The 143,851-nt window shown below is 47.0% G+C and overlaps 2 protein-coding genes and 2 pseudogenes across 5 annotated transcripts; 3 read left to right on the top strand and 1 right to left on the bottom strand.

Moving 5' to 3' along the window:
* The first annotated feature begins 71,460 nt into the window (after window positions 1–71,460).
* Window positions 71,461–71,983, top strand: LOC112316493 (ferritin light chain pseudogene; annotated as a pseudogene).
* A 2,910-nt stretch (window positions 71,984–74,893) lies between these two features.
* Window positions 74,894–92,739, bottom strand: C9H17orf67 (chromosome 9 C17orf67 homolog). Its single transcript, XM_024572917.3, has 4 exons — window positions 91,207–92,739; window positions 90,274–90,374; window positions 76,366–76,501; window positions 74,894–75,271 (listed from the first exon to the last, which is right to left on the bottom strand). The coding sequence occupies exons 1-3, from the start codon at window positions 91,259–91,261 to the stop codon at window positions 76,385–76,387; spliced, it is 273 nt and encodes a 90-aa protein (XP_024428685.2). The 5' UTR covers window positions 91,262–92,739; the 3' UTR covers window positions 74,894–75,271; window positions 76,366–76,384.
* A 10,542-nt stretch (window positions 92,740–103,281) lies between these two features.
* On the top strand, window positions 103,282–130,555 carry DGKE (diacylglycerol kinase epsilon). 4 transcript variants are annotated; one of them, XM_024573030.4, is made up of 12 exons: window positions 103,282–103,382; window positions 103,953–104,428; window positions 112,176–112,335; window positions 114,063–114,182; window positions 116,771–116,914; window positions 117,213–117,370; window positions 117,746–117,797; window positions 120,079–120,192; window positions 121,239–121,310; window positions 122,444–122,571; window positions 122,790–122,901; window positions 123,493–130,555. In XM_024573030.4, exons 2-12 carry the CDS (start codon window positions 103,974–103,976, stop codon window positions 123,670–123,672), a joined length of 1,695 nt encoding a protein of 564 aa, XP_024428798.1. In that variant the 5' UTR covers window positions 103,282–103,382; window positions 103,953–103,973; the 3' UTR covers window positions 123,673–130,555. The 4 variants fall into 4 exon arrangements, with proteins under 4 accessions (XP_024428798.1, XP_053786688.1, XP_053786689.1 ...); XM_053930713.2 differs by lacking the exon at window positions 103,282–103,382 and adding an exon at window positions 103,557–103,685; XM_053930714.2 differs by lacking the exon at window positions 103,282–103,382 and having other exon boundaries at window positions 103,811–104,428; window positions 123,493–123,716; window positions 124,335–130,555.
* On the top strand, window positions 117,839–120,067 carry LOC112316449 (RNA transcription, translation and transport factor protein pseudogene; annotated as a pseudogene).
* Window positions 130,556–143,851: the final 13,296 nt, after the last annotated feature.

Raw genomic sequence — 143,851 nt, 5'->3', positions numbered from 1 at the left:
GCAGGCTCTGGAGATACATCCCAAACATGCGGAACCCATTGCTCGAGCAGGGCACCGGGCTCCAGAGACATGCTGAGCGGAAGATGGGGTGGGGTGGTGGAGCTTTGTTTTATTTTTGGATTTTGCCAAATCAAAAGAATTGGGGAAATTATAAGAACTGTTGTGCTGAAACGCAGCCTCTGCCAGGTTGGCGCAGGCCTGTTTATAAGTAATTCAATCTGAGGCAGGGAGGAGCTGCAAGTGTGCACGCACGCATGCACTCACACACTCACACACAGACACACGCACCGCCTTCCCGGACCAGTGATGGGAGGAGGCCTGATCTTTCCATGTTGGTTCTTGAGAGAATGAGAGCCCACGTCACGTGGGCTCTTGGCCGGTATTCATTCATCCATTCACTGCAGTGTTCACTGAGCGCCCACAATGCATCAGGCATGTGATAAGCTCTGGGGATAATGAGGGAGCACAGCAGAGGTCGTCCCTCCCTTCATAGTACTTACATCCCAGTAGGCTACATGGCTGATAGGCATGCAAGCCCTGCACCCTCTATTCCTGAGCCTAAGTAAATAGAGAAGAGTGGAAAACGAGTTGAGGAAGAGATTGTTATAGAAGGAGCATAAGGGGAAAGGAGATATGTGGCAGATACTAGCAGCTGCCTACCCATCCACCATCCATGCTTTCCAGCTTTGTTGTTATTCAGGAAGTGGCCAGGGATCCCTTGATTTGAGGAGGGGAAACACCTTCACCAGTGCCAAGGCATACATTACTGCAGGTCTAAACCAGTCATGATCATCTCATTGCCCTTGGCCAGTAATTGACCTAAGCATATGGACCTGTCACCCAATTCTGGCTCAATAGCTGCAAGAACTTTGCCCAATAAAAAGACAAAGCCTTTCTGCCATCCCCCCTTCTTATTACTGGAACATGGACAAAGTGCCTAGAGGTGCAGACACACATTTAAAACCATGAGGCAGCATGTCAACAAGTTAAGATCACAGGACTAAAAGAACTTGAGTAGTCATTGGCACTGCTGAGCCGCCACTGGGCACCAGAGCTGGACCGCCTTCCTCTAGGCACTCATCAGGTGAGAACAAAAAGATGCCCAATTTGTTGAAGCTGTTTTTAATTGGGCTTTCTGTTACTGGCAGCTGAGGACATTCCAAAGGGTCTAAGAGGATGGTTATTAGTGTTGAGCCATGTTGTGGGGAATGAATGGATCCCAGACCCAGAAAAGACCACTGGAAAGAGCCAGGAAATGAGGAATTCAACTAAACTTTTTTGAATAAAGTGGTCTCTGGGCAGCCTGTACTCTACTGGGTGGTGAGAGTATATATGGTGGGGGACCATCTCATCCCCTGGATGGATTTTAGCCCAAAAATCCTTTCTAAAGAGGACTTACCAGATCATTGAAACCCCAATTTCTTACTCTTCAATGTAAGTTGGTATCACAATTACACTTGGAGGAACCAGCAAGATAGGACTTTAAGTTGTGTGTGTGTGCGCGTGTGTGTGTGTGAGAGAGACAGAGAGAGAGAGAGAGATCCTATTTTCAAGTTGCTATTGCTTCATGTCTAATAAGAAGGGCATTCAATTGCCCGAGCTACAATCTAGCTACTTCCTAACCATGTGACTTGAAGTTACATAGCCTACATGTGCCTCACTTTTCTCATCGTGAAGTGGAGTTTGGAGGTTATAATGGACTCTACTTCACAGAGCTGTTCTGAGGAATAAATTAATTAAATTGTTTAAAACAAATGCCCAACACATGGTAAATATTTTTAAAATATTAGCTAATATTGTTAATAATTTCATTGATTCTGAGCTGCCCGTAATTTCAAACTTTTAACACCTCTGACATCACGGTGTGCCTTTCAGAGGATGGCACATCATAGGTAAGTGGGAGGGTTTTTTTCTTTCTTGATGATGCATTAGCCAAGGATTATTTTTTACCATCTGTAGCATCTTAGATTCTGTGAGGTTATTGTTGTTGCTAGAGCAGATCTCCTTGTTGTGAACTGGATCACTTGAGTATTAAAAGGCATCATGACACAGAAAGCAAGCAGGCACCTCATTGTCACGGGGAAAGCAGGGATTTTGGAGGCTTGTCAAAGGCCACACTGCCTAATGCTCCTTGTTTATGGAACTCAAAGGCTTCTGGTGAAGGGATGGGCAAACTTGCATAGGTGTCCAGCAGATCCAGATGAAGAGTAATGTTTTTTTCTTTTCTTTTTTGATTCAAGGTTATTCAAACATCTGAAGAATTGAGATTGTGCGGTGAGGTCATCTGAACAGAAAGGACATGAAGGGCCTCCCAAGAAGAAGCTCTCCAATGGGAGCAAGGAGGGGGGCTGTTACCCCAACCCAGAGCTGAGACTGTCATAAGAGGGCAAGTTGCCCCAGCACCTCATGTGAAAGAGGGGAGCTGAGAGCTGCCAGGATGCCACCAGCCTCCAGGTGACACATCTGCATCTAATAGAATCCCCAGTGGGGCTGGGTCTCCTACAAAGAAGCATTTGGGGACTTTCAGCTTATTGTGGGAGGGTAGACAGGGCCTACAGCCAGTTCCAGTTGTAATAACAAGAGAAGCACGGCCTCGTTTTTAGCTCAAGCAGGTAAAGAGAGTCATATGAGCAAAATTATTAATTAATTAATAATAATAATTTTGCTCATATGACTTATATGAGTCATATTAATTAATTTGACTCATTGATGTTGATAAATTAATATTAATTGATTATTAAAATTAGTATTGATTAATAATGAATTTTTATAATATGGCATTATTACTAGCAGCAGCCAACATGTTACGATGCCTACTGTATGCAGAGCACTAGGCAATGCGCCATGTATACATTACCCTGTACAGCTGAGAAGAGGAAGCAGGGATTCATTTGACAAGGAAGGAAATGAGACCAGAGATATCAATGAACTTTTCTATTGTCACACAGCCAGCATTCAGCAAAGCTCAGGTTCAAATTCAGCTTGCCTGACTCCAGGGCCTGGGTTAACCACTGTTCATGGTAGAAAGCAGAGCTGCTTTTTTTTAATGGCAGTGTTTCAGTTGACACCTGATTGCAAAGTCAGTTGGGTGAATGTATCTTCCTGAAGAAAGCCCATCACTCCTCTTTAGTTCAATAAACTCGATCAAGGGCTTGCTGTGGACCCCATTCTCTGCCTCAGATGCTTCTTCTTCAGCAAAGTCTCAGTCAGCTCAAGCCACCATAGCAAAACCACTATGCTGCTTAAACAACAGGGATTCATTTTCTCACAGTTCCAGAGGCTGGAAAGTTCAAAACCAAGGTTTTGGTTTCTGGTGAGAGCTCTCTTCCTGGCTTGCAGATGGCCACCTTCTTGTGTCCTCACAGGAAAGGGAAGGGTGGGGAAGAGAGAGTAAGAAGAAAAAGAATAAGGATGAGGAGGGGGAGAAGGAGAGGAGGAGAAGAAGAGGAAAAAGAAGAGGAGGAAGAAAAAAGGAAAAGGAAAAAAAGAAAAGAGGAAAAGGAGGAAGAGAGAGAGGGATTTCTCTCCACCTCTTATAAGGCCACAGTTCTATCAGATTAGGGCCCCACCCTTATGACCTTATTTAACCTTAATTACTTTCTACAGGCCTTATCTCCAGAATCTCCAGATACAGTCACATTGGGGGTTAGGGCTTTAACATAGGAATTGGTTGGTGCTGGGGGCACAATTTAGTCCCTAGCAAATAGTTACATTATTCTTCTATTCTTTCAAGAATGAAATTTTCCACGAACATCAACTCCCAGGAATTTTCAAGACCCCAGAATTTTAGATCTGAGAATTCCAGAGGAAATCAAGCCAAACTCCCCATTTTACAAGTGAGCACATGTGACTCAAAGATGTTAGGGGACTTGCCTGAAGCCGAACAGCTAGTTTGGGGCAGAGAGCTGAGATTAGAACTCAGTCTTCCAATTCCAAGAGTGTAGTGGCCTTGGTTGCTAGGTCTTGAAGGAATGGTGATGATGGTGACAATGATTCGAGTCACTACTGTGTGGCAGGCATTGTAAGACTCACTTTCTCCACACCATCTTATTAATCTTCACCATAGACCAGGATAGCGGATATGACTCTTCCCTAATACGGATGAGGAAACTGAGGCTCAGAGATGAGGTACCTTCCTCAAGCTAGTTGCTGGGTGGTGCCAGAGTTTAAACCCAAGGCTGGATCCCAAATCCCTGCTCCTCTGGTTTCATTATGCTCTATTTCCACTGAGCAGGTAGGCACCCTGGTGGCCCAGGGAGACAACTCAATGGCTATGGGCCAAGGTTTGGAGCCAAGGCAAGGTCATGGACACTCAGGATCAGCCCTGAGGACCAAGAGGCTGCCAGGAGTGACAAAATGAAGGAAAGATAGGAGGAAGAGAAACAGGAGACAAACCTTGGTGGCATCCCAATAGAGCCATTGTCCCACACTGTGAGCTCCCATCCATCTACTTAACCTGTGGAGCCAGGACTCTATCTTTCCCTTTACCTTCAAGCTCTACATCCCTTTATTGGTAACCTTGCAGACAAGTATGTGCCAGCCTCCCCTCCCCTCAGACTGCAGAGGAAATGAAGTTGGCATGTTATAGCCCTCACCTGGCATGAATCATGTCACAGCCCCGAGGGACTGGGCCACGGCTGGGTGTCAGGCTGAAGGGCTATTGTCTGGAGCCTTGAAAGAGGGGAAAAGGAAGCCAGTTTGCAGGAGAAAGGTGAACAGGCTGGCCCTGGCCCAAGAATGACAGAGGCCCCTTGCTCCTGCTGCCCCATCTCCGTTTCCCTGGCAGGGGAACAATACGGAGGCGCTGTCAGGAAGTGACACTGAACCGCCATCCCCCTTACATCTCCTCAGCCTCTGGCAAAAGGAGGTTCCCGGAGGGAATATTTTTAGTTTGACAAATGAAAGCCTGGGACCGAGGACAGGAGGGATTAAGGGAGCTCTTCTCTGACACTCCTGGAGACGGGGAGATGATGAGTCAGATACAGAGGGCTTAGGCACGACTTCTCAAGACATTCCTCAAGCATGAGCACAAGCCAGCCGCTCGAATTCCTCCTGCCCAGCCGCCAGCCACACTGGGAGGAGGGGCTGCAGGGGAGCAGCGCCTCTCCTCGTCTTCCCTTCCCCTTGGCACATTGTTGGGCAGCAGCTTGGGGAGATCAAAGTGGCCGCCTGCGCTGCTTTCCGGAAAGGGAGTCAGAAGTCCTGGGTTCAAATCCAGGCTTCCCCATTAGCTGGCTGTGACGTTAGGTGTCCTCAATTCTCCCTCTGTGCCTCAGTTTCCTCATCTGTAATGGAGAGTGTTATAACACTCAGAACGATTATTATGAGGCTGCACGTTCTAGCATTATCGAGAGTGCACAGTGCTATAGAGACACGGTTTTTTGGATTATTCTAGCACCCCACAGGCGGATGTACTCAAAATCTCACATTTCAATAACAGTAAAACCTGCATTAACCCTCTCCACACTTCTATGAGGGATATCTCGTCACCCTCATTTTACAGACAAGGAAACTGAGGCTAAGAAAGGGGTCATGGGTGGGCTAAGGTCACAGAGCTAAACAAATGGCAAGTTAGCACTAGAACTGGACTCCCCCTGATGCTGAAGCTCATGTCCTGAGTCTGGGTGCTGGTGATGCCCCAGCTGGGCCTGTATCAGGCGGGAGCTTGTCTCTTATCAGAAGCCACAAGTGACGGTAAGATCAAGGTACTGCTGGGGGCCAGGTGCCAGTCAGCTAGCCAGAAGGGGAGGAACGGGCTGCCAGCTGGAGGCAAAGGGCCAGGGCAGACACAGGGAGCGGAGCCCAGAGCCAAGGCTCAGACACTCAGTGCAGGCTGGAGGAGCAGGGGAAGCCCCCCGGGCTGGAGCCGGGACCCTGGGCAGCAGTCCACAGTTGGCTCCAACACGCTCACAGTGATGCAGTGGGCACCGGGACAATGGGTGCACTTAAAAGTCGGTATCTGCTCATTTGGCTGAAGAGAGAATGAGGCCACCAACTGTCTGCAAATACGGTTACTCCTCACTTTCCAAACAGCTGGGCTGGGTGGGCGCTCCCGGGGACTCAGCACCAAGTCACTCAGTGAATTCTACCCAAAATATGTAAGGCCGCGATGAGCAACCCACCCTTAGGCCCACAGGGCCCACTGATTTGAATTTCATTGGCTTGAAATTGAATGTCGGGATGAATGGTGAAAGGCTAGCATTGGTGAGTGCTGCTTCTCACAAAAGCTGGCGGTGATCATTTCAGTGTTAAAATAAGTGGGCTCTTTTCCCTCGTTTTCCTCTTAAGTAGGAGATCTACGTCCCAAGAATAAGTCACCTTTTATCCCCTCAAGGAACTTGATAAAGCGATTTTGTGTTACACAGAAAACAATAGGTGGCCCATACTTTTGGTTATTTTCTTCTTTAATTTGCCCTCAGGAAGAAATGAGGGAAGGAGGAGGCCAGAATTCACACCACAGTCTCCTCTCTCTGTGTATCCACAGGAAGAGCGCCCATGACCACAACTGCCACGCTAATGTCCAAGAGACTTCCAGTAGCACCTTGCCTGGAGCCCAGGGTGACGTGAGCATGTCTTCATTTTTGCCTTAGCCACAAACAATGCTCAGAGCTAATTTTGCATCTTTCCTTCAGGCCATGGAACCTTGGGCAAGCCACTTAAAGTCCTTGAGCCTCAATTTCCTCATCTGTAAAATGGGTAATAGCCACATTACCTCTTGGGGAGTCGTGGAAATAAAATGAGAATGTATAAAATTATATATAAGGTATTGAGCGTAGATATGATTTATTGAGCACCTGTTATGTGTCAGGCACATGCCATATACGTGAGAGTTTTGTTTTTGTTTTGTGGAAGGGAGTTGTAATCCACCTCCCTGTTGTAGAGCAGAGCAGGTTCAAAACAAACAAACAAGCCTAACAGTAAAGCGAGGACTCCAGGAGTCTGTTCTGCCCAGGCTCCGCAGCGAGGCCGACCTGTGCTTTAGTCAAGCTTCTTCGACTGTAGGATCAGAAAAATCTCTCCAATATTAGAAAAGCTGGACCTCATCAAAATAAAAAGCTTGTGCATGGCTAAAGAAAACAGCACTAAAATACAAAGAGAACCAACAGTATGGGAAAACATATTTGCCAATGATACCTCAGACAAGGGCCTGATCTCCAAAATATATAAAGAACTCACACGACTCTACTCCAACAAGACAAACAACCCAATTTAAAAATGGGCAAAGGACTTGAACAGACCCTTCTCCCAGGAAGACATACAGAGGGCCCAAGACATATGAAAAGATGCTCAACATCACTAGCCATCAGAGAGATGCAAATTAAAACCACAATGAGGTACCATCTCACACCGGTCAGAGTGGCCAACATAAACAAATCCACAAACAAATGTTGGAGAGGATGCGGACAAAAGGGAACCCTAGTGCACTGTTGGTGGGAATGCAGACTGGTGAGGCCACTGTGGAAAACAGTATGGAATTTCCTCAGAAAACTAAAAATGGAACTGCCCTTTGACCCAGCAATTCCGCTGCTGGGATTATACCCTAAGAACCCTGAAACATCAATCAAAAAGAACCTGTGCACCCCAACGTTCATAGCAGCACAATTTACAATAGCCAAGTACTGGAAGCAACCTAAGTGCCCATCAGCAAACGAGTGGATCCAAAAACTATGGTATATTTACACAATGGAATTCTAGGCAGCAGAGAGAAAGAAGGAGCTTATACCCTTTGCAATGGCATGGATGGAACTGGAGAGCATTATGCTAAGTGAAATAAGCCAGACGGTGAGGGACAAATACCATATGATCTCACCTTTAACTGGAACATAATAAATAGAAGAAAAAAGGAAACAAAATATAACCAGAGACATTGAAGTTAAGAACAATCTAACAATGGTCAGGGGGGAGTGGGGAGGGGACAGTGAGGAGAGGGGATTACAGGAACTACTATAAAGGACACATGGACAAAATCAGGGGGGGGATGGAGGGGGGGAGGGAGGGGGGTTCAGCTGGGGTGAGTGGAGAGATGGGGAGAAAAGGCACACAACTGTAATTGAATAACAATAAAAAATTAAAATTAAAAAAATAATAATAAATAAAAGAAAAGAAAAGCAAGGGATGGGAGCAGGGTAGTGGGTGCTATAAAGACACCAGTGGGGTAGGAGAGATCTTATTTGGGATGTAAGAATCAGGCCTGTCAGAACCAGAAGTGGGCACTTGTGGGAACGGAGGCCTTGTGTCCCTTTGAACAGTCACTGGTCATTTCTCTCCCCCAAGCATGGGGTTGCCCAGGGTCCCAGCTTTTCCTGCATGTGCTCCCAGCTGACCAACACTCTCGCTCGGTTCCATGCACCTCTTCTCCAGAGGGTAGCTTCGGCTTCTAGAGGGCCCAGTGAGCTTCTCCACCTTCTCCGTACATCACAAACTTTCAGTTTCAGCTTCCTCTGTCAGCTGCCTCATTTGCTCATGATTTCCAAGGTCAAATCCCCTAAGGAGGAAGTCTGATGAAACCAATTCATCCTCGAAGCCACCTCCTATCAGGTTTTCTATATTGGGTGCCATTGAGTCCCACCCTCGGGTCTGATCCCGTGGGGTTGAAGTGATTTGATGGGGGGCAGGATACAGAATACATCAGCCACCTGTTTACCTGCCCCTTGAGCAGGGGCTGAGAGATACCGCTTTTCCTAAAAGGCAGGCCCCATTGTTGGCATGTAGGGACACTCTGACACTTTCCAATTAGTGTCTTCCTGTGGTCTCAGAGGGTAATTATTCTTCACCCAGAGGCTCTGGAGTTAGAAAGACTGGGACGTGAATCGCAGTCCTACCCCTGACTGGCTGCTCTATTTTGAGCAAGGAGCCTCTTGGTCCTTTGGCTTCCTTTTCTATACATCATGAGCCCGCTAGTACCAGCTTCATTAGGTTGTAATGCAGAGTAAATAAGTAATTAGGACAGAGCCTGAAACAGAGTAAATGCTCAGCACCCACAGCTACTGCTGCTATTACTGTTAAGAGTTGGGTAGAACTGGCTCATATCCCATTTCTTTCACTTGAGAAAGCTTCTTAACTCTCCGAGCCTTAATATCCCCATCTATACCAAGAGATTTGTAACACTTTCCTCAGGGGGGCGGTGCTTGAAGTCAATGGGCCAAGTATGCAGAGATTTCAGCAGTACTTGGTATACACTAGATATCTACAAATGTTTGTTCCCCTTCTCGCCCTCATTCTTTATAGGTGTTTCCTGAGTGTTTTCCTAAGAAGGCAGTTTCCGGCCTACACCAACCCTCTAGAAGCATCCTATAAAGGGCTCAGCCCTTAGGGACCAAATCTAATCATGTGCTAAAAACTCATCCTCAAGAAGCCGCAAGATGGTGGAACAAAACAGAATCTTGGAGACCAGGTGACCTCATAGTTTACAGATGGGGAAAACAGAGGCCCAAAGACAAGAAATGATAGACCCAAGTGAAAGAGTGACTAACCCCCAGAAAAAGACTTCTCCTTTCCCGATTTCCAGTCCTGTGCTTATGCCGCATGCAACCTGCCCTCAGTAGATTCCAACCCTTTGCCTGGCCACCAAGCACATACACACACACACACACACCCCTGTACTCCCAGAACTATCCCTGTGAAGATTTAAAGGAAGGACCTGAAGACAATACACCCAGAGAGGGTGGGAGAGCAGCGACAAGCAGACCCATGGCGTAGCCACCTGGAAAAGCCCAGTCCTGGCTTAGCCATAACAAGAGTCATTAGGGAAGGGCGCCTCCAGCCATGACATCATGTGAATGGCGGGTGTCTGTGCGCCTTGAAAGTGAAAGGGGATTAGGCCAGTGTTCTGGGGCTAGGCCATCCGGCAGGGGGGCCCAGAAGCAGACCCCCTGGCCTGCCGGAGAAATGTTTTCCAAAGCACCAACATGAGAAATAAATTTTAAAACTTGACATTATTAAAAACAATCAGCTCTGATTTCAAAGGCTAGCAAGCCCACCCCTGAGCCGGCACCCACCCAGCCCCAGCCCGCCCCACCAGGACCACTAACCCAGGACATCAGAGCCTGCCCCAGGGAGAGAGTCTGGTGAATTAGCACTATCTGCCGAGGAGGAGGATGGAGTTACAAGCTCGCCACTTGGTGAGAATACGGGAATCCTTCCTGGCTTAGCTCATGTTCCCCGTTGCTTGTCAAAAATGCACATGCCCACAACTGCTGGGTCTTGACAGAAGACCTCTTGTCGTCTGCATGAGACTGGGATCCCGAGCCCCAGAGACAATGCCATGGCTCTCAAGGGAAAGGCCGGTGGCTTCCCCATCACCACCACCACCTCCCATATCTTTGTCTCTGTCTCGCACCACGCTGCTATTCTGGCTCAGGTCGTGGCAGCTCTGAATTGTACTAACACATTGTATTAAGACATAGCAGCTCTCCCTCAGATGCAGGGATCCCCCATCTTGGGTTGAAAAACTGGATCTTGCTCAGGTCCCATCCCATCACGTTGACTTGGTCAGGAACAGAACCTTGACATTGGTATTTTTTAAAGCAGCCCAGGACACAAATGAGCAGCCAGGGTGGAGAGCCCCGGCCACAGTCCATCCTTCACAGTGCAGCCCAGCTGCCCTCTCCTAAACCAGACCTACTGCCATCTCCCAGAAGAGGGGTCCCGCCCCATCCCCTTTCCTCGGCCCATCAGCTCCTGCATCGCCTGACCCGCCCTCCTCATCTTGCCCCATCTTTTTTCACTCTCCCTTACACGCCAGTCATTGGCTCACATCTTCATGTTCTCAACAAGCCACCTCTTCAACTTTCAGGCTCAGACTCTTCCCTGTGCCTGGAGTGGCTACTCCCTCCTGGGGTGCCTCCCGCTCATACCTGGAAACTTCCTTTTTAACCTTCAACGCCCATCATCAATGTTACCTCTCCTCAGAAGACTTCCCTCAGGCCCCAACGACACAGTATTCACTGCCTCCTGCTGAGAGCTAAAGCCAGCACTTCAGTCGTACCAACCATGGGATGGGCACTACCTGTTACTGTGGTTTTACATATCCTAATGCATTCCATCCATGCCCTAACCTTCGAGGGAGGCATTGTTAACATCCACATTTTTCACATGGGAAAACACAGGCAGGTAGAAGTAACTTGCACAAAATCACACGGCCGCTAAGTGAAAGAAGGCATTGAACTCAGGCAGAGCGACTCCAGAACCCACTGTGCCAGAGACTGCCACTTGGTGCTTTCTTCTGTTTCTCTGTGTACAGGCCCAGCTTACCCTCTTAATGCTGAGCTGCTCGAGTGCAGGTCTTATTTTTACAAGTATTGTATTATTGTTGTTGCTATTATTACTGTTGTTGTTATTACTAGTATACTACCATATTAATAGAAATAATAACAACTCTGATACATGACATACTCTCTCTATGGCCTGAGCTTCCCATACATTCTCTTCTCTATAACTCAACAGCTTCATTTGAGAGCTAAATCATCTGGTTTATCCATGAGACCTTGTAAAGTCCAAGGTTACCCCCGCCTCTACCCTTGATCTCCCCTCCACCAGCACATAGGCAAGGCACAAAGTCAAGACTCCGTCATCCGTTGCATTAAATTGTCTGTCTCATTCGTAGGCCCCACCTTTGATGAAGATTACAAATTGCTACTAATGATCAGCAGCTATCACAGCCCTATGATGTGCCAGGAAAGGTGCCCGGGTTCCACAGGCTCTAGTTCATTTATGCCCAAACCCCACAAGGCAAGTCCCACTGCTGGCCCTGTTTTTTAGATGTCTCACAGGAGACTCAGAGAGGTTGTGTGACGTGCCCAAGGTCACAGAGCTGGTTAGGAGGGTCACAGGGTCAGTGAGGCGCTGCAGCTGGCTCACAGGACCGTGTGCCCAGGCCTGTAGGGCTGCGTCTCGGGAACAGAAGTCCCTGAGGCAGAGGAGTGGGCGTGCTGGCAGTGAGGAGGAAGGGGCTGGGAGGTACATTCCAACAGAGGCACTTCTCCCAGACGCTTCAGCCAGAGTCCTAAGTCCCTGTAGGACCATGCTGTCCCTGGGGCAAATGATGAAATGGACCATCCATTTGCTCAAAGTGACATCTTGCTTCTGCTCCCTCAGGGCCCCTGCACAGGCCCTGTGCATTCCTGGTGACGTCACCCAGCTGTGCTCCTTCATCTCCCAGAGGAAGCTCTGTCACAGTCGGAAAGGGGGGGGGGGGGCGACGAGCAGGGGTGCCTAGGGATGACATGGAGACAGGCCGCCTCTCGCCTCGCCTCTCGGCGCCTGCAGGAATGTGTTCCCTGCATGGCCCCACAGCCTACTTTGGGGAGGGTCCCCGAGCAGGGTCAATTCCTGATGACCGGAAGGTGGATGCCGAGGCCTGAAATGCCCAGGCTAGGGATGAAAAATAATCCAACTGAATAAATAAATCACCAAAGAGAGCAGCAACCACCGTCTGCCAAGAAATTTAATCCCAAATGTGGAAAGAGTTGGTGGGGGAGGGGGCAGTCAGAGAGGACTGAGGTTCTGAAATGATTTTATTGGTGATAGGGCCCTAAGAATATGTAAATATTCTCTTGGTTTCTGTCCTAAAAGGAGAAACAGATGCCAAGGCTGAGTTTTCATATGAAAATCACTAAGACCCTGAGAATGCCATTTAAAATGTATGTAATTTGATTGTTATCTCCTATAAGGGAGGGCCCCTCCTGGAGGTTTCCTTTTACATCAGCCACCCCCCCTTGTAAGACCCACTTCTGTACCCCTCCTTCCCCCTTCTCCTCTTCCAAAGCCCTATGGTGAGACCAACACAAGATGGATGAGAAAAATGCCGGGAGCTCAGTGCAGGGGTCTACTCTCTTAGGGCCCGGAAGGCCTGTGGCTAAAGCTTTAACTCAGAGATTATGTAAATAAGGTTAACAATTTCCAAGTCCCGCTCCTGCTAGGAAGCTTCCAGTGACAAGGATCACTTCCCTGTTTCTCCTCAGGCAGCTGATACCACTAGTCTGGAGATACTGATTCTTAGAATGTCCCCCACAGGTTGAATTGAATTTTGTCTCTGTAAAACTTTGTCTCTGTGAAACTTCTCTTCTGCTCCTGGGCACGACGCAGAAGGCATTGGATCATTCCTCCCTCCAGCCAGCCCTTCTAGAAGCCCTCTGGGGTCACAAACACTTTGTACCCTTCCAAATAAAAGAGGAGCTGGACCGTGTACATCTAATGAAAGGAGTTGGGGGGTGAGGAGAAGTCAGGACATTGGTATTACAGGCCCAGTTTTCATCCATGGTTTTCAGGGCCTCAGTTTCCTCATCTTTAAATGGGAAGATTGATGGCTGCCCTTTACCAGTGGGGTGAGGAGAAAATAAGAAAAAAGGATAAAATATTTTGAGGATCAAACAATCCTATAAAAGTGATTTATAATTAAAAGCACCCAATGAAGCCACAGAAGGAAAGGGGTTGGATGCTCTTCCTTCTCTGCTAGTGGAGAGGGTTGAATCTGTGATCTCCAGAGTCCCTCCCAGGTGAGTTCGATGGGCAAGGAGTCTCGCGCGAATGGGAGCAGAACAGAATGGGTTTTCTAGACCTGTGCAAATCAACAAGCATTAGCTCATTTGTCTCCGGCCCAGGTGGCTCCAGTGAGCATATCTAGTTCCAGGGGAGCAGAAAAGGAGGGGTGAGGTGGCAGGAAGAAATGAGGAAGGAGACTCGTTCCATTCATTTAACCATTTGGCAAACATATCGGGCTTCCAGTGCTTGCAGCGTGTTGTACAAAGCCTGTTCGGGAGCTTTGCTAACGGTGGCAAGTTCCCCAATAGCCCACACAAGATGATTCTACAAGGTGTGGTAGGCCGAACGATGTTCCCCAGTCCCCAAAGAGGTCCACGCCCTAACCCCAGGACCTGGGACTATGTTACCTTACATGGCAAAAGGGACGTTGTAGGTGTGATTAAAGTTCATAAGCAGTTGTCCTGAATTATCCTGGTGGACCCAACATGATCACAAGGGTCCTCCTCACAAGAGGGAGGAGGGTCAGAGGGAGAGAAGGAGTTGTGAGGAAGGAAGCAGAGGCTGGAGTGACCTGGGGCCAGGAGGCAAGGGATGCAGGTGCCGCTAGAAGCTGGAAAAAGCAAGGAAATGGCTTCTCCCTCGAGCCTCCAGAAGAAGCACAGCCCTGCCAACCCATTTTGGACCTCTGACCTCCAGAACTGTAAGAGAATAAATCTGTGTTGTTTTAACCTACTAAGTTTGTGATGATTTGTTGCAGAAGCAACAGGAAACCAATACACACAGTTCACAGGAGAAATTTTCTATGTAGACTCTTACACAGTTAGTTTCATCTGCACTGGTGTGCATGGACCAGGAAAACACACACACACACACAGTACAAGCACATCTATCCCAAACTCAACCCTGCCTTGAAGTCTCCACACTTGCTGTTCCCTCTGCCAAGAAGGCTCTCCCCCTAAATCTTCGCATAGCTCTCTCCTTCTCAGCTCTCCTAGCTCAGGCTTCCCTTCCCCAGGCTCTCCTTCTCCGGCCGCCCTTTCTAAAACAGTGCCCTGTGCCCCACCACCAGTCCCCCGCTGTTCCAGAGTTTCTCAGACTGCGCACTGCAGTCCATTAATAGATCAAAGGATCAGTCTTCAGTGGTTCCTAATCAGCATTTTTAAAACCAAAAGAGAAAATAGGCCACATCACATGTAGTAAAGCTAGGTACTGTTTCTCAACATATTTCTCAAAACATTTTCTGTTTTGTGTGCATTTATACATATAGAGGGTTGCAATGTAGAATCACTTCCATACCGCGGATCAAAATTATTTATCTAAGACATCGCCCTGCCAAAATTTCTCCAGAGTCATCGTTATCTGAAATTTTCTTATATGTGTACATACCATCAGCACTTCATATACAAGGGTCCCTCATCCGCGGATTCCACCAACCACAGATCAAAAACACTCGGGAAAAAAAGTTTCATTATTGCTGACGTGTACTATGTAGTTATGCCTACCATGGCTGCATCTGCACTAAACATGTACAGATGTTTTTCTTGTCATTCTTCGCTAAACAACATTTTATGACAACTATTCACACAACAACAGTGTATGAGGTGTGATGGGTAATCTTGAGATGATTTGAAGTCTATGGGATGATGTGTGTAGGTTATACGCAAATACTATGTAGTTTACCTCAGGAACTTGAGCATCCACAGATTTTGGTGACCGCGGGGGTCCTAGGGCAAATCCCCTGCAGATATCGAGGGACAACCGTATTTATTTTCCATCTTCTCTAGAAGAATGTCACATTCATAAGGTAGCGATTTTCCCTGGTTTTTCTTTGCTGTGTCCCTAACACCCACACAAGCCTGCTACCCCACAGGCATTCGGTCAAGATGTGTTAAGGAAGGGACGGATTAGCCAAGTCCATGATTTCAAGAATGTTATTGTTCGGGACAGGAGTCACATTATTCAAAAGTAAGTTCATTTAAAGGGTCATATTATATAAATAGGAATGTAAAGGGTACCCAGTGAGGCAAAAATTAGAAAGAGGCTACTGAGGACATAAAATAATAGATGTATTCCCTGCTTTGGTGGGGAATTCTAAGCTAGCTGGGGAGACAAGCTGTAGAAGAGCTAAGGAACAGATGAATTCTGTCCGAGGATGCCAGCGGTCACGTCCACCTCCTCCGTTTCACCCACCAGAAGGCCACAACCCAGCGCCACAGAGCGGCTGGCAGCAGAAGCAACAGGAGAGCCCCATGTCAGCCTCCCCAGCCACGGTCTTCTTCCCTTTCAGCATGAATGAAGGCTTTGGGCATGCTGACCTCCCAGTTGGTTTCCTTTCAATCCAACCACACTTGGGCCGTGGAATCTGAAAATCCAGGATGAGAAGCTTCATCCCCACTCTAGCCCCACCCTCCCTACTACCTACTGTGTTTTGTTTTGTTTTGTTTCTTCTGCAACATACTGTCCAGGAACTTGAAGGCAGCACTATGCTGTGGAAAGATACCCAGCTTGGGAATCAGACAGAACTGGCTTCCGATAGCCCTGTGTTTACTTCTTATTAACCAGGAAACTTGGACATGTTTCCTAACCTCTCTAAGCCTCACTTTCCTCATCTGTAACACGTAGAGATTAAAGACGTGTCCAGAAGACATTAAAAGTCCCTGTTGTAAATGAAATGACTTTGTGAAGTGCCCAGAGGAAAGCAGATTCTCAGGAAATGTTGGGTCCCTTTTCTTCTCTCCCAGGGGATTTTTACGCCTTATTCTTATGGTTTAATCTTTAACAAATGCCCACAAATGGTGGGCACTGTTCAGATGCCATCAGTGACAAGCTTCCAGGGGATCCCATTCTAAAGCGTCAGCTCCAAGTGATCCAGAACAGGTGTCCTTGCAAGGGGACTTTGTCCTCCGAAGGACACTCACTCCAGGGTGATGAAACACTAAGGCAAGGGTCAGAGCATGAATGAAGGTGCTGGGGATGGCGACAGCCCCCTCTCAGTGCTCTGGTCTCCTCCCTCACCTGCCCCATGATGTCGTGGTCTAGCCAGGGCCGTGGGACGACTTTCACAGGCTACAGGCACTTGTACTTTCACGACCCTCTCCCTTTATCAAGCAAATATTCAAAGCCACGTTTGTTACCGCATGATTTCACTTATATGTGGAATCTAAAGAACAAAATAAACAAACAAACAAACAAAATAGAAACAGACTCAGAGATACAGAGAACAGATTGACAGTTGCGGGACAGGGGGCGGGAATGGGCGAAAGAGGTGGAGGGATTACGAAGTACAAACTGGTAGGTATGGAATAGTCATGGGGACGTAAAGTACAACATGGGGAACGTGGTCAATAATATTGTAATGACTATGTATGGTGCCTGGACATATCAGGAGGAACACTTCAGAAAGTATATGCTTGTCTAACCACTATGCCGTACACCTGGAACTAATACAGAACACTACTGAAGGTTAACTGTAATTGAAAAATAAAGAAGTCATATTTGTCCACTGCATGGGTATAGAGACAAATCTATGATTATTATATAATAAAACTCTGTATTCAACCTAAAAGTTATCTTTTTTTCTGATTTTAAAAGAAATTAAAATATGTTCACGGGCCACTGAAAATAGTATATGCCCTGTGCCCACCCACCACACCAAAGGCGAAGTCAACCCTGAGTCCAGCCTCTCATCGCTCACCTCCAGCCATGGGAAAGGAACATGCTGCTTCCACATGGGACACGGGCCACCTCGGTTAATTCTGACGTACTTGAGAGTTCTCGTTTATATCGACTAAACACGTGCCTCCTTTAATCTTTTGCTCTCGTTGGCCTTGACCTTAGCTATCAGAGCTCCAGAGAACAGAGGAAGCATGAAGGGTGAAAAGCAGGCAGTCGATGTCCCAGATCCCAAAGTCATCCTCAAGGCTAATCTACGCCAGGCTCACCCACTGCACCTGGCCTCCCCTTCCAAGTATCCAGCTGGCTCCCATGGGGCCCAGGCTGGTGGCTGCAGGAACAGGAGGTGGAGTGAGGCACCTGAAAGTACTCGGATGTGTCAGGCTGACCTGGCCCTATAGGTCAGTAGAAGAGGTCAGTTTAAATCTAGGTCCTCAGCTTCAACAGCCCACACTCTGAACCATGAAGCTGTGTGTTCCCTCCTCAACTGTCACATAAAGATAATAATGCCTTCTTCACAGGCTATTTTGAGGATTAGAAATGATGACCTCACCGTCCCTAGGCCACCCAAGACCATTCACAAAAGTGTGCATCATGGCCAGTGTGGCTGATCCCAGGCCAGAGTCTCATCAGTCTCGCAAGACATCGAAGGCTGAGCAATCATTTTGTTAATGAGGCATTCATATTCTTATTCTGATAAACAGCATATGCATCTACCATATCTCCCCTTGTCTACGCAGCTCCGTCACTTATTGAATTTATCTCTATGCAATTACAACTGTCACACAGAGCAATGTGTATCTCTGTGAAAAAGGAGGAGACTAAAGGACAGCTGACTTGGAAGTTCAGGAACAAGAGGATGTAAATGGTATTTTGCAGAAGGTCACATGAATTAGCCCATAAACTCTAAGGTGAACTTGCTGTTCCCACCCAGAGAACTCCAAGATGGGGGCATGGCCATAAATATCATCTTTTCTGATGAAAAGAAATGGCGCAATGACCTACGGTGGTAAAAAGATACCTGATTCCCACCCCCCACCGGAACCTTTGGTGGGCCCTGGTTCTTTAAAAGTCAGGCCCTCAGGGCCTGACATTGCACAGGCAATTCCCAGACAGTCCATCTCCAGCTGAGCGAGGTAAGACAGAGGTTGGACAGTGGCTGTGTGACTCGCAGGTCAGGACATGATTCCTTTGTACTACAAGAATCTGAATACTTGGAATCAAACAGACCTGGTTTCAAATCCAGGGTCTTCAATGTGTAACTCCAGGAACTTGTTGCCAATTGCTCAAATCCTCCAAAGCTCCAATGAATGGGATGACAACTTCCTTAGGCAGTTTTGGGGGCTCAACTGAGGTGACTCATGGAAACATAGTTTAGACACATGGCAGAACTAAAGGAGTGGTGGCACTTAGAATATTCTAACAGTGTAGGCTTTTTCCTTGAGAACTTCAGCACTCCTCAAAAGCCCAATACTATAAGAGTATATGTTGGGCCATCAGCACCACCTGGCGGTCAGCTATAAGATTTAGCAAACCTCCCCTCTGTCTTCGGGCTTCTTTCGGGTGGTCCTAAGGAGGCTGGCATGACAAAAAAAAAAAGAAAAGAAGAAGAATAAGACTGCTTTCAAAAAGGGATTTGGTTGAAAGAGGCCTGGCAATCAGGAGGAAGAGAATATAACCTGATTTACTTATAAGTCTTCCCTAACGGAAGAAAAATGGCTTCCATCCCCATTATAAGACAAGACGAGACGAGACAGGTAAGACGTTTCACTTCTCTGAGCCTCCGCATCTTCTTATGTACGAAAACAAGGATACCTATTTGTAGGTACCAAAAATGAAATAAATATAGGTCCAGTTACATCTAATAGATACTCAAAGCAATTTTTGATATTCAGGCAGCACCTGCACGTGTCTGATCCTTTGAAGCTGTACCTGGTCTTCAGACATCAGCTGGGATATGTGCCCAGAGTATTCCAAGAGGAAACGGCCAACAGGGAGCTGTGCTGGGCCAGCTGCTTTCCACTTGCTTTTTACCTCCCCGCTTCTAGGGGCCACTGCCTCAAAGTCAGACCTGCTTGGGAAGGGCCCATGAGAAGCTGGGTTTCTTGGAGACTGGAGAAGGAAGATCATTTGTTCATTCATGTCTGTATTCATTCGTTTAACAAAAGTGTTGAACATCAGAGATACAAAAATGGTCTTTACATGGCTCCTGGCTTTCGAGGAGCCCGCATTCTAACTGCAGAGCCAGTAAAATAAAGAAATAGTTATGTGCAATGGGCCAGGTACTGTGCCACTGAGGAAGGTAAGATGAAGGATAAAGTAGCCAACTCAACCTGGAAGAGTGGAATGGATTCAACAGTTACCTACTAAGCACCAAATACAATGTGAGAACCTGGAGATACAGGAGGAATAAATCCCAACCCCTGCCCCCAAAGAGGCTGTGGTTGCCTGGGGTAAGGGAAGGATGCAGAGGACATGACATGTGGTTTTGGGACTGCAGAGGGTGTGGATTTGGGGAAATTGAAACAAAGGGAACAGCCTGAGCAAAGAAAGGCCTAAAGGTGGGACACAGCAGGACCAGCCGGTGGCTTCTCCACATCCACCCAAAGCAACTCCTGAGCAACTTTGAGCTGCTTTCCCCGCTTCGGGATTCAAAAAATGCAAATATTTTTTCATTCATTGCCATTTTTAAAACCTGCTTATCCTCCACTATGGTTCATTCTCCAAGGGTCCCAGACCCTTGTACATCCCAGTCTGGATATGTCCCAGAAAGGCAAGTACTGCACTACATCCACAGAGCATGCCCCAACAAGCCCCCACCCCTGCTCCTTCTGTATTAGCATCCTCCTCTCCAAGGCAACCTCCTCAACAACAACACTGTCCATCTTCTTCCCTGGTGTCTAGAAGCCCTGAGCCTCTCCCAACCCCCAACCTGCCTGAGGCTCCAACATACTTTGATCTACCAAATGGAGGAGGCTGGGTGGGAGGTACAACACAGGTGCCATGGGGGGTGGGGAACCACAGGTCCCAAGTTCCCCTCATCTTCAGTCCAAGAGAAGTAAGTAGAAACTACCCCCCCATGCAGCTCCATGTTACAAGTGCCTACTGTGTTCATTCATTCTTCAGTGGTAGCAAAGCAAAGCAATGAAGACCTTAGGGCCTGGAGCTCACATCCCAGCTATGCTAATTCCTAGCTGGGTGGTTTTGGACAAATTACTTAAATTCTCTGTGCCTCCATTTCTTAATCAATAAAGTGGTAAATACAACCCACTTTATAGGGCTATGGTGAGGATTAAATAAAATAATACAGCAAAATACTTAGAAGACTGCCAGACAGAGGGGAAAAGCTTGTTAACTATTAGCTGTTAACACTAACAGCTAATTCAACCATAACTACTGGTGTTAGCTATTCAACCATAACTACTGGTATTTATTGAGTTTCTACTGTGTGCCATGATTGGAGCTGCAGCCATGAACCAAAGAGACCTGGGCCTTGACTCAGAGTTTACAGTCTGCTGGGGAGCAAAAAGCTAGTGCTAAGTACAGATAAAAATAATCATACAATCACCGACTGTGATGAATGTTATGAAGAAAATGGACAGTGTGAATGGAGAGAGTAAAAGAACTAAGATGAGGCATTGGAATTAAATTGGAGTAGTGACATTTAAGCTGAGACAGAAAGGATGTGCAGACATGAGGTGATGAGCTGAGAATAGCATGCCAAGGCCAGGAACACTGTGCCATCAGGAAGTGGAAGAAGAGGGCTGGTGTGGCGGCATGAGAGAAAGGGCCCTGAGCTAACGTCGGAACAGCAGACAGAGCCCAGCTCTAAGTCAGTGGGAAGCCACTGAACTGTTTTGGGAGCCAGTATATTGTTGAGATGTCATTTAATTTACATTTTCAAAAGATCACTCTGCTAGAAGCGGTCATAAATAAAGAGGTGGCTGGCTGGTATGGAGACACTGGAAATACACTGGCAAATATCATCAACAGGACTTGGGGATGGAATGGATGTGAGAGGTGAGGGAGAAATAGGATGAAGATAGCATTTAAATGAGATGGAGAAAGACTAACGGAGGGGTAGATGTCAAGCAAAGAGTCCTCTTTTGAGAAGTCAGACAGCAGTTTCCTGTGGAAATCTGGAATTCCAAAGAAATAGAATTTAGGAGTAAATAGAATTGGGAATAAGGACATGGAGATGTCATATCAAGTCATGGGAAAGAGTCATGTCACTTAGGGAGAGATTGTAGACAGAGAAGAGAAGAGGGCTCAGGGCCAGAGTCCCCAACATTTAGAAGGCAAGTAAAGAAACAAGAGCTGGCAAAAGAGGTTGACAAGGAAGAGTGCAAGGTGGGAGAAAAATCAGGAGACGCTAATGTTTTTAAAAGGAAGGAGTGATCCACAGGGTCTATAGCTACTTTAGGGTTAAGTAAGATGTAGACAGAGACGGAGCCATTGTGGATGACATCATGATGGTCATTGGTGACCTGGGCAAGAGCAGCCTCATGGAGCAGTGGGGTGGATCCCACATTGGATTGAGTGTGTGCACAGGCAGCAGGTGAGGGCAGTTATTTTTAGCAGCATAAACCTGGGGTGAGTGGGGAATTATGCACAGTAGAGTAGCTGGAGCAGGATTAGGGGGAGGGGGTCAAGGGATGTTTTTCCTTCCCTTAAAATGTTGAAAAAATTAAGTGCTGATTGGAATAATCCAGGAGGGTGGGGAAAAGGACACTACAGTCTTAAGAAAGGAAATAAAGACAGAGAGAGGGCTCTAGATAGTCCTGGGGACTGGGGGGCCAGAGCGCCTATGGAGGAGTGAGACTTGAAGGAGAAGACAGGGTCAGAGGGAGAAGGGTCTGTCCATTAGCTGTAGGGAAGTGAGGACCCAGCAAGGCCCTTCTATATGTAATTCTTAACACAGACCCTGGGACATTGGTTTTATTCCCCCCACTTCAGGAATGAGGAGGATTTGGCCCAGCAAAGTTAAATCCCTTGGCCCATCTCATCCATCCTATTCTTGAGTGGCCACAGCAGAATTCAAACTCTGGTTTGTCCAAACTAAAGACTGTTCTCCGTGGCCCATCACCCTGAAAAGCTCATAAAACAGTTCCCATTAGAGAGGAGGTGCTCAGTAAGTGTTAGTTGAATGAAGTGTTGCTCGTAAGCATGAGATGACTCCCAACCCAACTTAGATATTGATTTGAATCTCCAAACAGCCACAGAGCATGGGGCTCAGGGGAGCAGGAGGGGTGGATAATGAGGTGGGTCACTTAGAAAGGAGGAGGTAGGCTAAGATAAAATTGGGGTGAAAGGGCAGGTGAAAGAGGAAAAGGAGGAACAGTAAGATCAGCATAAGTCCACTGGGAGACAGATCTCCACATAAGGCTCCTGGAAGTTCTCTGGTCCCTGAGCTCACCTGTTTCATCCCTACTTCATCGATAAGTGTGCCTAAATGTCTTTGGTCCAGACACCACACCCTGGAATATGGATGGGCTGGGTTTCTCTTGGACTCTTGGCTTGCCAGATGTCATGGTTTGGAGATCCCCGATGAAGCAGTTGGATTCTGGATCCAAACCAGCTCCATCACTAACTAGCTGTGCAGTTGTCAACAAGTCACTCTCCTCTAAGATTGCGAAATATTTATTGATGTGTTTTCCTCTGGCAGTTCCTGTTTCTAGGTCCCTTAGCCCATTAAAATGGGATTTTGCAGCATCCATTTCTTTAGGGGAGAAAAGCTACAGCAGAAGCAAAGAAAAAGCTTTTGGGTTTCAAAAATAGATACAGCTATTTCATCATGAGTCAGAATTGGGTTTCTTGATTCAAGATTCACTGAAGGACCCCCTCCCCCATATAAAGAAGTAATGATGTGGCAGAGACATAGATGTTTGCCAAGGCCACTCCCCCTTGGTCCTGGACACACAGGTAGACTCCATTTGCCAGACTCCTCAGCAGGTAAGCACAGCCATGCAGCTGAGCTCCAGCAAACAGAATGTGATCAACAATGACTCCTGCCACTCCCAGACCTGGCCCAGGAACACCTTCCAAGCTTGATGCTCTTATGCTCTTGTTTTGTCCCCTGACCCGATACCAACATACCCAGTAACTTTGGCAGCCATTTGTTGAGGATGAGGGAGCTACAGATGGTAGGTGCCTGAAGAGCCATCTACCAATAAGGAATACCCATTTTGGATTTCACGTGACTGAGAAATAAATTTCTATAGCATTTGAACTATCATACATTTTGAGGATTAGCCTCTAATGTTGCCTTCACTAATACAATTGGAGAAGAAACTAATGATGAATCAACACTTGGTTGTGGTGGGGGTGGGATGCAAAAATAACAGGCTCTTTCTCTTTAGATTTGTAGGATCTGAGAATAGAGGAGACTTGTGTCCTATTTCCTCCAAGGAGCCCTGGAGGAGGTGGTGGCAAACCCACAGTTGAGTAGCTGTGTGGCATGTTCAGTAAAGGACCAAAACAGCCACATTGAGTTCAGAATCGCCAGAATGGCAAGGGAGCAAATGCCTGTTCCCTGTGTGGCTGACAAAGGCCCAGAAGTTAGCCTGGCCTCTTACAATGGAGAACAAGGAATGGCAGACACAATGGTGACTGCATTGGCCAAGGGCCAGAGAGTAAAAGGGACATCTCAGTGGAGACCTGCGAAGACCCATCTGCCCCTTGGAACTTAGACAAAACTGGAGAGAAACTCTGCGCGGCAGTGCGGAGGTTCACAAGGAAATGGAATTGACCAAGAGTTAGATCGTATTCCCCCCAACACGATGGGAGCGTGAAGTGGAAATTTAAGCAGAGTATTCGCACACCTGAGCTTGTGGACTGAGATGTTTGCTTGCTGCCTCGGCAATCGTGGGGCTGCAGATCCTGCCCTGCTTTCCTCACAGAGCTGGAAGAACCAAAACCAAATAATGCACTTCACAGGAAACCACATGGCTCTGAAATGCGGCTGATCATTGTCGTCATCTTCGCTGTCATCATCAGCTTTGGGCCAGGCTAAAGGAGAAGGAGCCTCCAGCCTCCAGCTCAGGGAGTTTTTATAGGATGAAGGCCATGCCTTTCTCCCACCAGGGAGAAAAAGAAGAGTGTCCACTCCATGACCCTGCGGGCCTGAGTCCATAGACCCTCATCTGGAAGACATGGCTCCTTCTCCATCCCTTGGCCCTCATCCCCTCCTTTAAGCAAAAAGAGCCCTGTTTCCTAGAGATCCATCAGGGCCACTGAGCTCACCCTGCAGCAGGAGACAAGGGAGAAGTGGGGCCATGGATGGAGACTAGAATTTGAGGAAGTGAGGGGTGTCATCCTTTCACCCAGGTGAAGGAGCTGAGCCCATGCCCAGCCCTCAGCCCCATGCAGGGTCAAGATAACCCTCCCCTCAGAGAAGGCTCTCAGCAAACAGGCCCGACATCACCCCACGGCCGCTCACATCCTTCACTGTGCTGTCCCTAATGGAGTCGTTGCTTTATGGAAGCCAACAAGCATAATTCCACATTCAGAATAACAGCTACTAACGATTAGTATATTTATCGAGACTTCACCAGATGGCAGGCACTGTGCTAAAAATATTCATACCATGCTCCATGTCCCTCCCACAAAAAATATTATCCTCGTTTCGAAGGTGAAGCACCTGAGGCTCAGAGAGGCTAAAGACCTTGTCCTAGGTCACAAAGCTTAAATGTGGCAAAGTCAGAATTTAAAACTAAGACTACTGGCCTTCAGAGGCCAAGGTCGTCCTCGTTCCGTTCTACAACATCCTATTTTCTGTTTCTGTCATCACAGGCATCTGGTGTTCTGTACAGGTAGGGGCTCTGGCGCTTTTGAAAAGGGAAATGTATTGTTATATGTTATTACAGGCCATCCTCACTTTGCATGGTCCTGTGTTAGCTGAAACTTGTAGGCATCAGAACCAGGTCCTCGCTTGCAAATCCCAGTCACCTTGGAACTGTGAAGTGAGGACTGCCCGTATTATCCTCATTGCCATTATCAGTGTATCCGACAATGCTGCCTTATAAGCCTCCCCAGAACTCGGTGACCTCCAACAAGCATTTATTTGTGTCACTCACAGGCCTGCATGCTGGCTGAAGCTGCAGGTCAGCTGTGCTTGACTCCAGGCTTGGGGCTGCATCTGATCTGTGTGTCCACACTTTCTTCTTGGGCCAGCAGCTCCTGAGGCCTGTTCTTCTCAAGGCAAAAGATGATGAATTGCACAAGCACATCTAAGGCCTCTGAATACCTTTTTAGCATTTCCTGACTTTAGCAAGTCAGATGGTCAAGTGAACAGCAATGGGGTGAGGAAGTGACCCCCACCCACAGTGGGAGGACAGTGTAAAGTCACATGATGAAGAGTAGGGAAGTACAATCCTTTTCGAGGGGGTGAAAAATTAAGACCCAGAGCCAGTCAGCCACAGTCAGCACCTTCATCATTACCAGCAGGCTTGGTAACAAGGGCAGGTCAGCAGAGTACAGTCCTGAGACCCTCCAGAGCCCTGTGGGGGCACATCTGCCCAGCAGATGGCTGCCAGTCTCCCCTTCCCTCTCTCCCTTCCGGCCTCCCAAGGACATCGGGGCTTCTCCCAGTGCCTCTCAACTATTGCAAAGACGGTCAGGTGCTCATCAAAATCCAGTTGCACCAAGATAGGGCTAAAGCGAAAATCAGAATCAAATTCACTATAGTAAATAAAATTCCTCAACTTTGCAACCATTTCCTGCCTTGAACTTCACAACTCTCTGAGGTTCACAGGGCTGGGAATGTTATCCGGGTTCCCACTGTACAGATGGGGAAATTGAGGCTCATAGAAGTGATGTGATTTGCTAAAAGTCTCATCATAGTCTCACCGTGGTGCCCAAGCCTGAACTTGAATACAGGTCTGCTCTCTCCAGGCCCCAGTAACGGGAGGGAGGGAAAGTCTCCAAACCAAGATCCCAAAAACAGCCGGGGTTTGGAACAGTCAGACTCAGTGTGGAAAATGTCTGGGGGAAGGTGTGTCCTGCACAGATTCCCTGCGCACACTTCCCTCCGGAAGCGTGGTCTATACAGCCATGCACACAGCCCAGCTCAAAGCCATCCTCCATCTGGACATGGCTAGAGACGTCCAGACCACAAGAATTCAGTGTCCTCCTGAGTGCCTTACGAAGAGAAGATTTTCATCTTAATTCTAGGAACTGTATGAGCTTATTCATACCCATCACTGAGCACCAGAGAGATGTCATTTCTATTTCCCCAGGGATTTTTCCCTCCAGCCACCCTCTCTCTATGCCCTCCCCTCCCCCCACGCCACTGCTGCCCCCACCCTCTGCAGACACGAAGGTCGTCTCTTGCCCAGTCTGATTGGTTTTGAAATGGGATGAGAAATTTAAGTGAAATCCACGCTGCAGTCTTTTTTAGCTACAAACTGGCAGTTGCTATGTTTTGGGGATGATAGTAAAATAAGGAGTTTTTTTTTAAGTTAATGAATTGGCTGACATTATGATGTCAGAAGGACTGGAGCCAAAGGTGTTTTGCTAAAGGGAGTCTCCTCACAGCCCCCCCTCCAGACGACACGGCACCCCTGGAGCCCATAGTACTTGCGACTGTTCACGCTGTTTACCCACCCAGCTCCCCTGACTGCCTCTTTGTGGGAAGTTGTTTACATGAATTTATTTTGGGAAAATTCCATTAGACGGGACCAGGATTTCTTCACAAATCATTGCCTCTCACTTGTGTCTTGATCAAATCTGGGCAGGCCACTCTTCAGAGCCCTCACTCCCTGCGTTCTAATAGGAGTTGGGTGGGCGGGGGCAGGGGGGCTTGGTCAGGTAGAGAGGACTGGAAAGATAATGAAGTGGCCAGGGATGCACTTGGAAAACAGAGGCCTGTCTGGTTGGACCCAAAGCAACGGCTCTGGAAAGGGGTCCTCACCAGCTTGGGGACTGCTGGCTCCCCTCAGCAGTTTTCCAGACTATAGCTGTGTATGGATGTGCCCATCGCATGCCTGGCCCTGTGCTACACCACGAGGGTGCAGAGACAAATGGGTGATGCCCTCTGACCTCAAGAATATCGAATTCTAGAGAAAGAGAGAGCAGCAGCAGCAAATCAATTGCATGATCTTGGGGCTCTCATGAGGTCTCCACACCCTTGTGCCACCCAGCCTTCAGTTGTCAGTCACTGAGCCCACTGATTCCACCTGACGACTCACTTGGGCCATTCACTCTGTTGAAGGGGAATCCCAAGTATCAGAAGCACCCCAGTGTGTCCCCATTGGTGGGACCTTACATTGGCATCGCATGCGCACAGACTGCATGGCCACTTCTTGAGCACCAGAGCAACTCAGTCTTATCCCCCACCAAGAGTCTCACTGGAGGCCTGCTGGGGGCCAGGCCCTGTGGGCTCAGAGATGCTGAGACAGCCTCCTTGCTCTGAAGGAGCTAAGCCTGGACACAGTGGACGGGAAGGGAGTGGGGACCACAGCTAGGGCACAGAGTGGACACCTGCTCCTGGAAAATGGGAGCTGGCTGTTGCTCCAGGTGTCATTCCAAGGAGAGTTGGAAGGAAGGGGGCAGCTCCTGGCAGTAACTCAGCACCACCCTCTGCCATCCCCTGCCCAGCAACCCTGGCTCCCCTGGCCAGAAACCCTTCTGAAACCGCAGACAGCTGAGGTCCAGGGTCACAGAGCTCGTGAGCAACCGCAGGTGCGGTCTGCTGCTCTGGGTGGGTTTCCTCATCTCTAAGAAGGAGCTGCACCACCAGGCGTGCCAGTACGTCAACCATGGAAACCTGTGTAGAAACAAAATCTTGGGCAGTGCTCACGACTCACACTTACTGAGCACTTACTGCAGACCAGGCATGTGTCTAAATGTGTCACATGTGTTAGTTCACTTAATCCTCGCAGCAACCCTCTAGGTTAGGTACTTACTATGGATAAGCAGATTTATGAAATAGGCAGTTACTTGCGTGAAAATCCAACATGCGGACCAGATTAAAGTATGCTTCCTTTTACTGATGAGAGGGTGGGTTTGCTTTGACCAGCAGATCTGACCATAGACTGTTCGGGTTGGAAGTGAAAAGACTCTGCTTTGCAGACACTGATCCATGCGCCCCAGGCCCCATGATAGTGAGGCAGCAGAGCAGGGGAGAGTGAGCACACCCTCCAGAGTCAGAGCTCGCTTCACATCCCAGCTCCATCCCTCACTGACCCGGCAAGTGACTTCAGCAAACCCATCACCTTCCCAGGCTTTGCTTCACTCATAGAGTTGTCGTGAACACTAACTGAACTAACGTGTGCACAACACCGAATGCAGCGTCTGTGGTAGGCACTCAAAAGTATAGTGACTTATTCTTACCCGGATGGGCACAAGAGGCAGCATGTCGTAGGGTATTAATGCGAGATGTGGTGCTATTATGAGCTGTTCCTTGAGCTCCAGGCTGAATTTATTTTAGGGACAGAGACCGTGGGAGGCCTTATTTTACTCATAACCCCAACTGCTCTTAGCACACGGCCATGTACATTGTCAGTGCTGTTGAATGAATGAATGGTTTAGTGGATGGACAGATATATGGATGGATGGATGGATGGATGGATGATGGGTAGATGGATGGATGGATGGATGATGGGTAGATGGATGAATAAACCAAACAAGCCAGGTCCCTATAAAAAGCTTCACCACACCCCAGTACATGCCTCATTTCAACACGTCAGGGAACACTGCAGTCTTTGACTCCTCCCCACTCTTCCAAAACCTACAGCTCATCTTGCCAGATATCTCCTTGTTGCCTCTCTGCTCAGCCCCTTCACAGTAATGCATTGTTCCACTATCTGGTAGTTCTTGACTCTGGCTTCACCTTGGCACAGCGTCTTTTGGGGCCACACTCTGTAGCCCATGGGCTAACTCCATCCCTGCTCCCAGTCATACCCTCCACAACCCCAGCCTGTGCACAGTGCTTTCGGGTTGTTGGGGAGGAGGCAATGTGCAGGCATTCATTCCCTGGAGCCCCAGTCCCCAGAGACCTGCATTGGAACAGTGGGGCCTGTGTATCTTGGCATTCCATGGCCAGACTCCAGCCATGCACTGAGGTTGTTTCATGCACAGCCTTAAGTGCTCTGTGCTCTGCCTACTCAGGAGCCAGGAGCAAGCCCAGCCTAAGGCTCTGTCGCCCTCCCTTGGTAGTGGCTAGAGGTGAAGAGAGAGCCCAGCCTCCAGCTGCGAACATGAGCCACAGCGTGCAGCATTTTCCTGGGGGCCCACGCAGCCCTCCAGCTGCAGTCCATCCAGGGGCAGCTGGTTTCCCCAAGGTCAGGGCTGCCGGTCCAGCGCACTCAGGCACCACTCATACCATGACAGCTCCTGCTCTCTTCTTTATCAGACGGAGAAAAATTACCAACCCCATGGAGAAGTTGTCCCTCCCTTGTACAGAGCCAGTGGGACCAAGAGAAACTCAGGTCCGTGTTCTCAGGGGATAATTCATGTCATCTTCCTAGTTTCATATCTGGTGGGAAAGCTGTAAAGGTGGACGTGACTTCTCTCCCTAGACTGGGGAGAATGGCAAGGTCATGTTTAGGCTGTGGGGGCATTCATTGGCCTTTGTCCTTTTTTTTATATCCCAAGCCTGCGTGTCAGGACAGAATGGCCCGTATTTCGGCAGGGCTCCAGGTGGTAAAATGCAATATAGATTAGCAATTACAGATTCCGTGGGAGGACACCAGCTCTCCACCCGCCTGAAGATCAAGTCTGTGCCAATGGACCCTGAGGACAGGTACCCCTGGCTGAGGGGAGGGTAGCTTATGTCCCGTGGGTTCTCCCTACAGAGTATATGAGAAGCATGTCCAGAGGCTTGTCTGTCCCTTGCCACTCACTTTGCCCTTCAGTCACTGGTCTCTCCTGCCCAAAGGCCCTGATCCAACTTCCTCCAGGGGAAACCCATGTCCCGTGCCTCAGTGCTATCCTCTCTGGGACACTGGTTTCAGAAAAAGATGCATATTAGGGGACAGGTGTGGAGGTAGAGCCACTGCTTGGGAATCACTTCAAGTAGGTTTGGCCTGGAGCCCATCTCTGTGGTAAGCATGGCCGCTCCCCTCGCAGCCATCAACACCAGGCCTTCTTCCACTGGTCCAGCAGCATCCTCACCCAGCACCATCTTGGAGAGGAGCAAAGAGAGGGAGAAGCATCGTGAAAGACACGCCAGGCACCTGAATGATCTAAGCTAAAGGTTAGTTACCTAGGAGACTGTTAGCTACTGGCTTGGACTAAGGTTACTTGTTTGAACCCACATTTAAGGGAACTTTTTCCTTTCTGCCTTCCTAGAGAAGAGAAAACTCATAAGGAAGACAAAATCCATTACCAAGAATTATCTTTGATCCAAAATTTCACTGCATATATGATTGGAGGGTGAGGAAACTTACACCCCCACTGGACATACAAGCAGCAGCAGGAGGATTAAAGGCATAGATGGATACCCAGTACTTATCCTAGTGCAGTGAGTACTCAGTAGGTCACTGCAATCATTCATATTTTTATCAAAATGAAGCTGATAATTACTGTGCTTCAAACATCATAGAGATTAAAGGAGACGTTCTCAGGGCTCCGATTTCTCCCACTCAGGCAGGGTCTAGTGTTGCAGATACCTGGCCTGACATCCACAGGCCACTCAACAAATTCTTACTCTGGCCCATTGCCAGAGTCCCTCGCCACTGAGAAGAGAAGGGTTCTCAAGATGTGGGGAAAGAGTGGGGAGAGAGAAGGGGAGGCATGGTTCAGGAGAGGGTGCCTACTCCCATTCATGACTGGGTACCCTGCCCAGATCCTTGGGCCGGGAGTCTGGGCTTTGCCCCTAGCTGGGTGTTTTGAAGGCATGACCATTTAGCAGAGAACCTCCATCCAGAGGAAGGAAGGCCAGGGGCTCTGACCTTCAGCCCGAGCAGGAGAGGAAGTCACTGGGATGACTTCCACCGCAACCATCGAAGAGCTAGCTTCCAGGGTGCCGGCAACGCCCTGCTCTTTACCTGGGTGCTGTTGCAAAGGTGCCATGACCGTGTCAGGGCTCCTCAGGCTGTGTGTTTAGCATGTGTGCCATTCTCTGCACTTACGTTATACTTCAATGAAACATTTATTTTTAAAAGTCACCAAAATAAACAAATGCCCTCCCCTACAAACTCCGGCTTCTTCCAGCACCTGCCCTGCTGGGCAGAGGGGAGCATCCTTGCAGCTGTTGCTATAAATTGTCCAGCTTAACCCAAGTCACTGGAGATTGGGTCGGGCCAGGAATGTCCCCGTGGGATATGGCACTCTTTCATCACAACACACTCGGAGTCTGACCTTGATTCCTTCTTGCATTCATTCAACGAGTTGATGTGCACCACACATGGACACTCAGCAGGTCCTAAGCTGAGTGCCTCACACCTTACCCTGAGATCTGTCTGACCTTCATTAACCTGCACATCACCCTTCACCCTGAGACAGAGGCTAGGAGTTATGCTGCTGCCTCAAGATCCTTAAAGCCTACCTCCTATGGTGTCATCAGAGACAGTGTCATTCATTACCAGAAACCTTTGATGGCTCCCTACTGACCATGAGGAACTGTCTCAACTCCTTAGCTAAGCCAATAAAGCCCTCCACAAGCCAGGCTCCTCCCACTGCACCCCTCCTTTCACCTGCCACCGGCTGCAGTGGGCCCCACTCCAGGCACCACGTGCACTTAGTACATTTTTACTTCAGTGACTCCTGTCACATTATTGTCTCAATCCCAAATGCTCTCCCCACTTCCCCATCTTCTGCCATTTCCCTTACCTTCCATTCAGAAGAGCCTACCCCTGAGAAGTCTTCCCTAATCCCCAATCAGATTTCAGTGCCCCTTCCCTCGGAAGCTACCACATGCTGCTGGTACTTTAAGACCATTCTGCCTCATCTTGTCATGACTATTATGCAATCAGAGAAACCAGCTGGCTCTTCCTTCAAAATATTTCCAGAATCTGGACATTTCCCACCACTCCCGATGCTACACCCCAGTGCAAGCTGCCACATCTTGCGCTGGGATGTTTACAGTTGTGTCCTCCTAACTGTCCTTCCTGCTTCCACGCCAGCCTCCGCCCCCACAAGATCTGTGCCTATAGAGTGTTCTTACATATTCCTTAGGTTATATCGCTCTTCAGCTCAAAAATCTTCCTCAGAATAAAGTTCCAAGCCCCTGCCACAGCCTGCAAGCTCCCACAGGACGGGCCCAGCCACCTCTCTGCAAGATAGACATATATAATTTTAAAAAGTAAACACATGCTTGCCTCTTCAGCCACAGGAACTCAGGTGTCAGGGTGCATCCGGCCCACGGGCTGTAGTTTGCCTTCTTCTGTCTTAAAGGATGAGTTGGGACATTCCAGACAAAGATGGAGGAATGGGTTAGGGATGACTATGCAGTGTGCCAACCTCCACAAAGTATTAAAAACACATAATAATACAGTTTATGTGTTAAATGGAAAGAGGTTGGTGTGAGGGTGGGGGTGAGGGCTGGGTTGAACCTGGAGAGGTCAAGGGGGTCGGATGAAGAACAACCTTATCTTTCAAATTACAGAGTTCACATAAGCTTTAAGCTGGGCGAAGACATAATCGGGTTTGTAGTCTGGGAACATAACTCAGGAGTGAAGAGAAGCTGGGACGGGCAGGCTGGCTGAATGGTGCCAGCTCCAGTGCAAGCAGAATAGTTCTGGATGCTGCTGCTAGGCCTGCAAAGGCCAGTCATCAAATATTCAAGGATTTGTGTAAGCCAGATGTCGAACATGGTCATTATTTTTCAACTAGATTATATAAAGATATAATTAAACAAATTACATTTAAAACAAAAGTAATCAGTCCACAAAAACTCATCACTTTCTCATGATCTTATATCTCACTATTATTACCTGTGCTCTTGAGATTATTTATGCCTAGTGTGTCTACGTGGTAGGAACGCCACGTAATGACCTGCTACATGCATTTCTTCCCAACTCTGCGTCCACTGACCTCACGCTGGTAACTGGAAATCGAACACAGACACAAACACATGCTACAAAATCAGGGCCTTTTTTTTTTATCGGTTGTCCACCATTTAGCAGCACACCGCTGAGTGCAGTGAACGAGGGTGGGCCGGGGCTGGGGCAGTGATGGGCTAAATGGAGAGAGGGCAATGGCTGGGTTAGAACCTACGCCAGCAGGTAGCTTTGGAGCGATGAGGCAGAAAGTCAAGGAAGAGAAAGATGCCTCCCAGCCCGAGGAGGACCTATTTATAAAGAAGCGCTTTGAACCCAAGACCCGGCTCTGCACTTCCTCCACGGGCGCTCTCACCAATGGCCTCCGTTAACAACCCAGGGTAAGGATGGGAGGCCCAGACGCGCCCTGGCAGCCCTGTGCAGCCCTGCGCAGCAGAGGAACGGAAGCACTTGCTAAGATCACCAGAGAAGGTCAGCTGAGCCCCCAGCTTCCGTTGCGCCGCAGGCTCATCTGTGTGTTTACATCTCATGTATAGCTGCGTGCAGGGCTGTTCGGGCACCCGCAGCGCTCCATGAGCGGGTCTGTGTGTATTTATAACCACATAGCTATGTGTGGACAGCCCCCCATATCGATCTCACCTACATCATTTCACATATCCCCCAGGTGCCCGGGGCCTGCTTCCTGACCTCACGTCAGAGGCGGCCACAGTAATTGACTGTGATGGGAACCGTGCTCTCCCAGCCAAAGGCACGCGGCCCACCTCCCACGGACCTGGGGGGGCCGGACCTTCCTGGTAAAGCTCTGCGGAGAGGAGAGCTATAAACATGCCACAGGCTGACCCGCATATGGAAATGAGGCTCGTGGTTGGGCCTGGCGCCCAGCCACCGGCCTGTGGCTTCACTGCCGCCAAGTATCTTTAGCATGAACTTCGTTCACATTGCCTCCCCCTTCCGCCCCCTCCCGCCCCCTCCAGTCTCTCTCCTCCCCTGCCCTGTCTTACACTCACTGTTTGTGGTGTCTCTTTCCAGGCTTATCCTCAAGCCTGCATGGAGGGCTTGGCTCCATTCTCCCCCTATCTGACAATACTAATAACCATATAATCAGCCCTTCCACTTACTGTGCTAGGCAGGCCCTGAGCTACACACTTCAGATCCATAACCTCACTGAGTCTGCATGGAAGCCGGATTTTACAACTAAGAAACCTGAGGCTGAGACGGAGCAGGTCTCTCAGGGAAGACAGCAGAGGTCGAAGAGGTCAAGGCTAGGCCTAGGTACCTGGGCCTCTAAGTATACAGTGAGTCCCAGACCCACCCATGTCAGGTTGGGAGGGCCACTGCAAGCAGGGGAAGATAAGGTCAGGACAGAACCGTGAGGGCGCGAGCAGAGAGAAGGGGATGGTTGGGATAGACTCAGAAGCAAGCAGGTAGCCCCAGAGAGATGAGGGAGAAGGAAGACAGAAAGCAGCGTGCCTCCAACCTAGAGGCAAAGAGAGGAAGGGCGATGTATAGAGGTAGTCAGTTATTTTCCAAGCAACGCTGGGGCAAGGCCATCCAGGAGGCTGCAGGAGGAACATACCCTCTGCCCTCTCAGGCTGCTTCTGGCTGGGCTGCATGTTCCCTCGCTAGAAGTACCAGGCTCAGCTTCCCAAGGGGTCTGGCCTGGGAGCCGCCCTTTGATAACACCAGCCCAACAGCTCTACAGGACCATCCTTCAAGCAAGTCAAGCCCTTATTTCTTCACAGGCTTTCTAGGCCCGCCCTAGGGGAAGATCCCACCACCATGGGGAGAGGGGAGGGGAAGGAGTCAATAAGACTTGTCTTGTTCTCAACAACTGGTAGCCTGGAAGCCTTTCCTGGTCCTTGTTCTCTGATACACCTGACAAGGGCTGGGGTTAACCCCATGCTTTTCTGCCTTCGTCGGGCATTTCACTGTGCAGGGCAGGTTTGCCCATGAATGTCTACAAGTGTGAGCTCCCTTCTTCCATCCTTCCTTCCTTCCTTCCCCCGTTCTTCCCTCCCTCCTTTCTCCCTATTCCTCTTCTCTGCAATTCTAACAGCTCTAGAGGTCCCCAACCTCCAAGCCATGGACCGGCAGAGGTCCAGACCTTTTAGGAACCAGGTTGCACAGCAGGAGGTGAGCTTGAATGTAATGCACTTGAATCATCCAAAAACCATCACCTCCCTCGTCCCCTGTCGCCGGTCCGTGGAAAAATTGCCTTCCACAAAACCAGTCCCTGGTGCCAAAAAGCTTGCGGACCTCTGAGTTAGGCTGTTCTTTCTTGAGCTGAACCACTATTAGCCTCCTAACACTTTCTACCCACTCACTCGCTCCTGCTCTGCCCTTGGGGCTGTGCAGGATCCATCCATAATAAATAAAAACAATGACAGTGATGAGGATGACACCGAGGACGAAGTAAAATGTGGTCCCGTTTTTATCTTGTGCTAAGAACTTCGCATGTATTTTTTCATTTAATCCTCGTAGCAACCCCTCCAAATAGGTTTTTTACTACCCCCATTTCAGGGACAGAGAAACTGAGACTTGGAGGAATTACGGAACTCGCCCCACATTTTATAGCCGACAGTTGGCAGAATTAGGATTTGGTCTCAGGCAACCTGATTCAAAAGCCAGTTCTCATAAGCACTGGGATGTATTGGTTACTGTCTTTCGTTTGCAACTTTCAAATACTAAAGGGTTCTCCACTTTGTCGTGGGGCAGGATGCTTTGGCTTTGTGGCCACCTGCGTGCCAAGTGTCCCATCACTCAATCTAGCTCCCCGCACTGCAGTGAAGCCGCATCTTCCTGACCCGGACTTTCTAGAGCTGAGTCTAGGCCTTTACCCACAGGCTGGTCAACCCACTCAAGGGCTGTCTCATCCAGCACTCTGCTTTTGAGAGGGAATGTATTAGGCTTGCATATATGGCTTACATCTTATCAGAGGCCTAAGTGATTCGACCACAAAACAATGGTAGTGGAATAAATTGTGCTGAGCATCCGCCAGGGGCTCACCTGTCACTTCTGTTAGGTCTCTTGTAGTCACCCTTTGGGGATCTTCCCTAAATTGACCCCTACCCCTCCTACTCCTCTTTCTGTGTGAGGGTCCTCACTGCCCCACTCAGTTTAGAAGTGTCCTCCATCCGCCACTCCCAAGCCTCTACCCGTAACAAACCCTGGTCCCCACCAGCCCATTGTCATCGCAGTAAACAGCCCAGACACGAAGCCCGCCTCCCTCAGTCCCCAGAAGATTAATAAATCAGATTCAGACGCCTATTGTTCTGGACACAGTCAGAATCAATTGAAGGATTTTAAATCTCTCAGCACAGAGCAGCTGGCTGGCTACAAGAGGCCCCGCTATGTCTCTGGGAAAGCTGGCCAGGGGTGGAAATGAGAAGGAAAGAAAGAAAGGAAGACCAAATAATCAAGAGTTACCATGAGCTCTTGGCCATCTCCACACAGTAATCTTGAGGAGGCAGGTCCCCAATTTTATCAGGATTGTCACCTCGTAAGGGGAAGGGGAGGGGGCAGAAAGTCAGGCTGGGAGGAGAAGGGGCCAGAACAAGGCAGGTCAGCTGGCCCCAGGGTTAGCCCTCAGATGGGTGGGGTGCTCCACACCCACCTCCTAACCTCACCAATGGCTAATTTCATCTGCAAATGTTTGAAACTTTCCAAAGTGAGCACTGGCTGCCTGAAGCCACAGGGTGAGTTCTAGATAATTATCCCAGAATTCCCAAGGAGAATTCATAGAAATCCTTGTATCTCAGACTAATTACCTCTCCCTTAGCACCCCCCACCCCAGCATCAGTCTTGTTTTTTCTTTTTGTTTTTTTTTTAATCCCTTACTCTCCTGGGAGACATAGTGTGCCTGCCACTGCCGCCTGAGTGGCTGCTAGCATTTTCCCTAGCTGTTTATGTGGAAAATCATAAAAATATTTGGTGGCCAAAAAAAGAGAGGGGAAATGCTTTGGTGGTCTGATGCAACAGAAATGCTTTTTGCGGGGCGGGGGGCAGGGGAGAATAAAAAGCTGGATGTCTTATTCTAATCCAAAAGCATGCATAAATGCTGTATTGATTGAAAAGCACTAGGTGGAAGACACATTTTCCTCGGAGACCTGCCCCACCCCACTCCCTCCACGCAGACAAAAGCACTGTTGGCAGCTGGCAGAGGGTAAGTCACTTATAATCCAGCCACAGAGTTTGGAGAGAGCTGAAAGCACAAATTTTTGTAGGCTGTGTTCAGCCCTGGGTCTGGTATGATGCTCCTGCCCTGGTGGCCTCGTTCTCTTGGCTCAACGAGGAAGCAATGCTGGTGGAGATGATGGTGATGGTGGTGGTGGGAACAGTGCAGATATTGCTGTGGCTCCTGCAGCTGATAACTGATCGAAACCCATTCATGCTGCACTATCATCGTGAAGCCTTTCCACCTACATTTTCTCCTTTGATGCTTCTAGTGATTGCCAGAGGGAGGCGGGGCAGGAATCATAATCACATGTCGCCCATTTCACAGAAGAGGAAAACGAAGGCCAGGAACACAAAGTGTCTCATCTGAGAACACACAGCTTGTCAGTAACAAACCAAGATTCAAGCCCTGCAGACAAGCTCCAGACCGTGGTGCTTTGGACCATGAATGGCACTGCCCAACGGAAAGATAAGGCCATGTAAGCCGCATAAGTCCCCTGAAATTTCCTAGTAGCCACAATTAAAAAAAAAAAGTAAAAAGAAACAGGTGAAAATTATTTTAATACTATACAGGGTCTGGCACAAATAACGTCCCCTTTTTATGAGCTGGTAATCTTTACCAAATCTTTTATTACAAAATCGTAAGCATGGAATTCTGTAACACAACAATATCACACTCAAGCACAGCACATGACATTTTAGGTGAAATGTGCAAATGGCTGTCCATCTCGTGTGAGACATTCACGTGCCCCACCCGCCACACTCAATGGCGTTACTTCTGCTGGACCCTGTATATTATAGAACCCAGTACATTCACTATGTCATCATTTTAGCATGCCATCAAAGCAAAAATTATTAATGTGACATTTATTATTTGTTTTCACACTAAGAATTTGAAGTCTGGAGTATATTTTGCACTTCGAGCGCACTCTCATTTCTCTGTGGCTCGTGGCTGTGCTGTTGGTCAGCCTAAGCCTGGAAGGGTTAAAAATGGCTTTGATGCTGAGGGTAGTATGGACAGAACCTCAGGCAAAGGGAAGCAGGATGGCCGCGTGACCCATCCTTACTCCTAAAGAGGAAAAACTCTCATCTCAACTTGAGCTCCTCACACCCCTGCAGACAACGTGCAAAGAGTATTTACAAACTCTATTTTGCCTCTTCTTATTCTCCTTTTTCTCCTCCTTTTTTTAATTCTTTTTTTAAATTTCATTTATTTATTTTTAGATAGAGGGGAAGGAAGGGAGAAGGAGGGAGGGAAACACCAATGCGAGAGGGTAACTTCGATCAGTAGCCTCTCGCAGGTGCCCCGACTGGGACTGAACCTGCAGTTGGCGACCCTTCACTCTGCAGAACCACACCCAACCAGCTGAGCCACACTAGTCAGGGCTGCTGCTGCTGCTTCTTCTTTTTTAAATTTTTCTTTTTATCCTCACTCAAGGACATATTTTCCTTGTTTGTAGAGAGAGAGGAAGGGAGAGAGAGAAACATCGATGCAAGAGAGAGGCATTGATTGGTTGCTTCCTGCACGTACCCGGACCAGGGACCATACATGCTTGGACCATGGATGGAACCCACAACCTAGGTATGTGCCCTTATGTGCCCACAACCTTTTGGTTGTGGGACGACACTAACCAACTGAGCCACACGGGCCAGGGCTCCTTCTTCTTGAGCATGAGCTGCTAAAACATCTAGTCCAGATATTAGCGCTGAATGACTTGGAAGTCATCTCCATGCAGCTGCTTGGCCCCCAGGGCCCATGTTTCCAGCTCCCAGCACAGTGAAGAAGCTCCAGCCTAGTGTAGGGTAACATGGTTTCTGCTGCCAATTCGCCATGAACATCTCACATCACCTCTGCCAGCCTCAGTTTCCCCCACTATGAGATGCGCTTAATGGTCTCCAGTCTCCCCTCTGGCATTCACTTTCCAGACTCCATCTGTTCTTGAGCTTCCCACCTTAAACAAAAATGTCTCCTCCTCGTCATCTGGAGCTTCCCCAGCTCTCCTCACTGCTTTGATCTCGCCACCACCCAGCCCCTCCCCCACATGTATTCACTGAGGGACCCTAGCCCCCACTGGCCCCTGTCCACCCCACATCCACACCACCTCAGGGACAACCAATCCACCCCCATGGCCTCAATCCAGTGGCCCCCCGACTCCACCCCCATGATCACAACGGGAACCTTCCAACACCCGCCCCTGAAGTCTCTCCATCCACATCTCAACCCCTGGCCATGGCAGCCGTCCTCCTCAGTTTCATTTACCCCTGCTAAGCCCACCTTTGTTCTCGTTAATACCTCTGCCTCCTGCATGTTGACACCCCTCCTTTCCTAGCTGGCCTGCAGGTCATGATTCCTCATTTAACCCACTCCCCTGCTGCCACTGCTGGTCCCCCACCACCTTGTCCCTCAGTCACATTTCTCCCATAAAGCCTTCAGCTACCAGTAGTCAACCCAAAAATGTGCTCTCTCCATCCCCTGCTCTGGACCAGAATTCCACCAGAGAAGGACATCCAGCTACCTGGACAGGTGCCAAATAAAAGGCCTTGAACAGTAGCTTGTCTCGACAGAGACTGGCCATCCCTCCACTTGTCCCCATCAGCCCTTCTCCTACCTCCCACAGTGCCTCTCAAATCCTCCAAGGCCCCTCGAGCCCCCAGCCTGGGAAGCTGACCTCTCCCTCTCGTGGGATGACCTCACCTCCTACTTTGCAGAGAAAATAGAGTCAACCAGGAAAGGACACCCTCACCTTCCTGCCACCCCACCTACAAGCTTTGCCCATTGACTGCCCTTCCTGTCGCATAAAAAGGGTGCTCCTCCACCTGTCCAGGGCTAATCCCACCACCTGTGCCAAGATTCCACCCCACCTCCACCTCCCTAAGGCCTTGTCCCACCTAGGAGCACAACCCCCCACCCTGCTATCTCTCTCTTACCCCCCATCCGTGGGCACCTTCCAGCACAAATGCTTGATCACGTCTCTCCCTTCTGGAGAGAAAGAATGTCCTAGACTTTGTCCTTGCCTTTAATGACAACTTATATACCCACACCTTCTCCACCTCCCCAGCCAAGAACCCTGAAAGCAGGCATGGGTCTACGACTCTTATTTTCCACTCGTGGATTTTACAGTGAACATCTTTGAGGGTGTTTCTTTCTTATAATAAAAGGGTGCGTGCTCACTGTTTATTTACATGCGTCAAATCCTGCAGGGACAGTGAAAGACCAAAGTCAAAATCTCTCGTGCCAGAGAGAACTCGGTTTAGCCTGTTGCTACACAGCTCCCAGGCACCTGTCCATCTGTTCGCAGAAATGGACAGGTGTCCAGCTCAGTACGGGTATGGTCACAGTTGATGTGCAGACCTCCAACCTGCTTTCCTCACTGCACAGCAGGCCGTGGGTGGCTTTCCACGTCAGCAAATGCGGACGTAGATCACTGATGCCTGCTAGGATCTGGTGTATGGATTTCCCTACCACAACTTGCTCAACCCGTCCCTATGATGGGGCATTCTGTTTGCTATTTACTCTCCTCCTTCTAGCTCTGCCCCAAACAAGTAAAAAGAGAAACTCCTTACCAGTTTCTCCCCCCTAGTACAGCAGCCTCCTCTACTCCCACCTCATGGAGGGGCACCCCCCACTAACATGCAAAGACTGTAGGTTGAGATCCAGTATTTCCCTTCCTATACAGAGTGGCAAAAGTACATCAGTTCCAGCAAGACCCAGGGAAGGTAGCTGGGAGGGGTAGGTGGGGGGAGAGGAGAGCACCCCCCAACACATAGCCACACACATGCCAAACAAACATGCCATAGACACACAGACACACACACACACACCCAGCCGCTAGTACCAGCAGCATCTAGAAAGAAAGTCTAAAAGAATGCCCAGGCCCATGACCCAGCCTCCCTTTTGACTTACAGAAAACGTGACTGCATTCTTTCCTCCACAGCCCAGCATGGTGGTGAGGACACCGGCTTTGTACCTCACAGACCGGGGTTTGAACCCCCTTCCCACCCGCTGACCTTGAGCAAGCAGCACAAAGGGCTGAGCCCATTTCCCCATCTGCACAGTGGGAATGACAACCGCTGCCTCACAGGCTCCTCTGAGGGGCAGACAGTGCGGGCGACCCTCTGGCAGTGGGGCGGAGGCGAGGAGAGGTGACCTGCAGCTGCCACATGTTCCGTCCCTACTATGGGCATGCAGTGTTCCACCCCAAGGGGAAACAGCCACACAGGGGCCTGAAATTCAGGGACCTGGGAGTTGGGCGGGACAACCTGGGGCCTCAGTGATGACGAGAATAGAAGCTGACATGGGTTGAGTGCTCAGGTGTTGATTAACTTAGTTTTCATATAAACGACATAAGATACCGAGTAGGAAAAGAGAAATCACTCTGTGTCCCTCAGATAGAGGGGATTTAATGCAAAGAAGTTACTTTCTTGGTGATGGGCTCTAAGCAGAGCAGCCAAACAAGGCTACTGAGACAGTCCAGAGATTAGCACAGGAGGGAGCCACCCCCCTCACAACCAAGGGTGAGCAGGCAAAGAGGGTGGGTGCGATGGCTCTGAGTCATCCAGAAGCTGGAATCACGGGGGCCCTGTCAAGCAGGAGCGAAACCATGAATGAGAAGGAGACCATGCCCAAGACAGAGAAAGGGGGAAGAAATACACTGGCTTCTCTCTAACCCTGCCCACCAATCTCCTGCCAGAGCCTCCCATTGGCTAAACCCTGCAGGAAACCAGATGTCACCGAGCCTGGCAAACACAGCCTACAAGGGTCAGCCACCCTCTGATGGGGAGCAAATTGGCCCAGACCAGACCAGCATAGGGACTATCATAACCTCCTCTTATCTGTGAAGAAATGAGGCACAGAAAAGTTAAGCAACTTGCCCAATATCACACAGCTAAAAGGTAGAGGTGGGGATTAGAACCCAGGCAGCTTGCCTCTGGAACACATAATCTGAACTACAATGCCCTAGCACCTCTGCTAGAGCTGCTTGGTAGCATCTTGTGGTTTCTTCTCGCTTTTCTTAGTCCTCCTGCATTTCTTTTTTTATTTCTTTCTGGCACAGGCAGTGTTACACGGGGCTTTGGGGGCAGACAGACTGAAATAGCAATTCCAGCTTCACTACTGATTAGCTGGGTAGAGCTGCTTAGTCTATTCAGTCAACACATATTTATTCAGCAAATAAATATATGCCAGCAAATACTATATGCCAGGTCCCAGGTGCCTAACCCCTCCAAGCCCGTTTTCCCATCTGAACCATGGGTATACTGGAACAGATGGTGGTCAATATATACCATGAGGTGGCCGGGGGTCTGGTTTATTAGTACATTTGCTCCAAAAAATGTTGATTCTCCCCCTCCTTCCCCTTTCCCACATCCTTATCCCTGTCAGAGCTTTCGATCTTCCTTGCCAGAGTCACGCTCATCGAGCTGGGTGGCTGTTGGAGCAGATATTACTGGCCGCATGGGTGCTAGCCCCCAGAGCAGCGACACCCCGAATCGCCTGCTGCCCTCCAGGCCAGCTCTGCATCTCCCGGTGCCTCAGCGTCCCCATCTGGGAAGGGAGTTGGGGCAATAGCCACAGGAAGAAAAGAAGAGGGTGGGGGGCGGAGGTGCAAGAGGAAACTGTTGTGAATGTGAAACAGTTCTTAAAACCCTTTAACTGCATGGGCGGTACCAGTGATGGCTCCGGGCGGCAGAACGTGGTGTGTGTTCACTCTCCCTGCTCCCCGGGGGCCTACTGTTCCATGCAGAAAGGAAATACACAGATTTGGGGCCCCTTCATGCAGGAATCCATGGGTCAGGCAGAGTGATTCGATATATTCTCAGCACAGGTTACACGTGGTAAGGATCCACAGCCAGTCAGGCTGACCTCCCTCCCCATGTGCTCCCCAGCCCTCCCCGCTCACCCAGGAACCTGCTTCAGAAGCAACATGTGAGATCCCTACGCAGGTCCAAGTTGATCCATCCTGCTTGCCAGCCTCTTTGGGTGGTGGATTTGGGAAGACCTGAGTATGGATCCCGCCCCCTGGCCCTCACAGGCCCTGTGGCCTTGGCAAAATCTGCGATCCTGGGCCCCAGCCTCCTCTGTGAAATGGAGAAAGAAGCACTTGACAGTATCCATGCAGGGGCTGCAAGGAACAGAAGGCATGCTCGGTGGGAAGGTGTGACGGAAACTTAGTGAAGGAAGGAAGCTGTCACCTCCCCCAGGTCCAAGGCCCAGGGAAGAGCTGGAGGCACAGGAGGGGCCCGCCATGGGAGCCATCCTGCCACGGGACTCCGACCTGTGGCACAGAGGGAAGGGAAGGAAATGCCCCACCGCTCTCCTCGGGGCTCTGATGTCCTGGTAGCATCTCAAACAAGCGTAGGTAATGCTACCTGAAGGAGCCCAGCCTCCAGGTAGAGAGAGAAGGGCAAAGAGTGGATCTGGAGGGGAAACCGTCATCACACTCTCTGCAGCGTCACTGTTATGCTGGGGGAAGCAACCGGCTGTGCAAGGCTTGGCAGGGCCCTGGCCCAGCAGGCGCGGCATCTCGTAACCAGTGCCTCCTGCTCGCTTCTCCTGCCTTTCTTCCTCCAGGCCAGGCGAAGGCCTTGATTATCCCGTCTTCTGAGGGAGAAAATAGGTGATAAAGTAGATAACATTTACCTCCATTCTGATGCCCCAATTTCCGGCCAGGTCTCCTTTTACAGAGGGTGGCGAAGTCTCAAAAACTCCCTTGTGTCCACCAGAGTGCAACCCCTAAGAAAGGCTGACAGCCAGGGCTTCCATCTTTAATGTGTTAATGTGCACTTTGTCCCTTGGGGACGAGGAATCAAGGCACTGAATCACATTGATCAAGCCCGTTCAGTATGCCCAGTACATTCTAGTCGCATGCCCCGTGTCACTTAGCGGTTTGGAAAGAACATTCACTTGGGAACCGGGCCAGCCCGCCCGTAAGCCTCACCGCCCTCGTCGTAAAAATAATAATGCCGCCCTTCTGTGGGTTGCTGTGAGGTTAAACACAGAAGACAGTGCACGAGAAGCCCTCCGCAACCTCTTCTTCCCCAGGTCAACCCTGCAGTGCAGGTGACAGATGAAGAAACAAGGATCGTAACCAGGGAGGGGTTTCTCGTGGACCCACACCAGCAAGTTGGTCTCCAATCCAGGTCTGCCTTCGCCCAAAGCCACCCCCACCCCACACTGCCTCTCCCAGTTGACAGATCCCCTTCGGGGGATAGTCCCTATATTTTGAAAAAGCCAAAATGATTTCCTTCCTGCTTGGTTGGAGAACACACTCTGTGGCTTTATCGTTCTGGTGATTATTTCCTTGTTGTTTGGGACAGATGGGAACCTGGGTGTGCAGGTGGCCCCCACAGATGGCAGCTGCGGAGATGTTGCAGAGAGACGGAGGGCCGTGGGAGGACCAGTTCACCTGCAGTGCGGCGTGCACGAGGGGGAGTGGCGGCGCTGACTCCATCTTGTTCTTTGGATGTTTCTTTACTGAAACTACCAACATTGGGTACTTGAGTCAGGGTCCTGAAAATCTCAGCCCCATTCCTGACCCCACCTGTAACCTGGAGCAATTCATTCCTCCAGACCCTGCCCCTGGATCTAGAAAAGCATCCTTCCCTCTCTCTCAAAGTAGTGGGATGAGGCGAAGTCCTTCAAAAAGATGGGAGCCAGTAAGTCCATGCTGAGGATGATTCAGAAATGAACTTTGGAGCCTTGGCTTTAAGTCCTGACATGTACAACACTTTGAGCTGTGTGTCCTTGGGCAAGTTACCGTCACGCTCTGGGCCTCAGTTTTTCTCAGCCGTGAGGTAGAGGTAATCACGCACACCTCCAGGTGTCATTAGGAGAGTGCTGTGAGGTCACGTCAAGGGGACCTTTGCACAGTGCTGGAGTGCTCAGCAAACAGGAGGGGCATCTGGGGCACAGGGCAAATCAGAGTGAAAGCCATCTGTTCTGCCCACTCTGGCCAGGGGTGCTGCCCGGGGTTCCTTAGGCCACACATGGCTCCTGTCGGCAGTCCCAGTCCGCAGGCCTCCCAGCCCCTCTCAGCCAAGGTTTCCTGTTGTCGTCTTTTACTCTTTTAAAGGAAAGAAAAGAAGAATCACTCCTCTGGAGACATTTGTCCTGAAACTAGCTGGGGAATGTGAAAGACATTCACTCTGCACTGAGTATGTTAAGCAACTTTCTGAGCTTAAAAAAATATATTATTGTTTACCTAACAGTTCTTCTGTGAGAAATGGGTGTCTGTTCCTTTAAACAGAGCTCAGCGTGGCAGACAGAGCGGCTCCGGGTTGTTTGCAGCGAGAGGAGGGGGAGAAGGAGGACATCCTGTTGTTGAGTCGAAACACAGGGACAGACAGACAGACAGACAGAAGAGAGGGAAGAAAAGGTCAGCACAGACCTGGACAGGGGAACCCAGCTGACTCTTTTCCTATGGAGAATTTTCTCTTTCAAAAGGAAAATATTCAGTTTGGTGTTTTGTTTTGTTTTTTTGGCCCATACTCTGCCAGTCTGACCCGAGATACTACCGGCTTACTTAAGACAAGGGAACCCTCTCCAAGTGGAGTGACATCGCAAGATAAAGAAGGTTCTGACCATCGCAAGTCCAAGTCCTTGAACTTTGCAGAAGGTGGCGTGTTGTGAGCTTTTCCTAAATTCAGGATTTGGGCAATAGGAAACAGGAAAACACATCTCATTTGCCGGATGGTCACGCTTATCGTATATTATCTGCAGTCTTCCCAAGAGCCCTGCCTGCCAGGGAGGTTTATGCATCTCCACTTTACAGATGTGGAAACTGAGTCTCGGGCTGATTGAGGGCGTGCCTGAGGTTAGACAGATAACACAGCTGCTGGGTAGTGGGGCCGAACTTTCCCCCTGGGTCTTCAGGCTCCCCCTTCGCAGCATACCACACTGCTTCTTTGTAGACACAGCAGCAGATCTGAGCGTGGACAGGAGGGGAGATGACAGCAGGGTGGACTTTCGGCTGCGTGATTTACCAGTCACTGTTTTAAATACCTCTAGCAACCCCTTGGATCTTAGGGGTCTCTGGCATCAAGGAAAAAGCCCCTGACTGTAAACTCCCAAGGGTGTGTCTGATCCAGCCACCACCATTCTCAGCAATGTTACAGAGCATTACAAGAATTTCAAGAAGCATTTCATCAATTGCCATGTCAGATTGCGTGACTCTCCTTAGATTTCCAAGGTGGTCCCTAAGATCCTGCATGATCTGGTCCTAGTCCCTGCTCCTCACCTTCATCCTTGCTCACCATGCTCTGTCACACCTTCAAAAATCTCTCAGCTTCTCCAGCACAGTGCTACCCTAAGTGTGAGCCACAGCCTCAGACCAGGAGCACCAGCAGCTCCTAGGAGCTAGCTAGAAAATCAGGAGTCCAGTCCCACCCCAAACCTACTGAGCTAGAATCTGCCTTTTAATAATATCCCCAGGTGCATGAGAAAGCATGAGGAGCATCACTATTGCACATCTAGCTTTTTCTACCGCAGAATCTTTGCACATGCTCTTCCCTCGGCCTAGAACAATCCTCTTCTATCTTGGACGGACTTGGCCCTACTCATCCTAAACGCATGTGTCACTTCCTCAGAAAGGGCTCCCTTGACCCTCTAATAACATCATTCTCAAGAGTCCAGTTTTCTTTTTTATAGCACTTTTGCAGTGTGTAATTACATACCAATGTATTCAATGTCTGTCTCCATGAAGGCCATGGCCATGCCTCGCTGGCTTACCAGGAACATAGTAGGATCTGCACAAACACAGGTTGAATTAATAAACACGGTGCTATTTCTGGGGCTGCAAGGAGAGAAGTTCACAGACAAACCCTGCTTGGGGCATTTGGTCTCTCTAGGCATTTTCACTCAGTTTCAGCAAATATTTACTGACTGCTATTATATGTCCGGAGCTGGGGTCATATGTGGAAGGAGACTACTTGTGACAAAGTGGATCTCAGAGTTCAGCACAGCAATTCTGTTGTCTTGTTCAGGGCACAAGGTCAGGGCCTGAATGAAACTAAGCCAAGAAGTGGACGGACGTTCCTGGTGGTAACAACAAGGAGCCCTCAGAAGGAGGGATAGGAAATGAATACTTCCTCCGCCCCGCTTCTGGGCCAGGCACCTAGACAGCTTGCAAGTGTCCTAATCAGTGTGGTTCTGGTACAGAAACTAGCAAACAGACCAATAGAACAGCATGGAGGGTCCAGAAACAGACCCGCAAATAATGAAACTAGCTACATACAATGGTGACATTGCAGATCAATGGGGAAAAGATGGATTGTTCAATAACTGGCGCTGGACCAACTAGCTACTTACGTGGGAAAATGAAAATGAGATTTCTGACACACTCTACCAACAGAAATAATTTCCATGTGGATTAAAGACTAGATATTTTTTAAGCTTTACATTTAAAAAATAGACGAGGGCATCTTTATTATATTGGCATGTGGAAATATCCTTAAAGCAAGATGCAAAAAAATAATCCAAAACATAGAAGATTAATACATTGGACTGAAGTAAAATTATAAAGTTCCGCACAACAATGACACCATAGACAAAGTTAAATGGCCAATCACAGATGTCCAATGCACATGACTAAAAATGGACTGGTACCCTGATTATATAACCTCATCTACAAATCACTGAGAAATTAAACAAACAAGAAAAAAACAGTAAAATTAAAGGGGAGAGGCAAAGCCCTGGCTGGTATGGCTCAGCTAGCTGGAGCATCGTCCTGGAATCAAAATGTCACGTGTTCAGTTCCCAGTCAAGGCACATACCTAGGGCGCACGTGAGGAAGGCAACCGATTAATGCTTCTCTCTCACATCGGTGTTTCTCTCTCTCACTTGCGCATTCTCTCCCTGTCTTTCCCCCTTCTTCGCTCTCTCTAAAAGCAATGAAAAAATTGTCCTCGGGTGAGGATGAAAAAAATAAATAAGAAGGGCAAAGGATGTGGATTGTGAAAATGAAAAACCCATGTGAGTAATTGGCATATGAAATAGTCAACAACACTAATGAACGAGGGAAATGCAAATTAAAATACTGAGTCACCCTACAAGTTGCAAGGAATTAATACATCTGTCTGCAATGAGGGTTGATGAGGATGTAGGGAGACACTGATACACCACAGGGGGGAGGAGAAATTGACACAACCATCTCGGAGAGCAATTTATCAATATTCAGTAAAACTGAAGATGTCCAAATGGCATGACCCAGCAATTTCACTTCTGGCTACAAACCTTAGAGAAACTCTTGCATACAAGCAGGAGCACTTATATAAGATTGTGCATTGTGGCACTGTTTATAATGAAAAACAAAGGAAAGGGAAAAAGGAAATGATCTAAACGATCAAGAATAGAAGAATGGATAAACAAATTGTGGTATATGTTTAAAAGGGAATCGTGGACAGCAAACAGATGGAAGGAGGAGAGCCATCGGAGGAAAGGAAATGAAGGCATGTGGCTTATAAATCAATCTAACCCAGGAACCAGCCTCCTCTAAAACAGTTAATTCTTCATCTCTATCCGATCTTTGGTTGCAGGTAACAGAAATTGACTCTGATTAAGTAGAAGAAGAAGGAACATTTGGAAGGATACTGGGGTCACCCACAGACTCAGAGGCAGAGCTTGGAGAGAGGCAGGGAATGGGAAGCTCCGGAACCTCAGTTGTAGGAGCTCATGGAGTGAGGCTTCCAACCTCAGCACTATTGATATTTGGGGTTAGATGGTTCCTTGTTGCGAGGATCGTCCTGTGCAGTGTGGGAGGTTTGGCAGCATCCCTGACTTCTACCCACTAGATGATAGATACAAATATTCTCAGATCCCATCCCAGACCTTCTGAATCAGGTATTCTGGGCCCAGCATTTAATAAGCCTTCTGTCTGATTCTGAGAACTGCTGTACTGAGGTCAGCCTCACGACGGCCCAGCTGCAACTTCCCTCCACCCTTTTGTGTAACCTATCAAATGCTTGGGAGCAGGTATCTCATTGGTCTAAATTAAATCACATGCCCCTCTCTGGCAGAGAGAGACCACTTCACACAGAACAATGTTAAATAGAAGGAGGCAGTTCCCCCCAAATTGTGGGTGGAGGCCGCTGTTTCCAGAAGATGGAGAGAAGGGATTCTGAGCTGAGGCTCCTCCCCTCGCCAGATATTTAGTGACCACTCCTAAGCCCTGAGCACTTCATAGGATTCTTTACTACTGTGGATGGTGCTACTGAGCTCCAGGTCGGCCTCTGATGGTCCCAGGAAAATATTAGGGAGCACCATGAATTAGAACTTCCACAATGGGAAGACCTGGATACACCCCCTAATTCGGCTCCTTGACAGCTGCATAATAAACTTTGGTCCTGTGAGCCTCAGTTTTCTCATCAGCAAATGGGAACAATAATCCATACCCCACAGGACTGTTGTGAGGGTCAAATGAAATAACGTTAAGGTGCAGAACAAATATATATTATTTCGGGAAAGGTATAGGTTTGCCCAAGTGGACAGAGTGGGTAGCCTGGGGAGGCAATGGGTTGCAAAGTCCTTTTATCAACATTTTGATAATAATCAAAGATCTGCTCCAAGCCAGATTCTTCCATCTCTGCTTGAAATATCAGCAACATGCTCTCTCGTGTCCCGGCAGCTGTATTAATATTTCTTTATGTTTATATGGTGTGCCAGAGTTTGCAAAGAGCTTTCTCACACATCATCTCACTGGATTTGATCCTTACAGTGTCTCTGGGAGGCAAGGAGCACCAGCCTCCAAATTCCCCTTGTGCAGGTGAGGAAGTTGAGGGTCCGCATGATGAACACCCGACCAAGATCACAGAGAGCCGCTGCGCTCCAGGACCAAGCTCTAGCAGAACCGGCACCGAAGGCAAGCCTCTGGGAAAGGGAGCTTCACACCACCCTGTGCTGCAACATAGTCCAGGGGATCTTCATGGAGCAGAAACTTACTCTCATGCCAAGGTTACTAAGAGCAGGTGGGTATGTTCATCATCCCCCTCCTGCACTTGGAGGAAGCAATCCAGAGGGGGCTAGCTGGAGACCCCCTGGCTCCATCAGCAGGCCAGTGAGTTTTGTTTGGCAGTGTGGTGTTTTCAAAAGTGCTCTATCAATCACCATTCAGACACAGCTGATGCCACCCATGTCATCTCTCCAATTCTGTGCTATTAACACTCATGCAAGACTCCAGGTCTGGGGAAGGAGCATCGAGTTGGCTGAGCCTAGGAAGCACACCTATGCCTGGGTTGCGAAGGGCAGGGATAAGCAGGAGTTCCACAATGGGAGCGGGAGTCTCCATCCCTGGGTCACCCTGTATGACTGTGCACCACACAAAGGTAGGCTGAAGGAGGTGAGTGGGGACTGAAACCTTGGGGAGCCCACCTCTGCTCCCCAAGTCACGTGTCCTGGCCCAGCGCTTGGTAAGTGGGGTGTGGCCTGTGTTTCTCCCTCCAGCGGCCCTGTCAGCTGAGCTCTCCTGTGCGGTGTACAACCTACACAAGCATCCACGGCAGCCCGGCTTCTCAGAAAAACTCAGAAGACTTGGCAACGCTGGACTCCATTCCCACACGCCAGCAACTGGAGGGAGCCAAGTCGCAGCTGCCCTCCCTGGAAAGGGCACACACTCTCCATGCCACCACAGTCCTCAACCAGCCCGCTTCACTTGTTTATGTCACCTGCCTGGCCCCTAAGGTATTTCAGTTTATGACCTCTGTCTTAAAGAATATTTTTTTTTCACATTGGTTTATCCGGGTAATTAGTTTCATGGTCTATTTCTGAATGGTCTTTTTTTTCTTTCCCAGCCAACCCCTTTTCCAACACTCCTGGTTAATCTATTTATTTTTACTCTCCCTTCTTCTAAAAATATATACAATATGACAAGATTTTTTTAAAAGGTGAGACTCCTGGTAATCTCTGGAATGTGGGAAAAGCACTCTTACCACAAAGTTATATTAAGAAGTTTAGTTATCAGAAAATTACCGTATAACAAATATATCGAACAGTAAGTCTGTACACTGTATATACGCACTGAGAATTCCTGGGCAACCTAAGTCTATAAACCCACTCACCTCACCCATAACCTCAACCAACTCTATTCTTTTCCTTTGACCAGCATGGGAGATGGGGGTACATGATTCTGTACAGCCCCCTGCCTTTCCCAGAACCCACTACTCAGGCTGAGGTTCCAAAGCCATCTGGAGAGCTTTCTCAGCTCATCCCAGGCTGGCACTGACACCCACTCTCAATTTCTTAGGCAATTATTCATCTACTTCCTCCCTTTCAGGAAACCATGGGGCTCCGGGTTGCTGCTGTGGGTTGTTTCAGTCAGCTACTGCTGTGTAACAACCACAGATATCACAGTGGCACACAAAAATAGGTATTTCTCACCACGTGCATGAGGGTCAGTTGAGGTGGCTTTGCTTCAGGCTGCAGGTCTACAGGTCACCGGGGCCAGCGGCACACGCCTCTCATTCTCCCGGGCCCATGTCGCATTTTTCTCACGGCAATGACAGGAGCACAAGAGAGCAGGCTCCACAGCACAAGCACATGTCAAGCCCCTGTTCATGTCACATCCATTAATAGTTCATTTTCGAAAACAGGTGAAATAATGAAACCCAATGGCAAGGGCAGGGATGTTTACTTGCCCCATGTAGATGGACGTACAAAGGAGAAAGTGAATATTGACAGATTACGCCCACCCTCTGCTGTGTTGATCACAGATATTTCCATCTGTAAAATTTACTCACTCCATTCCAAAGACCCTCCAAATAATCTTACTCAATCCTGACACTGCACTGCAAATCTAGAAACTTGTAGTCTACGTCAGATCTCACTGGGGCTGTTCTTAACGCAAACCTAGAAAGCAAAGAGGCAAGTTGCTTGCCCCATGTACCCCCGAAATACACTGGTGGAGCAAAGACAGAATCCCTGCAAAAACGTTCCCATTTGAAAAGGGAGTAACCTGGGAGTGGAGAACGTTCCCTGATACGGCCCCTGTTCTACACTCTCAGCCTCGCTCCCCAGTCCTTTCTTCTCCGGGGTGCCTGGCTCTGCCCTTTGGTGGTCCTCCCTTTCCATCAGCCTTGGTTACTTCTAAAGGGTCCGTCGGGGAGTATGTCCTTCTGAGGGGCAAGCAGCACTGCCGGTCTCTTCCCTACCTGAAGAAAGGTGGAGGAGACCCAGACATTTGTTCACTTCGCCGAGTGTCATTTTCTTGTAGATCAGTCTGGTGGCAGTTTTGACAATAAACTCTCTCAAAAATTTTGTAAGTTTTCTGTGCATTTCATTCTACCCAACCCTAGGTACCACAAAACATACCACAATTCTTATGGGGATTCACATTCTTCTCTCTCTCTCTCTCTCTCTCTCTCTCTCTCTCTCTCTCTCTCTCTCTCTCCCCCCTAACCCCCTCCACCCCTCTCCCTCTCCTCACACCTTTAATTTTTCTAGGAGACTTTTTGCCCAGCTGAAAGGATGCCATAAATACTCGCTTTGCTCCAAAAATCTGAAGCTTAGGGCAGGAGACAGAGGAAATGTTGAAAAGTAATTTCTAAGTGGGTGCAAACTCAGATGAGTGCTTAAGGCAGGTGTAGCAATCTTTTCATAGTAATTATTATTATTTCTGTACCATTCCTTCTATTTCTAGGAGTGTCTGACTAGGCCATCTCAACTTCCGTGGTTCAGGCCTGGTACTATGTCAATGGGCTTCCCTAGCATATGTTTTTCTATTTATTTCAATGGCCCTGGTGTCCCGGGCCACCCCAGATGAAATCGTAACCCTTCCATGACATCAACCTCTCCTGTCTTATTTGTCACTCCATGATGTCTCTAATTTACTTTTTTTGTTGTTTATTGTATTCCATTCCCAGCAAAATGCAAGCTCCATGAAGGGAAGGATTTTTGTCAGATTTGTTCACTGGGTTTCCAGTGACTGGAAAGGCCCCTTGCATGAAATACACTCTTAATTAATATTCATTGGATGGATGGATGGATGGATGGATGGGTGGGTAGGTGGGCAGGTGAGTGGGTGGATGGATGGATAAACTTATAAACAAAATTCTGAACCCTCCACCCAAATGAACCCTCATACATTGGGCTCCACCCTAGGCCCCGGCCCTGCTGTAAAATATAACATTTATTTTCACATTTTACATTGTAAAATAAAATATTGCCTTATCTTCCTGCTGCTGACTTGGTCTTCTCTCCTTTGTGACTCTGCCCAGCACTACATGGCTTCTCCAGACTTCCTCAGCTAACAGCTGTCACCCACCACCCTCCCAGACGCCTCCCCCCAAGTTGCCTGGGCAGCCTCTAGATTTCTGTGGACCCAAAGGCAGAACTCCAGCACATAGAGGAACACGATTAAAACTCAGACAGAAGAACCAGAATAAAAAAACGCAGATGAAGAAAAACTAGTGCAATTGAGCACGAGATTTCACTGAGTTTCCTGGTGACCAAGGAACAAAGGAAAGACAATGAGGTCTGCCACTATGTGACACAGGCTCTGTTGGGGAAGGCAACCTTTTTCCCTAGGGACCATCCAGTACAGTAAGCAGGAAGAAATTCAGATGGAGAAGACGTCCTACACTGAAGACAACTTCCCACAAGTTTGAAAAAACTCACTTATGACCTTAAGATGAAAAGGGAAGGCCTCTAGGAGCTCATGTCAATTTCAAGAAAGAGCATCATACACTAAGGGCAGCACCCTGTTTCCTGGGAGAGAGAGGACGTCAGGATCGGGGGCCAGGAAACCAAGGAGTTGAAAGCACTTTCCAAGAGAGAGAAAGTCAAAATTTACCTAACTATATTTTATTTTGCTTAAGCTGCAAAAAGCTGAGGAGAATCATAAATTAATTGGCTCCATTAACTAGAGAGCAAAGAAGAAGATGTATTATTTCACTAGTTCCTTGACTTGTTGATTTGCTGGTGCACCGGGTGTCCTCTGCTGGCTTCAGGGGTGACATTCAGTCTGAGAGCCACGGGCTGATGTGGAGGTTTGTTTTCTGAGGGTGCTCCCACGTCAGGCTTGGGGGACAGCCACCCACCTCAGCCCACGGGCTTCATGCACAAGAGGCTGCAGTGTCCCATCTGGTCTGGAGAAGCGGAGTTTCTGTGTTAGTAATAGACAATATTAGAGAGACAACTGTCTTTTGTTGAAATTCCCTTTTACCATGTGGAGTAGGACTTGGTCCCTGGGACGATCAGTTACCAAGCTCATCACTTATTCCTGGCTTTTGTGAAACCATGCCAATACCTCCAGTCCAATCGTTCACATTATTGCCTTTTGTTCTAGAAACCAGCTTCCAAGCTGCAGGAGCTGCTTCATTGGGGAGGGCAACGAGCAGAAATAGTATTTATAGCATGTCCCCTGTTAGGAATTCCAGGAAAGTGAGCTGATCTTTTAGTTCAGAGGACCTTGAATTTGACACTACCTTCCTCAGTTTGGCTCTGTTAGGCTTAAGGCAGAGGTGGGGACTTGGAGAAGGGTAGACAGAAGTTTGCTGGGTGCCCAAGGTAGAGTCGTAATAGCACTTTGGTGTGGATGCCACCAATACAAAAGGCAGTTCTGTCTCTTCTGTGTCCTGCCTGGTTCATGGCTGTGATAAAGCCAAAATTTGGTCAAACTCTTTCCCGGATTCCCAGGCTGGGCTCCCCTTGTCCTGAGTTACTGGCATACACTCTGCTTACTAAATGTGCTTTGTGATCTCAGTTAGTGGGAGGCAGAAAACCCACCGCTAAACAAGGCAGCAACTGAAAAGCCAAAATGCCAACATGTCTGATCTGGACCAGGGCAATGCACTGTCCCATTCATTCATTATGTCTCTATTCACAAATATCTATTCCTGCCCACTGCACACAGCTGCTGTGCAAGGGCTTTTGGGTCTAGAAGTTTCATTCAAAACTGGAGAGGGTCCTGGCCAGGTAGCTCACTTGGTCAGAGCGGCATCCATACACCAAGGTTGCTTGTTCAATGCCCAGTGAGGGCACATATAAGAATCAACCAGTGAATGCATAAATAAGTGGAACGTCAAAACAAATCAATGTCTCTCTCTCTCTCTCTCTCTCTCTCTCTCTCTCTCTCTCTCTCAGGTTGTTACTCTAATAAGCTAAATTTCAAGAAATAAATTAAATAATTTTTTTAAAAACTGGGAAGGACAGCCAACAGCAGTCAGAGTGTTTAGAGAAGGGGACGTGCCTTCCGTCTCTGAGGAAGCTGCCGTTGGGGACAGCCCCGAGGCAGGGGCTACAGCCAGGCTATCCTAAAGAGAAGCGTGAAGAATGAGTTGGAGCCGGTGGGCTAGTAAAGCAATTAAAGACCAGAATGAAGGACACTCCCAGGCCTGGCCTCCCAGGAGGGTTAAGGATTGGAATACATCACAGCGAGCCTCATCTGCACCCCGCCTCAGAGACCATCCCCGGGACCCCGCGGATCTCGGGCGGCTTCCCTGCTGTGGGGCAGGCAGCCTTGGCCAGCAAGGAAATCATCAAAGGCCCAGCAGCGGGAGAGCTTCAGACATGAGACGGTGGAAGACAGATTTCCTCTGACACATGCCTTTAAAGGCAGCTCATTTACCTTTGCGGGCCCCAGGAAAGCCCATGATAGGTGCCATCCAGGAAACCAGGACCCTTGAAGATCAGCACGGTTTAATGCAGCATAAGAGCCGTAGGTCAGACCAAGAAATGACTTCCTGACTGTAGGGGCTTATTGGCCCATGAAAGAGGACTCCTAGAGAGACTGTGAAATCGCCTTCTCTCAAAGTTTTTAGAGTCTTGCCTCTTTGGAGCAGTGGACTGAGGGCCAGCCCAGGGGCAGGTACCGAGGTCTGATGAATTCTCAGGCCCCTTCTTCCCTCCCCCCCCCAGGAGGCACTTCCCAGCCTAAGAAACGAGTTTTTTCTCACTTTTCTGGATGGATAGTGGGTTCAGAAAGCAGATAAAGACAGCAAATAGTAATTGCTGCCTAAATTGTTCTTTTTTTCTCATTTGTGTCTTCATATTTGTTCTTTTTTTAATTGAGGTATAATTGACATGTAATGTTCTATTTGTTTCAGGCATGGCACATAATGGTTTGATATTTATATATATTGAGAAATGATCACTGCAATAAATCTAGTTAACATTTCTCCCTTACATTGTTAGAAAAAATACTTTTTCCTGTGATTAGGACTTTTCAGATCTACTCTCTTAACAGTTTTCAAATATGCAACATAGAGTAATTAACTATAGTCACCACACTGTACCTAAATTGCTTTTAAGTGCTTGGGGGTGACAGGTATAGGATGAAGCCTTCACATTTTATGTTTCTATTTAATTTTTCAGAGATGGGTTAACAGGGTAGTAAGCTCCAGACCTTCAGATAAGGAACACAAAAGACTCTTAGCCTGGAAGCCATTTTACTATTTTAAATATTTTAAATAGCTCCAGCTTTGCGACAGCTGTGGGATGTAAAATCAAACCCGCTTCTCTGCAGACCCTGGGCAACTCTGAAGTATCAAATGGTAAGCCAGGGTGGTGGGTAGCAGGCTGGGGGAGAGGAAGAGGGGCAGTGGCAGGCGAGGGGTGGGGCAGAAAGTGCATTCTCTTCTTGTGGGGGAACAATTTCAAACATCCAGTGTGAACCTCGGTACCCTGGAGAGCTATAGATTTTCTATTAGCAGAACATCTAAGAGCTTTGGAAATGTCCCCAAAATTTGAACACAAACTCCTGGGTGACGTGGTCAGACTCAAACAGGCCGTGTCTCTGGGTAGCTGGACGCTGACATTCTCCTGTTGAAGAGGGAGAAGGGCAGGAGGGTGGGGGTGGGAGGCGGCCCTTTCATCGGGGCTGCTTTGGATTTGCTATCCTCCTCCAGGATCATTTGTATCGGCTTTGCTAGCACAACAAATGCCGCAGCCGATTAGGTTAAGTGAGTTCACGTATTTAGTGACTATTTATTGGGCTCTTACAGTGCTCCAGGAAGTGAGCTATGGGGTTGGGGCTGAGTTTCAGACAATGGCACCAAGTGGCTCTGATTTTATCTGACCTTCTCTCCCCACAACATCCCTACCCTTAGTGTTTTAGAGGACACAGAACTATGCACCCATTCACTCTTTCAATCATTCAATGGGTCATGCAATGAATTCAGTAAATGTGCATGGTGCTCCTCCTGAGAGCTCAAAATGCAGCAATGAACAAGAGAGCCCACCGCCCTGCTCCCATGGGCCTCACATCCTAAAGAGCTTCTCCCACCATGCTGGAGAAAACACGCATGCATGAACACTGCCAGCGCTTTGTGCTTATGCACACACGCACCGAATATTTATTGGGCACCCATTCTGTAGCAGGCACCGCACTAATCACTGGGAATACAGCGGGGCGCAAAATCCAATGTGGCCCTGCCAGCGCGCGAGCAGGGCGACTATTGACACAGCCACACAAAGAAGTGCAAAGATACAAACACTTGCAAGAGGGGCTGGGTCATGGAGGTTCCAAGTGCTTTGAGAAGCTATCAGGAGGCGGGTGATCTGGCTGGAGAGGGCAGCGCAGGCCTCCCTGAGAAGGTCAAGTTTGGGATGCAATGTGAACCATGAGCTGAGGGTAAGCAAGTGATTGATAAGAGCAAAGCACACTGTTCCTGGCAGAAGGAACAGAAGATGACAAGGTCCTGGGATCGAAGGGGTATGCTGGATATGAGTAACCAAAAGGAGGTGGCTGCCAGAGGGTAGAGGTCCAACTGGAGAGGACAGAGATACAGGTAGGGGCCAGGCCATCGAGGGCCTTGTGCCAAGGTAAGGAGTTTGGGTTTTATCTTGAGAATTGTAGGAAATCTTCAAGCTGATTTAAGCAGGGATGTTTGGGAATAACTTTGTCATTCTCTCAAATGTCATTCATTCAACAACCATTTACAGGGCACCTTATATGTACAAAACACTGTGCCAGGCACTGTGAGGACCGGGAGTCTGCCCTGGGCACTAAAGGCTCATAGAACAGTGGAAGAAGCAGCCATGGTAGCAACAGTTTATTGCACTTGGGTGGTGAAGACATAGGTTCAAGCCTCAGCTCTGCCTTTAACTGAATTACCCATGGTTCCTAGAGGTTGGTGACTAGGTTTAATTATATTTGGGTCCCCAGCACCTGGCACACAGGAGAATCAATAAACTTTGAACAATTGTACCACTTTAGATATTATCAATAAGGTCTTACACTTATTTAGTGCATTATCATCTCTAAAGATCTTTCACATACTGTGTCTTATTTTACTCTCACACGACCCCTGTGAGGTAGATTCAGGACCAGCTGCATAATGTGGGGGGCCCGGTGTGTAACAAACGTATGGGGTTCTTCGTTCAAAAATCAGTAAGAATTTCATGACAGCGAGAGCAGAGCCTCAAACCAAGGACAGGATTGTCGTAAGGATGGGCTCCTGTGCAACCACAGCACTGGCTGCATATCCATGAAGTCAGGAGGTTTGTATTTTAATCATTTTACAGGTGAAGAAACTGAGGCACAAAGTTTAGTGACTCTGTCAATGTCACACAGCTAGAGACTGAAAGAAGGAGCATCAAAATAAGCCCAGACCTTCTGATTCCAGGTCTTTGATGTCTCCCGAAATAGGCTTGGCCTGGCGTCGCTCCGGGTTGCAGTCTGCTCCAGGTTGTGTTCCAGGCAGGGCAGTTCTAAGCACCTGGCTGAAAAGCAATCCAGACAAAGAAGTAGAGCGAAAATGTTCAAGATGCGGCATGAAGCCCTTCAATAGATGTCGCTGCTCTCAGGAGAATGTCCCAAGGTTTAGACTGATGCGGATCCTCTCGTAGTTGGACCCCGGATTGAAATTCTCCAGCTGCACTGCCCACCACTGCTCCCTCCTTCAAAATGTGCTTTCCAATCACATACACCTTCTTGCAATTTTCCAACTGGGACTTGCCCCCTGTGGCCTCCAGGTCTTTGTTTATGCTTCTTCCTCTGCTTTGGATGCTGTGTTTTGTGAAGGGTGACTTCAAGTTAGCCAGCTTAGGAAGGAAGGAGAGAAGGATAAGGAAAGGCATCTGAGGCAGAGGGGAAATTATGGCTGGTCTAGCCACATGCCTGGGATTGCTATCCATCCATCCATCCTTTATTCCTTCTATAAACCCATCGATCCAGCCTTCCATTCATCTACCCAGCCATCTATCGATCCATCCACCAACTATTTACTGAGCCCTGAGTGCTACATGCCAGGTATTATGGTAGGCACTGGGGATCCAGAGATGAATGAGCCACACTTCCATCCCCCAAGGAGCTCACAGCCCAGTGGAAAGACAAACAAGCCACTGCCATTGCTCAACCCCCCAATTTCATAAGCTGTATGAATCCAGACTCCCTCCCCACAATGTATGCAAATTTCCACTTATTTCTTCAGGATCTGGTCTCTATTCCTGGCCTTGGGTGGCATCCCAGTATGAACTGGAGCCAACTGAGACAAGGCCTTAGGCCCCTTTCTCATTTTTCCATAAGAAAGACAATCCTCATGGTGATTTTGTGGATTTGGTGACTTTACAGTAGACCCAAGGAGTCAATGTGAAGGATTATGCCCTACACTCTACAGCCATCTTGCTGGTTTCCTACTAATAATCCTCTACTTCCCCAAGCCCAAGCAGTTCACATGGAACCCTCCCCATTGCACAGCCCCCTGGGAGCGCCATCTAGTCCTCACCCCCTGCACCAACACACCCCCCAGGATTACTGGCTGTCCCCTGAACCTGGCAAATACAACGTGTCCCAATTCATGTATGTGGACCACTGCGATGCAGAGAACGGCGAACACTGCACCAAGGCAAGTTCAGGATGCCTGTGCCAGGTGGCCTAGAAGAGGGGTGGGCTCTGGGAAGGATCCTGGATGGAGAGGGAGATTGGAAGAGGGTATTTCAAGCAGAACAAATGACAGGGACAGACAAGTAGAGTGGGCATAGTAATTTCCAAGTTATAAAGATGGTTCAGCAGGGCTGGAGAATCAAGCATGAGGAGCAGTGAGAAGGGAGGCAGAGGCGAGGCTGTAAAGGATTGGATGGGTCGTGCTGAGGACCACGGACTTGAAGCTAGGGCTGCAGGGCTGCTGCTGAGAGATCTGAAGCCTAGAAGTGACATGATGAGAGGGTTTAGAAAGACTATAGGGGTGGAGATAGGGTCACTCAACCACAGCCTGAAAGCTGGGGAAGCCTCCTGCTCAGCACCAAATCACTGGCAAGGCAGCAGTAGCTCCTCCCTCTCCCCCCCTCCACCCACACTCCTACCCCTCCACCACTAGGAGTATGTCTGAGACCAGAGTCAGTCCTCAGGACAAGGCCTTGTGATGAACACAGGCAGGCAGAGCCCCGGGTGGCTGTCCTTGTGTCCCCCAGGGAGGCGGCCTCATACCCACTCTGTTCTCCAACAACTCCTCCTGGGGATTTGTTATCAGACCCAAAACAAAGTCTGCAGGATTCATGGACCTGGCAGAAGGATTCAAACTAATTTTCAAATGTCTTCAGGTCAACGAAACCTCAGACGTACTTTTTCCAGAGTTCTTTCCTATGCTCCACACCCTACTATCTCCCCCTGCCCCCCGCTCCTCCCCTGCTGCCCCACACTGCTGCTTGATTCTCAAAGCCACACAGATTTCAAGGGCAATGAAATCAGTCTGTTCCTAGTTCGTTCACACTTGAATCCTCAAACAGACTGTTTCATAAGAAGCCGAGGACTTCCAAGACACCTTCACAGGCTCCCTTACAGAGTGTCTCATTTTCAATCAGGAAATTGTATTTTGCCAGGACTTTATGTTCAAGTTCAATATCCACGGCAGAACCCACGAAATGTGAGTGGGTTCTAAATTTGGAAAAACATGTTCTTCAATCTCTCCCCAAAACATTCCTTCAGCTGTTGACTTTGGAGCCAGCTTCTCTGTACTGTGCGGCTGTCCCAGGTTTGCTCTGAATGACACACCAAGGCTCCGAACGCATGATGTGCTTACTCAGCAGATCAATGTAGCAGGAATCCACTCTGGGAGAGCACTGCAGAGGGAATCCAATATATTCCTTTCTTGGCAAAGCTGCTGGGTTGAGTCTTGTTTCCATGTAAGACGTCTGCCCTGACTTAAACTTGACTCCCTACCAGTGTCTTTCCTGAGCTATTTGCACTGTGAACATAGCGCCTAAAAAGATTTATTTAAAAAAAAAAAAAAGAGAAGCCGAGTGTCATTTTTAGAAAGGCGAGACACCCAACACATCCTACTCTGAGTAGATTTCTTTGATGCCTTGTGATGTTGCCTGAATGGTAAATATACCCTCAGACTCCAAGTAAATAGTCCATGGCATGTAACTTGGGTATAAAAGAGGAAATTTTACACAACGTGGCCACAGACGCCTTGTCATTTCCCAGAAAATTAGAGGGTCTTCCAGTGACCCTATGCATTTATCACACAAGTATTCTTCCACAGCTTCATGAACAGATGGGGCCTGTTTTGACAATGTTTTCGGATTGCCATAGATAACATGCTGGGGGGTGGGGAGGGTAAGGCAGACTTCGCCCCCAGAAGCTGGAAGCCAGCGCTCACGGCCAGCACCCCCCCCCCCCCGGGTGTGCTGTGCCTCCGTGTCTGAAAGACACTTTGTTAGCACCGAGCATTTAGTTTTTCAGGGGAGAAGCAGGCATCTCGGGGAACGCTCATTCCTTTATCTGCTAGCCCTTAGCTGAAACGCGAAGATGTTAAAGGATTGGCTGCAAAAGAGACTTAAACCCAGAAGATGGACTGGAATCAAAGACGGGCTGCAAAGAATCTTGACAGGCATCCTTCTGCCTGCAGAAAGGACCACACGGGCTCTGGAATCAGAGGGAGATTTCACAACCTCCTTTACCAACTCTTTCCAGCGTCTCGGTGGAGATGGAGAAATAGAAATCAACATCTTCCTGGTAGCAACTGTTGGTTCGCATTAAAACAGGTACTTCCACCACTAACGATAATAGTTCATATTGACTGAGGGGTTCCCAGGTGTCCGGCTCTGTGCTGAGCTCCTGGCGGTGTTATTTCATCTCACCCTGAATGCAAGACGAGGGAGATGAGATTCGAAGAGGTCACAGACCTGTCCTGAGTCTGCAGCTGGGCAGGGCTGGGCTGCAAGACGCGGTGGTGTGGTCCAGTGCAGGTCTCTTGGGCACTTGTCACCATGGTTCCTCACCTGGGAGGTGAAACTAATAATGGCAGTATGATACTGGCTTATTTTTTATTTTTTTTTTTTTACTGTGCTTTGGCCAGACATGTATGCTTTATTTTGGTCATGGTTCTCATTTCCAACTTTCATCATTCAATTTGTCCATTCAACAAATGTTACTCAGCACTTACTATTTATGTCAGCGCCATCAGACTTTTAATCCGACCTTCTTAATTAGCCCATCCGTGGCCTGTTCCCAGCGGGCTTTCCCATCATTATCACCCTTTCACAAGCATCTTATCATGCCGCTGTCCGCTTTATGAGAACTAACTAGATCTGTTTGGCACTTACTGTTCACAAAGTCCTATTAGAGACCTACTTGTGTGTGACCCTTATGACTATTTATCAGAGAAAAGAAAACAGGTATATTATCTATTGTTATTATTTTCTCATTTTATGTACAATTAGTGTGAGTCGTGTGCATTTTAAGTGACAGCGGGAGCCAGGAGTCAAAGGCAGGTCTCCTGATGCCCACGCCTGAATCCTTCCATGTAAAGGTGGACATCGCCCTCCAGGAGCTCGCCCTCTGCACTAGGCAGCCCTGGTAAAGCACAGCAGCCCAGAGAGGCAGGGAAGGTCGGTGGTTAAGCACTTAGACACTTGAACCAAACAGTCTGGCTTCTAAGCCTTGCCTCTGCCCCTTCCTAACTAATGGCCTTGGGCCAATGACTTAACCTCTTCATGCCTCCATCTCCTTCTGGGTGACGAGGGATAATAACAGTACCTACTTAATGGGATTGTTGTGAAGATCAATGGCTAATATATAGAAAGATTTTAGGACCAGGTCTCCCACTTAATAAAGGCATTCTAGTTGTTCATTGTTTCGACATTATTTAGAAGTATCAAAGGCAAACAGAGGCTGTGGAAGGAAGGACAGAGTAGAGCAAAGAGCTCGGATCGAGCAGAAGACATGGTTGGGCTCTGCATTCTGCCCCTTCCTGTCTGTGCAACCTGGGCCAAATCAGCCACTTTACTCCTCTTCGGTTTCCTCACCTGTGTGGTGAGAGAATCAAACCACCTGGGGTAGGGGAGGCGTGACCCACTGCCTCCCTCCCCTGACCCAGCACCTCTGGAGACTCTGATGACTACACCAGCACCCCCCCCAACTTTGATTAAGACTGACTGGTGGAGACAGTTAGTTAGTTTCAGTCTGGATGAGCTAACCCACTCATCCCCGTGTGGCTGGGACTTTTTGGTTCTCACACTGAAAGTTTCACCCCCCAGAAACACACTCCCAGGAAGACAAGGACAACTGACCACCCCAATTCGGTCAGCCGCTTTTCAAGAAAATTCTATAATCTCATTGATCATTTTCCAAACTCTGTCACTCATGTTGTCACCTTCCTGTGTTTGCCGTCACTGTTTCAACTGTAAAACCACTCAAGTACATGGATTTCAAAACCAACACTTTATATCATTGCTGCAGGAGTCAGAAAAAGCCAAGTCAGCTGAGGTGACAAATAACCCCACGAAACAGAGAGCAGGAAATATGCAGTAAATGGCACTGTAACTGTACAAGCAAACCAGCACCACGTGACATAAAGGAAAAATAAAAATCAATGAAAATAAAGCGCTGCCTCTTGATAGTAGAGCTGGCTGATGGCTGTCTAGCCCCAGGGACCTGCTCACTCTTTGTTAAAAGGAAAAATTAGTAGGGGGTGAAAAACACCCCGGGATTTTCTCCTTTCCATAAGTAGGATTGAAAATGAAGCAAGTTTATCACCTTGTGACTTAATGTTATTTAATGTTAGTTAAGTGGTAGATGACTACCACTTAAGTCAACCACCACGCCACCAGCGAAGGACACTGCAAGACTGAGAAAGAGAGAATCAGGGTGTAAAGGTGAGAGGGCGGGGGCCAGGTCACGCATTTGAATGCTCAAGCCTTAGAGAGTCACCCCTCCCTCCAAAGCAGCTCTTAACCATTCGTTAACACCAAATCAGACAGGCCACTCACCGGGAGGGACACACCCCTACCTTCCATTTATCAGGAACCCCACCTTGCCCCAAAGGCTGCCTCAGGGGGACTACAATGAACCGAGAGACAGAAAGAGCCCCCAAGAGAGGTCCTTGTTCCAACAAGATCGGTGGGAAGAATTTTAACAAAGCAAAGAAAAGCAGCTTCAAAGGACCTGTGACTTTTAGATCCCAACAAAGTTTAGGCCACTCCCCAAAGCAGACTAAGAAACAACTGTGAACACTCATAATGTGTCCCTGGCCCCTGTGGCTCAGTTGGGTCGATCATTGTCCCATAAACCAAAAGGGTGCCGGTTCCATTCCCGGTCAGGGCACATATCTAGGTTGCATGTTTGATCCCCAGTCAGGACACATGCGGGAGGCAACAGATTGATGTTTCTCATATCAATGTTTCTCCTTCTTTCTCTCTCCCCACCCCGCTTCCTCTCTCTCTAAAAGCAATGAATGAAAATCCTTGGGTAAGGATTGAAAAAAAAAATACTCATCATGTGACTGAAATTTCAAGGGCCCAAGTCACCGCTCTTTCTTTCAAAGCCATTAGAATGCAGAAACTGGCTTGCCACCTAAGACCGTTCACCCAGGCAAATGCTGAACTGTGCTGCAGCAGAGCCCCAGCCCACTGTCTGCAGTCTCCCCTGACCCGCCTCCTCCAATTCCATGAGCTCCATTCACTTTCCCCAGCTGGGACTGGCCTGCTCCCTGCACTGGGCCACTGGTTCACTCTGTGGTTTCAAATGCCACCTACATGCACCGACTGTCAACCTGCAACACTGGCCCTGCCTATCTGCTGCACTCCAGACCCTACCCCAGGCCCCACTTGGATTTCTCACTGGGATCTCAAACGTACCACGTCCCAAAGTGTCCAGAATTGAACATGCAATCTGCTTTGCCCCAAACCCATTTCCCCTCCACTACCCACTCCTTTGCCCCAACGCAACACTTGGGGACCCTCTGTGATTCCTCTCTGTTCTTTGTTCCCCCACACCCAATCTTATCAATTTTATCACCCAAGTGTTTGTAGAAAGGATCCGTCCTCCTCCAGTTCACCCACAGCTCTTCCCAGCCTACTATAGATCTAGAGGCTCCTAATTGGTCTCCCCGGGTCACCTAGCTTCTCTCTAATCCTCTCCAATCCACATCACAGCTACAAGCAACTTTTTTTTAATGTAAATCTTATTACCTTCTTTTTTCCTTGCAGTAAAAAATCCTTCAGCTGTACCCGGTTGCACCCTATTGCTGTTGTAGTAAATCCTAAACTCCTTGTCATGGCTACCAGCATTCTGTATGACCTACGCTCCCTGCGGCGGACCCTGCCTGTTCACCTCAGTTCACCCTCCCTGCCCTGTTGTTCCCTCCACTCCAGCCCTGCAGCCGTGTTCTCCTCAACTGCAGGGTCTTTTCTTTTTTTTAGGATCTTATTTATTTATTTTTAGAGAGAAGGGAAGGGAGGGAGAAAGAGAAGTAGAGAAACATCCATGTGTGGTTGCCTCTCACATACCCCCTACTGGGGACCTGGCCTGCAACCCAGGCATGTGCCCTGACTGGGAATCAAACCAGTGACCCTGTGGTTCGCAGGCTGGCATTCAATCCACTGGGCCACACCAGCCAGGGCTCAACTTCAGAGTCTTATACAAGCTTGGAGCAGGCTTAGATATCTCCTGATTCCTCAGCTTAGACAGCAAGTCCTCTGGGAAGCCTTCCCTGATCTCTAGACTAAAGCAGGGCCCCCCTCACCCTCCCGGAAACTCTATAGTATTCTGGCCTTCTATTTGACAATGCCCGGCATCACAGCACTTCTCGTCCGCTCCTTGCCGCCCATTAGGCTGCACCCTCCATGGAGACAGGGACCCACCCACATCCCCACACCTGGCACCACATCCCAGGATACAGCAAGTGCTCCCTGAATACTTGGAGACTGAGCAATAACTCTGCAAGTCACTACCAAGCAGGTTGAGCACCCCACCCCCCCCCTCCTGTTGGTGCAGCTTCTGAGGAAAACTCAACGGCAGGCGCTCTGGTCTTAGAGAACGTGGTATCTGGTGACACCACTGGGCACATTGACAAAAATGTGGCCGTAGTGGGGTCACCAGCTCTCAGGAAGGAGTGAGTACGAGTCACGCTGCATCCCGCACAGGAAGAGCTGGAGCTGGTGCCGACGGCGCGGGGTGTCCCGAGTCTTTGGTCTTGGGTTTCTCTTCCTAGAGTATTTATAGCCATCCGGAGAAGCGGCTGGCTTCATTAATTGTGAGCGTATGTCCACCCAAAGCAGCCATACACCAAATGTATTGAATACCAGGCCTTATATGGGCATCCCTGTTGATTCATGTGTTGTTAATAAGTGGCACGGAGTAGATGGCTAAGGCAGGATGCCAAATGCTTGCCTTCCCCGCCATCTCCAGGCGCAAGGTGGTTGTTGTGGCATATCGTTTGCTTTTAATGCAGGGACTACTTCTTTCAACCAAAAAGAGGGAGTTGTGAGGCCCACGGCCATTTGATGACCAGTGTAGGGACAAACACACAGTTCAGAAGTGGCAGCAAAGGATGCGAATTCTGCATCCAGTGTCTCAAACCAGCTGTGTTCAATGCAGGTCATTATCTCACAACCGCTCTGAGCAGCGGGCGCTACTATTACCCCCATTTTGGAAATGAGGGACCTGAGGCTCAGAGTGGGTACAAGATGGGCCCAGTTAGTAGGAGGCAGAGCTGGAATTTAAACCCAGGAAGTCTGACTCCAGAGTCCAGAAGTCATCAGGTCCTATGGGGACTCATTCAGCCCAAACCAAAGCCTGATGAGGACCCACTTCCAGAAGACTCAGGCCCCTGCCCTGATTTAGTCTTTTCTCTCCTGAAGACTACAGAGAAGCTGCAAGCACAGCCCCGGCCTCAAGGAGCACACCTCGTTCACAATAGCACAAGTTAGCAAGTGAGAAGTGCCAAGCGAGGGACCCATGTGCCAGGGAGTGGGCCATCCAAGCAGGCAGAGGTCCTGAAGCACCCATCACTGGGTCATCCCCACCTTGTGGATGCCAGGTTCTGTGTCTGTGGGCAAGGCTGTTTCCTTGTCTGGGGCTGCACTTCCAAATCTGTGAAATGGGGGTGGGGATGAGAATGATGTCAACGACATACTTACAGGGCCGGTGTTGGTGTTAAACGAGAGAAAGCATACAAAGCATTTGGGACAGGAAATGTGTCCCATAAACATTAGCCGTTGTTATTTCTAGCAGAAAGGTCTGGGCATCACCATTCATTCATTCACAAACACATATCACAAACACGGCTGTGCCAGGTGCCAGGCACACACAGAATGAGATAGCACCCCGGCCTGCAAAGCGAGCGAGCACTGCTGAGAGAGGCAGCGATACAGGTCTACTACACGAAGGACAGCGGGGAAGGAGGTGCGTGAGGCTGGTGGGAGTCTTGCGCCCCTGCAGAGGGAATCGGAGAAGGTGGCATGCAAGAGAGTGACAGGATGTGAGAAATGGGGTGAGGGTGCTTCTGCGTGTGCAAAGGCACTGGTGAGGGCCCACGTCACAGCATCCAGTCTGCAAGGCGGTGGGCTCGAGGGCGGGTGGTGGCCACAGCAACAGGACTGGGTTCCAGGCAGGCAGCTCTGCTCAGAGGAAGGCCACCTCCAAGTCCTGAAGTCATCTTTATCTCCAGACTCAGCTGGAGGCAGAGGAATAACTAAATATTTAAGTGGGTTATTTTTTTAATTTTCTTTTCAGTGCCCAGTTATTTGCCTGTTGGCCAGCCCAGAGAGGAGACTGAATTTATGTCTCACCAAAGAGGCACCAGAAAGGGAAGGAGAGACACCGAGACAGACAGAGAAGATTATGCTGAGGTTTTTTGTTTTTTTTTTTCCCTTCTAAGTGTCTCCTCAGTAGAATCCTGCCGTTCTGTCTCCGGGGAGCGGTTTGCCCTCCAGAAAATATGACACTTTATTTCCTGCCCTTGTTTGTTAACACACCCCATTACCATCCATCTCAGTTTCATGTAGCTGCCAGCCGGCATTAACGCCCTCTTTCTTGCCTCCCCGAGGCAGAAAATAGAAAAGGAAGAATTCAGCAGATTTTCCCCCCGTGGCACCCTCGGCGGCACCAAGATAACCAGAGCAGAAACCACAATTGGATTCTTACTCCTTCAGCCCAGGAATGCAACGGACGGGACGTTTTAACCACCTTCTGCATTTTCCTACAAAGAGAGTCGGCTTGTTATTTCTGTTGTCTGGGCTCCCTTCGCTGCCTCGGAGAAAGATACATTAATTAATTTTTTTTTTTTTTTTTAACGTTAGCCAGGAGATGTTGCAAACTGTCAAGAACTGTCAGTGGCGCCTGCCCCAATCAGGTAAGCGCCCTTGGCGCCTGCGGCAGAGACACACTGACCCCTAGTGGTCGCCTGAGCCCCGCCCTCAAAGGGCCAGAGAAAACTGGAGCAATGCTGTGTGGCCCTGGGGGGCGCGGAGGGGGGCTTCGTCTACAACGCCTGCCCCAACACTTGCATGCACGTATGCGCACGCTCACATCCATGTCCACTTTCTTCTCTTTTTTCCAATTCCATAGAGCACAGATTTCCTAAGAACCTTCAGGGTGCTGGCCCTGAACCACAAATAGGGCCTGTTTTTCTGGTCTTGAGAAGTTGTGGAAAAGGCAGACGGGGTCCCAGAAGGGCGCACAGCTGAGAGGGAGGAAGGAAACTGGCATTCATGGAGAGACTCCTTCGCGCCAGGCACTGTGCACACGTTATCCCACTGGAGCCTTAAAATAGCCCCAATGTACCAAGGTTTGGAAACTGAAGCTCTGGCTGTCAAATGGCTTGTGCAGGTTACAAAGCTAATGTCGTTATTGACTTTATTCATTTTAATAAGCACCTATTTACCTAGTGCTTATCTGCCAGGCATTCTTCTAGCACTTTGCCTATATCGAATCCTCATTACAACCCTATGAGGCAAGTACTGCCATTTCACAGATGACGAGCAGAGGCACAGAGAGGTTAAGTAACCAGTGAGTGGTGGATCCAGCATTAAGCCCAGGCAGTCTGGCTTCTGAGTGTTCTTCAGGAATCTTTCCATCCCTGCTTTGCCCCCCAGGGACAAGGTGCTGCAGCGGGAGGAGGAGCAGCTGTTCTAACTGCTCAGGAAGGAAGAAACCTTCTGGGGGAACTGGTTTGGAAGCGCCTTGAAGTCACAGACAGTGCCATCCACCTTCAGAGCCTCACGCCTGGCACACAGTAAGGGCCCCCCGGACGGAACCCTGATGGAAGGTTCAGGGAAGGTGAGAAGGAGGCAGGGAGCCTGAGAGGGCTGCATGAACCACAGCCCTGAGACAGAAAAGTGCAGGTCACTCTCCGCGACCGCCCTGTGAACAGGTAGTCTCAAACTCACCCACACTCCTTTTTGACCAACACAAGATGACCCACTAAACTGTACGAACATCCCCCGGGCCACATTTCTGAGATTAACACATCGAAAATCCGTGCCCCCCCACCCCCCCCATATATTTTGTCTCATGTGAGAGGCAGAGCAGCCCCCATGGTAAGTATAACTGGCCCCACTTTCACCTCCAGAAAACAGAGGGTTTTCCTGGATGGGTAAGTGACTTGTCCCGGGTTTCCCAGCTCCTATGTAGAGACCTGAACATCCAGACTTCCTGACTCCAAAGCTCACGTGCACTCATGCTCTTGCTGCCAAGCAGAACCCCCACACAGGAAAGCCTGGACCCCACCACCACCCCAGCAGCCCTGTCCTTCTTGCAAGCAGTTGCTTGAACTTGCTGGGTCTGTTCCTGTCTTAAGACCTGTGGCCTAGCCATTCCCTCAGCCTGGAATGTTCTTCCTGTCTGTGGATCTTCACGCAGTTGGCTCCTTCCTGTCATTCCGGTGTCAGCTCAAGTGTCACCTCCTCCGAAAAGCGTTCCTTGTCCACCCCACCGAAAATAGCCTTCCAGTCACTCTGCATTGCATCACGGTCATATTTTCTTCCCAGCAGTTATTAATCTGGCGATTTCTTGTTTAGTTACTATTGTTAGGCTCAGCTCCTGTGTAATAAGGGCTATTGATTACATAGCACGCACTTACCATGTGCCAAGCGAGGTTCTGAGACCTTCACACACAGGAAGTCATTTCATCTTCACAACCGTCCTTTATCCTAAGTTCCATTATGGTCCTCATGTGACAGAGGAGGAAACTGAGGCAGGACAGTTTCAGTAACTTGTCCAAGATTCCACCCTCAGTAAGCTCTGCTCTTAGCCACTACAAAAATACATCAGCCCTTAAACAACAAAAAGAACTGAATTTTTTTTTAAGGGTAAAGGATTTATATGGACATTTCTCCAAAGAAGATACACAAATGGCCCATAAGCACAGGAAAAGATGCTCAACATTGCTAGTCACTAGGAAAATGCAATCAAAACCACATTAAGATACCCCTTCACACCCACTAGGATGGCTATAATTTTTTTTTAAACAAGTGTTGGCAAGGACGTGGAGAACCTGGAACCCTTGTAGAATGCTGGTGGTGCAGCCACTGTAGTAAACAGTTTGGTGGCTTCTCAAAAAGTTAAATATAGAATTACCATGTGACCCTGCAATTCTACTCCTACGTATATACCCAAAGGAATTGAAAACTGGGACTCAACACAAAAACGTGTACCCGAATGAATACAATGGCCAACAGGTGGAAAGAACCCAAATGTCCATCAACTGAGAAATGGGTGAACAGAATGCAGTGTATCCATATAGTGGAATATTAGCCACACAAAGAATGAAGTACTGACACATGCTACAAATTGGATGGCTCTTTAAAGCGCATGCTAGCAGTACCCTGGGCGGTGCCCTGGATCTGTCTCTTGCTTCAACAGTGTTCGGACAGAGCAGACCCAGGGATGCCCATTCTTCCAGCCTCCAACCACCCCCAATCTCTTTTCCAGCCACCACCTTCAGACCCACCTCAGACATCCTCAGCCTTCGAGACCAGCCAACACCCTTTTGGGGGTTTTTTTTGTTTTTGTTTTTTACCATAACTCCTTATTGCCAAACAACCATGACCTCCCAAATGCATTGGAATCATTCCACCTAAGGTGGAGGCTGCCGTCCACCACCTGGCCAACGGGCATCTGCGGGCTTCCCACACCTACCTCACTCTGGGCTTCTATTTCAGCTGGGACAACATGGCTCTGGAGGGCGTGGGCCACAGCTTCTGCAATTTGGCCAAGAAGGGAGAGGGAGCCGAGCACCTCTTAAAGATGCAGAACTGGCACCGGGGCCTCATTCTCTTCCAGGATGTGCTGAAGCCACTCCAAGGTGAGTGGGGTGAGACTCGGGACATCATGGAAGCCACCGTGGTCCTGGAGAAGAACCTGAACCAGGCCCTTTGGGATCTGCATGCCCTGGGTTCTACCCACGCAAGGCCTCATCTCAGTGACTTCCTGGAGAACCACTTCCTGGATGAAGAGGTGAAACTCATCAAGAAGATGGGCGACCACCTGACTCACCTCTGCAGGCTGGCCAGGCCCCAGGCTGGGCTGGGCAAGTATCTCTTTGAAAGGCCCACCCCTCGAGCATGACTAGGAGCCTTTGGAGACCTTCTGGCCTTTGAAGGGACCCCCTCTGCATTCCCTAGTGTCTGGCTTTTGCCGGAGCCTCTCCCAAATAACCACTAGGCATCTTTTTAAGCACCCTGGAGCCCTCTCCCATGCATTGGACCAAATGGAAACAAAGCCTTTTGCGGGGGCGGGGGGAGGGGGAACCTCAGTGAAAAAAGCAGGACACAGAAAGCCACATATTGTGTCATTCAACTTACACTAATGTCCCTAACAGACAAACCCACACAGATGGAAAGCAGACTAGTGAACACCAGGGGCTGCAAGGGAGAAATTAGGGGTGTCATTTGGGGGCAATAAAGTGTTCTGGAACTAGACAGTGGGGACAGTTATCCAACAGTCATGCACAGCTTAACAACAATATCCCCATTCTGAGAAATGCATCCTTAGGCAATCTCATCCTTCTGCGAACATCATAGATGGTATAGCCTCCGCCTGGAACTGTACGAGCTGCCCTCTCCTAGGGCTGGCAGTGCCGTAGGCTTGTTTCCACCAGCAGCACCGCAAACACGGGAGGAATGCGTCTCCCAGGACCCTAGGACAGCTACACTGCTGCGATGTCAGTAGCCTATAGGAACTTTTTAGCTCATTAGAATCTCGTGCCCCCACCATTATGCATGCGGTCTGTCATTGATCAAAATACCATTATTAGCACCCGACTGTACTAAATTCCACTAAATTCTATACTTTAAATTTTGAAGTGGTGTATTTTGTGATATAAATTTTATCACCTTTTTTTTTAAAAAAGTCAGCTTTGTCTACCTTGTTCATCCTGGGTCCTTAGGGCCTAGAACAGTATGAGGCACACAGTCGACACTAACAACATGTTTGTGGGAGAAATGAATAAACTGGACCAGACCCCAGGCCGCTCAGCTCTCATTCTTGAGTTTCCCCCACAATGTCAGGTAGCTCCAGGAAGCTGTAGCCCAGTGGGTCTCAGACTCTCAGGCACCTCGGCATCACCCGGAGGGCTCACAAAAACACAGATTGCTGGACCTCAGCCCCAGAGGCTCTCATTCAGAGGTTCCAAGCAGAGCGGGACAACTTGCACGTCCAGCACACTCCCTGCTGGCGCCAGACAACTGCTCTCTGTTATCTGTTAAACCGCCAAAGAAGAGAAGAAGAACCCGAACATGACCTGGAGAGAGGAAAGGCAGGGCCCGCATTTTATTCAATGAGAAAAAGAGAGATTTGAACCCCCTGAAAACTGAACCACACAAAAATTGAGTTATCTGTTGTAATTTATTTGTATTGGAATGGGTCTGGCACATAACTCATGCCCCCGTGAGGTGAGGCTGCAGTGATGTCAGCAAAGACACATCCAGAGTCCTTGGAACACAGTTGAGCAAACCCCTTAATTGAAAGCAGAAGGACTTTCGGTTTAGGACACAGGTGCAGAGCCCAGAGGGGCCCAGAGCAGGAGGACCTCCCTAGGTTCAAATCCCAGCTCCTCCACCTACCAGCTGTGTGAACTTGAACGAACTGCCTGGGGTAGACAGAATAATGCCCCCTCCCAAAAGATACCCACATCCTAATCCCTGGAACCTGTAAATATGTCATCTTACATGGCAGTGGAAATTAAGGTGGCAGGTGGAATTAAAGTTGCTAATCAACTGACTTTCAGACCGTGAGATTGTCCTGGCTCATCTGAATGGGCCCAGTGTAATCACAAAGGTTCACAAATTGGGGAGGAGGCAGCAGAAGAGGCCGTCAGGGTGAGACATGACCTGAGAAGGACTCACCCCGTCATCGCCACTTTGAAGATGGAGGAAGGGGGACACGAGCTGAGAATTCAGGAAGCCCCTAAAAGCTGGAAAAGGCAAGGAAACAGATTCACCCTTGGAACCTCCAGAGAGGAACGCAGCCCTACCGACAGCCTGATTCCAGCCCAGTGCAACCCGTGTTGGATTTCTGACCTCCAGAGTGTAAGATGGGAAATTTGTGTTGTTTTAAGCCACTAACTTTGTTTTTTACGTTTTTATTTATTTATTTTTAGAGAGAGGGGAAAGGAGGGAAAAAGAGAAAGAGAGAGAAAACATCAATGTGTGGTTGCCTCTTGTACGGCCCCCACCAGGGACCTGGCCTGCAACGCTGACTGGGAATCAAACCAGTGACCCTTTGAGTTGCAGGCCGGCACTCAGTTCACTGACCCACACCCGCTGGGGCAAGCCAACTTTCTAATAATTTGTTGTAGCCCAGATAGAAAACTGATACACTGTCTAAAGTCTGTAAACCTCAGTTTCCCCATCTATAAAGTAGGCATGACAACTACAGCTACTACATAGAGTAGGTACAGTGATTAAATTTACTGTATGTAAAAATCCTAGCGCAGAGTCTGGCCCATGGCGCCTGTAAAATAAATATTGGTACCATCATTGTTAAGTTCCATAACTTTCTCCCTTGGGACAGGCCCTCCCCTGTTGCTCAGGAGCTATGAGCATCTCTTCTTACCTTTTTTGAGGACACCAGATTCTCCCTAAGACCCTTCTGCCTGCTTTCCCTTGCCCTCCCATTTCCACTCTCGTTGGTCTCTGGTAGCCCAGTCTGATTCTGGGGGTTGTGAGTGAGCAAGGAGCCCTGGGGACACAGAAGCTGCCACCCACTTTCCTTGGCTAGAAGGCCAGGGTGGGCGCCTGGTAGGGAGTAATGGCTCTGTTTCCAGAGCTGGCCTGGGGCAAACAATCTCTTTACCAAAAAAAAAAAAAAAAAAAAGCCTCTTGTGAAAAATTGCTGGGTGTTTATATTTTCACAGTCACTTATTCCAAGAGCAGTAGCTTTTCTGATTCTGGATTCACGCAGATAAACAATGGGGGGATCTCTACTTCTCTTCTTGGAGGGAAAAGAAAGGAGACACCACAGAAAGCAGGTTGAACACTGATGTTTACTACAGCAGAAAAGAAGAAGGCAAAAAGCAGATAGCCAAAACCCTCCACAGCCCCAGGTGGTGCAGGCCACCTGTCCCCATACTCTGGAAGTCCAGCTCCATCAGCTCAGGTGAGATCTTCACTCTGCCCACCCTTCCAGCCTGGTAGGAAGTCCATGGTGGGGACGGGCAGTCTGTACTTTAAGCTCTTGGCAGGTTAGGACAATGAAGCAGCCCATGCATTCACCACGAATCCCCACGGCAGCCTTCGCCATGGCCACAGTTCACAAGGTCCAAAGACATCCACCTCCGCAGCTGGAAAAGTAAGTGAAAGAAGGAGGCCCATCCTGTCTCGTTGTTACCCAGGCCGATGCTTATTGCAGAGCTTTCTGGAAAAGAGGGAGAAATCATGTTACCACGATGTTGATTTTGTTTAAGAAAAGGGGCAAAGGAGGGAAGGGGTGGAGGAGAAAGAGGAGACAGAGGAGGAGGAGGAGAGGGAGGGAGCAGCCACTGAGCTGTCGCTCCTGAGCACACCCTATGCTGTGCCAGGGCCGCACTGTTTTCCACACATAGACATTGTTTAATTCTCACTCAAGGACATTTTTTTCATTGCCTTTTTTTTTTTTTTAAGAGAGAGAGGAAGGGAGAGAAGGAAACACCTATGCAAGAGAGAGAAGCATCGACTGGTTGCCTCCCACATGCGCCCAGACCAGGAACCAAACCTGCCACCTGGGTATGTGCCCTGACCGGGAAACGAACCTCCAATCTTTTGGTTGTGGGACAACATTCCAACCAACTGAGCCACACTGGCCAGGGCCCATGCATCAACTTTTTAATGCTCAGAACCACCACATTCTATCCTGTCCTGCATTGTCCTCAGGGGTTATAGAGGAAGAATGACATTCACTGGGCTTAACCTCCGAAGGGATTTGCTACTCTCATCTAATAGGATTTGGGGAGGGGGAGGGAAGAAGCCAACAGAGCCGCAGGCATGCAGAGAACACTGAGCAGTCCTGTTCCTGGGGCTGCAAGACCAAACCCAGAGGAAGAGGAAAAGGACCAGGTACATCCCTAGCCTGGAGGACTATGGGAAGGCAGTAGGGAAGTCACTGCTCCTGGTGACAGTGGTGAGGATCAGGATGCTTGTCACTGGTTGAGCCCATGGGTGCCGACCCCACCTGAACAGACCCAAGACTCGACAAGACACATTCACCCAGATTTGTATTCCAGAGTGACCTTTTCTAGACAGCAATTAGGGTCACATCCCTCCCCAACTTGGGATCTCTTAGTGAGTCATTAGGGGCCAGGCACCCCTGTGTGTCCCCCGCCCCTCTCAGCCCTATGGCCACCTATGTCTCCTGCCTTGCTCTTTCATCCCGCCAACCCATATCCAGCTAACTAGCTGCTTCCCCTGCCACCCATTCTGGAAGGCCCCTGGGCCTGTCTCCCCAACACAGAAGGCCTGGGAGAAGGAACGTACCGGAGGCTGGTCCCGAGCCCTACACGGGGTGCACCACGTTCCTGTCACAGTGGGGCTTGCAGTGAGGGTTCAGCCAGTGCTCCAGGAACTGCTCCTCTGCGCGGTGCTCCAGGCGGAGCAGGTGGTGCATGTACTCCTGGCAAAACAAACGCACAGGGAAGAGAGGCTTTTCCACAGTGACAGCCAAGCTGCTGAGGCTGGCATGGCTGTGGTTCTGAGGCAGGGCGCCGCCTGGCCGAGGGAGGAGGAACCACCACGCCCAGGCCTCTAGGTAGAGACCAGTCCACCAGACCCACTCAGTGGGCAAAGTAAAGAAATCTCACAACCCCAAGCACTGAAAGGGGTCTGTGTCCATGAGAACTAGCGTACACCGCTGATGGGTTGTAACGCCGGCCAACCACCTTGGAAAACAGTCGGTTGCCTGAGATCCAGAGATCTCACTCCCCCTTTACAGGGGTGTCAAACTGATTTTCACCGGGGGCCACACCAGCCTCATGGTTGCCTTCAAAGGGTCGAATGTAATTTCAACTCCTTAACTCTTAAGGAGTAGTTACATTTATACAGTCCTAAAATTATTTCGGCCCTTTGAAGGCAACCACGAGGCTGGTGTGGCCCCCGGTGAAAATCAGTTTGACACCCCTGCCCTAGAGCACTGTCCCTCAAACTTTATCTGTCATCAGAATCACAAAAACACAGATTGCTGGGCTCTGCCCCCAGAGTTTCTGATTCAGTGGATCTGGGGCGGGACTTCAGAATTTGCCTTTCTAGCAAGTTCCAAGCCAATGCTGATGGTGCTGTTCAATTTGAGGAACTCAAATCGGAGAAACTCTTAACTCAAGAGATGTGTAGAAGGTTGTACACAGCAGCAATAAATCTGTAGTAGGGCAACACTAGAACCATGCCAAACATCGCTGACAGGAGAAAGGATAAATAAATCACAGTAGTGGAATAAATTATTCCATGCCGTGGAATATTATACAGCTACACGAAACAACATGGGTGAGTCTTAGAAATAGCATGTTGAATAAAAAGGGCAAGTTCAAGAAGACATTTATGGTATGACACCATTTTTATAAAATTCAAAACATGCACAACTAATTAGTTATGGCTGCATGCATGTGGGATAAAATCATCTTTTTTAAAAGGCAAGGGATAACTATTAAGAAAGCTTAAGTTGCTATACTATTAGCAAATAAATAGACTTTAAAGCCTCCCAGAGAAACTTGTTACTAGGGATTGAGGGGCATTTGGTAAAAACAGGCTGGTAGTTCCTCAAAGTGTTAAACATCTAAGTACCAGATGATCCCCCAGCTGTGGACCCAAGAGAAAACCTATGCCCACAGAAAACCTGGAACACATACATTCAGGGCAGCGTTTTTCATCAGAGCCACAAAGTAGAAACCACCCAAGTGTCCATCATGAATAAACGGGTGAATGAAATGTGGCGTGTCCATGAAATGGAATATTATTTGGTCGTAAAAAGGGATGAAGTACTGATCCAGTCTACACCACGGATGGACCTTGAAAACATTGTGCTGAGTGAAGGAAGCCAGCCACAAAGGACCACATGTTGCATGATCCCGTTTCTATGAAATGGGGCCAGTGCTGCAGGTTGACATGTTCACCACAGAAAAAGCAGCTGGTTGTCCATCGCTGACCATCTCTGGGGCCAGCATCTCTCTCTCTCTCTCTCAAAGACCCAAACTGAAACACAGACCATCATCTCTCACCCTCTGTCTTTGAATGTGACATTTTGCATTCCCACTGGGAATGAGTTCCCGTGGCTGCACACTGGTGCCAGGACTTGATGTCGTTGGTGTTTTGGACTTAAAGCATTCCCATAGGTGTGTGGTAGCGTCTCACTGATGTTTTAATTTGCCTTTCCCCAGTGGCTTGTGACGGGCGGCATCTTCTTTACACGCCTACATGCCATCGGCAGATCTTCTTTGGTGAGCTGTCTGTTAAGGTCTTTTACCAGGGTAAGTTTCTAAAATGTTAAAAATGAAAATGGCTTTGTTGGTTTTATTCTTATTATAGCAGTGATACATGTCACGATTTTGAAATTATGTAAACTAAAGAAGTGAAAAATCCCTCTTCCTTTTTTATCTGTATCTTTGTCCCGTTGCCAAGCGAGGTTTAAAAAAACAAATCAAACCATGTTGCTTCCTTGCTTAAAATGCTTGAATGGCGCCTACTGGGCTCAGGAGGAAGTTCTAGTTCCTTCACGTGGTTTGTAGGACTGCCCATAATCCGGCCCCGCCCAACTCCTGAGCCTCTTCTCCCACCAGCAACCCACACGAGCTTTGCACGCCACCCCTCCCTGGAGAGGCCATGCTTGCTCCTCTCTCTGAGCCCGTGCTCTTCTCTCTGCCCGGAACACCTCCCTGCCTTCCCTTTTTCCTGTCTCACTCCTACCTGACCTTTCAGGCCTCCGTTTAGATGTTTCTTCCCCCAGGAAGCCCTCTCAGATTCCCTGTGACCCCAGAGCTCCCTGGACTTCCCCTGCCACAGCCCTGGGGGTCACTCTGTTTTGCAATGACTTCTCTCTGACAGTAGGGACTTAACTGGCCCACATCACATATTTTAGAGTGGGGAGGTTCACTATTAGCATACAAACTTGATGTGTTCTCCCCAAAAAGAGAGTAGATGGAGACAGGAATGATCTTTAACTTAGAGAATGGATCTCACCGACGTGCCATTGAAAGAAGCCCAGGTGTGTGATTATGGGAGGCAAACCATTGTGCAGTGTGTATGAAGCAGATCTGTACAGATCTTCAATCAGAGAAGTGGTGTTCCAGCTTGGGAAGGAAGTCATACTTGCTACTATTTGTACAAGATTGCATTACATTGGTGTGTACAGATATTACAAAAATCCTAAATCATTAAAACCTGTCTGTGGTATGGCTAAAGCTTTAATAAAGACTACAATTTAGAACTTTAAATTTTTTAATTTCTAGAAAATCCTCTAGGAAGTCTGAATTCTATATTAAGTATAGCTATTTTTTAATGACTGTGCAAAAGATTGAATTAGGAGGTGTCCAATTTTTCTGAATTTTTTTTCTTTTCCCCCAGGACCCATGCACTTTGAATTTGTTTTGATTTTCATTGTTGTTGTTTTTTAAACTCATCGAAAAGCACCCTGAGTCCTGGGCAGGCCGTCTCTGGGGCAGCCACAGTGGGAGCGGGTGGTGAGAAGCCTCCTCAGGGGGCCTGGCAGTGGTGCCCGGGGGCATGCAGGACTCCGTGGTGAGTCTTGGACTGAATCCTGCCCTGTCCTGCCTCTTCTGGGGAGTGTTTGGCCAGAAGAATAGTAATTGGGAGGAACAGGAAGGCTATGTGGAGCCTTACAAATAAGAAACGAAGGCTTCCCAGCTGTAGCCTTACGTATTCCACTGTTCCTTGTAAGCAGTGTGCTGAAGGAACTATGTTGCTGGGTGGTGTGGTAGAAAGACGAAGGGGTCTGGGTCAGAGTGCTTCAAAGCCAGGCCCTGCCAGTATTGCTCTGCTCCAGCCTCAGTTTGTCCATCTGCAAAATGGGGGTGACCCTAACACTTATCTCATTGGGTTGCCAGGATTCAATGAAATGATACAAATAAAGTTCTGTGCCAGGCCCTGGCCAGGTAGCTCAGGTGGCTGGAGTGTTGTCCCGATGCTCCAAGGTCATAAGTTCGATCCCCAGTCAGGGTACATATAAGAATCAACCAACGAATGCATAAGTGAGTGCAACAACTCAATCTCTCTCTCTCTCTCTCTCTCTCTCTCTCTCTCTCTCAAATCAATAAATAAATAAGTAAAATTTAGAAAGACCTGAGCATGTCTTGAGGTTGTGCATTGCACATCTCTCCCATGAACTAGTCCACAGGAAATTTTCAATAAATGCCTATTGAACACAAGGCTAAGCCAAGGGCCTCAACGTGTGGTCTGCCCTCCCCTTGGGGGTCCACGAGGTCAAAACCCGTTTCAGAAGAACACTAAAACACCAGTTGCCTTCCGACCGTGTGCACTGACGGATGAAACCCTCGCCCCAGCAGAAGCCAAGTCAGTGGCGCCGACCATCCCAGCAGTCACTGTACCCTTCACCAGTACACGCTCACAGGTTGAAGTGGAGAAATAAATATAAAATGTTCTTCAAATGTCAGTTTCACTGGCGGACGCCCCAGTGACCCAAGTCAAAACGCCACAGCAGGAAGCGCGCTGGCTGCATGACCAAGTACCGTGGTCTTCCTGAGGACAAGCACTTGGGTGACAGTCGGTGTGAAGGATGGAACTAGCGGTGTTATGCACCTGTTTGGCAGACATCCTCTCAAAAATGAAGACAGTGAGGTTGTCACTTCCAGGAAAACAACAGACTGGACTTGACACACAATGATAAAAATTCAAGCTTCCGAGGGCAAATTCAGATTTTAGAAAAGTTATATTTACTCCCAGAAGCCTAATGGCTTTTCGATACTTAACGCCCTTCCTGCTGAGGTTGGTGGGGATGTCCCCACTGATGTACCACACTTACACACCTTTTACAAGGATGTGCTTGTGTGCATTCTTGCTCCTTCAGTCCCCGTCCCACTCAGCCAACATCCACCGTCTTTCTGATGATAGTGACCGAGGTGTGTCTGGTGCTTGGCACATAATAGCACCTCACTAAAACTCACTGGCAAAATACCCAAATGAGTGAGTCAATAAATGAATTGACTGTCCTTTCTCCACAATCTTACCAAATCCTCCTTGGAAGGTTCCCCGCCATCTGTGTGGATCTGCCCATTATAATGGCCCAGTCCAAATGCTCATTATGTATTTCACACTCCTCAGTAGCAGCTGAAATCACAACCAAAACGCATGCACACAGAGAGAGAAAGAAACGAGCACTGGTTTCCATGACACTTCACTATTTATTTAAAATGTTAGGAAAATAAATATGCCACAAAGGCCTACAAGCAATCATTAGTCAAAGATGAAAAGCCAAACTGCAAATCTGCTGAAAACCACAAACTCAACAATTGTGTTGGCCGAGTTAGAAATGAGCCGGCGTTAATAATAATCTCAAATGTTCCTGGATCGAGAGAGAAGAGCTGGATGGAAAATAAAGTTTAATTTTCTTAGATTCCTTTCTTCAAGGGGGAAAAAAAACGGAAAACAGAACAAAAACCAATATCTGTGTTCCATGTTCAATGCCGAGGGTAATGATGGAGGTAAATAACTTCTCACTAATTAGCGCAGAAATGGGAAGTGCTCCCTTCTTCTGACCTTGGAGTGGTGTGATAATAAAATTAAATACCCCCCAGAACCTGATCTAAGCTGAGAATCGTAAACTGGACAGTTAATCTATCAAAGAGGGAACTTCTGGTAAGAAGGCAGAATCCTTCCAGGGACATTTTGCATGGAATGAAAGGTCCATCAACATTTGGATGAATTACTTTGCTCATTAGTGAAACCGAGGTAATCACACAGGCAGAAGGGTGGCTCTGAAGCGAACTGCCCTGGGGCACTTGAAGGCTTAGCTAAAAGAAGGCAGAGCAGAGACGGGCACAATTTACATCTCTGCCACTCCAAACTGGCCTTTGAGAGCATGGGGAACGTCAGGGTAATGGAATTACTACATCCATTTGTCAAGGGGCTAAACATGAAAGCATATTTTATGAAGACTACTTACAATAAAGCTAATATGATTTATGCTTTCCCAACGAGAACATTCCTTAAAGAAAGGCAGGCCAAAGTGGAAAGCATGTTCCCGGGACACACAAGCGCTTACGAAAGACATAATTTTAGCTGGGATGTCATCTTTTTGAAGAATTTCCAGGCTTCACCCCAACGGCTGGCAAATAATTTCTTCCCTAAAATTTGAGATGATTAAGAGAAATTTAATGAATTTAAGGGAGGCTGTAGGAAAGATTTCTATGAAACAGTCCTCAGGTTCTGCGGCAGAGCTGTGTCTTATAAGATGTCTCCCCAGGAGAGAAGCAAAGAAAAGAATGGAAGTGAGTAAAATGAGTATTTCGTAAATGTCAAATAGTGTGCTTGGTGCTGGGGACCCAGAAGTGAGAGAAATAGTCCATCTGCTCAAGCAGTTTAGAGCAGTCTAGTAGGGGGAAGGAGTTACTGGGTTTTGGGTTTTTTTAAGTCAAAACCAGCAAACGTGTGCTGTGGGCGCAATGCAGAGGGATGCTCTGTCTAACTCACGGCGGGAGGGCAGGGGCGTCGAGAGCAGAAGAGATGGGCACAAGGTCAGGAGCTGTAGGAGAAGAACTCCAAACACACCCCCGTTCCGGACAACCTGCTTCTTCTCGTAGGTTTCTAATGCCAGTGCACAGCCCCAAGGTGCCCATACAGACACCTAACGTCATTCTTGGTCCCTGTCCCTTCCTCACGAACCCCGGTCATCCCGCCCCAGAAGCGGCCGACTGGTATCCAGTTTTAGGCACCACAATCATGCTCCCATCATAAAAACTCTACTCAAACAGTCTCTTGGAGTGCAAGAGAAAAAATTGATTTTTTTAAACCTTTTAGAAAACAATCGGATGATAAATACCAAAAGGTTTTAAACTATTCATATCCTTGGAGCCAGTAATTTGTTTTGGGGGACTATATCCTTAGCGTAGAATTAAAAATATGAAAAGTGCTTTAGAACAAAAATGTCCAGAGTGTTGTTTATAATAGAAAAGTAGTGGAAATGATCCAACTATCTAACAAAAGAGGGTAATTCAGCATCATTATGGTATAAAGAGTTTATAATAATGGGAGAAAGTATGTTTGTTATAATACCAAGAGCAACACTAGGATACAAAATGGCAGCATATGATCATATTTTTTTAAAATATACGCAAGAAGACTGCACAAAAATACATCAAAAATGGCAAGGCTGTCTTTAAAAAGAGGGAATAAAATTACACCAGATTTTTTTTCTTCTTGTGACTCTTTCTTGGTTTCCAATTTTTCTGTAATACATACTGTTATTTAAAATTCAAACATTGATTATAAAGTCCCCTAAATCACCGCCTGCAATCCTAGTCTCCTCAATGTGATGATACAGTTAACATTCAACTGATTATACTTCTAGACCTACTTCTAGACATGCACATCCAAATAGATGGACCTATTAAATATATAGTATTGCTCTGTGTGTTTTAGGAGGCTAGGGTCAGCCAGGGGAAAGAAAGAAGGTAACACTGAGAATGAAAAGGAGGGCAGCAGGCAATGGAGAAAGGTATTGCAAGCAAAGGGAATGAATCATTTGTGAAAAGATGCTGAGACCAGAGAGAGGATGGCCTAGTTGAAAAGCAGTGAGCAGTTCTGGGTAGCTGGAGCATAAGTAGCCTCAGAGGAACAGTAGGAAACAGACTGACTGGTAGCTCGAGGCTGATTAGTCTCCCGGGCCGATACTTGGCCTTCATCCTATAAGCAGTGAAGAGCCACAGAGGTTTTCATGTTGTTATATTTTTAAAATAATCTATTATGCTGCTGCTTTAAAAAAACAAGATGAATGAGAGCCCTAGCCAGAGTGGTTCAGTTGGCTGGAGCATCATCCTGTAATCAAGAGGTCGCCAGTTTGATTCCTGATCAGGGCACATGCTCAGGTTATGGGATCGATCCCCGGTTGAGGTGCATGTAGGAGACAGCTGATCAGTGTAGGTTTTTTTTTTTTTCTCTCTCTCTCCCTCCCCCTCTCTCTCTAATGAAAATAAACTTTTGAATGATTAAAAAAAAGGACAGCTGACATCATTACTAAATAGCAGGCACTGTGCTCAGCACTTCACATGTATTCCTTTGAGGTGGGCTTTATTATCATATCCCACTTTATAGATGAGAAAACTGAGACGTGGAGAGTTTAACCAACTTGGCCAAGATGCGATAGCCAGGAAATGGAGAGCTGAGACTCAGACCCAACAATCTGCTGCCTTGATCTTAACCACTCTCCTATGTGGTTTTTGTGACAATCATACATACGTTTATTCAAAATAAAAAGGGAGCCCTGACCGGTGTGGCTCCGTTGGGTGGGTGTTACCCCACAAAGTGAAAGGTCACTGGTTCGATTCCCAGTCAGGGCATATGCCTGCCTGGCAGCTTCGGTACCGGTTGGGCACATATGAGAGCTAGCTGATCGCCATCTCTCTCACATCGACATTTCTCTCCCTCCCTTCCTCCCTCCATTCCCTTCTCTCTAAAACTAAATAAATAAAAATGGAGTGTACTGGGTTGAACAGTGTCCTCTTAAAATTCTACCTAGACCCTGTGAACGTGACCTTACATTTAAACAGGGCCCTGCAGATGTGATCAAGCTAAGATGAGGTCACACTGGATCTAGATGGTCCCTAAAGCCAACACCTGCGATCCTTACAAGGAAACACGGACACAGGGACGCACAGGGAAGAAGGCCACGTAAAGACAGCTGCAGAGATTGGAGGGATGCAGCTCCAAGCCAAGAGATGGTAACGATTTCCAACACCCGCTAGCAGCTGAGAGAGAAGCGTGGAACAGACCCTCCCTCAGAGGCCCCAGAAGGAACCGATCTTGCCAACTCTTTGATTTCAAACCTCTAGCCTCCCAAACTGTGCGAGAATAAATTTCTGTGGTTCCAAGCACACTAGCTTGTGGCATTTTGCGACGGCAGCCCTAGGAGACAAACACACCAAGTAGCAGCACAATGTATGAAGATCCAGGTATAAATTCACCCAAATCTCATCATTGAGAAAATATGGGCCACGTGTCTCCATACACACAGAAAGAGGAGAGGATAAGGTGAGTTTTCTTTCATCACTGTATTTCTTTCCATTTTGAAAGTTTTGCAGGCAATGTTTGATAATGCCAAGTACTGGCAAGCACGTGGGGGCCTGCACATTCTCATACCTGCTGCTGGGGGCAGCGGGTCCGGCACATTGGCAGTCTGGCAATTTGGTAATTGAGCAGTACCCTCTGAATCAGCGATGCCTTTCTCATCATCAAACCCAGTGAATTCCACACGGGTGCAAGGACCGTGTATTATCCTCAGTGGAAATAACCGAAATGGCCACTGTTCCAGGAAGAACTGAATAATCTAAGTTGTAATAGGTCTTAGTCTGTTGGTGCTGCTATAACAAAATGCCACAGACTGGGAGGCTTGGAAACAACAGACATTTATTTCTCCCAGTTGTGGAGGCTGGAAGTCTGGGAGCCGGACGCCAGCGTGGGCAGGCGAGGGCTCGCTTTCGGGTCACAGAGTCTTGTGCGTCTGCACGTGGTGGAAGGGGAGGCGCCCTGTGGAGCCGCTTTTATAGGAGCACCAATCCCATTCACCGGGAGCTCTGCCCTCACAATCTCTGCAGCTCCCAAAGGTCCCACCCGCTGAAACCATCACCTTCCGAGTTAGGGTTTCAACATACGAATTGCAGGGGGTGAGGGGACGCAAATATGCCAGTCATGCCATAATACACGTGCCCTGTGCTCCAGTTAAAAATGAGCTGGAATGAAACAGACCGGTGCATGAAGAAAAGCAAGCTGCAGTGGGGACGGAGAGCAGACACACCTCCAGGGCCTTGTAGGCCGCTGTGGGACTATGGATTTCATTCGGAGTGAGAGGGGAACTCATTGGAAGGTTTTGCAAAGGGGAGGAGGCCTCTAGTATACACGGTCAAGAACAGACTCCATCTGCTCTGTTGGAAAAAGACGCTGAGGATCCAGAGAGGAAACAGGAGACGGGGTGAGACAGGACTGCTGGGTCCCCTCTAGGGATTCTGGTGGAGGGTGAGAGGCAGTCCGAGCCTGGATTTGGGGTCCGCGCAACCAGAAGGAGGTGGCCCACCTCGAGTCATGTGGCAGGCAAGCGGGGCAGCTGTTGTGAGGGCACGATCAGGGATTCCACTAGGGGCTGTCAGGCCCGCACTGCCGGTGAACGCCCCAGAGCAAGCTGTCGAGCGGGCAGTTGCAACAAGGGTCTGGAGCTCACAGGAGAGGTCATGCTGGAGACGGGAGTGTGCGACCATCAGCACAGAGGCAACACAGAAATTCTCAGGGCTAGACGAGGCGAGGCGGAGGACAGAGCTCTGGGACCCTAGATGTTTAAGGGACTGTCAGGGGCTAAGAATCTAGCAAAAGAGACAGAGCAGCAGAAACCACAAAGCAGGAGGAGAAGCAGGGGGTAGGCGCGAGGTGTTCTGGGAGAGTGCCCACAGGAAGGGAGAGAGACATCAATCGCGTCAAAACAAAGCAGCCCAGGGCTGGCCGCTGGTCCCCAGGAGCCGCACACAGCACGGAGGCCAAGAGGTGCCCCTGCGGTTGTCTAGGTCAGCACTCCTTAACCTCCGACCTGCACCCAGGGCACAGGGGTCTTGTAGCGGGGCGGCGGCGCCTTCGGGAGCTGTGGGGAGGAGCCTGAGGCTCCGCGAGCCTGGAGGCTGGTCTGGGACCACATTTTCAGTCACAGGGGTTAGACCCAAACCCCAAAAATCAACATGCGCACAGTCATGAGTGAGGACATGTCCAGGGGAAGCTCAGAATATGTGTTCCACCTTCTTCCCTCTAAACACAAGCCCAGCCCTTCTTTCCACACAGCCCTGTCTGCATCAGTTTTTCCCCAGGGGATTTTCCCCTGCATTAGGCTCCTGAGGCTTCCTTATACCCAGAGCGCTCCACAGTGTCTTCAGGAACCGAAGTAGTGGTCTTGAAGTAGAAACTAAAGTCACCCGACCTGAAACCTAGACGTCCCAGATGGGATGTCCCAGATGGGATGTCCCAACGGAATCCCCATCTGCTGGGAGTGCCCATCCCATTCCTGTGCCGCCTAGAGCCCTAGTCCCCCACATCTCTGAAGGTTTGGGGCTATGTTTGTCCTGAATTGTCTCATAGCCCATCTCTCCACCACCGCAGCTTCCAGATTCAAGCGACAAGGTTGCTGTGTCTAGCAGATTTTTTCTAAGGTTTGGAGGTCGCAGAGGATAGTAACAGTGCAAGGCAGGAAACAACTTCAAACTCAACGTCAGGTGGTGCCATAAAATAACTGTATCATCTACTCCTACCACAGGGAATGTCTCTGAGCCCCTATGCTGCCACCTGCCTCTCCCTCCCTCCCTCCCTCCCTCCCTCCCCCCTTCCCTCCCCCCCTCCCTCCCTCTCTCTCTCTCTCTCTCTCTCTCTCCCCTCATCATATCCCCACCACTGCATCTTTCATCCTCTTCCTCCCCAACTGCTTTCATTCCTCCAAAACCCTTCCCACTTTCTTCCCCAGAGTATGGCTCCCTCTTGGTCTCTCTCCCCACCCCTGCTGGGGCCTCACCTTCCACCCGCAAGGTGCCAACAAGGGGCTCACACTCCTCTGGGTGCAAGCCAGCCCTTCCCAAGCACAGGGCACGTCGGCAGTCTTTCCGATAGCATTCTGTCCCTCCCACCACACAATCAGAAAAGAACACTTGTTGCAGGAAATCGGCAAAATACATCCAATTCCCTAGCCCCGGACCTGCTGCCAAAAAGCCTGTAATTCCACAGAAGCCGACATCTGCTAATATTTAAGCCAAGTGTCAAAATGAGAAACGTTGCTTAATAGATACACTTGGGGAGAAAACACGGCAAATCTTCGCACTTGTTTCCTTTTTGATTCCTAATACCCCCCCCACAAAGCTTCATTTGTTCCCCCTCCTCCATGGCCCTCCCTCTCAAAAAGGGTTTGTTTTGCAGTCCTTCCGAGGGAAAAGGCGAAATGAAATAGCCTGACTTAGTCATCTCTCGGCAATTTCAAGTTGGTGGTGAGAGCGCAAGTCTCTGGGCTCCGCTCCCAAGGGCACCCGCGGTCCCCCAAGATCACTCCCTCTGCTTGTTTGCCCCAGCCCACCTGTCTGTCTCCTGGGTACCATGGCAGGGAGGTGCGATAGCGTGTCCAAAAATGGCGCTTTCCATTTACTGTGAAGGCCAGCGTTTCAGAAGCCGTGTCCCATAAACCAGCTCTAATCACATCACTCCCCGCTTACAGCCCCTTGACAGCTCCCACGGAGCACAGAACGGAAGTCACCTCTGCTCTGACGGCCGGGCCTTCCAACCTGCTCTCTGAGGGCCTTCTGTGGCCATTGGATACAGCCCAGACACTCAAGTCAAGGTCAAAAATGGAGCACAGGGAGCTCAGGGGCTGGCAGGTAGAAGTGCTTCATGGGCTCACGTCCGACAGCACAGGGACCGAGGAGTCAGGGGTCTGAGGCCCCTTGATTCATGGAAATGGGGCCCCCCTGCCTCTACCAGTTAGAGCCCCCAGGGACCCTGGAGCCGGGCATCCTGTCCACACCCATGCCCACCCCCCTACCTCTTCCCCCATGCTTGACCCCACACTCCCTTCGTTCCCCCTAAACCTCCCCGAATTCCTTCACAGCTCCTTCAGGTTCCTCTTCCTCTGCACACCTCTGTGCGTGGGTGTCCCCAGAATTTAATCCAGAGCCTCTTCTCTTGTCACTGCTTCCCAAGCCATCTGGGTCAAGTCCCAGTCCACACTCCCCCACCCCGCTTGAAAAACCCTTCAATTGTCCTCCACTGAACACAAGACAAAGTCCAGCAGACTCCAAGCCCTCTTGACCTTGCCCCTGCCCATCTCCCAGTGCCCTTCCTCCCTGTGCTTAGACATTCTGAGCCACCTGATTTCTTCTACCAAAGGAAACAAAGCCACATCCCCCCTTATCAGCCAGAAGGCCTTGGTTCGTTTCTAAACCACGTTGTACAACAGTCATTTGCCGAGTTCTCCGTTTCTGCCGCCGACCTCTGGGCAGAAACCCAGGCAACTATCTGGGCAGCCTCTGCACCTCGCCGGGACCCTGGTACTTAATACTCGACGGAGTGGTTGCTGTTTGCTGAGTCTGTTCTAAGTGCCTTACTGTGAATTACTTTACATTAACCTCCTAAAGTAGTTGTTTTACATCGTTATTTCTCATATTATTATATTATTACAATAATGTAAGCAGTAATATTTGCTGTTACCCCTGTTTTATAGATGAGGGTCCTGAGATGCAGAAATGTGAGGAAACATCCCCAAGGTTACACAGTTACAAAGTTGGGGGGGTGGGATTCGAACCCATACAGTCCGCATTCTTCATCACTGTGTGATACACCATCTTAATAAAAAGCCTTTTAAGTGAGCTAATCAATACTTTGATTCATGAATGAAGAATCGTTACATTCACGATTCTTCAGGGCATGAATGTAAATGCTGTTACAGACCCCTCTAGACCGACGCATAAGAAGAGGGTGAGCCTGGAGCCCAGCTGAAGGGGCCACAGGGTGAGAAGCCAGCCGGGGCACAGACGCGGCTTCCCAGACATGCTCACTTCACCTGGGTCACCGAGACTCACCGTCCCCTGGGCGGGACACAAATAACAGATGACATGAAGGGAAGAGGAGCCAGACCAGAACTGGCCTGGAGCCATCGTGGCAGGTTCTAGTAACACCAGGAATCACAAGATGGAGACCGGGGAGGGCCTGGGGACACCACAAACCCAAAGGGCAGAGCTGCGGCCAGAGACCAAAATCAGAGGCACAGGGCAAGGACAGAGCCCACAGGCTGCTGGAGCAGAGATTCTGCCTGCCCAGAAAGGGTGTCATCGAGCAAGGACGCTGATCCAGCGCCCAAGGGGAAGATGGGGAAGGTGGGCTTGGCACCAGCTACTGGGCATGGCTCCCTAGCACCCCGTTCAGGGGTGACACCCAGCAGCCGACTCAGAATCCTGGGGCCACGCCGTGCATCCCACTGTCTGCATTCTAAACACTGAGTGAGCAGTAGGTGAAGGAACCTGCCCTTCCGGGGGAGTTGAGGTATCAGTGAGAGGTGGGGGTCACCTTACACCTGAGTCTCTAACAGAATCTCGGTCTGGCAGCCCTGCCGGGTTGGGACCAGCACGCAGTCTGGTTTCCTCCAGAAGGAATGTTGAGTGATCGCACTTTCCCTTTAAAAAGCCCGAGCCCAGCACTCACCCGCATGGGCTCGTCTGGGAACCCCGGTTTGCTTGGCCTGTCCTGGCGCCTGGACCGCAGGAGCTGTTTGGCCTCCTTTTCCGTCACGATCGGGGAGGCCCCTGAAAAAGTCAGGACAGGGCCTTAGGGACGCTCGGGGCACATGAGTTCACAGTGCAAGGCAAATGATTAGCAAGTTCAATTTCAGACAAAACACAAAAGTCCTTTCACGGGGACCTGTCCCAGGGGACGTGGCATTCCAGGCAGCTTGGAGAGGAATTCTAAATTGTTCCTAATCTGGTTACCTCAGGACCAGTCTGCACAGCTTAAACTATTTACCTATGGCAATGGCCCTTCCTTTCAAAGTGGGTGTTAATTCACTGGTTTTTAAATCATATTTTCTTTAGTTCTCTGGTCCGTGTGTTTCCCACCGCTTAGGTTTGCTCTGTGGGATTTTTTTAAAGCCCCAGCACGCTAGATCAAGTTAAAGTCGTTAACTGGAAGACACTCCATGACAACAAGATTATGTTAAACTTGATCATCACGCAGGTCCCTTAAAAGAGATATGATGATGATAATATCATATTGAGTTTTGATAATCACACACAAACTCTAAAAGATATCATCAAATATGTCTACCAAATGTTGGTAATTTCATATGAACTCTAAAAACAGGCATAGTTGAAGATTTATCCGCATTTTTGAGAGTCGGTGTTCATACACATTGAAATATTTAAAAAAAGACTTTTTCCCTAATGATAGCAATTCTAGGAGCCTGCTCTAAGAAAAAAAATTATTGAGTTATTATACATTATACATTTATATACACTTCTACAAATAACATACATCTTATTTGAAATGAAAAAAAAAAAAACACCTTAAAAGCATAAAATACTTATTTCAGTTAATCACGTGAGCACAGAAATAGGCCGCCTTTCTGGAGTCCCTGCTCACCTGAGAAGAAGGCCAGCAAGGTGAGAGAGAGCGCAAGCACGAGGAGCGTCTTCATCCTGCCTCGGTTCCCCTCTCCGCCCGCTGCAGAATAGAATGGGTCGCCCCCGCGGGGAGCCAGCCTACTCGGAGGAAGTGGAGTCCAGCCCAAGGCTTGTTTGTGCTCAACAGCACTTACTGTGTGACGCTAAGGACATCTGACACTGAGTTTTTAATATGACCACGAAAATATTTTCCTCTGAATGCCTGTAAACGTTCGTCCTGGGGCAGGAAGTTACCCCTCTGTTACGACTTTTGGAGCTCGAATATGAGAAAGCGACAGGCGAAATCCATGTCACTTGAACAGATAGATACATGTCGTCATCCAGAAGTTCGAGTTTTCATCGGCAGCTTCAGCGTAGCGCCCACTGTTTCACTGGGAATCAGTGATCTCTTACGTCTGCCTATTTCATGACATTTTCCCAAAGCTCTTTCACCAATCTAATTTGACTTTCTCAATAAATTCAGACACAGGCAGGGAAATTAGCAAGGGGCATAAAGAGGGTGAAAAAAATATTTTTAGCTGACGTTGAAGCCAGGAAAGAGGTGAGACCAGAGTTCCTATCCTGGCCTCACCGCTTGCTAGCGACATAACCTTCAGTAAGTCACTTACTTTTTCTGAACTTCAGTTTCCTGTAAAAAAAGAGGTAACAGCACCTATCGTGTGGGGTGTGATGCGAATGAGCGATGAGGTATGAACCACTTGGCAGCTAGTACTGCCCACCCTTCTCCATCTCCACTTCACAGATAAGGAGGTGAGATTCCGGCAGGTGAAACCATGTCCAAGGTCACACATTACGGGTGCGGAAGTAGAGCCAAGTTCTCTGTCTCTAAAGCCTAGTGCCCCTCCTGTGAAGCCCCAAAGGGCCTGGTGCAATGTGCTGTCGGTAGACTCTACACAGCCTTACTCCACACTTGTTATTGTTACAAAGGATAAAATCCCGGTAAGCCGAAGTCCTTTTACACTTAAATCGCCTACCAATGTCACACGAAGAGATTGTTAAAAAACATGCCTAGAAGGTAGGTGGCCTTTTCTTCGGGGTAAAATTCTCAATTCAGAGACATGATCTGATGTTTCCGGGGTTCCTTCGCAAGCTCAAAAGGAAACAATCCTCTGCCTGAAGTTGTCTGAGTTCACGCTAATGCAGTGTAACTGATACGAAACCTAAATGTTCTGCCCACTCTGTTGGTACAAAGATAGTCGGAAGGTCTTGCAAGCAAGAAAAAAAAAAAACCATGCATTGTTAGCAAAGTTGCCTCATGTATTAATTTGCCCAAAATCAGATGTTTGGTTTTATGTTTTCTGTCGCTAGTAACATCCTTCTGTGGTTATAAAGTTTTCAGTAACTGGGGTTTTAGGGGCACTATTTTAGAAACATATATTTGTCACAGTAAACATCCTGGGTTTTTTAGATGCATTGTCAATGTGTTCATTTCTTTTGCTCTTTGTGACTGGATCAAACACTGACTGTATCGTTTTATTATATCAAATAAACATCTTCCATGGGCCAGAAAAAAACCTGGACCTAGCTACGAATTTCCAGTGTCCAATGGAATTTTAGTCTAAAGTATTTTTTAATTCAGTAACTTTTGTCTACTTCGATGCTTCCAACAAAAACATAATGTGAGCTGTAGATGCAAGCCACATGTATAGTTTGCATTTTTCTAGTAGCCACTTTTTTAAAAATTAAATATCAGGTGAAACTTTCTCTATTATATTTTATTTCACATGAAATGTCCAAATATTATCATTTCACCATGTTATTAAGATAAACAAATTATTAATGAGATATTTTACAATCTTTTTTTTGTACCAAGTCTTCAAAGTCTGGTGTGTATTTTACACTTACATTTCAAGGGCTCAATAGCCACCCGTGGCTTGTTGAGTCCACACCGACCAGCATGGGTCTAGATCCTTCCATCTCTACCGCCACCGCCCCAGGCTAGGCTACTGTCACCTAGGCTCCCGAATGGTCTCCCAGCCTCCCTCCCTGTTCACTTCAGTCCATTCTCCATGCAACAGCGATGATGATCTTCTACAACAGAAATATGACATATAAACTGGACCGCGTCACTGCTCTGCGTAAGAACCCTCCTTCACTTTGTCTCCTGTATGAATGTCTACTCGCTGTGCTGTACACCTGAAACAAATACCAAAACAGTGTGAGATGCAAATTATAAGTGAAAAATAAAATAAAATTTTTAAAAGGAAAGGAAAAATAAATCTGACATGTTTTAAAAATAATGAAATAAGATAAAAGTCAAGAATGGTCTATTTTTGGAGTTTCCCATTTAGTATTTTCGGACCATTACTGACCACGGGGAACAAACTGCGGAAAGCCGAGCTGCCAGGAAGGGGACAATACTGTACTAATTTGGGGGTAAACCCAGTGAGGGCCACATCAACCACATGTAGTCAAATGTACAAAAGATGTTATTTTTCGCTGAAGTGTGAAATGCCTTATTTATCAGAATGAGGCTTTACTGGTCTCCTTTGAATATTACCCTTATTTGCTGTTGCTGAATAAAAACCATTTAGAAAAGAAAAAACAATGGGAATCGTTCTTTATTTTCTCACTGGACTCGGAGGGAAGTCAGAACCCTTCCAGTGCCCTACAAGACCCTGCACTGAAGGAGGCTTTGCCTGGGGCCACGGGCGCACGATTCCGTGTGCAGATGACGTTTAGCTGCGTTGGCCACTTGAAACTATGGTTCTGTGAACCGACGTCACTCCAATACATTCAGTTAAAAATAAGACCCTGTATTCCCTGGGCCTGCTGTCCTTTGCAAGCCCACTGGGACCACTCCCCTCAGCTCACTCTGACCTAACCACCCTTCGTTACTTTCAACGTCACAAGCTCTTTCCACCTCAGGACCTTTGCACATTCTCTTCCTCTTTCAATGACTGGGTCCTTCTCATCCTTCAGGTTTCAATGCGAAAGTTCTCTTGCCTTTACCAGCCTACTTAAGGAAGGTTCCCTGCCCCCACCACCATTACTGTCCCTCTCACAGCACTCACCATAATGCGCAAATATTGTCTACTTGTTTACTTTTTCAAATCTGTCTCCTACACTGGACTATAGGCTCTGACTAAGCTTGTATTTCATAGTAGAAAGCAAGGAAGGAAGGGAGGAAGGGAAGGAGGGAGGGAAGGAGGGAGAAAGGAAGGGAGGGAGGGAAGAGGGAAGAAAGAAACCTCTAGTGCACTGGAGAGACACTAGCGGAGAAAATGAGGGGCCTCTATTCCACCCTAGGATGCTGGTTCAAGGTCTCAAGTGGAAAGAGCCCTTCAGGTGTGATACTGGCATGGCCATTCAAATGTCCTTTGGCTGGGTCCCTGAGGATCTTGTCCCAAAAGGGGGAACTATACGAAAACTGAAGAAGCAAAGTCACCTTGTCGTGAGCGTCATTCTGGTGGGGAGAGGTCACTTCTCCCCCTACCCTTGTTCCCAGGAAAAGCCGCAGCCCTATCAATGAGGTGGGTCAGCAGGGCTCACAGAAGGCAATGCCCAAAAACTCTGCAAGGTGGCAGAGTAAAAGCAGAACCAGGGACAACCAAGGTCAAGAGAAAGAAACTCAAGGTCACCAAGGTGAACTATTCTAGAAGCTGCCAGGAACCCACTGGACATGGGAAAAGATGGTGCTGCCGTGTCTAAGACTATGTTCCTATGGGTTTAATTGATTTGACGGTCTTTAAGGGTCACCGATAAAGCCAACCTCACCGAGTCTCCACATTGTCACACTGAATACTGTTTTAAAAGGGTAAGATGTGATTTCAAATCCTGCGAGCTGGGGAAACTTCAAGGATAAGGCAACATCTTGTTTTAACTATAGAAAGATGTCGAATCTATCCCAAGAGACTTGTCATGTGCCCACATTCTTTAGGCCCAGAGTCAATGAAATAAATTCTAACATCCCCTTTTGAAGTTGTTTTTATCTTTTTTTTATTGTCTCCCTCTCCCACTGGCCTCTCAACTCTGTATTTTTACAATGTGGTACATATACTTCTTTTATAATTTTTATAACAGTAACTCTATAAACTGCATGGACATGCACACATACTCACTTACATGCACACTGTGCAGGCAGCTGTCAGATTTGGGCAGCTGTGGCAGATTGAATTCATAGCATCAGTTCTTCACCACCACCACAGCAAACCCATGCTCTTTGCCATACAACTTGCCCCCTGACCTTGGGCTCAACCACGTGATGTCTTTGGACAATGGCACGGTTGCAGACATGACACAAACAGGGGTATGAAGTATGTTTGCACAGCTAGATGTGCCCTCCTGCATTTCTGCCTTTGCTACCAAAAGAGTATCCCCCCACCCCCCAGGATAACTGCTGCCCCTTCAAGCTGAGGCTCCAAATGAGCTCACGTGGAGAGTACCCGAGCCAGGAACCAAGTCTACACGATGTGCAGCTTACAGCAGAGCCGCTCACGCCAGCCCAGCCTAGCCCTGTGGACCCCCCGCCACCACGGCCTGAAACAGAGCTCCCCGTCAACCTGCCCATCCTGGAGATTAAAGCACTTGTTTCGAGTCACTGCGTCTAGGAGTGGCTTGTTGCACGGCCTTCCTCTGACAACGGCTAACTGACACGGGGTCTCCTGGCATGGTTAGTGTGTCCAAACCGGGGGCTATTGGGTTTAAGTCAATCAGAGTGTCCAAGCGGACAGATGCTTCCTTCAAAAGCGAGTAACGACCTACGATGTAGGTCATGTGGTGTGACGGTGAAGACTGGGGGCCACAGAGTCATCCACAGACGTGGGCTCGCTTGAATCCTGGCTCTGAAACGTATTACCTGCGTTACATCGGTGTAAGCCGTGACACTGGGCAAACTGTCCAAATCACTGTTTTCTCATTTATAAAGAAAAGAGTGGCAATTATAATAAAACTTAACCTCTTAAGGAACTTTGAGACTTAAAAGAGAAAGCATACATCGAGTCCGTGACAAATGTAGTAGGGACGCAGCACGTGGAAAACACTGTTGTTGTCACAGTTATTATCATCCCTTCTCTTTGTGGTCACCCTTTCTATACGGGCACACGCCCCATGCTCAGATGCCTGATAGAAAGTCTGTAAATGTCTTTTGAATGACCAAATGATAGAGAGATTAATCAAGTACATAGTAAGATCTACACTTTTACGTGTTGCTGAAATAAAAATACATCTTTATTTGAAAAGAAAATATAGCCCCTTCTAAGTACGAGTTGATTTCCCCCCTTCTGGGTTCACACCCCGTGCCCCTGCGTTCCCTCGCCCTTTTCTTGTGCTCTGTACTCTACACAAACACACACCTTCCTGTTTGGAGCGGCAATACAATGGCGAGATGGCTTGGCCTTGCACAGGGGCCTTTCCGGCTGCGGCATGCTTCCCCAGGAGGGCTGGCGTTTCTGCTCTGGGCCAGGAGACTGGCCTACGTCTGCCCAGCAGGGAAGGAGAGCCAAGGTCAGCATCAGGTTCCTGATGGCAGGTGCCAGACTTCTCTCCAACCCAAACAGGAATGACAGGAGCCCTGGCAGAGGTGCAGGGCTGTAAGCTGGTACAAATAAACACATGAGGGGAGTGGGGCGTGGACGGGACACTTTGTGGAACCACCTCTAAGGCTACTGTCATATCACATTTCCCTCAGGAAAAGTGCTGGGCCTTTAAGTGGGAGAGAAAAGCTCTGGTTCTTCAGGGGAAAAATACTGAGGCACATGTTGTTTTGCTCCGTGGGATCTCAGCGGAGATAAGCCTCAGAGAGATTGACAGACACTCTAGCAATGGTTCTCAAACCTTCAGGTGCATTGGAGTCCGCTGGGGGTTCACGAGACATCAGAGAACCGTGGAAGTGGAAGATGACAAGAAAAGCAACCAAAAGAAAAAGCAAATTGGGGCCAAAGATGGTGCTAGTTGAGATGGCAGAGAACAGTGACGACTAACCAACCATGTCCTCTGACAGATAAGAGACATTGTTCTGCTCTCACAAAACGTGAACAGAATGCTATAAAAGGAACATTCAGAAAAGAAATACACAAAAACATGCTCAGAAATTTGAAAACGTAATATAAATTAAAACTCAATAAAAAGATTTGAGGTTAGAGCTGTGAAATTTTTTTCAGAAAAATACAGCAAAAATGAGAGCATGAGAGATTTAAAAAAAAAAAAACAAGGAAGAAAAAAATTTTAAAAGAGGACATTTATCCAAATTGAGTTGAAAACTTATGTCCACCCAAAAATCTGCGCATGGAGGTCTACAGTAGTTTTACTCATAACTGTCAAAGCTCGGAAGCCACCAAGATGCCCTTCGGTAGGTGAATGGATAAAGAGACAACCCAAACAACGGAATATTATTTAGCACTGAAAAGAAATGAGCTATCAAGCCACAAAAAGAAGCTTAAACGCATATTACTAAGTGAAAGACGCGAATCTGAGAAGGCTACATACAGTATAGTCCCAACCATACGATATTCGGGAAAAGACAAAACAGTAAAAAGATCAGGAGGCCAGTGGTTGCCAAGTTTAGAGGGGAGGAGAGGATGAATAACTGGGGAACAGAGGGTTTTGGGGGGCAATGAAACTATTCAGTATGACATTGTAATGATGGATACATGTGAATACACATCTTTCCAAATCCACAGAGTATACAACTCCAGAAGTGAACCCTAATGTAAACGATGGCCTTTGGGTGATAACAGTGTGTCGATGAAGGTTTACTGGTTGTGACAAATGGACCTCAGATGCCACAAGATGATACTGGGGAGGCTGTGCACGCATGGGGCACGGGTACGCAGGAACTCTGTACTGTCCTCTCCGTTTTGTTGTGAAGCTAAAACTGCTGTAAAAATAAAGTCTCTTTTTTTAAAGGGAGAAGGAGAGAGGACCATCTAAGCCTGGCATTCAAACAATAGAAGCGTCAAAAAAGAGAACATAGATAATAGAGAAACGGATGTCAACAAAGTAATTCCAGAACCGAACATGATCTGCTGGACTGAAGGGACCCAGGAAACCTGGCAAACCAGCTGAAGGCAGACTCACACCCAGGCTCACCTCTGTGAACTTTCAGAACACTGGAGAAAAACAGAAGATTCTACAAGCTTCCAGAAAGCAAAAAGCCAGTCCTATTCAAGGGATCAGGAATTAGAATAACCCGCAGCAACATTGAGAGCAGACAGAAACGACGCGATGTGTTCAAAGTTGTGAAGGATTTTTCCAACCGAGAATTCTATACCGGATAAACAATCAAGTGTGGAGGGTGGACTAAAGAAATGCAGAGACATGCGGGGACTCAAAATTATGCCTCCCAAGTACCCTTGCTCTAAAAGTTACTGACAAACGTGCTCCACAAAAATGAGGGAATTTACCAAGAAAGGGGAAGCCACGAAACCTTGGAAACAGAAGATACAAACAGGAGAGTGAAGCAGGGAACTTCCAAGGTGGCCACCGCACTCCGACACAGAGGGCAGGCAGTCTGGACTGGCATAAGGTGCCATCGGCACCGTGAGGTGCAGAAACACGGAGCGCAGGCTGCCTGGGTCAGCTAGTGACCATTAGCTGGTAAGACTCCATTCCCCTCACCCCTGGATCCGCAGAAGATACTCATTCCTCCCTGAGGAGCATGCATGTTAACCTTTTCCTAGGAACTTGAAGGTGGTCCGAATGAGCTAAGAAGGCAAAATAGAAAGCAACCCCTCTCCCAGCCATGGTTTTGCCTGATGTTCAAACCATAGCCCTGCCCATTTGTCCCTACCGTGATTAGCAATCTTCCCAGGACCCTGCCCACTGATTTCCCTGAAGGCTGAACCTTCCCCAAGAAGCGTGACCTTCTTGGGGAATCCAGATCCCGACTCTGCCCCATACCCCACTCAGCTTATCTCCTCCAGGGACCCTTTATGCATTAGTGGCTTCACTGCTATCTTCTGATGGGGCTGGATTTGGGGTTATTTTTTGAAGCAAAACTACACTGTTCAGGGATATGTTCCAGGCTGGTAAAACTATCAAGAAAAGCAAGGGAATGAAGAACACAAAAATTAGAATAGTAATTTCCAGACGGCAGGAGGAGGGTAGCTTTCAGACGGGCACAGGAGAGGCTCCCAGTGTTCTTTTTTTGGTAACTTATTTATTAACAAAGCAATCATTTTGCTCTCACCCAAATATAAATGACGATATTCTTAGTGAGTGGCAATGTGATTAAATGTGCTTCGTTGTTTTTTGAAAATCTTGATTAACATTCAGTGATGGAACAGTTCAGAAGCCCAGTTCTGAGTTCATTTGCTCTTAATACTTGGTTTCATGGTTCTGATAACTAAAAAGGCACTTCGGAAAGATACGTGGACCCAAATGGAGAACAGGCACCATGGGCTCCCTCCCCAGTTCCATCCACCGCCTATGCAAAGGTTTCCCTTACAGTCTGACCAGCAAATGCTGATCCTCCCTGGTGGTTGTTAGTTACCTTGTTCACTGATTGGAAAGTGGTGCAATGTTATGTTTTCAATTCATAGGCTCAAAACCCACAGAAATTATGCATTTTGGAAGACTTTAAGTCTGGTTAGACAGGTGTACATATGTGCCAAAACTCATCCAATTGTACCTTTAAATGGGTGCCTTTTAGGGTGATTTGATTTTGTTTTTCAAGCAACTGCAAAGTTCAGGCAACTTAATGGTGCCCTGATAGTTCACAGATAAGCTTCTTTCAGGATGCTCCCTGAGAAATCCTGGTGGGTGGGGAGGGGGCCAAGGCCTGGGGAAAATTCAGGCAGTCATCTAGATGGTTCTCTCCTATCTTGAGTGAAGCAGAGTGTTCCCCTTTCAGCCCAGGAGGCCTTGCAAAACAGAGATAAGGCCGGCCCGGGCAGCTGAGGGAGCCGGGAACAAACTGCCGATGTGGGCTAAGCTAAGCGCAGGTAGGGCCTTGAGCTTGTTGAAAGTCAGGACTCCCTGGGGCCATGGTATGTGAGTGTCCCAGTGCAGCCGTGTTTTTCTGAGCAGGTTTTCCTTTGAATTGGAGCCAGCGTTCGCGCAGACAGAGTGGCAGCAGCTGCTTGAGATTCTTTCCCCTCTCCTCACTGGGGAACCTGGCTGTCATGCCAGGCTCTGAGGGCCCTTCTTCCTGTGTGTTGTCTGTCCCCAAAGCCAGGGTTCCTCAGGGTCCCCTGCAGCAGGCAGGACCCAGGGCACTCAGGGTCTCTGCCCAGCCAACTTCGACCTGGGCTGCCCTCCCTCCTGTCTCCTCCTCTTCCTCCTGTCCTAAAGTCCAGTAAGTTAACCTGTGTGGTGGGCCCACAGGTGTTTGTTTTATTATTATTTTTAACTGTGCACATGCTTTTTAAAATTTGTTGTATGTATCACATATTTCACAATTTAAACCAAAAAAAGTTTTAGTAAATACATAAAAGAATTACCTGGGGAAACTGTAAAGCAGGAGACAGATTCCTTAGCCCCACTACAATTCCAGTTCCAGAGACTTGGTCGAGGCCTGCTTAGATGGTGCTGCCGCAGGGGTCGAAGACCCCTTCAGGTACCTGCCTCGGATAAGAGCATCACAGGGTTTGGCATCAGACTGACTGGGGTCAAGGCCCCAACTCAGTTGACTCCTTGCTGTGTGACATCAAGCAAGTCTTCTTCATTTGTAAAATGACGATGATTACCTGCACAGTGCCTAGGACCTCCTGATCAGACAACACAGGCTAGCTATAATAATAATTATTATTACTACCTTTAGTGGACTAAGAGTATTTTCCCCAGATGTGGTCACACCTATTTATCTGTCCCTATACTGATAAATTTTCCTGATGATTTTCACTTAGCATAGAGAGACTATTGTTGTTACAAACTTTTCCGTAAGCTTTACATTTTTTACACCTTTTAGCTAAATGAGAATCTAAGGGGAACACCATAAACACAGTAGTTACATAAAATAGCAAAATATTAGAAACAAATAGCCAACAACACAGGTAAGGTTACGTATACTGTGAACTGTGAGGCAGGAGAGTCAGGAAGGAGGAAACTCTGGAGGAGCCCCAGGGCTAAGATAAAGGACGTGATACAGGCCAGAGACCCTGTTCTAAAACCGGTTGTTCTGCTTTCTGGAAAGGAGCTGAATCACGGTGAACTGTGAATACAACTGAGCAGAAGATGCTACAGGACCCCTGCTTCATTATAGTAGCATTATAATAAATTAACACTGTGGGACCCCCTTCCCCGGTGGCCAATCAAGGAAAATCATGGCAGACCACAAGCACAGTAGCTTTAAAATAATAGAACTACTTGTACATGTGCAATAAAAGCCCCCCAAAACTAGCCAGGATATATCCGTCCTGTAAGAATGGAATCCCTCCAGCCCCTGAGGTCAATCTCTGCTGGGAGTTGGCCTGCTCCCCTGTTTAGTGGAGTGTTAAGTCGCTTAATAAACCTGCTCTCTCTCTTTCTGCTATAAATTTTGGTGTTTGGTTCAATTCTTTGTCTGCAATCACCAAGAATCTGGTTACCTGTGCCCACCTGTGACACTGTCATAGAATGTAATATTAAGCAACCACTAAATACAAATTTATAAAAACATGTAAAAGTTACTTTGTAATGCTAAATGAAAAAAAAAATAGCCAGGTAGAGACTACATCTCCCATATGACCAAAACTAAGCATACAAAAAGGTAAAACAAAGTTTTCTTAGAAAACAATAAAATAGGCCAAGTGTTCGAACATAGGTTGTCTTTAGGGGTGAGAGATAGATGGTTGTTTTTTCTTCCTTTTTGCTTTTCTGTACTTTCCAAATGTTCTATAACAGGAATTTTTTTAAATCTTTCTAAAACTATATTCTCTTGTTACCTTTTCAAATCTAAATTAATTTCAGGGCTCTGCCTCAACTAGGCTTTATAAAAGACAACGGCACTTCCATACACAGTGCAGGCTACCAGGGCAGAACAGAGGCTCCAGGGATCTCATTCAATCCTCCGTGTTACCCACAAGGAGCCCGAGGCCCAGAGCGATGAACTGACAAGGCACTGACCAGAGGAGAGAGGGCTGGGACCTGATCTAACCTTTTCCCATCTCACCACACTTTCCCCCCACTCTTCACAATCCAGATTGTTACACACTTTACGAACAAAACCAGCATCACTTGTTAGAAAGGCAGACCCTCAGGCCTCTTCCCCAAGAAAGGGAATCAGAATCTACATTTTAAAGAGATCTCTGGGGCAAGTTTCTTAGAGAAATAACAAAATCAAAGAAAGTCTCTCTTTGATGGCTTAATTTAGATGGAAGGTAGCTTGCGTGACCAAGTTAAAACAAAGTGATCTCAGTCCCGACAACACTCCCTGGCTTTGTGACATCAAGCATGTTTCTCAACCAGTCTATGCCTTGGTTTTCCTCATGCGTAAAGTGGGCATGATAAACTCAGCGCAGTGCCTGGCAAGTGCAGAGATGGAAGCTGGGCTTTACCAACAGGCTAATAAATGCTGCTTGTTTCAACAGGCCTGGCACTCTGTGACAGTGGGAGCTCCTCGCACAGTGCTTGGCACACAGTAAACCTTCCATCGGTATGAATTTAATAAATAACTAGCAAGTGCTCAGGCGACATCTATCAATTTTTGACTTGGACTGTCCCATTTTATTAGTATATATAAGTTTCAAAACTGCCAGTTTTCTACCTTTCAACATTCAAAACTGCCAGCTCCCACGTCCACCAAGCAGTGAGGAAGAGAGTAGGTTTAAGGTCATTGAAAGCTTAACTCATATTGTAAATCACTCATACTAGAACTTTCTACTGCTGCAGACTTACAGGGCTCAACCATCCATCCTCTCCAATGTCCCAGCTTCTTGTTACTCTGCCCACCATTCCCCCTAAGCCACGCCCCCGGTGACCACCTAGCCCCGCCATTTTCCGAAGGCCCCGCCCACTACGGCCCGTTTGCCTTCCCATCAACCTCACACCGCTGCCCTGCCCCGCCCCCGCCCTCTCCCCCCCAGCTCTCGCCGAAGGCCCCGCCCCGCAGGGTGCCAGCCTACCCTCCTAGGGCTTGTGGGCTGTCTCGGAGTCTTCACTGACGTCGCCGCTCCTGGCAGGCTAGGAGTCGGGATTCTGCTCGCCACCGTGCCAGGGTGGGAGGGCGGCCCAGGCCCAGGCCTGGCCCCTGGAACGGGGTCTCCGCCCCCCCGCGAGGTAGGGCCGCAGGGGCGGAGGGGCGGAGGTGAAGGTCTCTGAGGCCTCGCGAAGGGGTCGGGGTGTGGGCCGGAGGGCGGTGGGGGCTGCAGGGGCCCTGAGCCGAGCCAGGCCGGGAGCAGCTAGATGCATCTCTTGGCGACCCGGAGGCCTGGAGGGGAGTGCGGAGCGTGGGATAACGGTTAAAGACGCCAGCCGGGGCGCTGCCGAGCATCCCCTGTGCTCCATCGCGCCCAGAGCCCCGGGCTTTCCGCAAAGGGCAGCCGGTAGATTTTTACTGCCCCCCACCCTGTGCCAGACGAGGTGAGGAGGAGGCCACGGGGCCGGCGGAGGAGGGAGGGCACCGAGCGTGATCGCGCGGGGCACCGCCCCCTCGGCACGACAGGTCCGCCGGCTGGGTGAACAGGAAGCTCTGGGGTTCTGCCGCGGGGAAGACGGTGTGTGCGTTCCTCTCCTTGGGGAGAGCAGAGCCACCTGGGCAGACCGTGCCCCGGGTATCCTCTGAAAGCAGGAAGGAAGGTGGGGGAGGGGCACAGCGAGCCCGAAGTGGACCCGCCTGTGTCTCTGTAGGAGGAATCGTCCTTGGAGAAGATGGAAGGGGAGAAGCGGCAGGAGCCCTACGCGGGCCTATTTGCGGATGGGCACCTGATTCTATGGACGCTGTGCTCGGTGCTGCTGCCGGTGTTCATCACCTTCTGGTGCAGCCTTCAGCGGTCGCGCCGGCAGCTGCACCGCAGGGATATCTTCCGTAAGAGCAAGCACGGGTGGCGCGACACGGACCTGTTCAGCCATCCCACCTACTGCTGCGTGTGCGCGCAACACATCCTGCAGGGCGCCTTCTGCGACTGCTGCGGGCTGCGCGTGGACGAGGGCTGCCTCAAAAAGGCCGACAAGCGCTTCCAATGCAAGGAGATCATGCTCAAGAATGACGGCAGGGCCCTGGAATGCATGCCTCACCACTGGATCCGGGGCAACGTACCCCTGTGCAGTTACTGTGTGGTTTGCAAGCAGCAGTGCGGCAATCAGCCGAAGCTCTGCGATTACAGGTATGGCCTTTGTGGATATTGATTGTCCCACGATGTACGGGAGTCAGGATTTCAGGGCGTGGGCATAGAGGCCTGCTTTGATCTCGGCAAATGGCCTGACGTGCCCACTTGCAGAAAACAAGCTAATAAACATTCCTGGTTATGGTACAAGCAGGGCAGCTTCGCAGTAGTCATATGCTGAGATGATGTAGCCGCGTTCCTCAGACAACCTGACCTTTTGTCTGCTGTTTGGTGGGCTCTCAGCTTTCATCCAGAAGTCTCTAAGAGCTGCATACCTCATGGCCTCTATATTATAGTTTAGCTCTATAATCTCCATTTCACATGAGAAAAAATGAAGTATGGACAAATTAACTTTTCCCTAGAGTCACAAAACTGATTCGTCCCCAGTGCTGTATTGACTAAACAAGGAAGACAACTGTCATTCTAAAGCAGCACTTTAACTACCTTTTTTAAATATAGGTATCGGTGCTATAGTGACATTTAACACTTAAAGGGACACACCTTTCGTCAGTGGTCTTTCAGGACACGTAGCATCTTAAACAAGTGACTTTGTGACTAAAAGCCAAGAGTATTTTAATGGCTTTTAAATACACACTGGACAACACATATTTATGTCCTTAAATGTTGTCTGAAAATAGGTAAGGGTTATGCTAGAGATTGGTGATAAAAGGGGATCCTGCTTCGCAGATCGGCTATTCGAACTCGTTTTACAGTTGAGAGAATTGTACTCGGTGAGAAAATAGAACGAGTATCCAGGAATTCTAACCCGCTGGACAGGGTTAGGAATGCTATTGATACTTAGCCTTAAATCTGGACGTCTTCATCGTGATGCATTTTATTTCAAGTAGAATGGCCCCTAAACATGTTTAAGAACCAAAATAGAAAGCTGGCACTAGATAGCAAGCTTTCGTCTGTTTTTTTTTTCTTTATTTTTCTTTATTTAAAAATCCTTTTTTTTTTAATCAGTGTGAGCACTAACTCAACGCCTATTTTTAAGTCTTATTTTAAATAGTTTTAACCGTCAGATTTAGACTTAAGAAAACTTTTCCAAAAAATATATTTTAAATAACGACAGTTTTGTGACTGTTCATTTTTATTTGCTCTCTTATAAATTTACATGTTGTCCTTTTGGTATCTGTGAGAGCTAGGGTACCAATGTCTTTAAATTTTATAATTCTCTCTGTAGGTAAGCCTTAGTCTTCAAGACTTGGGATTACTTGGAAAGAATACATGAACTGAGTATTGTTTTATTTCCTTCCCTTCTTTTGTCTGTGCAGAACTAGATGAAAATGGCTTCTATAAGTATCTTAACTGCGTTTCAAATACTCCTTCACAAATAAACATAGTGCTCTGATTCTCCTCCCAAATGATCTTTCTAGAAATTTATATCAGACAGAGTCTCTGCTCTGCTTTAAACTCCTCAATTGCTCCCTTCAGATACACTGATGGTCTTTCAGTGTAAACTCCAAGTGCTTAACACGGTGCTACATGCTCTCTGGACCCTGCCTGCCCTTTTCACCTTACCTGCCTCCACCTGCATTAGTCTTTCATGTACCAGCAACACCAGGTGGGTTGTGGTTTCCTTCTTCTTACTGACCTGTTTCAAGCCCTTTCCTCTAGAAACCTTTGCCTGATCTTCTGCTCACCCCCGCCCCCCAATTTTTCCTTCTTGATGACATAATATCCTGTTTCTCTGTAGTTCCCAAAATAAAGTCCCCAGAACCAACAGCGATAGCAGCGCCGCTTAGAAATTTGTTAGAAATGCAAGTGTTAGGGTTGTCAGATTTAGCAAACAAAATTTTTTGCTATATTTGAGACATACTTATATCAAAAAAGTATTTGTTTATCTGAAATTCAAATTTAAGTGAGCATCCTTTATTTTTCTTGGTAACACTGGACCCACTGAATCAGAAATTTGGGCTGGGGACTAGCAATCTTGGGTTTAACAGAGGCTGCAGATAATTCTAGAGTTGGAGAACCACTGCTTATGTAGCTTTTTAAACCTGAGCCTCTGTCCTTAATCTTGCGTCCCCTCCATGTCCCCTTGAGCACAGTGAATGCGATGATAGAGCTGTGTTTGCTCAGTAGCTTGCTCTTACTGGTACTGGACAGTTGTTCTAAGCGTGCGGAACCCCTCACCGATGGTAGGAATTGCGTCTGTATACTTTAGGAACGTTTTATCATGCCCGGAAGAAAAGGGCACAGTGTCCTGAAGGACATATTCTGTAATGTTCTGATTTATATTTAGGATTCAGTCGGCTATGACCTTCTGTGGGAATGAAATATTCTACAAAGAGAAACAAGATAAATATCTTCTTAGAACTTTTAAACACAGACCAGACTGTCTGTCTGTCTGTCTCTCTCTCTCTCTCTCTCTCTCTCTGGATTTTTATCAAGCACTGTGGGGGCTCCTATTCTTGGGAAGTCTGAGATTTTCAATGAACTATGAAGACCATATAGCAAGTTAGCATTTCAAAGGACAGTAATGGCGATACATGATTTTATACATGTTACATGATACATGATACATGATTTTAAAGCCTGTAGCCCCATTAAACTGATAAATGATAAAGACCTTTAATTTATACTCAATCGGTCATTATTAGTTTTTACATTGTAAGCATCTATTTTGTGCCAAACACTGCTGAATTCTTATTTTCCTGTAGATTTTTAATTAACCTTTGTTCCTTATAGCATTCTGTCTCATTAAGAAAATGTTAGGAACTTCTGACCAAGATGGAGGTGTAGATAGATACACTTTGCCTCCTTGCACAACCAAAAGAAAGACACCAAATTTAAAAACAAAAAACCACCAGAACTGGCAGAAAAACAAACTGTATGAAAGTCTGACCACCAAGGAGTTAAAGAAGAACATTCATCCAGACTGGTAGCGGGGCAGAAACAGGCAACTGGGTGGTGAGGGCACGCTACAAGGCAGAGGACCAGGTGGGCAAGGCAGCCACTGACGGACCAGGCAGTGCCACTTTCGTGTGCAGATAAACTGGGAGGAACAACTGGGGACCGAGACAGACTGCACAACCCAGGGTTCCAGCATGGGGAAATAAAGCCTCAAAACCTCTAGCTGTAAAAACCTGGGGGAGTGGGGTTAAGGAAGCAGGAGAAACTCCCAGCCTCACTGGAGAGTTTGTTGGAGAGACCCACAGGGTCCTAGAATGTACACAAACCCACATACCCAGGAATCAACATAGACATAGAAGGGCCCAAATTGCTTGTGGGTAGCAGAGGAAGTAACTGGAAGTGGGCAAGAGCCAAGTAAGTGGCATTGTTCCCTCTCAGACCCCTCCCCCTACATTCAGCACCACAAAGCAGCAAAGTGGGTTGGCCCACCCTGGTGAGTACCTAAGGCTCCACCCCTTACAACATAACAGGTGCACTGAGACAAAGAAATATGGCCCTGATGAAACAACAGATCAAAACTCCAGAAAAAGAACTAAGCAACAAGGAGATAGCCAGCCTATCAGATGCACAGTTCAAAACACTGGTAATCAGCATGCTCACAGAAATAGTTGAATATGGTTGTGAAATAGAGGAAGAAGTGAAGGATATAGGGAAGGAAACTGGGACTCAAATCAACCATTTGGACCAGAAGGAAGAAATAAACATTCATCCAGAACAGAATGAAGAAACAAGAATTCAAAAAAATGAGGAGAGGCTTAGGAACCTCTGGGACAACTTTAAATGTTCCAACATCTGAATCATAGGGGTGCCAGAAGGAGATGAGGAAGGGCAAGAAATTGAAAACTTATTTGAAAAGGTGATGAAAGAAAACTTCCCCATTCTGGCAAAGGAACTAAACATGCAAATCCAAGAAGCTCAAAGAGTCCCAAAGCAGTTGGACCCAAGGAGGAACACACCAAGACACATCATAATGAAATTACCCAAGATTAAAGATAAGGAGAGAATCTTAAAAGCAGCTGGAGAAAAGGAGACAGTTACCTACAAAGGAGTTCCCATAAGACTATCAGCTGATTTCTCAAAAGAAACCTTGTAGGCAAGAAGGGGCTGGAGAGAAGTATTCAAAGTCATGAAAGGCAAGGACCTACATCTAAGATGACTCTATCCAGCAAAGCTATCATTTAGAATGGAAGGGCAGATAAAGTGCTTCCCAGGTAAAGTCAAGTTAAAGGAGTTCATCATCCCCAAGCCCTTATTATATGAAACATTAAAGGGACTATCCAAGGAAAAGAAGATCAAAAATATGAACAGTAAAATGACAACAAACTCACAACTATCAACAACCAAACCTAAACAAACAAAAACAAACTAAGCAAACAACTAGAACAGAAACAGAATCACAGAAATGGAGATCACATGGAGGGCTATCAGTGGGGAGGGGGAAGGAGGGAGAGAGGGGGAAAAGGTACAGGGAATAAGAATCATAATTGGTAGGTACAAAATAGACAGAGGGAGGTTAAGAATAGTATGGGAAATGGAGAACCCAAGAACTTACAGGTACAACCCATGGACATGAACTAAGGGGTGGAATGCTGGAAGGAGGGAGGGTACAGGGCAGAGGAGAATAAAGGGGAGGAAAAAAATGGGACAACTGTGATAGCATAATCAATAAAATATACTTAAAATGAAAAAGAAAAACATTTTCAAACAAATAAAAGCAAACTGCTTCACTAAGAGAAAAAAAATGTTAGATGCCTTTTTATTTTATAAGGCCCATCTTCAGTACATCCCACTGCACCCTGCAGACAACCCCACACACACTGTGATTCATAAAAGAAAGCTTCTGACTCTTAGCAGGTAATTACGTTGTCAGCTTTAGTCTCGGCTTTGATCTAAAATTTTATATTTCTTATTCTGTTGGTATGTGTGTGTTTATTTTCTTATCCAAAACAGTGGAAGATAGCAAATCATCTTCTAGAACAGAGGTAGGCAAACTTTTTCTGTAAAGAGCCAAAACTAAGTTATTTTAGGCTTACAGACCATATAGTCAATAATAAGTTAACTCTACAAAGCCAGCCATGGACAATACATAAATGAATAGGTGTAGTCATTTTCCAATAAAAGTTTATTCACAAAATCAGGCAGCAGAGGTATAGGTCTTCACAGCATAAAACCATTTAAATAAACCACAAAGGGAAATACAGATCTGTCTATCAAAATAGAGATCTATCAAAATAAACTTAAGTACATTAAAAAGTAACTTTAAAAGAAAACTGTAATAATTATGTCAGGAAAGAGGTTGATATCCTACATAAATAAGAAGTACATGCATTTGTTAAAATGTAGGGCATGAATCAATTCACAGAGAAGGCCAAAAAATACTCAACTTCACCTGGTGGTCAAAGACATCCAAATGGAAACAGCAGAATACTGTTTTGTCTATCAGATTACCAAAGAAAAAAATTAGGTCCTGATGAGCAAGCACTGCATGTAATGGACACTTCATATACTGGTAAGTATACTGGACAGGCATATTGAGAACCCTCGGAAAGTGCGAATCAGTAATTTCTAAGAGTCCAGAAAAATAGTCTCCTTTATGTGTAAGGTTGTTCATCTTGTTATTTAGAAAAAATAAATTATCTAAATGTTTGGGGGGGATTCAGTAAATTATGGTGTATCCATATGACATTATTCATTCTTTATAAACCATGTTTTTAAAAACTATTTAATGGCATAGGTCCATATTCATGATACAATGTGGGAAGGAAAAAAGCATATCCAGGTATATATACGTCATACCCCTAACCCGAAAACCGAACATTTATGCTCTGTAAAACCAAGAGTAAGTTCATCAAAAAGTTAAGAGTAACTATCTCTGGGTGATTTTATTTTAGGTCTTTATCAAGCATAAGCTGATATTATCTAATTAAAAATACGATTTAAAAATTAATGCAAGTAGTTCATGCATATATTCTGGTTTTTAGAGACTCAAGCAATTTGTAAAAGAAGTAGAGTGAAAAGTGAACGGTGGCATCCCTCAGTCCCACCTTTCCTCCCAGAGGAAACCACTGTGAAATGGTCCAGCGGGCATCCGTTCAGACTATGTTCATGCTCTTTAAAGTTAGTGGGAGAGCGGTGGGGGCAGGTGCCACACTGCAGCTGCATAAGCAGTCTCTCAGAGTTTGAAAGCAAGTGTAACACAGGTTATCGTGCAAGTTACTTCACAGTTTTCTCTTTAACAGATCATGCAGATAACTCTTCTTTCAGCATTAAATAGGAATAACTACTTGACAAATCTGAACATCTGACCGGAAAAAACAACCTTAAAATAGAAAGCCAAGAGTGTTGATCTTGGGGGGAAAGAGTAATTATCGTCTTTAATTCATTTAAGTGTGACCATTATTTCCAGCTGGCCTGCTTCTGTCTGAGTAGTCAGAGCTGCCTTATCTGTGAGAGGATTAACTGCTGAGCAGATTAATACTAGAAACCCCGGCCCTTTTCTGGCACTATTGCCTGCTGGTTTCGCCCATGGCCCCGAACACAGAGGCGGATCTGACTGTACATGCTTCTGTCTGTATTTCACATGCAAATATATCAACTAGCTTTGTATCAACTACAAAGAAATGGACTACGTTACTGTGTTTACTAGTATCACAGATGGTTATTTAAGTGAAAACATTTTTTAATTAGACCCTGAGGACCCAGGCCAGTGGGACATTGAAACAGTAAAGACTTTAGGCCTCATGAACTTAATTCAGCCAAAGCACAAATAAATAATACACAGAACTATTGTTGTAGATTAGCTTTTGTTTATGTGGATTATATCTATTGATATTTACAATGTTATAAATTAAAACAGCATTTGTTTAAATACCTGTTTGATTTTTTTAAAAGATTTTCTTTTATTTATTTTTTAGAGAGGTAAAGGGAGGGAGAAAGAGAGGAAGAGAAACATCGAAGTGTGGGTACCTCTCGTGCACCCCCATTGGGGACCTGGCCTGCAACCCAGGCGTTAGCCCTGACTGGGAATCGAACCAGCGACCCTTTGGTTTCAGGCCAGCATCAACTCATGGAGCCACGCCAGCCAGGGCTAAATACTTGTTTTAAAAGACTGATCATGGTGCCCTGGCTGGCGTGGCTCCATGGATTGAGCACAGGCCTACGAACCAAAGGATCGCCAGTTGGATTGCCAGTTGGATTCCCAGTCAGGGCACATGCCTGGGCTGCAGGCCAGGTCCCCAGTAGGGGGTGCGTGAGAGGCAACCACACCCTGATGTTGCTCTTCCTCTCTTCCCCTCTCTCTAAAAATAAATATTTTTTAAAAAGAAAAAAAGATTGATCATGGTGACAGAAAGATTGTATTTTTATCAAAATAAAATAAATGAAAATCTAATGAGAAGTGTGATGTTCGTTTTACATTTTTGGTACATTTCTTTGGCTTCGAAGTGAGCAAGAGTCTCCTACCTGTATCTGCATTGAGGTTATTGATCCAGTGCATGTCCAACAGCTTCTGGAAAACTCCACTGCACACTCTCGAGGGAATGAGGGTAAAATAACGCCTTATTATTACTAAAGTGATTTAAACCTCAAAGACACTCTGCAGGGACCCTGGGGGCCCTAGGCTGTAAGAACCACTGCGAACCTGCCGAGTATGCTCAGACTTTATGCGCTATTTTCAGTGTGCACATACAATTGTCAATCTTTTATTTGCTGCGTTTTATGCTCTATAGTGATGAAATGACTTTTAATTTTTTTGACAAAAACAGTTGATCTGCAGATTAGTAAGATTATGGTTTGAAATCATTGTGATCTTTGTTTCTTCGTCCCTCAGGTGCATTTGGTGTCAGAAAACAGTCCATGACGAGTGCATGAAAAGTAGCTTAAGGAATGAAAAGTGTGATTTTGGAGAATTCAAAAACCTCATCATTCCACCAAGTTATTTAACCTCTATTAATCAGATGCGTAAGGACAAAAAAACAGATTATGCAACGGTAATCAGCGTTTATTTGTTCGTATGTAATTGATTTTCCAGAAAGCTGTTTAAGTCAGTCACAAGTGTGTGTAAGGGAGTCGAGTCACCATGGGAAACATAACACCCTGCGCAGTTCCTAGAGATGAGCCGCAAGCTTTGCTCTCGAGTGCTTTCATGTCCAAAGGGACAGGGGAAATGTTATATTAGTGGTTTCTAAATCACTGCCCACTTCTGAATCGCTTTGGGAGCTTTTTAAAAGTACAGATTCCTCAATCCACCTACATCACCATATCTGATTTAGTGGGTAGACCCCAGGAACCCATACTTTTTTAAGGTTTTCAGATAATTCTGATGAACAGCCTGGTTTGGGATTTGTGATGATTGCCAATGAAAAGAAAACGTAGATTTTCTTCACACATTGTTCTAGAAGAACTTTTCCATTTGGAACTTTACATAGGGAGCCTAGAGATGCATTGACATTGCACGTCATATAGTCCCACAAATAGTGGAACTTTAAAGCGATTGGCAACACTTTGCAGTATGTCTGTGTCTGAACATTGATGTGCACGTATCTCTCAGTCTTTATGTAGCTCTTAGGGAATAACTATAAAAATTTGCATTTTCTACTTTAATATGCCAAAACAGTTGAATTATTTTATTTTAAAATTAAATTGTGTCTTCTCCAATGTAGGATTTTCTGTCTTAAATGGCACCTTTGTCAATATTCCCACAAAAGAGAGAAGCATTTTAAAATGTGTAAACATTATGTGTAATGTTGTGATACGTATTTTTTTTTAATTTTTATTGTTATTCAATTACAGCTGTATGCCTTCTCTCCCCATCCCTCCACCTATATACGTATTTTTAAATGTATGGCCCCCGTGTAATAATGAACTATAGAAACGATCCCTGAAAGTATAGTCTTTGTACAACCCCTGTGCACCCAGGGTCAATCTGAGGTCACCAGGGGTGAGAGTCACTGAGGAAACACTAACGTCTCCATTAGTGTTTGCATCCACAAGGAGAAGGGGAGAGGAAAGAAGTTGTTAGGTTAGAAAAACATTAACTTCATTTGACTTTGGCTTTGCACAAATCTGGATTCTTGGATCTGTTTCTGAGTACCCCATTAAAAACAACTTGCAGACTGAAATATATTACACTGCACCTAGAAAGGGGCAGTCAGGGTTGAAAGAACGTGAAATGTATTGCCCAGGAGCAATGTAATAGATATGTAACGTAATATCTGGGCTAATAGGGGCTAGTATTGCCTAATAAAAGATATTATGGACAATGCATGTGCTTCAGGTGTTCGAGCACAGCAGTTATATGGAACAACGAAATCATTTTTAGTTACTTCAGAAAGCAAAACTAGAACAATGAATAAAAGTTATTGAAAGACAGATTTTTAACTCAATTTAAGTCAAAACTTTCAAATACTTTGATTTAGCAGTGGAATGGGCTGCCTCGGTAGTGAGTTCCTTCTCACACGAGTGTCCACACGTACCCTGGAGGGCTTACCTGGAATGATGTGGAACAGAATTAGACCTTAAGTGGAAGTTAAATTAGTTCCTCTCCAAGTTCCCTTTCCATTCTTAGAAGTCACTGATTTTTATATTGTATTGATTGTACTGGGAGAGTTGTTTTTCTCTCAGCAAATGACAGCACTCTTGTTACCAAGCAGTGAAAAATGTATTGCTCACCAGTTTTGCGATAGTTAACCCTTTTCACTCACCTTCATTTTTTCAGCTAGCCTCTAAGCTTGGAAAGCAATGGACTCCGTTAATTGTCCTGGCCAACTCTCGCAGTGGCACGAACATGGGAGAAGGACTGTTGGGAGAATTCAGGATTCTTCTAAACCCAGTCCAGGTAGCTAAAGAGAAAACCTTCCTTTCTGTATTAATCTTTTCATTTTAGTTTCTCATTTTCCCTGGGTTGTAATGGTTATTCGTGCTTTAAACCAGTAATCACCTGATTATAGGACAGAGTAATAATTATAAAAGTATCAAGCCATTTGGATATATTGAGAAAGAGGAGCTCATGGTGAGGATATAAAATGGAGTAGCCACACGAGATAACAGTTTGTCAGTTTCTTAAAAATTAAACCTGTCTTTACCGTACAACTCAGCAATCCCATTTTCAGGAATCTCCCCAAGAGAAATGAAAACATATGTCCCACAAAGACTTTTATGCAAATATTCACAGCAGCATTGTAGCCACCAAGTAGAAACAGCCCAACTGTCCAAGAAGCCAGATGCAAGGGGCTCATATTGTATGATCTGGTTTACGTGGTCTTCCCAGAAAGGGCACATCTGCACACACAGAGAGTACGTAGGGGCGGGCGAGGCTGGGAAACCGGAGGGACCGCACATGCACACTGAGGGACCTCCGGGGGCAAGGAGAGGTCTCAGCTGGACCGTGCGGTGGCTGCACAGCTCGGGACACTGACTAAAATCATTAATTGTTCACTTGAAATGGGTGGATTTCATCATCTGTAAACAATACTTCAATTGAAAAATCAGAATAAAACGATCACGTCTTTAAGATTGACGTTTGATGCTAGCAGCTTCTGCTTTGAAAAACTAAACAACCCATTGTGCAACCATCAGAAAGGCAATAAATTTTTTCCTTCCAATGTGTATTTTTCCCTTACAACATTATACAACTTGAAATTATACAAGCAATGAAAAAGGAAAGAGAAAATAACCTGCAGTTTTCCCACAAAAAATACATCAAATACGTAGATGAAGGACCCATGCACATGGACAACGGTGTGGGGACTGACTGTGGAAGTGGAGGGGGGCAAAGAGGGGAAATGGGGGCAACTGTAATAGCATAAACCAGGGGTATGAAACTCATTTTCACCCGGGGCCACATCAGCCTCGCGGTCGCTTTCAAAGGGCCGAATGTAATTTCAACTCCTTAACAGTTAAGGAGTAGTTACATTTATACAGTCCTAAAATTATTTCTTCCCCTTGAAGGCAACTGCGAGGCTGATATGGCCCCTGGTGAAAATGAGTTTGACATCCCTGGCATAAACAATAAAATACATTTTTGTAAAAAGACAAAAAGAGATGAGTATGAGATCTGCCCAGTAACATAACATAAACCAGGGACTCGTTCAGCATGAGCTACAAAACTCACAGACAACCATGGGAAAAAAAATGTTTTTATCTGCCCATGTTCTTCCCATGAATTGTCTATGCTTCACATGTTAACATTAACAGTAATCTATGTAGAGATTTGCATTCTGTTTTCTTTACTTACAGGTATAAGTATTTTTCCATGTTGCAACATAGTCCTCCTAATTATACAGGTATTGACTAAGATAATTAATCAAATGAATATCTCATAATATATCTACCCAGTCTACTGCTGTTGGAGGTGGAATTTGTCTCTAAGGTTGTACAGTTACAAATAATGCCACATTGAATACCTTTACATGCAATTTTCATCTTTTAAAATACTCTCCTAGATCATTTACAGAATTAGTAGATGTGAAGGATCTTTGCATCTTTGTCAGAAGTATACTTAGCGCATTCTGGCTTCGTGTGAGCAGGAAGGAGGGGTGTTGTATAGCAGGCGGACTAAAGGGCTGCTCTTGTATGGCAGCACTCAGTTATCAGGGGAGTCGCAGGCAAGTTATTTACGCTTCCTGTGCCTCGGTTTCCTGGTCAGTACAGTGAGGCTCACTTGCGGTTTGTTGGGTCAGTGTCGGTGTGCGCCACGATGAATATAAAGAGTCTGGCCTAATGCCACTTCTGAGTGTTTAGCTGAAGAAACCCAAAATGCTGATTGGAAAAGACGTATGCCTCCATGTGTTCATTGCAGCATGTTTTACAGTAGCCAAATATGGAAGCAACCTAAGTGCTCATTGGTAGATAAATGAATAAAGAAGAAGTGGTACATATATACAATGGGATATGACTTGGCCATAGAAAAGAATGAAATTGTGGAATCTAAAGAACAAAATAAACTAAACAGAAACAAACTCACAGATAACAGAGAACAAACTGATGGTTGTCAGGTGGGGGGTGGGTTGGGGAACTGGATGAAGAAGGTGAAGGGATGAAGAAGTACCAGTTGGTATGTACAGAATAGTCACGGGGATGTGAAGCGCAGCAGGGGGAACATAGTCAATGATACTGTAATAAACATGTATGGTGTGGGGGGAGTCCTAATCAGGATATCACTTTGTAAGCTACACAAATGTCTAATCACTGTATTGAAACTAATATGAAATGTATGCCAGCTGTAATTGGAAAATAAATTTCTTTTAAGTAAAAAGTATGTGAAGAAAAAGAAAAGTCTGACCTAGAACCTGGCATATTGCTAAAGATGAATGCGCTGTCTCCGGTCTTGGTACTGAGCTACATCTGCACTCCATGAAAGGGAATCATGCTCACAAAGGGGGGAAAGTGGGGGATAAACATACTTGGCTTTTCTCTCATTTCTAGGTTTTTGATGTGACTAAAACCCCCCCGATCAAAGCCCTGCAACTCTGTACGCTTCTTCCCTATTACTCAGCTCGAGTACTTGTTTGCGGAGGGGATGGGACTGTGGGCTGGGTCCTGGACGCGGTCGATGAAATGAAGATCAAGGTACCAACCTCTAAGGCCTACGTTATAAGTCATAGGTTAGCTGATACTTGCCTTCCACAGAAGCCCTTCTCCGATAATTATATAATGTTTTTATCCTGTTTTTTATTGTGCAGATGAATATGAGAAGACATTTCCAATTTGGAATATTATGATTAAGCAGTTAGCGTAAACATGAGCAAAACAGCGTACAGTTGTTATATTTGTATCTTTATTGCTTTGGCCTTTCAGTTTCACTGAATTCTATTGCCCTACGAATAGTTGGAAGAGAAAAACCCAAGCTCTACCTTCCACGTTCTAGGGACAAGAAAAATACATTCCGCAAGTGGCAGTCCTGCCTCTGGGGACGGGCAACGACCTGTCCAATACGCTGGGCTGGGGCGCAGGCTATGCTGGAGAGATCCCGGTCACGCAGGTCTTGAGAAATGTGATGGAAGCAGACGCAATTAAGCTGGACAGGTAAGTTACATTTCCTCCTAAAAAGTAGATTTTTGAACTTGGAGAATATTACGTTTGGTTTATAAATGAAGTTTTGTCTAAGTTATAAAGTTAAATGTAATTTAAAAATGAAAGACTGTGTTAGTTGCACTTATGCATAGATGCTGGTGTTTTATTTTGTTGCTGTAATATTTTATTATATAAGGACTGAAATCATAAGTTGGGATAAATATTTATCTCAGAATTTGCATACTCACTTAGATGTGCTTATTTTTCAAATGCTATTATAATAGAAGGACCTTATCTCCCAGGCATCCAGAGTTGATTAGCAATAATTATAGTTAATTGGCAGTTAACTGGAAATAATCACAAATTTTTTTAACTTCCGTTTTTTAGGTGGAAAGTTCAAGTAACAAGTAAGGGATACTACAACCTGAGAAAACCCAAGGTATGTATTCAGGGCTTCAGCTGGGAGTAGTTTCAGCAAACATGATGGAGTGCCTCCACTGTGCAAGGCATGGCCTGTGGCGGGCATGGGGTCATGGTGCTTGCTGCCGGGTGCTGATTATGGAGCAGGAGAGACCCCAGGTGCTGGGGAGTTGAGCATAGCCCCTGGCTGGGACTATGCAGAGTGCAGCGGGGCAAACCAGTGCAAGGGTCCTCAGTGCTGCCCTGGCTGGAAGGATTTCAGGGGAGGTCACATGTGAGTTGGTCCTTAGAAATACAATTTAGGTCAGCAGAGAAAGGATCGAGACTTTCCAGGCAAGTAGCAAATAATACAGAGAGAACAGATCTGTACTGTTAAAAAGATGCTCTGGCTCTTACAATGTTGCCAGTGCCTGTGCCGCCCGCAGCTCCTCGCCTCTCCTCTCCTAGCCAGAGCCCAGGGGACCAGAGAGAGAAGCTGGCACTGTGTTCCAATGTACCCTGAGGCCTGGACTACCACAGCCTGGCTTCCACTGCAAAAGGGAAACAGAATTTTAAAGTTTCATTGTTTGGCTAGAAGACCAGAAAATCAGACATGACAAGACTGAAACAGAGGTAATTTAAGAAACATCCGTAGCAGTGACTGGCCCAAGCCCTTTGAAACGTCTTACAGATGTTAACTGTCCTTTCAAGATGCAAGATCAGCAAGAAGGAACTGACTAGCTTCTTGGTTTAGCTGTTAGACTTAAACCCAATAATAGAAAAAACACCAACAGTGCAGCTAAAAATGCAGAGCCATTGATCAGTTTGGATATAAACAATACTGATTTTAAGGCTGGTGTAATGGCCTTGGCTGACCTTCAGGTTCAGGCCATGAGGATTACCTGGTAATGCTGAAGGCAACTCGCGCTTTGGTCCACAAGCACCTGATACAGGATGCAGCTGCTGAAGTAGATCAAACCATAGAGGGATTGCCCACCACTTTAGACAAGCACAGTCTTGGCTTTGACATGGGAGATGCAGTTCTCAGTGAGGCTGCTCAGATCCTGCGATTGCTGCACATAGAAGAACTCAGAGAGCCGCAGACAGAAATTAAGTGAAGCCACAGTAGCCTTCAGGCAGTGACTGCTGACCCAAAGACCACCGCCTGAGGAAAGCGGGAAGATGCACGTTTTACAGGTTCGGCCTTTCACCTACTTAGTGCAGTTGGGAACCGTGTACGCCCTGGGATGTGTTTCAGAATCAGACACCACATTTTCAAGGGAAGAATGTCAGAAAACTGACTGTGTTCTAGAGATTTACCGTCATTGCTTTTTCTTTACTAAAGTTCAGGAAAGTGGGAAGAACAAAAGATGCTCTGGAGATAGTGTGAAAATAGTGTAGAAACCTGCACGGGGGCGAAACAAGGGCAATGTCTGGGTGAGGACCGGTCAGAGACGTATTAGAGGTACAACTGATCCAGACTTGGCATCCAGTTAGTATTAGAGGAAGAGAGAAAATACATATTACTACCAAATTTCTAGTTTTTATGACTACACGTATGGAAATGATATTAACTAAGATAAGAAAAATAGAGTTTCAGCCCTGGTCGGTGTGGTTCAGTGGCTTGAGCGCCAGCCTGCGAACCAAAGGGTCGCCAGTTCGATTCCCAGTTAGGGCACATGCCTGGGTTGCGGGCCAGGTCCCCAATGGGGAGTGCATGAGAGGCCACCACACACTGATGTTTCTCTCCCTCTCTTTCTTGCTCCCTTCCCCTTTCTCTAAAAATAAATAAAATCTAAAAAAAAAAATAGAGTTTAAGATTTGACTAGGAAGAAAATGAGTTAGATTTTGAGCGTAACTTGAGGCTATGGTACATTGAACAACGAGTTGGAAATTCAAGCTTACTGCTCAGGAACAAGTCAGAGCCGGATGCAGACTGAGGAATCCAGGCTGGGCTGGGAGGTCAGATAAACTAAGGGGGTCCCAGGAGCCTGGGTTGAGACTGGTAGACTCAAATGTAACAGGAGCACAGGAGTGCAAAGCCCGGGTACAAGCAGAGCCATTCTAGATGATGAGATCAGAGATGTAGCATAGTGAGCAGAAATGGAAAGAGAACTTCGTGTCTATAATTATCAGCCTTGAACTGCAACTTTATTTCTTAAAATGTCACTGGATAGCATAAAATAGCTCTATGTGAAGAATAGACACAGAAAGTATTAAATTTTCGTAAAGAACATAAAGACTAAGTTGTATACATTGAGTGCACGGCACAGGCTTAGGCTGAAGCGTCATCTGGGGCTCATTCTTAACCTCTTCCACAGGAATTCACAATGAACAACTATTTTTCTGTTGGACCAGATGCCCTCATGGCTCTCAATTTTCATGCTCATCGTGAGAAGGCACCATCTCTGTTTTCTAGCAGAATTCTTAATAAGGTGTGTTGGATAAAATAACATTTCCTGCTTATGCCGAAGGTACAGTAAAAATCAATAGTTCTGTTATATCTAGCACCCTTTTGAGTAGATTCAGCTAGAACTAACTTGTGGAAACATTGACCTGCTCTGTTTTGTGTCAGACTGTCAAATTAGATCCTTAAGTGTATTTTATTAAAGTATTTTATAACTGTGGCAACGTTTTTTAAATTTAACGTTGGAATGTTTTACAGCACATTTTGCTCAGGGGGCAACTAAGTAAGATATACAGTAGCTTATCTTACTGAAATGGCAGCTGATAATGCAAAGAAATTTGAGGCAGGACCCAGTTTTTTTTTGAAGTCGTTAATGGAAAAATAAATTTCATGGGCACGAAAAAACTTGAAAAGGCAGGTAAGGCAAGAGAAGGGGCAATTCGTTCACCACTGCTTTTAATCAAAAGCATCGCTCTGGTTTCTGGCACACTCGATTCCTTTGGTGGAAGTTTGTTACGGAATTTTTTTTTAATGACTGTTGGCAATGGAGCAATAGGATGTGAAAAATAAATGTAAGACAGTTTTGTTCCTGGTTCTGTTTTTCAAATACTTCAAATTTACGGTTTTCTTTTATTAGTACCGTGTACTGATGCAGTAAGTATCGCTGTTTATACAGTTGGTAATTAACAACATTCTCAGTGCTTCCGTCATCCTTTTATACTCAAGAGTAATTATCAAATGTTTGCTAGATTTATCTGTATTACTTCAGTAATCTGAAGTTCTAGAGAAAGGTGGAATTTTCTAACTTTACTATAGTATTTCTTTATAAAATGTACCTTTTTTTGACAAATTGGGAGAAAACACCTTTTAGACACAAACTGCCTCTCTCCCACATTCCCCCTGAAAAGCAGGCTAAACTCAAAAGTAATGGCGCCCCTTCCTCCCAACAGGGCCCAGTGCTCTCTAAGGACCCGTGACGGAGCCCCCGTCAGGGGCTTCGCTGCAGTGCCCTTTTCTTGCTTGCAGGGCTTGTTGGATCGCTTTAATATCATATTTTCTGTTCATTTCCCATAGGCTGTTTACTTGTTCTATGGAACCAAAGATTGCTTAGTGCAAGAATGTAAAGATTTGAATAAAAAAGTTGAGGTAAGCTTTTAAAGTTTAGGTGGTCTCTGGACTGTGAACATTGTTTAAGCAAAAATGCCAAATTTTCTATTAACGTATTTTGCTAACATATATGGAGTATTTATTGTGCCCAGACACTTTACTGCTTTATACACAGTATCCCACTAACCTAAGTGATTTGCCCAAATACACACACAGTCAGGATTTGAACCCCAATTTTATGTGACTCCAGAGTCGGTCTAACTCTGTGGTTAACAGTTGCCATTCATAGACGATGACCAACGTGAGGGGACCTGACAAGTGCCTGACTCGTCATGAACTCGAGAGGAAGTGTAAACCCAAAGTTTAATTCGTAGCATGGTGGCGATATCCCTCTCTTACAAATCAAAAATGTATGAGCAGTAAAACCAGGGTGCCGATGATTGCTGATGGTATAATATCCTTGACATCGTAATATGGCAAAGTCTTCTATACGAGTATATTCCTTGCTTTGCTTCCAAAAAGAATCTGTAGTGGTTGATACCACCGACAAAGACATCCATGCAGAGAAACCTAGAACTAGTAAAATAAGCACAAAGGGGAGAGCTAAGCCTTTGCAGGCACAGCACAGAGGGAATGGCAAGATTTTCCATTAGAAAACTTTCCTTCTACTTTATCGCATTTCCTTTGTCTTAGGCGTTGATAGCATTGGGACAGTGAAGCACGGGGGGGCAGCACTGTATTTCTCTATTGGATGTTTTATTTATACAAAAATATCTGTGAAGCCACCTGCAAAATGCCAGGCACCTAGGTACTGGGGATACAGTGATAAATCCCTTGTTCTTACTAAGTTGTGGTCTAGAGAGAAGAAAGGCGTTTAAACCTCATCACAATACAGTGTAAGAAGTTACGTGATAAGGAAAGCATGCTGGCTTACAGGGACAAGTAAGATACAGAAACCCAGGGGCTGGGGAAAGTGTCTAGGGACAGTGACTGCAACAAGGAAGTCTTTCCGGAAGAAGTGACAAGCTGGAATCTGAAAATTTAGTAAGAGATGGCTAAGGGAAAAAGTAGGTGAGAATTGTTCTGGGCTAAGAAGAGGGATGTGAATTCTAAGTGGATACATTGGCAAATCACGTTCCCTGTAGTAACTAACTGCTTGGATTTCTTTAAAGCTAGAGCTGGATGGTGAGCGAGTAGAACTGCCTAATTTGGAAGGTATTATAGTTCTGAACATTGGATACTGGGGCGGTGGCTGCAGACTGTGGGAAGGGATGGGAGACGAGACCTACCCCCTAGCCAGGTAGGTACTTTTGCGATCTACTGCTTTATGTCACTGTTTGCTACTTTTGAGCGGTCTGTTGTTCTTCATAGACTTCTTTCCCTCAGATTTCCTTTTCTTGTATACCTCGTTAACATAAATAGTTAATAAGTTGATGTCCACATGTTAAAATAATTGTCCCAGTGCGGTTGGTTTATTTTATTGCATTGTACGATTCACGTTTTCTTTTCTAATTTCAGGCATGACGACGGGTTACTGGAAGTCGTTGGAGTGTATGGGTCCTTCCACTGTGCTCAGATCCAGGTGAAACTGGCGAACCCTTTCCGAATAGGACAAGCACATACAGTGCGGGTAGGTGGAAGGGCTCTGCCGGGCCAGTCTGTCCCAGTCCGTGTCTAAGCCCGTGATCTGTAGGAAAAGACATGCACACGGTAGTTTCCCCTAACAGTGGTTTACAGCCCATGCTGTTGATCATCCTCCCCAAGGGGCTCGAGTGGGATGGGGAAGAAACCAGAACTACGGCCCTCTGTCCAGATGAAGAAACAAACAAAGCATTCAGTGGAAGAGAAAGAACCCTTCCGGGGGTGTCCAGCCCGCGGGCCGCGTGCGGCCCAGGGTGGCTATGAATGCGGCCCAACACAAAATCGTAAATTTACTTAGCACCTTTTTTTTTTTTCTCATCAGTTTTCATTAGTGTTTGTGTATTTAATGTGTGGCCCGAGACAACTCTTCTTCTTCCACTGTGGCCCAGAGATGCCAAAAGGTTAGGCACCCCTCCCAGGAACAATCAAGGAATAAAAATAAATTCAGATTTTCTCAGAATGAAATGCTAAGAAATGTCCCTAAGGAGGGTTAAAAGACTATGGCTGATGTAGTTAAGGAAGACCTTCCTGAACTGTTTCGGGACGGACTCTTCTCTAATTCTTCGTTCCCGCATTGCAGCTGATTCTGAAGTGCTCCATGATGCCGATGCAGGTGGATGGGGAGCCCTGGGCCCAAGGGCCCTGCACTGTCACCATAACGCACAAGACGCGCGCGCTCATGTTGTATTTCTCCGGAGAACAAACGGACGACGACATCTCCAGTGCTTCCGATCAAGAGGACGCGAAGGAAACTGAGTAGCTGGATGAGGAAATGAACACTTAGAACGGAATCCTCACGAACACGTAAATGCATATTCACCCGAAAGCAGAAACTCGCTATCGACCGTTTAGTCTTAATGTCACCAGTAGTATAATGAATATGCGTTTCTGTAAATAGCGTTCCAAAAACAGACATCCAGTTGTTTACTAGGCTGTTTTGGGGGGTTGTTTTTTGGGGGGGGAGGTTGGTTTTTTGTTTTGGTTTAACAAAACACTTCGATGGTATAGTACTCACTTTAAAAAGTCACAGAACTTCACGTGGAGGTGGAGTGTTGTTTTCATGGCTTTATGTTGGAGAGTGGGGCTCACTGAAGGGGGCCCCGCATTTCCTTATTCCCGAGCCACCCGTTTGCTGAACACATTATACATCCAGCGAAATGTGGGTGGAAAAACCACTTCCACCCTGATTCTTAATGTGGCGACATCATAACATTTAGAAAATTAACTTGCTGCTTTGAAAGGAGATGGTTGGTTTCCAGCCAGCATGGTTAACGCAGAGCGCCTCCCTGCAGCGCGCCTCTTAAGATTTCCCACGGCCCAGCACCAAGTGGGTCCATAACTAACTTGTTTCCAAGAAAGCCTAAACGGAGAACTGTAAAAGAAAGACGATATTTAACATTTTTGTCATAATTTTCATTGTAGGAGCATTTTCGGACCCCATATGTGGTTTGGTTAACCCTGGTAGCGACCATGCTGAGCTGCGGAAATTGAGCATCTGTTTATAATGCAGGGTGGCCAACGGAGAACCACATAGGTGAACTGGTAAAAATTACGCTGAGAAGACTTTGGATTGAAAGTTACAGGTTTGAAGCTGAACAGCTCACCAACTTTTCTTTTCATTAAAGGACAATATCAGCAATTCAAAAAATGTACTAAAGAAAATTTACTATTCATATTAATTGTTCAAAAACAGTTCAAAAATAATTGATAAGTTTTAAAATTCAGTAATCTTACAGTAGTTTGAATACAGTAGTCTTTTTAGCCAAAACACTTAACAGAACCTCTCCTTGGGGAAGTGACAGAATCCTCTGCTAAAATGTTTCTATCGTATTTATTTTAAGATGAGATATATTTTTTTACTTATTTATTTTCTTTATTGTGACAGCCCATGTTTAGTGTTTACAATATATGGCTTTATTTTAATAAGTTAAATTGATCACATAAATTCTAGTCACAATCAGATAGAAATGTAGCCTATTGACTAAGTAATTAAAACCCATAAGTTAATTCTCCTGTCAGACATTCTCATTCTTCATAAAGAAATATTCCTCGATTTACAAGGGGGGTGGGGGCAGTGACGGTACTACTGGCAGACTGCTTTTGGATAACTAAAAGTTTTGTTGCATTGTTTTATTTGATCCTCAATTGCCAAAAACTTATTGGGGGGGGCAGGGAATTGGGACAACTGTAATAGCATAATCAATAAAATATAATTTAAAAACAAAATTATTGAAGGGCTAATCTCATAGCTGCCCCCATTATGGGTGCTCTTCTGTTGTTAGCTGGCCTGCTCCTTCTGGGCCCCTGGCTGGGCAGACCTGTTGGGCCCGCAACCCGGCATTTCTCCAGCCAGGGGCCTGAGTGTGTGCTCGGGGGTCTTTCATGGCATTAGTCTCTGCAGGATTAAAACGTATCCCCCAAAACAACATTAGCCCTCCTTGAGGATCTGTTACGAATCTCTCATCCATGAAGTACTATGAACTTAAATTTCAGTCACCTTCCAGCCCAGGAACCACCTGGTGCTGTATACAGTCATCAGTACACTCGGTAAAATACATTTATGTTGCTTAAATTAACCTCTCCCCGATCTCAGCAGGAAGTGTTAGATTCACGGACGGAAAGATTTTTGTGAGCAGACCTGTTCTGCCTTGTTCGCACACATATTGCGGTGATGGGAGAGTTTTGTAGATTTTCTTTTGAGGGTTGATCATGTTTTGAGTATAATGAGTTTTAGTCTTTACTTCAGGGTCAGAACTGTTACGGGTGTCACCTTCTACAAATACAGGTGGGCAAAAGTCAGTTTGCAGTTGTGAGTGTGCAAAACAGTTCATTCCTGTATTATTATTTATTAACTGTATTTTCCATGCAAACAACTGCAAACCTACTTTTGCCAACCTCTGTATACTGTTAAGTTGACTGTGCTTTGGACTGTATTTAATCTATTAGATAATTCTTAGTGCTAATTATAGAATCAAAGTATAGCGTTAATTTGGGATATCAGAATTAAAATAATCAAAATAACTATGTAGGTTTTTTAATTAAAATTGTACTCTAATCATACTGTTACATTGGATTTAAAACAGGTTTATATACAACCGTCACTGATTTAAACAAACAGGTGTTTCAGTTTTCATAATCCAGTGAGGATTTTTCCCCAACTAACTCTTCATGAAGTTTTTCTGTTCCCTTATTCATTCATTCAGAATTAATATTTATTTAGGAAAGTTATTTTACAACACCATAATTATAAAACATGTTATTTTAGCAAAATTCACTTTTTTGGCACATTTACCAGCATTTCAAATACATGTATAGGCGTGTGTTTTGTTTTACATAATTACAATTCACAAGTTATATATTAGGGTAGCAATTGTTTCCATTATGGGGATTCTTCACTTTACAAAAGATAATTTGCCACAAGAGTTTCCTGATCCATTTGAAATTGTCTTGATTTTTTCAAATGATAGCTTCTATATGCTCAGGAAGAAATATCTGAAGTGAAGCATAGCTCCACACCTGTGCCGACCTCTCTCATCTTTGACGGTCCTCATATTGGGCATCCCTACCTCCTGGTAAACTTAGTGGCTAAAACACTGATACCTGGCAGCTCTTACGGATCCCTTACATAAGTATTTCATGGTGATAACGTCCGTGTTTTCCTATGTTTAATGGAAATCAGACTGACTCCTGTTTTAAAGGACAGATCGTCTGCTGGTAAGATTAGGTGACCTTCGCTGTATTTTAGGTTTTCTGCAACAATTAGCTGTAGACACTGAATGGAGCTAATGTTTATAAAAATTTTATAATCTAAATTATTTATGTTTATTTTTTTGGTGTGTCAGACACATGATTAATGTTTGCTTTCTGAAATCTGTTTGCTTACTTAGTTATAAAATATACCATGACTCTGGAATTATAAAGTCCTTTTGGCACAGTAAAAATCGATACTACCAGTGTGTCAAAAAAAAAAAAAAGATAATGTCCATTGGTAATGTGAAGTAAAACTGTACTTAAGTATATAATGGAATTTTCAATTGGCACTAACTGGAAAACCTTCAAGGTTATGTTAACTTACATATTTGTGTGGATCGAAATACATAATTTATACTTGTTCAGCTGAAAACTATAGTAGAATGGATGACAGTTTGGTGTGGTTTCCCTTGAACTGATAGATTCGAAGAAAGAACCAACATTTCATATTCACAATTGTATTCATTCCACCTGCCTGGGGACAATGGGACGCAGGTAGATTTATACTAAAAAAATCAACCATTAAATTTTTAAAAACTCAAATTTCAAAAAGAAAAAGCAGTTATTGTTACTCTGTCCCAATCTCACTGAAAGCCTTTTCTCAGCAACAAGACTGGACAGGTTGCTTGGGGTTTGCTTCTGAGAAGTGTACCCCTGCCTGTCTCAGGTTTTTGCTGTAATTCCTATACCCTGTCTCTCAAGTCCAATCTACAGGCTATTGGCATCAGAACCACCTAGGAGTGAGCCAAAATTTGAACACATAAGCCAGCGGCCCATAACTTCATGAGGCAGTATCGACATGGACCAGAGGCATCACCAGCTTCATTTATAACCACCTGAAGGACTTCTCAGGCACACTGAAATTATACAGCCCCTGGTCTACCTGACTTTACCCAGGACTTTTGCCACATGGACATAATACAGGAAAATTGAATTAATAGGATGTGTACAGAACTCTTCCTTCCTCCCTGAACTAGATGCCCTCCTCCCCAAAAACCTGATGGTTAAAGCATCTGTATGGAAAAACTGGCTTCTGACCTCTCCAAGTTGGCATATTTAGCTCAACTCTATCACATGAAAGTGCCTGCCTCACATTCTTCGGTCGTGGACCATGCACGCTCCAGGGTCTCAGAGGACAAGCAGCGCTTCAGGGGCCTGTGGACTGGACACAGCGGCGCCTGCATGCTTACCTCACTCACTACCGCCCTATGCTGGCTCACATAAGACTTCAGTAGATAAAATATTTTTCAAACAATGACAAAAAACAGCATTCCACTCTTTTTCAAAGGTTTTGGTGCCCACTACCATAGGAACACACTCACATGGTCAATTTTCTACTGCTTTTTGCATGATTTCAGAAAAAGGATGTGCTTTGCCAAGAAGAATATTTTGGAGGTCTCCCATTCTGCTTGGAATATGGACACTTGCTCTTTCACATGTTTTAAAGACTTTTTCTTCGGCCTCTAGAGCTCGTATTACTCCTCTTTGTAAGGCAAAGAGATGGCCAAAAGGAAAAAATAATTACTTTTACACAAACCCAATCTCCATGAATATGTTTTCGCAGCAACAAGACTGAAGGGGTTGTTTGGGTTTTGCATTGAAAAGTATGCCCCTACCTGTGTCAGACATTTCTCGAGAAGGCCTGTGCCAGATTCTCAAAGTCTGATCTGCAGGCTGTCTAGGGGATCAAAACCACCTAGGTCAACGCCAAAAGTTTAAACACCTAAGCCAGCAGCCCCACACTTTGTGAATCAGTGACACCATGGGCCACAGGCCTATCCTGCACCATTCTAAGCACCTCAGGTGCTTCCCATACACTCTGATATTTTGAAGAACCTGGTCTACCTAAACTGAACGCTCATTTCACCACATGGACACAATGCAGAAAAATTGAACTAAATGCATGTGCTTCGAACTGTCTTTTTTCATTATACTAAATGCCCTCTTCCCCACAAACCTGTCTGTAAAACCACCTGTATGGAAAAAAATGTTTCTGGCCTCTCCCACTTCACATATTCAGCTCAACTCTATCACATGAAAGTGGCTGCCTCACATTCTTCGGTTGTGGACCATGCACGCTCCAGGGTCTCAGACGACAAGCAGCGCTTCAGGGGTCTGTGGACTGGACACAGCGGCGCCCCTGCATGCTGACTTCACTCACTGCCGCCCCATGCTGGCGCAGACAAGACCTCAGTAGATAAAATACTTTCCATACAAAGGACAAAAAAGAACATTCCACTCATTTTCAAAGGGTTAGATGGCCGACTACCCTAGGACACGGTCACATGGTCAACTTTCTACCAATTTTTCCTTGCTTTCAGAAACCTCATGTGCTTTGGTGAAAAGAATATTTTGGAGGTCTCCATTGCCGCTTGGAATATGGATACTTGGCTATTTCATCAGGTCAAAGACTTTGTGTTAGGCCTCTGCTCCTCCTATCTGTGATCTTAGTAAGGCATAGGGATGGCCAAAAAGAAAAAAAGGGTTATTGTTCCCCTAAGCCAATGTGAATGAAGTAGTTTTTCGAGCAACAAGACCAAAGTCATTCTTTGGGGTTTGTTTTGGAACGTGAGCCCCTGCCTGTGTCAGACATTCTCTTTAAGGACTATCCCCCGTTTCTGGAAGTCCGATCTGCAGGCTATCTGCGGAGTCAAAGCCAACTAGGACCAGTCCCATAGTTTGAACGCCTAATCCAGCGGCCCCTGACTTCATGAATCTGTGTCACCATGGGCCAGAGGCCTCTCCTGCTTCATTTCTAAGCACCTCAGGTGCTTCTGATGCGCACTGAAATTTTAAGCCACTGGTCTACCTTGGTTGACCCAGGAATCTCCAGATGGACATAATGTAGAAATATTGAATTAATTCGATGTGCTTAAAGGTGGTTTTTTCATCACTGTTCTAAATGCCCTCTTCCCCACAAACCTGTCTGTTAAACCACCTGTATGGAAAAAATTGCTTCTGGCCCATCCCAGTTGACAAATTTAGCTCAACCCTATTACATGAAAGTGCCTGCCTCACATTCTTTGCTCGTGGTGCTTGCACGCTCCAGGGTCTCAGAGGACAAGCAGCGCTTCAGGGGCCTGTGGACTGGACAGAGCAGCGCCTGCATGCTGACTTCACTCACCACCGCCCCATGCTGGCGCAGACAAGACTTCAGTAGAAAACATACTTTTCAAACACATAACAAAAAACAAGATACCACTAATCAAAGGGTCAGGTGGCGACTACCCTAAGGACTCGGTCACATGGTCAATTTTCTACTGATTTTTCCTTGCTTTCAGAAACCTCATGTGCTTTGGTGAAAAGAATATTTTGGAGGTCTCTGATTCTCCTTGGAATATGCATCCTTGGCTATTTCACCAGGTCAAAGTGTTTTTGTTAGGCCTCTGCTCCTTCCATGTCCCATCTTAGTAAGGCATAGGGATGGCCGAACGGACAAAGGAGTTATTGTTACCCTAAGCCAATCTGAATGACGATTTTTCTAAGCAACAAAACCAAGAGGTGGTTTGGGGTTTGCTTTTGAAACGTGAGCCCCTACCTGTCTCAGATTTTCTCTTGAACGCCTATCCCCTTATTCTCAAAGTCCCATCTGCAGGCTGTCTGCGGGGTCAAAACCAACTAGGACCACGCCAAAAGTTTCAACACCTAAGCCAACAGCCCCTGACTTCATGAATGAGTGCCAACATGGGCCAGAGGCCTCTCCTGCTTCATTTCTAAGCACCTCAGGTGCTTCTCATACATGTTCACCCTTTAAAGACCCTGGTCTCCCTCAGTTGACCGAAGGTTTCGCCATATAGATATAATGCAGAAAAATTGAATTAATTGGATGTGCTTAAACTGTTTTTTCGTCCCTGTACTAAATGCCCTCTTCCCCATAAACCTGTCTGTTAAACCACCTGCGTGGAAGAAATTCTTTCGGGCCTCTCCCAGTTGACAAATTTAGCTCAACTCTCTCACATGAAAGTGCCTGCCTCACATTCTTTGGTCGTGGACCATGCACGCTCCAGGGTCTCAGAGGACAAGCAGCGCTTCAGGGGCCTGTGGACTGGACACCGTGGCGCCTGCATGCTGACTTCACTCACTGCCGCCCCATGCTGGCGCAGACAAGACCTCAGTAGATAAAATACTTTTCATACAAAGGACAAAAAAGAACATTCCACTCATTTTCAAAGGGTCCGGTGGCCCACTACCCTAAGGACACGGCCACAGGGTCAATTTTCTACGGATTTTTGCTTGGTTTCAGAAATTTCATGTGCTGTGGTGAAAAGAATATTTTGGAGGTCTCCATTGCCGCTTGGAATATGGATACTTGGCTATTTCACCAGGTCAAGGACTTTGTGTTAGGCCTCTGCTCCTCCTATGTGTGATCTTAGTAAGGCATAGGGATGGCCAAAAAGAAAAAAGGGGTTATTGTTCCCCTAAGCCAATGTGAATGCAGTTGTTTTTCAAGCAACAAGACCAAAGTCATTGTTTGGGGTTTGCTTTTGAAACGTGAGCCCCTGCCTGTGTCAGACATTCTCTTTAAGGTCTATCCCCGTTTCTGGAAGTCCGATCTGCAGGCTGTCTGCGGGGTCAAAGCCAACCAGGACCAGGCCCATAGTTTGAACACCTAATCCAGCGGCCCCTGACTTCATGAATCTGTGTCACCATGGGCCAGAGGCCTCTCCTGCTTCATTTCTAAGCACCTCAGGTGCTTCTGATGCACACTGAAATTTTAAGCCACTGGTCTACCTTGGTTGACCCAGGAATCTCTCCAGATGGACATAATGTAGAAATATTGAATTAATTCGATGTGCTTAAAAGTGTTTTTTTCTTTACTGTTCTAAATGCCCTCTTCCCCACAAACCTGTCTGTTAAACCACCTGTATGGAAAAAATTGCTTCTGGCCCATCCCAGTTGACAAATTTAGCTCAACCCTATCACATGAAAGTGCCTGCCTCACATTCTTTGGTCGTGGTGCTTGCACGCTCCAGGGTCTCAGAGGACAAGCAGCGCTTCAGGGGCCTGTGGACTGGACAGAGCGGCGCCTGCATGCTGACTTCACTCACTGCTGCCCCATGCTGGCGCAGACAAGACTTCAGTAGAAAACATACTTTTCAAACACATAACAAAAAACAAGATACCACTCGTTGTCAAAGGGTCAGGTGGCGACTACCCTAAGGACTCGGTCACATGGTCAATTTTCTACCGATTTTTCTTTGCTTTCAGAAACCTCATGTGCTTTGGTGAAAAGAATATTTTGGAGGTCTCTGATTCTCCTTGGAATATGCATCCTTGGCTATTTCACCAGGTCAAAGTGTTTTTGTTAGGCCTCTGCTCCTTCCATGTCCCATCTTAGTAAGGCATAGGGATGGCCGAACGGACAAAGGAGTTATTGTTACCCTAAGCCAATCTGAATGACGATTTTTCTAAGCAACTAAACCAAGAGGTGGTTTGGGGTTTGCTTTTGAAACGTGAGCCCCTACCTGTCTCAGATTTTCTCTTGAACGCCTATCCCCTTATTCTCAAAGTCCCATCTGCAGGCTGTCTGCGGGGTAAAAACCAACTAGGACCACGCCAAAAGTTTCAACACCTAAGCCAGCAGCCCCTGACGTCATGAATGAGTGCCAACGTGGGCCAGAGGCCTCTCCTGCTTCATTTCTAAGCACCTCAGGTGCTTCTCATACATGTTCACCCTTTAAAGACCCTGGTCTCCCTCAGTTGACCGAAGGTTTCGCTATATAGATATAATGCAGAAAAACTGAATTAATTGGATGTGCTTAAACCATTTTTTCGTCCCTGTACTAAATGCCCTCTTCCCCACAAACCTGTCTGTTAAACCACCTGCGTGGAAGAAATTCTTTCGGGCCTCTCCCAGTTGACAAATTTAGCTCAACTCTCTCACATGAAAGTGCCTGCCTCACATTCTTTGGTCGTGGACCATGCACGCTCCAGGGTCTCAGACGACAAGCAGCGCTTCAGAGGCCTGTGGACGGGACACCGTGGCGCCTGCATGCTGACTTCACTCACTGCCGCCCCATGCTGGCACAGACAAGACTTCAGTAGAAAACATACTTTTCAAACACATAACAAAAATCAAGATACCCATTGTAGTCAAAGGGTCAGGTGGCCCACTACCCTAAGGACGCAGTCACATGGTCAGTTTTCCACCGATTTGTGCTTGGTTTCAGAAATCTCATGTGCTTTGGTGAAAAGAATATTTTGGAGGTCTCCATTGCCACTTGGAATATGGATACTTGGCTATTTCACCAGGTCAAGGACTTTGTGTTAGGCCTCTGCTCCTCCTATGTGTGATCTTAGTAAGGCATAGGGATGGCCAAAAAGAAAAAAGGGGTTATTGTTCCCCTAAGCCAATGTGAATGCAGTTGTTTTTCAAGCAACAAGACCAAAGTCATTGTTTGGGGTTTGCTTTTGAAACGTGAGCCCCTGCCTGTGTCAGACATTCTCTTTAAGGCCTATCCCCCGTTTCTGGAAGTCGGATCTGCGGGCTGTCTGCGGAGTCAAAGCCAACCAGGACCAGGCCCATAGTTTGAACACCTAATCCAGCGGCCCCTGACTTCATGAATCTGTGTCACCATGGGCCAGAGGCCTCTCCTGCTTCATTTCTAAGCACCTCAGGTGCTTCTGATGCACACTGAAATTTTAAGCCACTGGTCTACCTTGGTTGACCCAGGAATCTCTCCAGATGGACATAATGTAGAAATATTGAATTAATTCGATGTGCTTAAAAGTGTTTTTTTCTTCACTGTTCTAAATGCCCTCTTCCCCACAAACCTGTCTGTTAAACCACCTGTATGGAAAAAATTGCTTCTGGCCCATCCCAGTTGACAAATTTAGCTCAACCCTATCACATGAAAGTGCCTGCCTCACATTCTTTGGTCGTGGTGCTTGCACGCTCCAGGGTCTCAGAGGACAAGCAGCGCTTCAGGGGCCTGTGGACTGGACAGAGCGGCGCCTGCATGCTGACTTCACTCACCACCGCCCCATGCTGGCGCAGACAAGACTTCAGTAGAAAACATACTTTTCAAACACATAACAAAAAACAAGATACCACTCGTTGTCAAAGGGTCAGGTGGCGACTACCCTAAGGACTCGGTCACACGGTCATTTTCTACCGATTTTTCCTTGCTTTCAGAAACCTCATGTGCTTTGGTGAAAAGAATATTTTGGAGGTCTCCATTGCCACTTGGAATATGGATACATGGCTATTTCACCAGGTCAAAGTGTTTTTGTTAGGCCTCTGCTCCTTCCATGTCCCATCTTAGTAAGGCATAGGGATGGCCAAAAGGACAAAGGAGTTATTGTTCCCCTAAGCCAATCTGAATGACGGTGTTTTCTAAGCAACAAAACCAAGAGGTGGTTTGGGGTTTGCTTTTGAAACGTGAGCCCCTACCTGTCTCAGATTTTCTCTTGAAGGCCTATCCCCTTATTCTCAAAGTCCCATCTGCAGGCTGTCTGTAGTGTCCAAACTACCTAGGACCACGCCAAAAGTTTCAACACCTAAGCCAGCAGCCCCTGACTTCATGAATGAGTGCCAACATGGGCCAGAGGCCTCTCCTGCTTCATTTCTAAGTACCTCAGGTGCTTCTCAAAAATGTTCACACTTTAAAGACCCTGTTCTACCTCAGTTGACCGAAGGTTTCACCATATGGATATAATGCAGAAAAACTGAGTTAATTGGATGTGCTTAAACTGTTTTTTCGTCCCTGTACTAAATGCCCTCTTCCCCACAAACCTGTCTGTTAAACCACCTGCGTGGAAGAAATTGTTTCGGGGCTCTCCCAGTTGACATATTCAGCTCAACTCTCTCACATGAAAGTGGCTGCCTCACATTCTTTGGTCGTGGACCATGCACGCTCCAGGGTCTCAGAGGACAAGCAACACTTCAGGGGCCTGTGGACTGGACAGAGCGGCGCCCCTGCATGCTGACTTCACTCATTGCCGCCCCATGCTGGCGCAGACAAGACCTCAGTAGATGAAATACTTTTCATACAAAGGACAAAAAAGAACATTCCACTCATTTTCAAAGGGTTAGGAGGCAAATATACTAAGGACACGGCCACATGGTCAATTTTATACCGATTTTTGTTTGGTTTCAGAAATCTCATGTGCTGTGGTGAAAAGAATATTTTGGAGGTCTCCGTTGCGTCTTGGAATATGGATACTTGGCTATTTCATCAGGTCAAGGACTTTGTATTAGGCCTCTCTGCTCCTCCTATGTGTGATCTTAGTAAGGCATAGGGATGGCCAAAAAGAAAAAAGGGTTATTGTTCCCCTAAGCCAATCTAAATGAAGTTTTCCTTGAGCAATAAGACCAAACAGGTTCTTTGGGGTTTGCTTTTGAAACGTGAGCCCCTGCCTGTGTCAGACATTCTCTTTAAGGTCTATCCCCCGTTTCTGGAAGTCCGATCTGCAGGCTGTCTGCGGGGTCAAAGCCAACCAGGACCAGGCCCATAGTTTGAACACCTAATCCAGCGGCCCCTGACTTCATGAATCTGTGTCACCATGGGCCAGAGGCCTCTCCTGCTTCATTTCTAAGCACCTCAGGTGCTTCTGATGCGCACTGAAATTTTAAGCCACTGGTCTACCTTGGTTGACCCAGGAATCTCTCCAGATGGACATAATGTAGAAATATTGAATTAATTCGATGTGCTTAAAGGTGTTTTTTTTTTCTTCACTGTTCTAAATGCCCTCTTCCCCACAAACCTGTCTGTTAAACCACCTGTATGGAAAAAATTGCTTCTGGCCCATCCCAGTTGACAAATTTAGCTCAACCCTATCACATGAAAGTGCCTGCCTCACATTCTTTGGTCGTGGTGCTTGCACGCTCCAGGGTCTCAGAGGACAAGCAGCGCTTCAGGGGCCTGTGGACTGGACAGAGCGGCGCCTGCATGCTGACTTCACTCACTGCCGCCCCATGCTGGCGCAGACAAGACTTCAGTAGAAAACATACTTTTCAAACACATAACAAAAAACAAGATACCACTCATTGTCAAAGGGTCAGGTGGCGACTACCCTAAGGACTCGGTCACACGGTCAATTTTCTACCGATTTTTCCTTGCTTTCAGAAACCTCATGTGCTTTGGTGAAAAGAATATTTTGGAGGTCTCTGATTCTCCTTGGAATATGCATACTTGGCTATTTCACCAGGTCAAAGTGTTTTTGTTAGGCCTCTGCTCCTTCCATGTCCCATCTTAGTAAGGCATAGGGATGGCCGAACGGACAAAGGAGTTATTGTTACCCTAAGCCAATCTGAATGACGATTTTTCTTAGCAACAAAACCAAGAGGTGGTTTGGGGTTCGCTTTTGAAACGTGAGCCCCTGCTTGTCTTAGACATTCTCTTGAAGGCCTATCCCCTTATTCTCAAAGTCCGATCTGCAGGCTGTCTGTGGGGTCAAACCAACTAGGACCACGCCAAAAGTTTGAACACCTAAACCAGCAGACCCTGACTCCTTGAGTCAGTGCCAACATGGGCCAGAGGCCTTTCCTGCTTCATTTCTAAGCACCTCAGGTGCTTCTCATACATGTTCACACTTTAAAGACCCTGGTCTACCTCAGTTGACTGAGGGTTTCACCATATGGACATAATGCAGAAAAATTGAATTAATTGGATGTGCTTAAACTGTTTTTTCGTCCCTGTACTAAATGCCCTCTTCCCCACAAACCTGTCTGTTAAACCACCTGCGTGGAAGAAATTGTTTCGGGCCTCTCCCAGTTGACATATTCAGCTCAACTCTCTCACATGAAAGTGCCTGCCTCACATTCTTTGGTCGTGGACCATGCACGCTCCAGGGTCTCAGAGGACAAGCAACACTTCAGGGGCCTGTGGACTGGACAGAGCGGCGCCCCTGCATGCTGACTTCACTCATTGCCGCCCCATGCTGGCGCAGACAAGACCTCAGTAGATGAAATACTTTTCATACAAAGGACAAAAAAGAACATTCCACTCATTTTCAAAGGGTTAGGAGGCAAATATACTAAGGACACGGCCACATGGTCAATTTTATACCGATTTTTGTTTGGTTTCAGAAATCTCATGTGCTGTGGTGAAAAGAATATTTTGGAGGTCTCCGTTGCGTCTTGGAATATGGATACTTGGCTATTTCATCAGGTCAAGGACTTTGTATTAGGCCTCTCTGCTCCTCCTATGTGTGATCTTAGTAAGGCATAGGGATGGCCAAGAAGAAAAAAAGGGTTATTGTTCCCCTAAGCCAATCTAAATGAAGTTTTCCTTGAGCAATAAGACCAAACAGGTTCTTTGGGGTTTGCTTTTGAAACGTGAGCCCCTGCCTGTGTCAGACATTCTCTTTAAGGTCTATCCCCCGTTTCTGGAAGTCCGATCTGCAGGCTGTCTGCGGGGTCAAAGCCAACCAGGACCAGGCCCATAGTTTGAACACCTAATCCAGCGGCCCCTGACTTCATGAATCTGTGTCACCATGGGCCAGAGGCCTCTCCTGCTTCATTTCTAAGCACCTCAGGTGCTTCTGATGCGCACTGAAATTTTAAGCCACTGGTCTACCTTGGTTGACCCAGGAATCTCTCCAGATGGACATAATGTAGAAATATTGAATTAATTCGATGTGCTTAAAGGTGTTTTTTTTTTCTTCACTGTTCTAAATGCCCTCTTCCCCACAAACCTGTCTGTTAAACCACCTGTATGGAAAAAATTGCTTCTGGCCCATCCCAGTTGACAAATTTAGCTCAACCCTATCACATGAAAGTGCCTGCCTCACATTCTTTGGTCGTGGTCCTTGCACGCTCCAGGGTCTCAGAGGACAAGCAGCGCTTCAGGGGCCTGTGGACTGGACAGAGCGGCGCCTGCATGCTGACTTCACTCACTGCCGCCCCATGCTGGCGCAGACAAGACTTCAGTAGAAAACATACTTTTCAAACACATAACAAAAAACAAGATACCACTCGTTGTCAAAGGGTCAGGTGGCGACTACCCTAAGGACTCGGTCACACGGTCAATTTTCTACCGATTTTTCCTTGCTTTCAGAAACCTCATGTGCTTTGGTGAAAAGAATATTTTGGAGGTCTCTGATTCTCCTTGGAATATGCATCCTTGGCTATTTCACCAGGTCAAAGTGTTTTTGTTAGGCCTCTGCTCCTTCCATGTCCCATCTTAGTAAGGCATAGGGATGGCCGAACGGACAAAGGAGTTATTGTTACCCTAAGCCAATCTGAATGACGATTTTTCTTAGCAACAAAACCAAGAGGTGGTTTGGGGTTCGCTTTTGAAACGTGAGCCCCTGCTTGTCTTAGACATTCTCTTGAAGGCCTATCCCCTTATTCTCAAAGTCCGATCTGCAGGCTGTCTGTGGGGTCAAACCAACTAGGACCACGCCAAAAGTTTGAACACCTAAACCAGCAGACCCTGACTCCTTGAGTCAGTGCCAACATGGGCCAGAGGCCTTTCCTGCTTCATTTCTAAGCACCTCAGGTGCTTCTCATACATGTTCACACTTTAAAGACCCTGGTCTACCTCAGTTGACTGAGGGTTTCACCATATGGACATAATGCAGAAAAATTGAATTAATTGGATGTGCTTAAACTGTTTTTTCGTCCCTGTACTAAATGCCCTCTTCCCCACAAACCTGTCTGTTAAACCACCTGCGTGGAAGAAATTGTTTCGGGCCTCTCCCAGTTGACATATTCAGCTCAACTCTCTCACATGAAAGTGGCTGCCTCACATTCTTTGGTCGTGGACCATGCACGCTCCAGGGTCTCAGAGGACAAGCAACACTTCAGGGGCCTGTGGACTGGACAGAGCGGCGCCCCTGCATGCTGACTTCACTCATTGCCGCCCCATGCTGGCGCAGACAAGACCTCAGTAGATGAAATACTTTTCATACAAAGGACAAAAAAGAACATTCCACTCATTTTCAAAGGGTTAGGAGGCAAATATACTAAGGACACGGCCACATGGTCAATTTTATACCGATTTTTGTTTGGTTTCAGAAATCTCATGTGCTGTGGTGAAAAGAATATTTTGGAGGTCTCCGTTGCGTCTTGGAATATGGATACTTGGCTATTTCATCAGGTCAAGGACTTTGTATTAGGCCTCTCTGCTCCTCCTATGTGTGATCTTAGTAAGGCATAGGGATGGCCAAGAAGAAAAAAAGGGTTATTGTTCCCCTAAGCCAATCTAAATGAAGTTTTCCTTGAGCAATAAGACCAAACAGGTTCTTTGGGGTTTGCTTTTGAAACGTGAGCCCCTGCCTGTGTCAGACATTCTCTTTAAGGTCTATCCCCCGTTTCTGGAAGTCCGATCTGCAGGCTGTCTGCGGGGTCAAAGCCAACCAGGACCAGGCCCATAGTTTGAACACCTAATCCAGCGGCCCCTGACTTCATGAATCTGTGTCACCATGGGCCAGAGGCCTCTCCTGCTTCATTTCTAAGCACCTCAGGTGCTTCTGATGCGCACTGAAATTTTAAGCCACTGGTCTACCTTGGTTGACCCAGGAATCTCTCCAGATGGACATAATGTAGAAATATTGAATTAATTCGATGTGCTTAAAGGTGTTTTTTTTTTCTTCACTGTTCTAAATGCCCTCTTCCCCACAAACCTGTCTGTTAAACCACCTGTATGGAAAAAATTGCTTCTGGCCCATCCCAGTTGACAAATTTAGCTCAACCCTATCACATGAAAGTGCCTGCCTCACATTCTTTGGTCGTGGTCCTTGCACGCTCCAGGGTCTCAGAGGACAAGCAGCGCTTCAGGGGCCTGTGGACTGGACAGAGCGGCGCCTGCATGCTGACTTCACTCACTGCCGCCCCATGCTGGCGCAGACAAGACTTCAGTAGAAAACATACTTTTCAAACACATAACAAAAAACAAGATACCACTCGTTGTCAAAGGGTCAGGTGGCGACTACCCTAAGGACTCGGTCACACGGTCAATTTTCTACCGATTTTTCCTTGCTTTCAGAAACCTCATGTGCTTTGGTGAAAAGAATATTTTGGAGGTCTCTGATTCTCCTTGGAATATGCATCCTTGGCTATTTCACCAGGTCAAAGTGTTTTTGTTAGGCCTCTGCTCCTTCCATGTCCCATCTTAGTAAGGCATAGGGATGGCCGAACGGACAAAGGAGTTATTGTTACCCTAAGCCAATCTGAATGACGATTTTTCTTAGCAACAAAACCAAGAGGTGGTTTGGGGTTCGCTTTTGAAACGTGAGCCCCTGCTTGTCTTAGACATTCTCTTGAAGGCCTATCCCCTTATTCTCAAAGTCCGATCTGCAGGCTGTCTGTGGGGTCAAACCAACTAGGACCACGCCAAAAGTTTGAACACCTAAACCAGCAGACCCTGACTCCTTGAGTCAGTGCCAACATGGGCCAGAGGCCTTTCCTGCTTCATTTCTAAGCACCTCAGGTGCTTCTCATACATGTTCACACTTTAAAGACCCTGGTCTACCTCAGTTGACTGAGGGTTTCACCATATGGACATAATGCAGAAAAATTGAATTAATTGGATGTGCTTAAACTGTTTTTTCGTCCCTGTACTAAATGCCCTCTTCCCCACAACCCTGTCTGTTAAACCACCTGCGTGGAAGAAATTGTTTCGGGCCTCTCCCAGTTGACATATTCAGCTCAACTCTCTCACATGAAAGTGGCTGCCTCACATTCTTTGGTCGTGGACCATGCACGCTCCAGGGTCTCAGAGGACAAGCAACACTTCAGGGGCCTGTGGACTGGACAGAGCGGCGCCCCTGCATGCTGACTTCACTCATTGCCGCCCCATGCTGGCGCAGACAAGACCTCAGTAGATGAAATACTTTTCATACAAAGGACAAAAAAGAACATTCCACTCATTTTCAAAGGCTTAGGAGGCAAATATACTAAGGACACGGCCACATGGTCAATTTTATACCGATTTTGGTTTGGTTTCAGAAATCTCATGTGCTGTGGTGAAAAGAATATTTTGGAGGTCTCCGTTGCGTCTTGGAATATGGATACTTGGCTATTTCATCAGGTCAAGGACTTTGTATTAGGCCTCTCTGCTCCTCCTATGTGTGATCTTAGTAAGGCATAGGGATGGCCAAAAAGAAAAAAAGGGTTATTGTTCCCCTAAGCCAATCTAAATGAAGTTTTCCTTGAGCAATAAGACCAAACAGGTTCTTTGGGGTTTGCTTTTGAAACGTGAGCCCCTGCCTGTGTCAGACATTCTCTTTAAGGTCTATCCCCCGTTTCTGGAAGTCCGATCTGCAGGCTGTCTGCGGGGTCAAAGCCAACCAGGACCAGGCCCATAGTTTGAACACCTAATCCAGCGGCCCCTGACTTCATGAATCTGTGTCACCATGGGCCAGAGGCCTCTCCTGCTTCATTTCTAAGCACCTCAGGTGCTTCTGATGCGCACTGAAATTTTAAGCCACTGGTCTACCTTGGTTGACCCAGGAATCTCTCCAGATGGACATAATGTAGAAATATTGAATTAATTCGATGTGCTTAAAGGTGTTTTTTTTTTCTTCACTGTTCTAAATGCCCTCTTCCCCACAAACCTGTCTGTTAAACCACCTGTATGGAAAAAATTGCTTCTGGCCCATCCCAGTTGACAAATTTAGCTCAACCCTATCACATGAAAGTGCCTGCCTCACATTCTTTGGTCGTGGTCCTTGCACGCTCCAGGGTCTCAGAGGACAAGCAGCGCTTCAGGGGCCTGTGGACTGGACAGAGCGGCGCCTGCATGCTGACTTCACTCACTGCCGCCCCATGCTGGCGCAGACAAGACTTCAGTAGAAAACATACTTTTCAAACACATAACAAAAAACAAGATACCACTCGTTGTCAAAGGGTCAGGTGGCGACTACCCTAAGGACTCGGTCACACGGTCAATTTTCTACCGATTTTTCCTTGCTTTCAGAAACCTCATGTGCTTTGGTGAAAAGAATATTTTGGAGGTCTCTGATTCTCCTTGGAATATGCATAGGTGGCTATTTCACCAGGTCAAAGTGTTTTTGTTAGGCCTCTGCTCCTCCTATGTGTGATCTTAGTAAGGCATAGGGATGGCCGAATGGACAAAGGAGTTATTGTTACCCTAAGCCAATCTGAATGACGATTTTTCTAAGCAACAAAACCAAGAGGTGGTTTGGGGTTCGCTTTTGAAACGTGAGCCCCTACCTGTCTCAGATTTTCTCTTGAACGCCTATCCCCTTATTCTCAAAGTCCGATCTGCAGGCTGTCTGCGGGGTCAAACCAACTAGGACCACGCCAAAAGTTTCAACACCTAAACCAGCAGACCCTGACTCCTTGATCAGTGCCAACATGGGCCAGAGGCCTTTCCTGCTTCATTTCTAAGCACCTCAGGTGCTTCTCATACATGTTCACACTTTAAAGACCCTGGTCTACCTCAGTTGACTGAGGGTTTCACCATATGGACATAATGCAGAAAAATTGAATTAATTGGATGTGCTTAAACTGTTTTTTCGTCCCTGTACTAAATGCCCTCTTCCCCACAAACCTGTCTGTTAAACCACCTGCGTGGAAGAAATTGTTTCGGGGCTCTCCCAGTTGACATATTCAGCTCAACTCTCTCACATGAAAGTGGCTGCCTCACATTCTTTGGTCGTGGACCATGCACGCTCCAGGGTCTCAGAGGACAAGCAGCGCTTCAGGGGCCTGTGGACTGGACACCGTGGCGCCTGCATGCTGACTTCACTCACTGCCGCCCCATGCTGGCGCAGACAAGACTTCAGTAGAAAACATACTTTTCAAACACATAACAAAAAACAAGATACCCATTGTAGTCAAAGGGTCAGGTGGCCCACTACCCTAAGGACGTGGTCACATGGTCAGTTTTCCACCGATTTGTGCTTGGTTTCAGAAATCTCATGTGCTTTGGTGAAAAGAATATTTTGGAGGTCTCCATTGCCGCTTGGAATATGGATACTTGGCTATTTCACCAGGTCAAGGACTTTGTGTTAGGCCTCTGCTCCTCCTATGTGTGATCTTAGTAAGGCATAGGGATGGCCAAAAAGAAAAAAGGGGTTATTGTTCCCCTAAGCCAATGTGAATGCAGTTGTTTTTCAAGCAACAAGACCAAAGTCATTGTTTGGGGTTTGCTTTTGAAACGTGAGCCCCTGCCTGTGTCAGACATTCTCTTTAAGGTCTATCCCCGTTTCTGGATGTCCGATCTGCAGGCTGTCTGCGGGGTCAAAGCCAACTAGGACCAGGCCCATAGTTTGAACACCTAATCCAGCGGCCCCTGACTTCATGAATCTGTGTCACCATGGGCCAGAGGCCTCTCCTGCTTCATTTCTAAGCACCTCAGGTGCTTCTGATGCACACTGAAATTTTAAGCCACTGGTCTACCTTGGTTGACCCAGGAATCTCTCCAGATGGACATAATGTAGAAATATTGAATTAATTCGATGTGCTTAAAAGTGTTTTTTTCTTCACTGTTCTAAATGCCCTCTTCCCCACAAACCTGTCTGTTAAACCACCTGTATGGAAAAAGTTGCTTCTGGCCCATCCCAGTTGACAAATTTAGCTCAACCCTATCACATGAAAGTGCCTGCCTCACATTCTTTGGTCGTGGTGCTTGCACGCTCCAGGGTCTCAGAGGACAAGCAGCGCTTCAGGGGCCTGTGGACTGGACAGAGCGGCGCCTGCATGCTGACTTCACTCACTACTGCCCCATGCTGGCGCAGACAAGACTTCAGTAGAAAACATACTTTTCAAACACATAACAAAAAACAAGATACCACTCGTTGTCCAAGGGTCATGTGACGACTACCCCAAGGACAGGGTCACATGTTCAATTTTCTACCGATTTTTCCTTGCTTTTAGAAACCTAATGTGCTGTGGTGAAAAGAATATTTTGGAGGTCTCTGATTCTCCTTGGAATATGCATACTTGGCTATTTCACCAGGTCAAAGTGTTTTTGTTAGGCCTCTGCTCCGTCTATGTCCCATCTTAGTAAGGCATAGGGATGGCCGAACGGACAAAGGAGTTATTGTTCCTCTAAGCCAATCTGAATGACGATGTTTTCTAAGCAACAAAACCAAGAGGTTGTTTGGGGTTTGCGTTTGAAACGTGAGCCCCTACCTGTCTCAGACATTCTCTTGAAGGCCTATCCCCTTATTCTCAAAGTCCGATCTGCAGGGTGTCTGTGGGGTCCAAACTGCCTAGGACCACGCCAAAAGTTTCAACACCTAAGCCAGCAGCCCCTGACTTCATGAATGAGTGC

Source organism: Desmodus rotundus, chromosome 9, assembly GCF_022682495.2.
Source record: "Desmodus rotundus isolate HL8 chromosome 9, HLdesRot8A.1, whole genome shotgun sequence".
NCBI lineage: Eukaryota > Metazoa > Chordata > Mammalia > Chiroptera > Phyllostomidae > Desmodus > Desmodus rotundus.
The sequence above is the reverse complement of the archived record's forward strand: the minus strand, read 5'-3'. Positions and strand labels throughout refer to the sequence as shown.

Bases quoted from the DNA above. Each gene is read 5' to 3' on its own strand.
- C9H17orf67 (XM_024572917.3), bottom strand. From the start codon at position 91,261: ATGAAGACGCTCCTCGTGCTTGCGCTCTCTCTCACCTTGCTGGCCTTC. The intron at 90,375-91,206 runs GTGAGCAGGGAC...TGACTTTTTCAG, and splicing joins CTTGCTGGCCTTCTTCTCAG to GGGCCTCCCCGATCGTGACG. The intron at 76,502-90,273 runs GTGAGTGCTGGG...TTGTTTTGCCAG, and splicing joins TCCCAGACGAGCCCATGCGG to GAGTACATGCACCACCTGCT.
- DGKE (XM_024573030.4), top strand. From the start codon at position 103,974: ATGGAAGGGGAGAAGCGGCAGGAGCCCTACGCGGGCCTATTTGCGGAT. The intron at 117,371-117,745 runs GTAAGTTACATT...TCCGTTTTTTAG, and splicing joins GACGCAATTAAGCTGGACAG to GTGGAAAGTTCAAGTAACAA. The intron at 117,798-120,078 runs GTATGTATTCAG...CCTCTTCCACAG, and splicing joins ACAACCTGAGAAAACCCAAG to GAATTCACAATGAACAACTA.